General features: G+C 39.0%; 4 protein-coding genes and 1 pseudogene across 7 annotated transcripts; 2 read left to right on the forward strand and 3 right to left on the reverse strand.

Moving 5' to 3' along the window:
- The first annotated feature begins 13,580 nt into the window (after positions 1 to 13,580).
- LOC146455438 (uncharacterized) lies at positions 13,581 to 20,780 on the forward strand. 2 transcript variants are annotated; one of them, XM_085094334.1, is made up of 6 exons: positions 13,581 to 13,819; positions 15,296 to 15,513; positions 17,122 to 17,483; positions 19,008 to 19,425; positions 19,952 to 20,177; positions 20,608 to 20,780. In XM_085094334.1, exons 1-6 carry the CDS (start codon positions 13,615 to 13,617, stop codon positions 20,778 to 20,780), a joined length of 1,602 nt encoding a protein of 533 aa, XP_084950460.1. In that variant the 5' UTR covers positions 13,581 to 13,614. The 2 variants fall into 2 exon arrangements, with proteins under 2 accessions (XP_084950460.1, XP_084950461.1); XM_085094335.1 differs by having other exon boundaries at positions 13,582 to 13,819; positions 17,122 to 17,459.
- A 933-nt stretch (positions 20,781 to 21,713) lies between these two features.
- On the reverse strand, positions 21,714 to 32,515 carry LOC146455439 (ATP-dependent RNA helicase DDX24-like; annotated as a pseudogene). The gene is made up of 14 exons (XR_014859031.1): positions 32,372 to 32,515; positions 31,791 to 32,015; positions 31,247 to 31,357; positions 31,000 to 31,124; positions 29,992 to 30,032; positions 29,320 to 29,433; positions 28,463 to 28,765; positions 27,617 to 27,777; positions 27,167 to 27,284; positions 26,835 to 26,931; positions 25,883 to 25,960; positions 24,156 to 24,220; positions 23,032 to 23,130; positions 21,714 to 22,203 (listed from the first exon to the last, which is right to left on the reverse strand). The product of XR_014859031.1 is annotated as an ATP-dependent RNA helicase DDX24-like (transcript).
- A 12,397-nt stretch (positions 32,516 to 44,912) lies between these two features.
- Positions 44,913 to 51,506, reverse strand: LOC146455440 (uncharacterized). The gene is made up of 15 exons (XM_085094318.1): positions 50,465 to 51,506; positions 49,512 to 50,223; positions 48,993 to 49,052; positions 48,804 to 48,868; positions 48,518 to 48,709; positions 48,394 to 48,441; positions 48,196 to 48,285; positions 47,971 to 48,039; positions 47,747 to 47,835; positions 47,458 to 47,584; positions 47,280 to 47,324; positions 46,925 to 46,998; positions 46,415 to 46,571; positions 46,256 to 46,320; positions 44,913 to 45,654 (listed from the first exon to the last, which is right to left on the reverse strand). Exons 1-15 carry the CDS (start codon positions 51,380 to 51,382, stop codon positions 45,255 to 45,257), a joined length of 3,111 nt encoding a protein of 1,036 aa, XP_084950444.1. The 5' UTR covers positions 51,383 to 51,506; the 3' UTR covers positions 44,913 to 45,254.
- Positions 51,507 to 58,022: 6,516 nt separating this feature from the next.
- Positions 58,023 to 75,382, reverse strand: LOC146455441 (fibroblast growth factor receptor 1-A-like). 2 transcript variants are annotated; one of them, XM_085094327.1, is made up of 14 exons: positions 74,974 to 75,382; positions 73,409 to 73,608; positions 69,559 to 69,682; positions 67,966 to 68,122; positions 66,845 to 67,062; positions 66,436 to 66,620; positions 64,724 to 64,810; positions 64,244 to 64,321; positions 63,775 to 63,840; positions 62,844 to 63,023; positions 62,252 to 62,463; positions 61,795 to 61,835; positions 61,247 to 61,343; positions 58,023 to 60,498 (listed from the first exon to the last, which is right to left on the reverse strand). In XM_085094327.1, exons 1-14 carry the CDS (start codon positions 75,329 to 75,331, stop codon positions 60,312 to 60,314), a joined length of 2,190 nt encoding a protein of 729 aa, XP_084950453.1. In that variant the 5' UTR covers positions 75,332 to 75,382; the 3' UTR covers positions 58,023 to 60,311. The 2 variants fall into 2 exon arrangements, with proteins under 2 accessions (XP_084950453.1, XP_084950452.1); XM_085094326.1 differs by having other exon boundaries at positions 58,024 to 60,498; positions 64,244 to 64,324.
- A 4,259-nt stretch (positions 75,383 to 79,641) lies between these two features.
- On the forward strand, positions 79,642 to 101,154 carry LOC146455442 (uncharacterized). Its single transcript, XM_085094331.1, has 5 exons — positions 79,642 to 80,327; positions 84,050 to 84,157; positions 84,240 to 84,482; positions 92,024 to 92,302; positions 99,836 to 101,154. The coding sequence occupies exons 1-5, from the start codon at positions 80,237 to 80,239 to the stop codon at positions 100,900 to 100,902; spliced, it is 1,788 nt and encodes a 595-aa protein (XP_084950457.1). The 5' UTR covers positions 79,642 to 80,236; the 3' UTR covers positions 100,903 to 101,154.
- Positions 101,155 to 114,030: the final 12,876 nt, after the last annotated feature.

The raw sequence follows: 114,030 nt of genomic DNA on the forward strand, positions 1-114,030 counted from the left end.
CTAGTTAAGATATAGTTCTAATAACATTAGTCAAGCTACAGACTGTAAGGGGAAAGAAGACAAAAACAAACAAAGAAATTGGTTAGATTATATTGTCAGAAATACTGTACAGTCATGTACATTTAACTATCATTAAATATTACCTTGCAAAAAAAATACATTATGTGCACAGGCAAGAACTGTGAAATGGGAATTTAAGTGAAATCTGGACGTAATGAGAAGGTACTTAGTCTAATATTGAATGCAAGAAGACAACTCTGCAACTAAAAATCGAGCACTTTTTTTGTAGTACAGTAGAACCCCAGTAACTCGAACTCTGAAGGGAAACGAAAAACTGTTTGAGTTAGCGGGGTTTCGAGTTCTCAGGGTTGAGTAAAATATCAATTTTCCAGTTAATAATTAATAGTTTATTGATTTCCAGCACTTCGGTATACAATAAAGTGTAAATTAAACTTATTTCACGCGAAACTAATACATTTTGTAACAACGATTATACATTCTTACAACAATGCAATACTGTGAATGTAACTTAGTTTATACACTCAATTTATGTTCCCTTTAGCGTCGTCCAGTCTTTGTTCTAGTGTTAGAATTCAATCACATGATAAGAAAAAATAATGGGATATTTCAATGGGCATCCATGGCAATTCGTAAGAACTAGAAGTTCGAGTTATCGGGATAAATTGTGATCAAGGGAAACAAAATTTAGTTCGAGTTACCAGGGTTTCGAGTTATCCAAGTTTCAGTTAACCGAGTAAAAATGACTTAAAAGTTGGGTCAAATTCAAGGGAATTGAGACTCAGTTCGAGTTAGCGGGGGAGTTCCAGTCATCCGAGTTCAAGTTACTGGGGTTCTAGTGTATGTCAAGCTAATGTAAAACGAGCGACTGTTGACATTGAAGTAACCTTAAATTCACTTCTTTTTTTTACAGAAATGTTGCAAGTACTGTTCCAAGAAATTGTTCTCACTAAAGGAAGCCATGAGTGACATGGCAAAAGAAATCCAAACTTTGAAAAAAACAAGTTAAAAAACTGAAACGAACCTCTGGCAATGTTAATTTGGCAGCTCTGCCACAGTTGGAATCGTCTTCAGTAGAAAAGGAGTGTAGACAATTAAAAACTCCACTTGTTTTTAATACTGTAAATATCCTGTTGTGGAAGCTGTTTACAGTAGAGGAAATCATTTCTCATTAAGTTTCTGGCGAAGCTGCAAACTCCAAAACTGCTGCAAAGCCAAAATTAGATATTGCAAAGATGGAGCTTTTCAGGAGCATTGTCTTAGAGGTACACAAGGGAGGTCACTGGGCCTCAAATTACACAAAAAAGTCAAGCAGTGCAAAAATCAATTTCAAGAAAACAAGAATCACAGTAGAATGCCATCATGCGTGTCAATAATAAACCGTAAAAAAAAAGAAAGAAATGAACAGTACAAAGTGAATAATACTTTTAGTGGGTAAAATCACATGAGCAATAAAGAAATCTTGCAGGGTAGATTGATAAATGTCAATCAATGTCACTTGCACTGAAAGTTTTGAGAAATATTTTGTAAGAATGGTATCTCTGGTGACCAGAAAGATTCATTGTTAAAAGAAAGATATCCATCAGAAACACAGTACTTATCTTATTCTGTCAGTGATTTGTAACAATACTTGATTGATAGTCGAGAAACGTTCATTTTGGTAGGTGTTCCTGATAGCCGTTTTACCACAAATTAGAAACCTGACATCAACAAAATATTCAGCTTTCGTAGACATTTTGCTCTTGGTGGGTACATTGTGATAACAATATAACTGTTATTGTAAGTCTAAGAACCAATGAAGAGTCAGAGATTAACCAAGTTCAAGTATAGTTGAATACGCTGATTATACATTTGCACTGAAGACACATAAACAGTAGGCATAGTAGTAATGTGCAAGCAGTGCATTAGTCTTGTTATTGATCATCAGAGATGAGGATTATACGATCAGGCATAAAGATCAGAACATCCTTTGTTCAGTTATTTTAGCCAATCAACATTTGATGCTGACAAAATATATCATATTGAAGGACAAAAGTTCCATGTGTGCAGTGTGGTTGATTGTGCAGTAACATGTTTTCTTAACAGATTGATACATGTGCACAAGCTAATGACTCATTTTTGTGCCTTAACAAGCTACATGTATACAAATAAGGAAGATAGGCAAATTGGTTAATAGTCCTTGTGATAAATAAATAACTTCCAGATTTTAAACTGTACCAATCTAGTGAAGCATTGACAGGCTCTGCCTTGCCATTGCATGGTTGACCAATGTAATATTAATAAATTGGTATGTTATAAATAGATCAAACTAAGGACATGATTGACCATGGTTTTACATAGTATGTATCAAACTAAGGACATGGTTTTTCATGGTTTATAATAAGGTATGAAACTAAGAACATGGTTGACCATGGTTTTTCATGGTAAACGTGTATCAAACTAATAACATGTTTGACCATAGTTTTTCATGGTAATATTTATGTATCAAACTAGGGATATGGTTGACCATGGTTTTTCATGGTATGTTTCTAGGGATGATATTATGTTCTAGTCCTCGGATCGGCACCAGCTTTTTGGGGTTCACTTGATGTATCAACAGTTATTTAGGACTCAGTGATTTTGACGTTTAACCAAATTATTGTTTATTTCATCACAGTCAGTGTTGACCGAGTACCGTGTGTATTTCAATTTCTTTTTTTGGAAAAACCCTGTCTGTGAATGTTTTTGCTATCATGGTTGACCATGGTCAAACATGGTCAGCCTTGTGCCATTTAACGTCCATGGTTAAACCATGGTTGCACCATCGACAAACCATGGTTGGCATCCATGATCAACCATGGTTGACCATGGTATGTCCATCAGTTGAACACTTATGTCCAGAAATGCAGGCAATGGCGAATTTGGCAAATTGAGGAAATCTTGCCACAGTCATAACGGTGACGACTTTGGCAGGATTTCGCCAAATTCCCAAATAAATGCAAATAAGCTAACTCGTGGAAGCCTGCCATGGTGGTGGATTTGACGATTTTGATGAATGTGACAAATTTGGCAAAATTTTGTCAAAGTGCCAAATGCATGCAAATAAGCTAAACACATGGAGGCCAGCCATGGCCTGCTTTATTTTCCTATTTTCAATTATATTGATATATACCTTCATATTTTAGTGGCTGCTTTGCAATCATCACTGGATACATGATCGAGAGGAGAAAGATCCTTGTTTTCTTAACCGCCATATTGTCGCTAAAAGAGATGGTTAGATGTAAGTTACTTACAAATATTGGTCTTACGTCAACTTCTATTAGTGAAAGTACCTTAAGGATGTTATGTCAAGTAAAGAGAACCAAACAGGGGCGGCGTGGTGAAGTTGTCAGGGCGCCAAACTTTTAATCGGGCTTTCTTCCGTTCAATTCCCGCGCCGGCCGCTAGCTGAAGTTGTTTTTCGGTAGCCCCGAGTTCAACTCCTCGACCTCCTTTCAGTTCCTATTTTTAACCTGTTATGTTTAGTTTGGAATTTTTTTTTCTTCTGATTTTTTTGGGTCGATCGATTGGCTGAAAACCATCTTGTCGGAGCTAAGTGCACGTCTACTATTTATATAGGCGGGTCATTAAGATCTAAGTTATTTTTAATCGATAAATAGTGTTAGATGTCAACGGAGATAACAACGTGAAAGAATCGGCAGACAACAGATACAAAGGTGCCAAACGCAAAGTGTCGCAAGAAGTGATAAGTCGAGCTACTGGATAGATAAAAGGTTCACCAAGAAAAGATGCTTGATAAATCCAGTATGATATCGTCTTCAGTTCTCTCTTATGGAAAAACTCAACGCCCTTTCTCATTTAAAGCATATATTAAACTCCATTGATCTTCGTTACGCCTCGAGCTTAATTGCTGTCTTGAAAGAGAACCAGCTCAAGTGTATAAAGTGTTATCATGATGATATGCTTTTTAATGCATCTTATTTTACGACCCTAACATCATGGACTGCCTGAAGGAAAAGGGCTGCCACACTTAACAAAGCACAGAACTGTGTACAATCCTTATTTATTATAAAATTCTGGATACAATTCGAATCCATTCCTCTGACCCTACAGTTTTCGGGACGCATACACCCATACGCTATTCCTTGGGCTTTATCTCTTACTAAGTTTACTGTATTTGTACTTTTCTAAGAGTGCATCTTCATAGACACAAAACAACGTTGAAACAACAAACAACTGAAGAGAAAGAAAAAAAAATGCAGAGAGAAGCAATATGAACCAAAAAAACTACTTTCAGCGACAACAAAAATTCCTCTCTGAACAGGTCTTTCCTTTAAACACGGAGCTTGTTGCTTACTGTTTGGTTTAGTGAGATTTTAAAACACGATCTTCTATGATTCACACATGTATATTACTTAAAAAAAGAAAAACCAATATATAGAGTATCAGTACTCACGGCTAGCCTGTCTTGCGGGCTTTGTGGGCAACTAAAGGGAAAGGTTGCCAAAGCAAGCAAGCTTCCAATCCAAACACTTGCAACGGGCTGCAAAAACAATGTATATTTGCATGATACTCAACAAAGTTGAATTTAATAAATGCACTTTAACTCTTCTAAAAACTCTTACCACCGATTTCATTGGTACGCGACTCTCGAATAAAAACTTCCCCGAGTATTTGGCGATTCGCTTCCGTCAATCATGCGCTCCTTACATGGTGCTACAGGAATGCCGCTCTTGTTTTCAAAAATATGGCGGCCACTGTGTAGCCTGTTCGGTGGACATGGCTGCTTCTTATTCTTCAATTTTACGTTGGCGAGTGGTGTATTTGCTCGTGCAGGGGTTGAGAATCGATTGATGGAAGCCACACTGACTGTCTTTCCTCTTGCGTTCTCAACTGAGCCATCCCTGCATTTCATCTTCGTACACTCCTGGATATTGTTCATTTACTCTCCTTACTCCTCCGATCAATGTCATCTACTGCATGCTCGTTTATTTAGGGCGATTTATGCGATTCTTTTTTCACCTACCGTCCATTTGTCTTGCTCTTCCCGTCCGGGCTGGGTAATCAACCGTGAAGGTATTTTTTTTTTCCGTGTTTTCTATACAAATGTCAACCCCACTTTCAGAAATCTTGCTATAACGATCGTGCCCAACCCCTACACGAGCAAATACACCACTTGCCAGGCCCGTAGGCTGGGGTGGTTCGGGGGGGTCGGACGAACCCCCCCCCCCCCCCCCCTGTTAGAAAAGGTCCGCTAAAATAAGCCAGCTTATACAGATTTCAAGGTTTACTTATCTCATCTGTAACTAACTCAAAGTACGTATATTTTCCAATACTTTTTATTTTTTTTTTTTTATCTCCTTATGAATAACCTATTTTAATGGCATGACCTTACATATATTATGCGTATTCATTGTTTAAATGTAATGATCCTCTCGACGGTCATGCCCGGCCCTGCCTGGATCCGACCTCGACCCACTACAGGATGTGGGGGCCTGTGTTCTCTGCGCGAGAGATGTTGACCTCAAAGCAGCTATTACTAAATACAGTAACGAATTTCCATCATGGAGCTTGCGCGGTGGAAAAGCCGATACCTATCAATGGGACCGAAACTGAGGCCAGCTTCCTCCGCTTCGGCAATTAAGGAATGTGATATATCCTTATATGCGAACATAAGCGTTCTGCTCAAAATTGCATGTACTATTCTAGTAACGAAGTGCAATCACATTGCGCCGCCTTAAAGACTACATGAGAGCATCGATGGGGAAAAGCCGCTTATCAAGCCTCGCGCTTCTCCACATCCATTACGATACCACCGTGGACCTTGACGTGGTAGTAGATACCTATGCACGACTACATCCCAGAAGAATACAACTGGAAAACCTTCTGCAACCGTTCCAGTTCAGTACTGTCATCATTGACAAAAAGAATAAGGAAACGTCGTAATTATTGCTTTTTCAAGCACCAATGACAAGAGAGTTTGGGAACAAAAAAGGGGCGTTATTGCTTGCTTAGACAAACACAAACGTTGTAAGCCGATGGGAACCGAGGTGAAACGATAAAACTACTGCGCCTTACTAGAAGGAGGGTAATAGGAAAAAGATCCTAGTCGACTTGAGGTCACAAAAGGTAATGATTAAGGAGGCTCGCGGCAGTTTTTTTTTTTTGACGTGGGGTGGAAGTTTTGAAATTACAGTCTTTCATAGCGGATCAAATTCGATCTCCTTCACACCACATCATCATTTCAACATATGATTTTCTCATGCGGTTGAAATAAAAAGACAAAGAGCTAAAGTTTTATTTTGCCAGAGATATTGGTAAAAGTTGCGGGAATAAACAAAATCACCCAGTAAAAATTGATTCATTATTTACCTGAAAACGCTCTTACAGATTTTTTTCTAATTTCGCCTACAAGTTGTCTACATTGAGGAGTTTAAATCCCTAAAGTTTCGTCATAAAGTGTCTGACTAGATTTCGAGATAATCGACAATGTTTAAAATGAGAGGCTATGCGCTACCATTTCTATAGTAATAGTTGTTGCCCGGAGGCCGATGAGAAAATTAACTTTGATTATATGTTGAAATGATGATGTAGTATGAAGGAGATCGAAGTTTATCTTGTATGCGAGATGGTTTTTTCGAAACTTCCACCCTCCCCCCCTCCCTTCCCCGTCCAAAAAAACTGCCACTAGACTCCTTAATACAACTAGCAAGAGCGATTTGGTCCGTTTAAATATAAAAAGAATCTACCCGCATCAGAACCAGCCTACGGGCCTGCAACGTAAACTTAAAGAATAAGAAGCAAAAAAAAAAAAGATATGACTATGCAACGATAATGGTTAGCACTCCTCATCTTGTTTTTCATTTCACAACTGAAAAAATTTATTGTTGTTTTCCTCCAACATTTTAAAGACAAAATGAGGTAAGTGGTAGAAAAACTTTGTAGGCAAGGATCTACACGCCCACAGGTTTGGCCACGCTCCTGAGCTCGGTTGCATGATACTGCCCTAACCATGTCGTGCATACTAAGTGAGTGTTCAAGTAAATTTAAAAAAAGGTCTCAATAGTTTTCTGTAAACATCCCTTAAGTTTTGAACGAGAGGTGTAGAATTCAAAGAAAAAGTGGTGCATTAGACTTTCTAAAAGAAAAAAAAAATCCGATAAATTTGCCCCAAACTTGTACATCCCCGATATACTTTGAAATATTTTCGAATACGCAAATTAAATGCTGATCAGCCACTACGGGTATAACAGCGATGAATATTTGCTGCACATCTTTAAAGCTCAAGTGTTGAAAAACTACATGTGCAGTGGCATCTTCTGCGTTAGGGACTTAGTCACGAAACAGCAAGAAGTGATTATTTTTGGTATTTCTCTGTAAAGTCGACTTATAATCATATTGTTCTAGCTTCAAATGAAAAAATAAAGTACGCAGCATCGGATAAGAAAAACGAAACAGTTTAATGGACGCCGATATAGCAAAATTAATAAACAGATGTCATGAGTAGCGAAAATTCTGGTCACATGATCGCAAAATTTTAGTTTACCGAACGCCTTGTGCGAAATCTCTGGTTTAACTAAGAAAGATCCCCTTAATGAAATTATTTTCAAGGTAAATCTTAACAAAAATGTTTGAGAAGGATATTTTAAACTTTGAAGTAGTCGAGGAAAGCTCGACTTACGTTGAACTCACTAAGTTAGTTCGGTTTAATTAAAGACTTCTGTGAGCCACCTGTGGTAGGGAAAGAGAGGCTATGAAGTTGCATATAATTTGGTCGTAGTTCTGGTTCAGTTGCTTTAGGTTTTAGAACTGTTGTTTAAGATAAGGATTTTTATATATCTATACATTTTGATATTGATAGTTTGTCTTTTACGTTTATTAGTATCGACCTGATGAATTTTTAACCCCGTGGAAATAAAGATTGATTATGCTAATGTTTGTTTGCATTAGTAAAGTCACCGATGTTACAAATTTTGAACATTTGCTCACTGGAAAATTGCTCCTCGTATTTCATGCGCTGTTGTTTAATTTGAAAAACATACGATTGCGTAGTTGCGACGTTTCATGTATGAAAATAAACAGACAAACAGATCAGCCTTTCAGTGTTTAAACCCGAACGTGTACAGTTTTTACTGGAAAGTAACACGCAAAGCGATACGAAAGAGTCGTGTGTCTATCGACCGAAACAAGCAGGTGTTTACAAAAAAAGTCTCCAAAAGTGTTAGGAATACGGAGAACCAGTCAATAGTAGTTCAGTAAAAATTCACAATCTATCCTGTAATTTTTCGTTAGCTGGACTCCCTGAAGAGCTCATTTTTTGAGAAAGTTCATAGATTCGGTGATGATTTTCGTTGCCAGATTTCTCTTCGTTTCAACAATACCACAATCCGTCCTCTAAGGGCGATTTCTTCGCCGTTAACTCGCGGATTTGCACTGTTTAAGCTGTCGTGTATTACTTTTCTTTTGATTGGGCGTTTGTAAACGAATAAATCAATCCAAGAAGCTATTCGACGCCATAAATATTGGCAATCAGAGGTTAGGCGCACAGTACATATGCAATCCAGCAAACCGGATCACAAAGTTAACAGCCCAGCGACCGAGTGAATATCAACCCTACTAAAAACCTTTTAGATTACGTCATCCATGAGGTAAAAAGTGTACAACCAGAGGATGGAGTACTCAAGTATATTTTTGACCGGGAGGTACCAAGGATTGGACAAAAAACGTCCGACGGCCAAGAATGCAACCCCCTAAAAGTTAGCGGGATGGAATTATTTCCTCAGAACAAACCCGAGCCCTCCTCCCAAAGCTCTAAACCCATCAGGTGTATTCCGCGGCATGGTTATTCTGTACATTATCTACTGCCCTGCACACTTTCTGAAAGCTCAAAAATTTGTCAAAACAAGTACACGGCACAAAGCCAAAATCATTGGGTCGCCATTTTCGCCCATGAGTAATGGGAGTGACGCGATTTTTCATTCATTGCCGTCAACGTTGTGATTTCGGTATAGCTGTGGCTATACGACGCTCTTTTCGCTCGATAAAATAGGCTTGCACAGAGAGACGTCTGCACTTAGTAAACTCGCCCATTTATTTCGGATGGGTTGTTACACGTGCAAAGGGTTCCCAATAGGTTAATTTTCCACCTTGGTGATTTTCCCGCAATTCCCGACTGTACAAACAGGAACAATGGAGAAGAGTTTCTCTCATATCCATACTATTTCGGCGGCGTTTTTATTTCATGTACATACAACCCTTGTCTCTGTTAAAACGACTTCTGGGAGGCGACAAAACCCTTTTTGGCTGATTTGATGTCATATTCTTAGCTTGTTTAGTATGGATGTGGATGAAAAATCAAGCTGGGCGAGCTCTACTTTAAATTAATCAAGCGCTTTGAACAATGTGGGAAGAAAACTTCCGAATGAAATAGAGAAACGTTCCAATTTATTTGAAGGACTGTTCCAGTGTCCTGTCAAACCATTCCCGGCGCAATGAGAACCGCTTTCTCCATTGCACAAGAGGGTTGCTATTAATATATGGATACATGAAGCAAGACAGTGGAGTCTGTCATATCACTACTGAAATCTGCTTTGTTAAGAAAAACTTTATAAAATGACCGTCCATTGAAGATGGAAGATTCTAAAACGTTCGTTTTCAGTTGCTGAATTCTAACTTGTTTGACAACAATTTCGTACGACCTGCACCGTCAGGAGGTTGTTCTTCAACGCTGAGACACCACGTTTTCTTGCAAGTTAACGAGAGCCAAAGAACATTACAGTTTCTATAATGGGAGCCACGATCATTTTGAGCCAAATACTGTAACTTGGCTCTGTCTTCGCTAAATGGTTTGATTCCGGTGGATTTGCGGCGACGTCAAAAACAAAATAACAACGTGATTTCCAAGTCTCCGCATAAAATATGGTTTCTTTGCGGATGTGACCATGTTTTAAGACGGTTAGATAATGAACGCTCGTGTCCTATGGGATATGATGTTTCAACTCAGTTGCCCGGGGGGGGGGGGGGTGTTCCCAATGAGGGCCTTTACGGGGAGGCTCCGCCGAAAGAGGTACCTTTTTCACGCTTCAGGTATATGAAAGGGTAGGGATTTCACGGGTCGAAGATTATGAAAGGGTAGGGAAATCTGTCATTAAGGGGACCGGGGGGGGGGGTACTCCCAATGAGGGCCTTTACGGGGAGGCTCCGCCGAAAAAGGTACCTTTTTCACGCTTCAGGTATATGAAAGGGTAGGGATTTCACAGGTCGAAGATTATGAAAGGGTAGGGAAATCTGTGATTTAGGTATTTAAAAGGACCTTTCATTATTTTTTCAATGGAAGGTATATTCCATTTGATAATGGAAGGTATACGAAAGGGATACATTTTCTGCCAACAATGGTATATAAAAGGGTAAGGGGTCGGACCTCGTGGCGGAGCCTCCCTGTATTAAATACGCCCCCCCCCCCCCCCCCCGCTCAGTTGCTGGTATAAATAGTTTGCAAAGGCGGTGTGTCAAAATTAACGTGACGAAAACTTTTGAAAGTATAATGTAGTAAACTCTTACAAACGTGGAATCATGGGATTGCTCCTCCCTTCTCCCTAACTCAACACAAAAGTATTAGTTTTAGAATTGAAGCACAAAAAATGTACGAAACGTATCAAGAGCTATTTAACCATTTAAGTGGCACTTTCCCTAAGAACGGTCCACTGCGTTTCGGGTCGAAAAAAAGTTTGCACTCAAACTTTGCCCACTAAATCATCTTGGGTCATAAGTAAATGAAATGACTTTAGTTTTCGGAAATACGTTAAAATATATTTTTTACAGGCCACAACAGTCAGAGCGCTCGAGGACCTAATGCGCCGATCAAATCGAAACTTCAACATCCCCCCCCCGGGCAAACCCCGGGCATTTGACTATTTTCTGTGCCCGGGAGTGGGGAATTTGACGGGTAAGGCCTTCCCGGAGGTGGGGAATTTGACCTTGCCTGGGTGGGGTGGGGAAAATTGAACCGGAAGTGTCAGGTTTCAAATCGCTTTTTTGGGAGGTCGCAGAAGTCGCTAACAGCTATAAACACGTGTTTGGACGATATGGTTTAGAAAAGGAAGAGATACAGCATTACAATGAAAGCTTACCAAAAAAAGGTCTTCAAAAGTGAGAGTGCTTAAATATTAATTATTTTCATAGATTGTATGTAAACGATGTAGATTTTTTATACAAGGAGTCAAGCTGCGGCTTTGTCCCGCAGTGAGTAGTGAAAGAAATAAACACTGTCGAATGAAAAACCGCTTTGGCTTTTAAAAATTGCAGAATATCCTGCCACTCGAACAACATTCTACGTAGCCGGCTAACTAATTAATATGTATTTCTATGCATTTGTGTCTGCAGAGGTTTTTAAAATAGCCATAAAACAGCAGTGAACAGTTGAAGAAAAAAAATATTCTCGAATGAAAAACCACTGCTTTGGCTTATTAAATAGGTGCAGAATACCCTGCCACTCGAACAGTCTACGTAGCCGGCTAACTCATTTTAAATATGTTATTATGTATTTCTCGTTATAACAACCTTTGCCATGTTTTGGAGTTAGAACAGTTTACACTTGCTGATTGACATTGTCCGACTTAATAAATTCAATTTCCAATCATGAGTTTCAATGTTAAAGTTGTGGATTTTGTAGTAACTCATGACAGGAGCCGACAACGATTGTTCTTTAGGACGGGCATTTGACAGACAAATCCTACGATAAGGTAGGGCATTTGAACACCATTTGGGCCCTAGGGGGCAGGAATTTGAACGATCCAATCTTCAAAAGTTCAAATGCCCGGGGTTTGCCCGGGGGGGGGGGATGTTGAAGTTTCGAGTTGATCGGCGCATAACTGAACGAACTGTGAACGGAACTGTGAATCGCGAATAGAAGATAATGAATTGTAGATTGGATCGGAGATTGTCAGATTGTTAGAATGTTGGAATAAATCTTCAGTAAAGGAAAGATACAGTCCTCTTCAGTTTGTGAACCGGCGAGTACGGAGTCCGTGAAAGATTCTGCGACAGTTCGTGCTAAGCGTCTTTCACTGAAACATGGTTTACAGTAGTCAACACTAAAACAGTCTATTGATTATTGGCTGTCCTTGGAAACGACGCCATCTAACCCCACCTCTAATTGTTTGCCTTCCAATTCAAGATTGCAATTATTCTTTACTGTGATAAGGTCTGTGATAAGGTCTGTTCAGCGGGCAGACAAACGGAAAGGTAATCACAAGATATTAATAACTTTTGCTTTGCTCGGTAAAGGAAGTCTTTCGAAAATGTTAATTAAGCACGATAATCAAAATATCAGCGAAAAGAGACTACGTGGCTTTATTTTCAATTAAAAAAATATCAATCTTCAAGTGGAGTTAAGTGACTTGAAAATGAAGCCACCCTGTCTTCGAAACGTAGTCTCTTTTGGTTAATTTTTATTTCAAATTGTTTCTCTAAACGGCTGACTTATTAGAATCAAAACATCGGAAGTTCGAAAGTTTTCCACTGTCAAGTTACACGTGGCCACTTATTATTAACAGCTGTCCACGGTTGCATTCAGTTTTGATTCTCGGATTGGTCTCTGTCATGTCGCTGTGGTGTTACATGTAAGTTTTCCACGCAGTATCCAGGTACTAGTTTCGACTAAATAGACTCTAAATAGGCATGCGCAGCGCAATGTGTTAAAAAAATGCTTGTCGGGGATGGAATCACAGAACAATATTGACCCTGTGCAGTTAATGCAGCTAAGACGAATGATGGACTTCGCAATGCGATCAAGCTACAAGTCTTTGAAGCAAACAAACATGCTTGAACATTTTAGACCTTTGTAAATACCTGAACTGAACTGTTTTTATTGGTAAATACACACAGGCTGCGTAGATTTCACAATTAAAGTGATGTTTTCTTTGCTGAAACCTTTTGTTTACATTTCTATCTCATTAATATTCATATTTTCGATTATCCGGACTATTTACCGAGGTCCCGACGAGTCCGGATCAGTAATCGAGGTTCGACTGTATCAGCCTTGCTTACTTCAGTTCCTTCCAATTATTCCACGTGCACCAATCTCGTGCCCAGAGTCATCAGTGGTTGGTCGCCAGGAGAGATCCCATCTTTTTTTTTTGGACTGGCTGCACCATTAGGGCTTGACATTGTTTTACCCCAGAAATCTTGCGGTGAAAAAATTCTAGTAACCCAGAGTGTCTCCTGGTGACCAACCTCTCCGATCCGCTGCGATCTTTTGGTCAGGGGTAACGGCGCTGGCCATGGTTACTCTCGGTTACTCAGTCCCTCTTTATATCCCTCTAGTCCCTCTTTTATCTCTTCGTCTACGAATTCCAGGTAATCAGCAACAGCGGAGTCTCTGCACTGCAAATGCAGATCCTATTCGGCTTCCTAAAAAAGCAACAGCATTTTTCACCAAAATTCATGAGGGTGGGGAGGGGATAAATCGTAGCGCTCTTTCCATGGCAACCTAATGACAACAGCCTCAATCACATGCACAAGCAACAAAATTCCAATATGGCGGACGCTAAATAAGTGACTTTTGAAGTGTGGTGTAAATTCTTTATTTGTCTTTTGATATAATTTTTACCCGATTCAATGAATATAAAACTCGCAGGATCCGAGGATTGTGAAGAGAAGGAATTCAAACTGCCCAGAACTCGCAATCTTCTCCCATCGAAGACATACCGCGAGAGTATTAAGAGATGGGGAGAACCTTCAGAATTGAGCAGAAGACGCATAATTATTGTCCCTTCCATAAAATGCCCGGCTAGAGATGTTTCGGCGACAACGGTGAGCCAAGGTAAGAAGGCAGATAATATCGGATAATTGGGAAAAATAAACGAACACCATCGGAAGTCTTGTTTGTATGAGCGTATACTATACAGTCTGAGCAAGTAAAAACAAACCAGAATTTAGTTGGTATAAATTTTAGCGCGCTTTTAAAACAAAGTTTCGTCCAGGTCTTCAATAATGGTTTCTTATTGTTTCAATGTGTGCATGCGGATAAGCTAAACATTATTCACTGTTGACCCGATCGTCAAATGACTTTATTTTATACAGTCAAGAGACATAATTTGTCTGCACGCCGAACTTGCGCAAGCATCCTTAGTTTACCTGATAATTTTTCTCGGTATAAATAAAGTCAAACAGATTACCTCATCATTTAGATGTAACTGCTGTATGCCCAGTATGGTTGCTCTCTCTCTCTCCTCCTAATTTTACAACAGAGGCCTCTTTTGCACTCGAGCAGTCAGCCTCTGTAGAGGACAGAGGGACTCCCCCCCCCCTTAAAAGAGGTGGGAAATATCGTCATCTCTCTTTGGTGTATAAATTGTGGATTTTGGTATCCTCCAGGGACTGAATTTTGAAGATATTTGTAATCATCAAAGTATCATTGAAGTTTTCAAATGTAGATTAATTAAAAAATTAAAAAATGCCATCATGCATCTTTGGTATCTAGACCAGGCAATCAGACGTGAGATTTATAAACAACCATTATTTATCAGTTGCGTTGGCAAATACAATCGTGGTGTTCCCCAAGGATTGGATTCAAATTTCCAACCAGCATCCCCACTTGGAAACTGTCTGCTTAGTGTTTTCTTCTTGATGTACAATTACTGACGCCAGTGTTCCAGATAACTTTCAGTCCTTGTCCGGGAAGAATTTTTGAGGGGTCAACAGATCAGGTACTCTCCAAATTCAATTTGTCAGGTCAGGAATCCAGCTTTCTTGAGTTTTTGACATAAGATCCCTGTCTTATCTGGAACACTGTGACACTCAGATAAACTTATTTTTTATAATAAGTGGATAATAATATTCTTCTGGATGGTTGATTTGTCTGATCTGACTGCTCGCATTTATACCCAGACACATTTCATTTCAGACAGACTCTAAAAAATCTGGTTCAGGATCTTTTTATATTAAAGTGCAATGAGCCTTACCGTGGCCTGACCAAACAAACTTTTTTTTACAAGTTAACCATAAAATACAAAACGACATGTTTTCAATAATTCATTGTTGCGTCACTTGCCTGTTGGACTTTGCAAGGAGGCATCCCCATTAATCAAATTCGCATATCCTGACTGGCTAACATGTAAAAAAAGTTAGTTGGTTGCCCACGATAAGGCGCATCGCACTGTAAGGCTTGGCATATCCCCCAATAATTTTCTTACATGTACTAGCTGTTGCTTGCAATGAGAGCCCTGTTGGTCATAATACTTTTTCTTCATCATTCTATAAAATAAATTTTTATGAATCAAAGTCTTATGATTTCTAGACAAGAATGCTCAAGGTGGCTCAGAAACTGACAGCTTTGACTCTCAAGTTGCAAGTTACAAGAGAAGATTACAGGAACGCAAAAGGACCCGAGGAGTTTTAAACAACTGTGGCCTAAAACAGGACTGGCTTGAAAACAAGACTGCTAGAACAGAATTGGAAAACAGAGTGCTGAAAAGAATGATACTGAAAGGACGGCCTGAGATTACCATTAAAGAGGTATTAACTTGAGATGCACTATCAAGATTGGGTCCTAATGTAACAATAACAATAATAATAATAATAATAATAATAATAATAATAACATTTTTAGAGCTTTGGTGTACAGTCGACTCCCGACAACTCGAACCTTGAAGGGAAATTGAAAAAGGTTTGAGTTATCGGGAGTTCGAGTTATCGAGGGTAAAATAATATAGAAAATGACCTGGAAGGAAAGGAAAATTGGTCCGAGTTAGCGCGAGGTTCGAGTTAGCGAGGGTTCGAGTTAGCGGGAGCCGACTGTATATGATTTTTCTACAAGTAAGTGAACATTAGGATTTAGGGGTTTGATTAGAAGTTTGTGATTAGTTGATACAGTATGTCTTCGCAGGGTTGGCTACGGTTTGCCGCCCAACCATCGTTTGCTTAGGTTCTGGACATCCAGAAGTCTACACTGCCTTTAATAGTAATAAAATTTTGTTACATGATATCCCACAAATTAACATACTACCTAACTACATAATCAAATGTGCATTTACAATAAAACTATACAACTGCCAATTAATACTAACTAAACTTGTATGGATATAATGATATCATGGGATCTAAAATTTGTGAAATTATAAAGTTGTTAGTCGGGGTGTATACGCATCATGGAAAACCACTGGAAAGTTACATGTATGGAATTTTGTTCCAGGCCTTGAAAGTCATGGATTTTAATTGTGGGCCATGGAAAGTCCCTAAAAATTATGTATTTGAAAAATGTACATGTAACTACAGTCGAAGCTCTCCTTGCGACTACTCTCGTAAGCGACCAGCTCTAGTTACGACCACCATTGTGAAACCCCGTTTGAATAATGTCCCTTAATATCTGTAATCAAAAGCTCTCATAAGCGATTGCTACCATAAGCGACCACGACCTACTTTTGGGAATTACCAACTGGTCTTTACCTTTGTTTTTAAGCTTTCGTAAGCGACCACTCAAAGATTCTGATGCTTATTACGGCATAAGTGTACACTTCGTAATTACATTTACAGTAATATAGCACTGCCTAATAATGTACATAGATAAATATCTCAAATCTAAATTCAAGATAATTTATGGCTGGATCAAGAGTGTTACCCTGAGGCTGAGGTAGAAAGCTTAATGCTGAAAGCTTGGGTAAGTGACAAGCCTCTATTGTTTCAGCTTTTGGTCTCTTACGAGATTGCATTCTTGTAAGCGACCAGCTCTAGTTATGACCACTTCTTCCTATTTCCGAGGTGGTTGCTTACAACAGCATCGACTGTAACAAAAAAAGAATTAAAAGGGAAGAAGATAAACATTAAATAGGCCTCTTTTAAAGGCTTTAATAACTTGAATGCTATAGACCCTTATCACCTGGCGGCCATATCGTGGGGGAAAAAAACCCTTTGTTTTTGCATGGCAAGCCACGGCCAGAGGCGAATTCAGTGTAAGGCTTACTGTGCAAAAACAAAGCTTTTTATTCTCCTGAGGCTCAACATGGCCGCCAAGTGATATGGGTCTATTGATAACATACTGCTGTAAAATTGAAAACCACTCTTGACTAGTTTATTGAATTCATAAGAAAAATTAACTCGTCTTTTGTTTTACTTCTTTTAAACAAGACACCCACCCCACCACCTGTGATTGAAGAGGATACCCTTGTAACAGGGGAGGACAGGGGAGTGCCCACTATTCGCCAGCCCTCCCCAGCTGCCTTGGCTGTCATCCAGGACTACTTGGAGCGTAAGAGGCTTCGCCTGCTGGACCTCTTTGCACAAGCAGATAAGGACAAGAACTGGGTAGTTTCACGGCAGGAGTTTAGGAACATCATCCGATCATGGCACATCCCGCTGACGGAGGTTGACTTGGAGGATTTGATAATGGCTCTTGATAGAGATAGCAGTGATGCCCTAGATTACAGAGAGCTGGCTGTAGGAAGACAGTCATACTTAGAACAAAGGTTAGGAGTCAGACTGTTTCTGAGGTCAGTGGCTTAACATATTAGCATTAGTAATAATGTCAAACAAGAGGAAGTGTTTCATCTGATTTCTTATCACTGAGAAATGGGTTGAAAAAAGCAGGGCACAGCCGAGTATTTTAAACCAACTTTGATGTGTTTGGAAATGGGATGAAACGCTTTCAGAAGAACTAGAGATATGGTTCAAAAATTTGGGAAACTTTATATTAAGTTTTTTAGATTAGTTTTAAGCCTTTTTACCAATTATAATCATAAGCACTGATCGCCAAAAGAGCAATATATTTTGAAGTTAGTACGCAACTTAAGCAGTTGCGAAAAGAAAGCCTGAGGTCATGGGTTCAAATCCCGTTCAAGGCTGAATTTTTTTCAGGCTTTCTTTTTGCAACTGCTTAGTTGTGTACTAACTGCCGGGATCTTTTTTCTATTTTAAGCTCTTTTCAGTGTTTGAAACTATCAATTAAAAAGATATATTTATGTAATAATTTTCAGAAAAAATCAAAGCAAAAGATTACAAAATTTTATGATAATTAAGATACCATTCCAAAACTCCAAAACTTCTTCACGGTAGTGATTTCCTTTGTTTTAACATAAGAATAATACTATCAATACGTTTGAGGAACAGTCATTTACATTGTACTGTATCCAATCATGTCTCTGTACTCATCATGGTAAAACCCGATGGGAAGGACTTTAGGCATATGTGGGGCATTTGACTTTCTGAAGAACTATTAATAATTGTTTGTGGGTTAAATGAGGAGAGTTCGTCCTTTGGGCTTTAAACACTGAGGACCTTAAGGATGGTGCCTACTAATAACGAAGTATTTTTGCGTGGCTTGTGATTATGTGGGAAAAGCAGATCTTAGCAAGGGCTATCGAGCTCCAAAAAGAAAATTGGGGGTAACCGCACATTTTTTTCTTTTTGGATACCAAGAGCACTCCAAAAAATCTGCTTTCTCCACATAGTTTTAAACCAGGCGAAAATATCCCTGTATTAGTAGGCACCACCCGGCCCATAGGAAACCCGAGTATCTCGAGATGCCCAGAACGTATGCACAGTAACAAAAATAGGCACCGCCCTTAACCAGCAAGGATTAGGCAATGCCACTTAAAATGTAACTTTAAATTACTGGTAAATTTGCATTCTCTTTTCTTTAAAACTTGTGATCATTCCACTGATTTCATTTACATACCCTGTAATTATTGTGACCTTGAATTCCTTCAGGAAATGTTGCTCCAATGTTTTATCCACTGCTTTGCACTTCATTTGCAATCAAAACCTATGATAAATTATGGGCAAGGTTTCTGTTTTTATTTCTAATCAAAATGCAAAGCAGTGGATAAACCATTGGAGCAACATTTCCTGAAGGAATCAAGGCCACATGCAAAAGCTACGGTGAATCTGAGCTAAAACACTGAAAAAGCAATCTGAAATGGGAATTTTCACTGAGCTCTTCCATTGCTATAAAAGAGGTCCACAGTCCATTCAAGACGCAGGGACTAATGCTTGTCAACATTCAATATTTTCTTCAGGGTTAACAAGCAAACTGGAGAGTTCCTTCATGGTCCTGATGACACCAAATCAGCAAAAAGACCAGAAACAATTCCAGAAGAACCAGAACCAGCTGTGGATCCTTCTCAGGATAAATGGGCCAGCTCAGGAACACAGAGGCCAGGATCTCCACAGAGACCTACATCCCCTAAAAGAGCTCCCTCAACGTCAAAAAGCCCTGCTCAACAGAGACCCTCGACTTCCCCTCAGAGAGCCTTTTCACCCTCTCCAGGCCAGCCCGTGCCTTTTGTTGGACAAAGGCCCGATTCTGAGCCCCAGGCACGAGGGTCACGCCCTTATTCCCCCTCTAGTAGTAGTGACTGTAGTATGTCACCAACTCTGTTGGAAATTCCTCCTTTTCAGTTGTCAGAGAAAGTGGAACAGTTGACCCAAGATGAGGTGAGGGGACTTTGTTTCCTTCTAGCCTGCGTAGCTGGAATCCAGTCGTTTCGCTCGAAAAGTCAGTTCGCCCGATCTCACGACGATTCGACCAATGTGTTTTAGGGGGGGGCCTAATAAAACTTCAATTGAGAAAAAAACTAGAAGACATACAAGTAAATTGCGATGGATAAAACGAGCAGGAATACTGAGTACAAATTGTAAAACCAAACTGAGAGGTCCTTGTATAAGAACCTTGACGCGCCGATTTTTTTCCAAGATCTTGCGGATTTACCTACATGTGAGATCAAAAAGAAAAGTTTTGCTCGTAGCCATGCTGTCGTAATGAGGCTCACAGCAACTCGGAAATGCTCTATTTAATAATTTACAGACTTTAATTTTGAAACGTTTGCTAAATTTGTATCTAAGGACCTCGTTCGTCCAACGATTGTTTTTGTGCAGTTTTGACCAAAATACAGCAAAAGCGCCGTGAAAGTGCACCTTTAAAAAAAATCTGGTATTAACATGACAGCAACCTCTCTTGCAGATAAAAGACAGGCGCTCGAAGAAACAGCAAAAACGGAAAGAGAAAGAGAAAAAGCAAAGGAAGAGGGTACCCCCAGAGAAAGTGACGGTCACACCGTCTACCATGGGGGGTAGGCTGGGGGAGATGGTGGACAGGTATCGCAGGATGACCATGAAGGAATATAACGACGTGGTAGAGCTGTGTCAGATGCATGGTGTGCAGGTCAGCAAGGCACTGCTTGGACGAGGTGAGTTGTGTTTGTAGTTGATTTAAGGTCGCATCTAAACTGCGAGGAGTTTTTATTTTTCTTCAAAATATAGAGTTCTAAAGTGTGACGTCACAAATATTTGAATTTTTGAAATTATGGGATTTGTTAGTGTATTCAGAAAGAGTATAATGAAAAATGCCTACTTGCCAAAAATTTTTATTTTTATTTTAACCAATTAAAATAAACATCTTATTGCAATTTGAGGGCGAGATATTAGCTGTTATGCCCTGATGACTCCATACAAAGCTTTCTTAAATTTTGTCTTGGTTCTTATATTTGGAACTAAGACAAAATTAGAAGGGTTTGTATGGAGTCAACAGGGAATAAGCGGAATTGATATTATCTCAATCGTTCAGTTAATTCAGACAGTTTCATTTGTTAACTACATTTTTGGTGTCTTGTCTTTCAGTTCTGCTTCAACCTGAAGATACACCACTGTCACAGATAAAACTAAGAGCGAGGAAGCCTGGGCTCTTTTCAATATCCACCAGGCATCACATACCCGCCTCTAAACACCAGTCTTCTGCGGCCGTCACCAGCTTACGACGTTCGAAGTTTAGAGACCCGGGCCCTAGCACGTGACATATGCACATTTGTAAATACAAACATAGTAGTATTGTAGTGTTTAAAAGACTTTATTTTTTGTCACAGAAATTTGTAAAATGTTATATTTATTATACAGATATGCAAATATGAACTCTTGTACTGTAAAAATTAGTCATTTTTGTGTTCTTTAGCCCGAGAAATAAATAACGACAGATATTCTAAACAATTTGAAAAGTAATCTGTCAATAATAATCGTAAAGTACACGTTGGTGTTAAAATGTTTATTAAGAGTTACGTGATTTTACCTTTAGCCATTTTGAACTGTTTGCCAAGTCTTTCGACATCTTGCTGTTAGGTTTCTTTATATTTCCATAGACCTATCGACTGCATGTGCGCATGAGCATGACTATTCGCCAAATAATAGGCCAATTTCCGAGTTGCTTTGAATAAACCTCATTATGAAAGCGAGGCTACGTGCAAAATTTGTTATCATGAAGATTATATTTTATTCATATGCAGACAAAACCAATTCTATATGAAAAGCTTTGCACTTGCTCTCATAACTAGTCTCACAGCAACTTGGAAGTGGACTATTCAAAATGGCGTTCACTGAGGAATGTAACCAGGAAAAGGTGTGTTTGATGAAGAGACAAAGCTAAAACAAAGTGGGAAGGATGCACTAAGAGGATATTTAGGAATGAGCTATATTGCGGTGATTATTTTGATCCTTCTCGTGGTTTTCAGAACTTGTCAGTCAATCCACTGTGCGGGAAAAAAATGGCGTCTGAACATTTTACCACAATACCTTGTGAACCAAATACAGCCAATAGGCACATAGCCATATTTTATGGCAAAATTCACCCCTGTACTAACAACATTGTGTATGCTAGGTTTGTAGTTGTTAAAGTTTTTCTGTGCGTTTTTAGGGTTTTCGTACCCTAAGAATTATCCGTAAATGTACCATTCGCCCGATACAGTGGATTCACGTGTGCAAGTTATCTGCAAATACGGCGTAACTACCAAGCCTTTTAAACAGCGTTCTGTTGTTCTTCAGTTAATTTCAGAGGCAATAATCATTGAAACTGCTAATGTAATCCTGCGCCCGTTTCTGGCTTACACAGCGTAGTCTTCCTTACAGTTTCGCCACTAAACCTTTCAATCTCTCGTAATCATCCACCGCCCGTGGGCGACAGCACTTGCGGATCCTCAAGACGGTCACATGTTATTCAACTGTCCTTTGACATCCCAGCCTTCAACTACCGAACTGTTCATTTGGTGAAGCACTTGGAAAATCCAGCTGACTCATTTAATCTCCCAATTGATAGCATTTTAGCTTTACGTCTTTTGGTCTTCACCTGATTTCGCTTTCACCTTGTGGATCTTTTGGCCTTCTTTTGTCGTTTCGTCCTTTTCACCTCTTCCACTGCCACCTTCCCACTATCCTCACAACTTGTTTCAGCTTATGAATGCAAAAGAGAGAAAGCAGTTTTAACAACTGTTTTAAAAAAGCACCTTGTTTACTTACTGTTAAATTCTGAAAAAACGCTCCACAATCCTTCCCTAGAAAAGGCACCCCCCCCCCCCTCCCCACCCACCTCGATATAAGTTGATCGACTGTTCAGGTGCGAAAACACAGGGTGCTTTCTATTCGGCCAAATTTTGCCGGTTAGAAGGTTGCATGCGATATTTCATCGTGTGTCCGCCTCTTTAGGATTAATTGTTTGAAGCTGTTAGCTTGGTGGCTTAAGGACAATGCCTACTAATAAGGAAGTATTTTTGCGCGGTTTATGACTATACGGGGAAAGCAGATCTTAGCAAGGGCTATTGGAATCTAAAAAGAAAATTGGGGGGGGGGTAACCATGCATTTTCTTTAGGGATAATCAAGCAACAATTATAAAAAACAGCAAAAAACAAAGCAATTATTTTTTCCAAATTGAAGCTTTACTAAATGCATGGTTACCCTCAATTTTCTTTTTGGATACCAAAAGCACTTGCTAAGTTCTACTTTCTCTTCATACTTTTAAACTGGGCAAAATATTCCTGTATAAGTAGGCACCACCCATAGGAAACCTGAGTATCCCGAGATGCGCAGAACGTATGCACAGTAACAATAGTAGGTACCCTGCTAAAGCTATTATATTGCCAAAGTCAACCAATACTAAAACGCAAAATTCCCTCCAAAATTAAGAAGCCCCATCCTCCCCCCACCCCCCACCAAAACAAGCCCCCTTTCAATGACAGAACCCCAGTGCTTCTATTGTATAATAGTAATGCGATGCAATCTACCTTTGATACCGGGCATCAACAGGGCCCCGCTCTTTGTAGGATACTTTCCGCTAAATCCAGCAGGTATTAATGGCGTCTTCACCAAACTGGAGAGTTCAGCTGAGGAAAAGGAAAAGTAAAATATCGTGAAAAATCACATTATTGAGCAACTACAAAAGCGATAAGTAAGTTTGTAAAATGTCAAAATCAGCATTCGAGCTGTTCGGCTCCATGCCAGCGTAACACCTGAGAGGCGCCCGAGCGCAAAACCTTCTATCAATGTACTTGAAATTCTCGCCGCTTTCTTCTTGGACTACGAGTAGTTTTCTTATTTTTATCAGGGCGAGTGGAGTGAACGAAATACACGAGCGCGCACAACCCCCCCCCCCACCCCACCCCCCTCCTCCAGGAGACACCACGCACGTTTGTCCACGCAGAAGGCAATTTTGCCGCCATTCGCGTGGTGAGCTCACTGTTGTTTTCTTGTGTGTCTAGTTTTCACATCTCTTGTGCAAGACTGTGACATTGCATGTCGGCAAAACGAAAGGTTTTTTTCGCTAAACTTAAGTTACATGCAGTACAAACAGTAAGTTGTAATACACTACAAGAAATTTCTCTTCGTTCTTTTAGCTATCCAGCTCGGCTATCCAGAAAGCGACTGCCAACTATCTAGAGCTGCAAGCAAAATAGACCTCATTGGAGTGTCGTAAAACCAAAACCAAAGTAATTACTCTGGCCAATCACCACAGACGCAAACAGCGTAATGAACCAATCAGAAATCGGAGCAAAAAGACGTAACCGGCGCCAAGCGCGGGAAAACCTGGCGAGTAAAGCACGACTGGTTTTGATTTTGCTGCTGATTGGTTGAGAACATGGCACGTATTTTGCTGGCCAATCACAGAGCGAAGTAAAGCAAAACCAAAGCAAAGGTGAAATTACTTTCGACACTCAGCTGAAATCTGCTCTAATGGTATTCTCGTTATTAAACTGAATCCAGTTTGCGCATGAGGCTTAATTAAGCAGAGGGAATCTTCACAGGCAAATATATATTTTTAATATATTCCCCTGCAAGGGCCTCCACTGCAAGCTGCTAGATCCACATCAATACCAAGGATACAGAAATTGTTTATTGGAATGCTCAATACCTTTCATTTGCTTCAGCTTTTCCTGTCTCTGTTTCCTAACTCCTGAATCTCCAAGATCTTCTAACCTGTGTGAATGCTCGTCAAAGGGAAATAACTAGTAAGGAAGAGTTTTGCCGCCAGGGGTTGCCGCAGTGATATGGTGACTTCATTCGTAAGAGCTGTAGTATAACTATGGACACTGGAAGTACACAAGTCAAAATCCGAGGAAAGGAAACACGAGACCGACGGCAAGCGCGGGAAAATACACAGGCAGCCGGCAGAAATCACGTACAGGTGACATAGTTGAGTTTAAAAATCTTTGTTTCTGATTGGCCAATAAACGCATATGTTTGAACTGCAGGTCACAGATGCATTACAGTCGAACCAGGTCAAGCGTACCCCCCTAGATTCTATTAATGAATCTATTATTTGAAAATTGAACCCGTTAGTCGTTTCAAGTATTCAAATCAAAATTAGATTTCTGATTGGATTATACGAACCAGGGTACAAATAATGCATGAAACCAGAAAACCAGAAAGCCCGCGGGAAAAACCCCTCTCAATATATTCAGAGCGGCAATTCTTGATTTATATAACAGTGGATTTTCCAAAAAACAGGTTTCTCGTGATTTACAGCAGTCAACGCGTACTGTCAGAAAGAAAATTCGCCATTTTAAACCGGGCACGGTGGGTCCTGTCGCGTAAATTTAAACTCACTAATGATCACTAAATGAACATTTTACGTTTGTACACTTGCGTTTTTTCCGTTAGTTATTCAAAAACAAAAATGAAAAAGGACTGGAAGCGTTTTATTATAACAAACGGTTCTCTTTTTGAGGTATATGCAAATTAATTTAGCGAAAAGTATGCGAACTCACAGTGAAAGATGTTCATTTCAGTTGACCTTCGACAATGGCAGCACATGTGTTGCGCTATTCGTCGACGTATAATGGACAGTCTGGTGAAATAATAATATATACCAAACTTTTTCATGCTACAAGGTAGGTAATGCTATACATGAAAGATAAATTGGAATTTTTCAGCCCGACTCCTTTGCAAGCGCTTGACTTTGTGCTCTTGCCATGACCAAATTTGCATAACGAATTATATGAATGTGTCAACAACATGCAGGAACAGTTTGAACGAACGAGCTGTTTCAAATGTACTGTAATTTGAATTTTACAGGCTATTGCTTTTACTGTTAGCGCGGATCTATGTTCTGCAAATTTTAATTTGATCATTGATCCGCGTTAACAATGAATAAATGAATGCATTCTTTGAAACGACTAATGGGTTCAATTTTCAAATAATCGATCCATAAATAGAGTCTAAGGGGGTACGCTTGACCTGGTTCGACTGTAAGGGCGCGGCTTTTTGGGACACATTTTTGAAATTCCAAAATCAGAATACCTCGAAATATTAAACAATTACATTATTCTTCTAAAACATTAATAAGAATTCGACTCGTTTACCTTAGCCGTTTGGATAATTATGTTTTCTTCACCGGGCAACAGATACAACAGAGATTTTTCAGTGTGTAGTTTCCTTTTTCAGAATACACAGAATATGGCCCCAGAAAACGCGCCCTAAAAGTTTCTTTCGTTGGTAATAGTTGGAGCATACTCCATGTAAGAGTTTTTGAACAGCGCGTGGGGAGAACTATGGAATTTAATCAACAACCACTTTATTGACATATACTTTGTCTTGAAATCTTTGTAATAATCCCTTTTGAACTTCACAAAAGGATACACATCTTCATCAACTTCAATGTCCATAGCTTTGGCGGAGGCAAGAATCCAGTCATTGCCAGACTTCTTCCGTCTAAATCTACAAAACAGCACATGATAAAGTTATAAATAAACGAAAAGAATACACATAGGGGAAGGCGTCGTGGCCGAGTGGTTTGGGCGCCAGAGGTCCCAGGTTCGAGTCCCGCTCTGACCACTTGGATTTGTTTCACAGTAGCCCCGTTTTTAAACCCAAGACCACGCTTTGTAAATGGCCAACTGCTTTGCCTCCCAATAGTTGGAATTTTAAACAAATGTTATGTTCAGTTTGTATATTTTTCATTGATTTATAGTGTCCTCAATTTGCGCTACAGTGCTAAATACTTGACGTTTAAAGGCGTATTGTCAAGGAGATTTTGCTGTAAGTTGGTAAAAACTGCTAACATATTTGACAATGACAAAGAACCACTTCTTTAACATGAAATTGCTCTTAGAGCACTGAAAAGAAATTATGAAAGGATTTATCCAAGGAATCGAAGAATAAACTATAAACTACAATTTTTAGCGATTTCTCCAAAACACACAGGAGGAACTTGAAAAAACTGGCCATTTTTTTTTAAAGTTGCAACCCATTTCTATGCTATCCATCCGTAGGCAAAAATGATTAATTTTAATTCCTGTACACTAGTAAGGTTATTTTTAACAAAGTTGAACCATTATTCTATCGTCTCCATCGATACATATTATGTTTTTTCGCTATTCAAAATGACACTAAAAATAGGTGACACTGTCCCTTAAAATGAAGCCATTTACTTTTATTTTATTCGAATGAATGAGCTGCTCGTAACATTTAGTGGAAGGGTACGGTACTTGTTTTCAGGAAGTTTCAGAAGTTTTCCATATTTATGTTGCGGTGTTCTTGAGAGTCACAGCGACATGTCCACAGAATTTTGCTGACTGTCTTTTTAACTTACATGTGTTCTTCCTTGTCAATTTGTTTAGCAAGCGAGATTCTTTTTCGTATGGAAGACATGAAAGCTACGTCAACAGGGAAGGAGTCGAGCTCGTTTCCTGGAACAAAAAAGTAAATAAACAGGAAACAAATGAAGATTTGTGAAAACGCGAACATTCGATTAGAACAAAGAAAAAACTCTTATTCCCGACGACAATAGAACCCATGATGCTAGGCCCTCTAAATTGGGAGTCAACTGTCTATTATAAGGGGCGCGATATCTCTTATTTGGGGGCTACAGGTCTGGGGCAAAACGTCTTAGGTATGATTCGACCACAAATCCTCACACCATACCTGCGTTGAGCGTCTTCATGATTTTCTTGTAAGATCCCAGTTCTTCCGGCCCCACAAGAACAACACTTAAACCCTCCCTACTGGCTCTGGCTGTACGACCACTTCGGTGAATATAGAGCTGTAGAAACAACAAAGTAAGAAAATGAATATATTTATCGAAGCTACAGATCTGTATGAAAACCATTATTTATTGCCTTTTGTCTTCCAGCAGTTTCTCTCAGAATCCGTGAAGTACCTTTTCTCGAAGCAGGAAATTATCTTTGAAAAGACACAAAATTTCGGCTAACTGACAAGCAAACGACCTTCCATAACGTAGACCCTCGTTAGTCAGTGGGAAAAACGTCCAAAAAACACCCGAAAAATTATCGGTGACTTAACGGACAGTTAATGGGAGTTTCAATCCTTGCCTAATCTTAATCACCCCACTACTACTGCTACGTTTCAACATACGTCAGGATCCTTGGGAACTTGATAGTGAATCACGTGCTCAACTGCTGGTATATCCAGACCCCTCGCGGCCACATCTGTAGCAAGAAGCAAACCCGTAGAACTTGACTTGAACCTGAAAAGTGGGAAAATGACAAATCGAGGTTAACATGAATATCGCGTTCCTGAGTATACCTGTGTCACTCAACGAACTATACATCATTCTCATTCATTTAACAGGCTTAAAATAATTATACAGTCAACTCCCTTTATTGCGGACACCCTCGAGCGAGAGTCAGTGTTCACTGAAATAAATTCCCGCTATTAAATGGCAGGAATTTATTTCAGTTAAACGTCTGTAATTTAATTTTGCCGCAAATTTAGTTGAATTGACTGTACCATCGCATTTATTCCATTGCGCATATGCCACACATTGACATTCAAACCCTAGCAGTATGCAGGATGTTTGTCCCATGAACCTAGTTTAATGGCCTTAGCTCCCACGAGTCTCCTGTAGCTCAGTGGTGTCATATGTTTTTCAGTGTAGCTCAGTTATTTTTTTTTGGGGGGGGGCCGTTCACTTGAAAACTCTTTGACATTCAAAATATATGAGAACAATGAGAAAATTTAACGCCTGTTGACACTTAATAACAACAATTGACTCTTGTTTAAATGCAACTTGAAGGAAAGTGGCTTGCTAAAATATTGAGATTCCCACTGAACGCTTTCTAGGTGGAATAACAGGCAATCTGTGAATGGAATTTCTCCAACTGAATATTTTATGTTGCAAATGCAGAAAAATTGAATACATGCTGATAAAGAAGGCAATTCATGAATAGTCCCTTATTTTCCTAGCGATAGTAAAGCGACCGAACCACGTAAATCCACTGCCGAGTGGAAATTGCCTGCTTATTTTTCTCTTCAACCGTATGTTGTCTCCTCACAGAAGGCAATTCTTGTGTTCGCTCACATATTTCGCTCGCTTCGCTATCCTTAAAAAAAAAAAAAAGAATAGTAGAAGTCTAGTAATGTTAAAGATGTAGCAACAAACCTTTTCATCAAGGGAGCAAGAAATCTTTGTCTCTGTTAGCGTTTGCACTGTTCCTCTCTTGTTTGTAACATCAATCACTTTACAACTGTTTTTATGCAGTCCAACTTTGTCCATTAACGACACTAAACACAGAGACAAAAAGATATTAGATTAAGCTTTAGATACAACACACAAGGCTGAAAATTATTAAGCATCCAAACATTCTTTTAAATATCACTACTTGAGAGGATCGAGCAGGGATGGCACAGCGCTGAGAGCACTCGCCTCCCACCAATGTGGCCCGGGTTCGATTCCCGGACTCGGTGTCATATGTGGGTTGAGTTTGTTGTTGGCTCTCATTCTTGCTCGGTTTTTCTCTGGGTACTGCGGTTTTCCCATCTACTCAAAAAGCGACATAGTTTTCAAATTCGAATTCAATCTGGAGAGTGTCCCCACGCTGTAAAGCGCATTTGATCATCTTGTCATGGAACTGTGCACTTTACAATTTTACCTTATTTTTTTACTTTACAAAAAACAAGTACACTGTACATGTATAACTAAAGGAAATGATCACCAAATATACAATGTCTTGATGTTAAAACAAATTCTCCCAACTAGTAGTAACAGGACTATATATGGAGACCAGTAAGGAGATTATATGTGTTGATACCGGGGCTAATATTAAACAAGGAATTACCCAAGGCTTCTCCTCTTGTGACACTCTTTTCTTTTCCTTTTTTCTTGAATGATTTGGGAAGAGTCAAGGTCGCAGAGAAGATAAACTTCTGAAGACTTTTCTTGGTAGCAGTATCTTTATGGGACAAAGATTGAAAAGGTGTCAGGCATTTATAATGATCATGTACATGTACAATCATGAACAAGAAATATATGGAACAAAGACCAGAATTACTAAGATTAATCATACGCGTGTGGGTTATACTAATGGAATTACCCTACACAGAGTACTCAAGTGTGATGTCACAAGTATTTGAATTTTTGAAATTATGGGATTCATTAAGATAATCGGAAAGAGCATGATGACAAAATTAACGCCTACTTGCCCAAAATTGGAATCGTAGTGCAATTTGCGGATGAGACATTGCACTGTTTTGTTCTGACGACACCATACAAATCCTTCTAATATTTTGTTTAGAACTTGTATGGATCGGTCATCAGAGTACCACAGTGGTAATATCTCACCCCCAAATTGGAAGAAGGTGCTGATATTTGGAGAACAGACATTTTTCATCATGCTCATTCTGAATATCTTGAAGTAAATCCCACAACTTCATAAATTTAAATCTTGGGATGTCATCGCTTCAGAACTCTGTTTCACATGTATGCAAAATGACGGCAAAAATAACTTTACTTGTGATTGGTTGATCATCCTCTTGGTGTTCTCTGCTGCCACTGTATTGACAAATGAAATAAAGAGTTATACAATGTACATTAAACTCAGAATAAAGTTAACACAAGTTTATCCAAGGCTCTTGTTTAGCAGGTGCTAGACAGGTAGAAACGAATGTTTAGTTTATCAATAGAGTTGACAACTAAAGGCAAATTGGCCATCGTAAAGAGATTCGAGTGCTGAGGTTTCAAGCGTTAGCCCTCTGTCAAAGCAAATCAACGAATTGTGGCTTGTATGTGTTTACATGTCTATAGTGACCAGTACAGTGGAGCTATGCTATTGGTGGGCACATAGTAACGTGGAAAACAAAAAGTGTTCGCTAATTCTGTGGGGATTAAGAGTGCCAATATGGAAGATCAATTTGTGTTCTAAAGTTTTGCAGGGTAGCCTAACTTCTAAGTCCCTGGCTCCTTGAAACTTGCCTTAGAAAACGGCCTTCATTTCATGACCCTATATCAAATTAATATACATCTAACAGGGATACCATTGCAAAACCCTGTAATTTGATTGACTGCACAACTCACTACTTATTTTTCAATCACAGATTGTGAACAGGCTTAACAAACTTCAAAATATTGATGGAATGAAGTGAAATTTTTCTTTCTGGTGGAATAGGAATGAAGATTTATCCTTAAACAGCGTGTTCAAGTTGGTAAGGGATGCACCCTCATCAGCTATCTCATGATAGAAATCTGGCACTCATAATCATTATAATTGTGTTCGACGCAGAAAGAGTGTACTCCTAATTGTATTTGGAGTCGAGTCAGATTGTATAGGACAATCAACAAATGAATGAATGGATTTTGGGACACATACCTGGCATCCCCTGCAGATTTTACAGGGCCTGATGTCGATCATCATCACCAACTCAGCCAAGCAGGGAGCCTGGGGTCGAGATAATCAAACGCACTCCCTAATCTTTGATTATATATTACTAGTTATTACTGTTAATTAGATTTCCTACCCTACCTTGTCCTATGAATAAGATCTAGGATTGAAGAAAGTTCTTGGAAATGTCCTTGTTCCACCATTCTGTCAGCCTCGTCAATTACAAGGAATCGGAGGTGATCCAGCTGGCAGACATGTTCCTCTCCCTGCAATAATTTATGTGTTGTGGTTTAAATTGTTTTTGGTTTAAAAATGTCTTATATCTCATGCAGAGTGCACTACATGTAAGTATTTTTCGAACAAACTAATAATTACATGCAGCACTCACCTCTGACATCAGATCCCACAGTCATCCAGGAGTGGCCACTATGATCTCAGGACACTTACGCAAAAGTCTTTGTTGCTTCTGTGGAGCCATCCCTCAAACCACAGCCACAATCTATATAGATGTATACAGATACTATTACATATTAATATTTTTCAAAAAAATAAATAAATAAAATAAAAAAAATAAGCTTTCAGGATCTAAAAGAATTAAAGTGTTACGTCAAGCTTTCGATTCCTTCGCTGAATCTTTTTCAAGTAAGTGAAATGTTAATTCAAGTCATGAAACTTGAGGTGGTGTGAGTCAAATGACAAAATGTCCAAAAAGCCCGCTGGTAGTTCGTAATCCCTGTCTTGATTGAAAGTGAAACCCTGACACTGTATGTTGATGGCCTCTCTGAATGTCCCTCTCAGGACATCAGTTTCCCTTACAATGATTTTTGTTAAAGACATGCCAAGGGAGTGTCCCGAGTTCTGGTGATTGAAGTAGAAAAAATACTGACAGTAACTTGGAAAACAGGGCACAATATTTCTGATCATGCCTTTACCTCTAATGAAGTGTGCTTTGCAGCTTGCAGGAGGTGAGTTCTTATTTGCAGGGCTAATTCTCTTGTTGGTGTCATAATCAGAGCCAAGAGAGGTCTTTTGATCTTGTCACTGCCTGAGCTGTTGCTTATACATATCTGTTTTCCTTCTTCGGATTCTTGGCTAGCCTTTTGCTGCAGGATGTGTGTGAGAATTGGAATCCCAAATGCAAGAGTTTTACCTGATCCCTGTCAGACAACAAGAAGTATACGCCAGTTACTCAAAGAATCCCTAACAAATTGGGAACACCACATGTTAAATAGAGCTCCATTATTGAGTGCTGAAAGTAATTTCACGTTTACTTTGGTTCTGCTTTACTACAGTCCATGAGTGGTTTAGAAAACTTGCACCACTTTGTCAACCAGTGAAAGGCACTTGTCTGAATGACCAAAACCAATCGTGACTTTCTTACATACGTTTTCCTGTGCTAATTGTTGCCGGTTTCATGTACATGTGCATGTACAGCTGTATTTGCTTTGAATTCTGATATCCCCTATTACATGTAATTTGTAGCAGTTTGTAGGAAGCAAGGCCAATGGCTTACTGTCACCCAACAATATACGATCATCTGAACAAAAACAAATTTCAGCACAACCAGCTCAAGTAACTTGTCTGAAGGTGCAGCCTGCTCAGCAATCTTGCGCTCTACCAACTGGGCAAACGTTAACCCACAAATTAAATGTGCCATGTTTATTTACCTCTACGTACATCTACACTCTACACTTAAGTTATGAATAACGGGGATTTCCTGCCTCAAATTGTGGTGGGTAACCAAATATGACATTGTGAGACACAAGCGGCCATAAACTTTTACATTGACTTTAATGTACACCGCATGATCGTTTGATCGGGGGTTAAGGGAAGATGTCATAACAAGTCTTACCGTACTTCCACAGAGAAAATAAAGCCAAAAACAAAATATAAAACTAAAAGAGTGTCTAACATACAATTTATGCAGCTCTCTGATGTCTCTGTGGTGGAATATTGCTGGTGGTAGTGACAGTGTCTGTATTGGAGTTAAGGGCTTGTGAATCCCTGTTCACTCAGAGACTCTGTAATATCTCTTTTGAACCCCAAGACCTTCCCAGGCACTTTCATCTGCCATTATTTCTAAAATCCACAAGATTAAAGACATATTACAGTACAAATCAAACTCTAAAATCCCGACTTTAAGAGTGTACATGGGCTTTAAAATAGCGAGCTTCCTGTAAAGAAGCATTAAGCTAAGTGAAGTTCTACTTAAAATAAAATTATTTAGTACGTACTTTTACTTTACATGTATGGTAGAATATAATAAGGTGTTCTTAGCTTACGGTAGACAGATATAGTTGTCCTTTTATATTCATACAATGATGGCGTCTAAAACTAAGAAACAAAACTGAGATACAAGGGTTGCCCAATCCCTGTATGGCCTAGCTACCACCAGGCAGTCATGATCATTTCATTTCAGTTACGTAACTGAGGCAAAAAGCTGGACCACTTGAGCCAAACAGATTGACAAAGATGAAAGACAGAGAAGCCTAGAAACTAGGCAATACAAGGGTACATGACTTGCACTGAAAATTAGCAACAAGCACTCAGAGAAAACTACAGACAATCATGCCAGAGGAAGAGAGGAGTTCTAGCAAAGGAAATACTCTCTGTAAATGGGATGAGGAAAGGCCATTTATGTTGCAGACATTGGATGAAAGCATACTTGTATAAGAATAATTATAATATATATATTTAGCCAAAGCTAAAAGCGGAGCTCCAATTTTTTTTCATAGCATTTATAGAAATCTGCTTAGCGAATGAACATAATAACCTTACCAGTTCCTCATCCTTTCTGCAGTTATGATATATTTTTAGTGCATATGCAGCAAACTACTCATCAACAATAACAGTGTAATACAGAGGGCAAATTTTTATGAAAGCTGATTTGTTGTAACAGAGGGCAATTTTTCTTAATTTTCCTTTCTCTGAGGGCAAAATTACTAACTTCTGATTGGTCAAGGGGCGAAAATATTCTTTCCTCATTTGCTGAGCACGCCAGTTCTAAATTTCATTGGTTTGTTTGGAAATTCAAAACTGTGTCAATTCTGCACCTATAGTAATAATTCTAGTCGCTAAATAAACGCTAATTAACAAATGGAGAATACGGGAAAATAGTCTTTGGTGTTTGGTAGAATTATTTCAGAAATTTTAAACTTGTGTGTGTTTACAAACATATGAGAGTCGTAAGGTGCGAATGACAAAAACACGGTCACGGAAACAATATTGTTCAAAAGTTAATTTCTACAGGAAAAAAAGAGGTTCTTTGTCAAATGTTCGACCAGTTTTGACCAAAATACAGCAAAATCATCATGATAGTGTCGGGCCTTTTAGCACTCAAACAAATCTTTTCTAAGTACAGGGACTGTTGAAGGGGTCACTGTTTTATCTAGACAGCCTTGATCTTGAGAAGTCCTTGAGTTCTTCCTCCAAGACATTATACGTGGAAACATAAAAGCCCACTCTTTGATCTTGAGGTCAACAAAACTGTCATCGCGTAATATTTTTTTGGAGCCATAGAAGAAGACCAACTTTGCGTGAAACGGGCAGAGTTTGCTTGCTATTTGAAATGCAGGGCATTGATTGATTCGACTGGCCTGCATTGTATTTGTTTCCGTCGTCTTTTCAAAGGACTATTGGCATGTTGGCTGCAGGTTTCTTCGGACGAAAACAATTCTTTGCTCTCGTTCCAACTTTTCCGCGGCTAAAACGTAAACCCGAAGAAAACAGAACTTTCTATTTGGACTGACGCCTTTGCTTTCACAGTGATCAACATCAAATTTCTCCTTGTAAAATCAATGCTTATTCAACCCCAGCGGTCATGAGAATTAAGGAGATGATCACCCAAGGGGAATTTTCCTGACATTTTAATAACTTCTACCCAGTACTTTTATAAGGAAAGAAAGTATGGGTACAAGATAGGAGAATTTGTTTTTCGACATTAGGGGTTAAAGGTTTAAGAGCGGCTGTCTGTAAGGATCGAGAATTCGCCGTCAACGACCAATTTGGCGAATCGCTCATATTCCGTCCAAAAATACCCTTTGGTGAACTATTTTCAAAAATCATATTTAAAAGTTCCGGCGACTTTTCAATTTTGAGAGATTCGGAAAAAATTGAAAATGCGGTCAAAGTGCGGTTTTTTGGCCAACTGAAGGTTCAAAATAAGCTGCGCGGACGAAGCACTGCCAAATGCTTAAAATAACTTCAGTTGAAGTCAAACTTTACACAAACTATGAAAAACTATTCTTGTTTATTGTCCACTACTAAACATTTTCAAATCTATCCATTTTGTGATTCTAGCGAGCACTTTAAAACCACCTTTGTAGAGCGCTAAAAATAGCGGCGAAATATAGGTAATATTTAACGGCACAAAAGTGTTCCTGGTACCTCAGTTTTCGATAATTTTACTTTACAGCCTTAACATATAGTTTTTAAACATTCACCATGCCAAGTTTCAAGCTCGGACTCGCAACGCTTCCCTCTGAGAAAATCGGAGAACTTTTGCAATGTGTTCGGCTCAAATAACACAAGATTTAAAGACAAAATGGAAGCTAATAAACTCGAATTAGGCCAAAATCCAAAAAATAAACTTAAGTCTTGTTAATTTGTACTTTGACCCTGAAGATATGTCTACTATCATGGAAGGCAACGGCCACAGAGGTGTTATGGCCTCTCGAGAATCTAAATTTGTAATGAAAATCTGTGCTCTTTTACTTCGGCGGCATTTGCCTTCTGTTTACTAGTACTGTAAGAGTTGTCCGCAAGCACTGTTGACAGATCAAATCTAAGAGATGTCATGAATCCTTAGCCGCTTGGTTTTCTAAAAAAAACTTGCTGAATTCTTTAGGTAAGCGGAATAATGGGATACTGTATAAGAATAAACATTTTAAAAACTTTAAGATCGACATGAAATCGCTTGCAACCATGAACCATTTTAATATTCAAGGTATTTCTTACGTTGAGTGCCAATGTAAACACGCGATTCGTTGCTTCTCAGTTGAGAGATGTAAAAAAATGCTTTTTCAAATAATCAAAATGACAGACTTATATTGTAATAGAAATTTCGAACACAAATTCCATTAAATAAGTATGAAACAAGAGGTGAACTTGTCCCATCTGCAACAATTAAAGGTAGCAGATTTATCGCTTAAATTAAGATTATCGTTTGAAGTCCACACAAAAAATAAGCACATACCCAAAACCATGAATCCACTTTTGATTCCACACCACTGAAACCATACAACTATTATAAGCATCAGATGCCAATTGAATCCACATCATTTTTCTTCATAGTCAGTATCACCCGCTTTCCTAATCTTCGGGTTGAAAATAGTTGCTCGAGCTTACAAGCGCGTTTGCAGCAAACAACAAAGCGTGAGATTCCGCGTTTATGTTTTCTCGAAAAAAAGAAAATGAGTACATAGATGAGAATAGTGCAAAATAATTGTGGCCTTTGATGCTAAAGCAAACAACTCAATTTTTCAGTGAAATTGAAGACATTGAGCGGGAAACGTAGCAAATATAGTCACGCAGCCATGTTAGCCGCAATCGAGATTGCAATCTTTCTATGTCACGCAACACCAAACCATCGGGTTATGCGCCGATCAAATCGAAACTTCAACATCCCCCCCCCCCCCCCGGCCAAACCCCGGGCATTTGACTATTTTCTGTGCCCGGAAGTGGGAAATTTGACGGGTAAGGCCTTCCCGGGGGTGGGGAATTTGACCTTGCCTGGGTGGGGTGGGGAAAATTGAACCGAAAGTGTCAGGTTTCAAATCGCTTTTTTTGGGGGGGGGAGGGGGGGGGGGCGCCGAGTTCGCTAACAGCTGTAAACACGCGTTTGGACGAGATGGAAGAGTTTAAAGGAAGAGATACAGCATTACAAAAAAAGGTCTTCAAAAGTGAGAGTGCTTAAATTTTAATTATTTTTATAGATTGTATATGAACGATGTAGATTTTTTATTCAATGAGTCGAGCTGTGGCTTTGTCCCGCAGTGAATAGTGAAAGTGAAAAACCACTTTTGCTTAAATTGCAGAATATCCTGCCACTCGAACAACATTCTACGTAGCTGGCTAACTAATTAACATGTATTTCTAGTTCTTTAAACGATGTAGTTTTTTATGCAATGAGTCAAGCTGCGCCTTTCTCCCGCATTTGTGTCTGCAGAGGTTTTAAGAATAGCCATAAAACAGCAGTGAAAGTTAAAGAAAAAAAAAACATCGTCGAATGAAAAACCGCCGCTTTGGCTTAAACTGAAAAATACCCTGCCACTCGAACAGTCTACGTAGCCGGCTAACTCATTTTAACAACCTTTGCCGTGTTTCGGAGTTAGAACAGCTCATGACAGCTTACACTTGCTGATTGACATTGTCCGACTTTTTTAAAAATAAATTCAATTTCCAATCATTAGTTTCAATGTTAAAGTTGTGGTTTTTGTAGTAACTCATGACAAGAGCCGACAACGATTGTTCTTTAGGAGGGGCATTTGACAGACAAATCCGACGATAAGGTAGGGCATTTGAACTCCATTTTGGCCCGAGGGGGCGGGAATTTGAACGATCCAATCTTCAAAAGTTCAAATGCCCGGGGTTTGCCCGGGGGGGGGGGAATGTTGAAGTTTCGAGTTGATCGGCGCATAAATTTGAGCGTGGCGAAAGTAGGAAGTTGCATAAAATTGAAGAGCTCGCTGCACGAAAACCAGGAAACGCCACAAAAATTCATTATAATTCCTAAGTCAAGTGTTCCTTCAAAGGTATGAAATGCATGTTTATTTTGATTTGTTTTCATTTTTAGGGTCACAAAAACTAATATTATTAACCCTCGTTAGAACGCTTTCTGAAAACCGGTGAAAGTACCCTGTCTTTGCCGGCATTCATTTCACAAGTCCAGACCGACCCATTCTAAATTCCAACTGAACTTTGCTAAACAGATGTTAGGAAGCATAGAAATATAAAAATACGTTGCGCTTTTTATCTTCCTTGACCACGGCGACTTCGCACTTTTGGTGCTTTTTCGAATGTGAAACCCGCGTTATGCAAATGAGGTTGTCGATCAAATTCAAATTGTTGTAAATCAAAACATTCTTAATCGCTAAATTTCACCATTCTAAATTCACTACACCAAAAAGCACACAAATATAAAAGCAAAAACGGTTTTACTCGTTTAAAATGCTTAAAACCTGATGAATTATTTAGTCCTGATCTCTGACTGCTATGTAAAAAAATTGTAAACATTGAATATGCTAATTGCGTTGTGTGGGACACTTAGTCCTATATAAAGAAATCTTTCTTCTCGCTGTTTTCTACTGTCGATTTTCATTTTTTTGAAAAGTGCTATTGAAAATTTGTACACGTTTTTAGTATCAAAAACTTGAAGAAATAATTCAGCTTTAAATAGATGAGCACTCACTCTGACATGACCTGCATTGAAATCGACAACACTTGACTTTTTTTAAATCAATGTTGTGTTACACTCTGGGTTATTTCTTGATTGCCTTTTTATTTGGTAAATGGCTACTAAAAGGACAATGCTAACAAGACCATCTTATTTTTCCCTGATCTACGACCAACGTACAGAATGATTTGATGAAGAAAGTTTTGTTTTGCCGGATATGGCATTTTAACGACATAACTCCCGCACTGAAGTAGGTCATAGGTCAAGGTCTTTTAAACTTCTCAGTTTACTTATTAATTTTCTCTAAATGATTCCATTCAGTTACGAATCAAAACATTCTTAATCGCTAAACTTCACCATTCTAAATTAACTACACCGAAAATCACACAGAATAAAACGCATAAACGGTTTTAATAGTTTTAAAATGCCTAAAACTTGTTCGGTCCCGATTTTTAGATACTTTGCGGGGAATTTTTATGCAAATTAGTCTGTCTGCTAAACAGTATTTAGGTTTTAAGAAACCTATTTTCATTACTAATTTTTTTCGTTTATTAGTACATTTCCCTGCTTTGTTGACGCCATTCAGTTGGTATTCATAGCTTGAAGGTCCTTTAAGAAATAAAATATTTCGCTGAGTTTGGCATACTGCAATCTGAAATCACAAATTGACAAGCCGACTAGAAGGAGGATGCCTGTACATCCCTCTACGTAAAGTGCCTTTCTCAATGCATAGATAATATAAACTTCTAAACCACGAAAAAAATGATAGGTCGACTAGAAGTTGTTTGAGCCATTTATCTGTTGAAGTGCAAGTTGTTATTTTATTACAGTTCGAAAAAAAATTCCATGTAGTAATGAGAAAAACTTGAATTCGCTTTTGTAAAACATGTGATTTATTCATTTGTAAAAGCTGGGCATTATCAATATGTTGCTCAAAATGAATTGATAGAAACTTGTGCATGAAAGTCGGAAGGAAAAAACTGTTTAGAAAAAGAAAGATTTTTTAGGAAGCGAGGGAAGGAGAATCCGTCCGTCGCGATGCGTTCCGGTTGCAACCCCGGCGGACTAGGGTCATAGGTAAAGTTAGCTGTTAGCTTGCTCCTGGAGTTTAACTCCAGGCCCTTCGCCGCAAATGCCAAAGCTTCTAACTTGCACTTTTTGTTGTAGATGATATTTCTAGTGTAATGCCTCATTGCTTCTGTAATTATTTTAAAGTCATTGTTACTGAAAATTCAACACGAGCTCTCCTCCAAGTGAAGGAGAATCAAATCCCACATTAAGGAGCATCAGTAAAGTATATTGTTGCTGTGTTGTTTTTGTGTAAGTGTAATTTTAAAACTACTCCAAGCTAGTTGACAGGCAGTCCACTAAAATGCCATAAATCCTCAAATAAGTGCTCCCTCTCGAATACGCCAAGTTCTGTGTGATTATAAAAGAATTGTCCAATTTTATCGTCTTAGGGGGATTAACGCCGCCCCCCCCCCCCCCCAAAAAAAAATTGTGTATCAAAACGAAATCGTACTGCAAAATCCCCCGATAATTAGAATGTTTATGAGGTATTTTCACATATGCTTCTTAGACTGCGTAGCGCAGTAGCCCGAACATGAGAAATAAGTCCGAAGTCAGTTGTAGAACTTTCCTTGAGTAATTTGACTTTCTTTTTGACCTAATACGATATTTGCTTCTGTGAAAGATACGCCTTAGATCTTACATACAACTTCGGAAAAGGAATCTGTACAAACATCCAATCCAGGCGCGAGGTGAGTTTTTTTGTGAAATATCTACCAACAAATGTAGGTGAAAGACCGGACTATAAGATCGTTTTTAACCTTTCGTATAGAGAAAAGAACTTGGCGCGCGCACCTATTAAAATCTCGATAATTATGAATGCAACGTGGTTTATAATTTGTTACAGCAAAGCAATCCCCGCAATATGATGAACATTACCATGTCTGATGATATTCGTCATGAGATAAATCATAATAACAACATGAGGGACGGCCCTGCCGTTGTGGCAGGCCCCATTTACGCCGGTCTCTGTACAAATGGCAATCGCGTTAAAAAAAATAGCTATTGCATCAAATTGAGCGGCATTTTCAGTGTCTGCTTTTGAGGGTTTTTGTTTAGCACGCATTGCGAGTCTCAACAAACATATTGATAGCTACAATCTTGGACAACCAGCCTTTCTCCCCCCTCCCCCCTTTTTTTTTTCAATGATGGAAACATGGCGCGTTTTGCTTTGTACGCGAATTCGTACTGATTGATTTAGAGGGGAGGATGGGGGACTAATTTTTTCCTTTATTTTGTCCAAGTTTGTAGGTCCTTGTATTCGCCAGGCCAAATATAAATTGACTATCAATATGGCTGTTCATAAATATTAAAAGCTTCGAAAGTGAAAGAGAACAACTTCTCATTAATGAGGTAATTTGAGCCCGAAAATACCGAAAAAGCCATCTACTTCATAGGATATCCATATTTTAAACTCGACAAGAACAGAAACCAAAGATATTTTATTTGCTTATAGCTCTCGCTTTTTCACTGTTACAAGGTAAGATTGTTGGGTGGCGTCATTGCTCATGTAAATTGAGCAAGTCAAATTGAGATCTCAGATTCCAGAAGTTAGTAATTACACGCCAGTAAGCTTTAATTGTAAGGTGTTGAATATTGCTTATCTTGTATGAGAATAAAATGTAACAATGTATTCATAGCGGAGGTGAATGGAATCATTTTAGAGAAAATTAGGAAGTAAACTGAGAAGTTTAAAAGACCTTGACCTATGACCTACTTCAGTGCGGGAGTTATGTGAGCAGGGTTTGGAACGTTCCCTACAATCCCAGGCCCCCCATATCAGGCCCCCCATTCTAGGCCCCCATACCAGGCCCCTACCTATCTCAGACCCCCGATACCAAGCCCCCCGTGCCAGGCCCCCCATACCAGACCCCCGATACCAAGCCCCCCATACCAGGCCCCCCATACCAGCCCCCCGATACAAGGCCTCAGCAGAAGTCCCCCCATAGCATGCCCCCCCCCCTCCCCTTAAGGCCCTGCCATACAAAGTCCTCTCAAAGCGGTGTCACAGTGATTTGGGCATCCCCGAGTTTTGGGCACCCCCGTACCCAAATCCCTAGTGTTTTGGGTATCCCCGGTAGGGATGCACAAAACACTGACAGCGTAAAATGCAGCAGACTGGGGCAAGTCAATTCGAAGTTTTAAAGACGAAGTGTTGTCTAAATATTTGTTTTATCAACAGAGTCGATGACTAAATGTAAATTGGCCACCAGAAAGAGATTCGAGTGCTTATGTTTCGAGCATTTTATAGCCCTTCGTCGATCTGACCAGCGGCCAACTCTCCATACGTAATCACTCGAATGTCTTCGCCGTGTCCAATTCGTTTCCCACCGAGCAGCACCACCACATGTACAGTATCTTATCCTGTTGTAGACATTATTTTACGCGAAATGAAAATAAGACGTCGCTGAATATAGTCACAGTTTCATCTGACCCTCATCTGCAAAGTGTCTTTTTTCCCTACTACGCACTGAATTTGACTTGTGCAATTGTGCAAACATGTGTTTCGTACAAAATCTTTCCAATGCAGGTAAACATAGATAAAGCTGGGAATTTCAAAGCCTGCTTTGTTAAAGCAATTCAAAATTTAATCATTGATCAGTGAGAACATGATAACTATCGGTACAGCTGTCACGCAATATGAAGGTCGCCTCAATGTCAAGTTTTCTGTTCTCAAATTAATGTTTACTCATTCGCCTGAAATAATATAAATCGCTACGGGTAAAGACGAGAATGAGATAAAGCCGTCCACTGTATCCGGGACTGTATCGTACAAAGAACAAAAAAACAACGAAAATAAACTTAATATAGGCAATCAAACTGATTAAATGAGTATAATAACATAAAGTAGGGCAAACTGAAAGAATTGGGAGACCTAAATCCCTGAAGTGAAGCCTAGCTAGTGATATTTCGGTCCCATATCAGTCGCTTCAAAGTGGAATCGGCCAACAGGAACAAAATCTGGAGGGTACTCAAAAAATGAAATCAGCTTTAAAAATCGGCTTTATAAGGTAAAGGAGAGTGAAATATATGGGATACCTAAATCTCTAGTGATGTATGTATCCCCTTCCAATATGGCTTCGTAGTGGAATCGGCGGACAAGAAAAAAAATCTCAAGGGTAACATAGACTGTATAGACTCTAAAGCTCACATGATTACTCAAGAAAGGAAATCTGCTTTACAAATCGGCTATAGAAAGTCAACTGAGAATGAAATATATGGGATACCTAAATCCCTAGTGATATGGGTATCCCCTTCCAATATGGCTTCGTACTGGAATCGGCGGACAGGAAAAAAAATCTGCAGGGTAACGTAGACTATATAAACTGAAAACGTTGACATGAATACTCAAGAAAGGAAATCAGCTTTGAAAATCGGCTATAGAAAGTCAACTGAGAATGAAATATATGGGATACCTAAATCCCTAGTGATATGGGTATCCCCTTCCAATATGGCTTCGTAGTGGAATCGGCGCACAAGAAAAAAAATCTCAAGGGTAACATAGACTGTATAGACAAAAAGCTCACATGATTACTCAAGAAAGGAAATCTGCTTTACAAATCGGCTATAGAAAGTCAACTGAGAATGAAATTAATGTGGGATACCTAAATCCCTAGTGATATGGGTATCCCCTTCCAATATGGCTTCGTACTGGAATCGGCGCACAAGAAAAAAAAATCTGCAGGGTAACATAGACTGTATAAACTGAAAACGTTGACATGAATACTCAAGAAAGGAAATCAGCTTTGAAAATCGGCTATAGAAAGTCAACTGAGAATGAAATATATGGGATACCTAAATCCCTAGTGATATGGGTATCCCCTTCCAATATGGCTTCGTATTGGAATCGGCGGACGGGAAAAAAAATCTGCAGGGTAACATAGACTATATAAACTGAAAACGTTGACATGAATACTCAAGAAAGGAAATCAGCTTTGAAAATCGGCTATAGAAAGTCAACTGAGAATGAAATATATGGGATACCTAAATCCCTAGTGATATGGGTATCCCCTTCCAATATGGCTTCGTATTGGAATCGGCGGACGGGAAAAAAAATCTGCAGGGTAACATAGACTATATAAACTGAAAACGTTGACATGAATACTCAAGAAAGGAAATCAGCTTTGAAAATCGGCTATAGAAAGTCAACTGAGAATGAAATATATGGGATACCTAAATCCCTAGTGATATGGGTATCCCCTTCCAATATGGCTTCGTACTGGAATCGGCGCACAAGAAAAAAAAATCTGCAGGGTAACATAGACTGTATAGATTGTGAAGCTCACACGATTTCTCAAGAAAAGAAATCTGCTTTACAAATCGGCTATAGAAAGTCAACTGAGAATGAAATATATGGGATACCTAAATCCCTAGTGATATGGGTATCCCCTTCCAATATGGCTTCGTATTGGAATCGGCGGACGGGAAAAAAAATCTGCAGGGTAACATAGACTGTATAAACTGAAAACGTTGACATGAATACTCAAGAAAGGAAATCAGCTTTGAAAATCGGCTATAGAGAGTCAACAGAGAATGAAATATATGGGATACCTAAATCCCTAGTGATATGGGTATCCCCTTCCAATATGGCTTCGTACTGGAATCGGCCGACAAGAAAAAAAAAGCCTGCGAGGCTTCATAGACTGTGTAGACTAAAAACGTTCACATGAATACTCAAGAAGGGAAATCCGCTTTAAAAATCGGCTATAGAAAGTCAACTGAGAATGAAATATATGGGATACCTAAATCCCTAGTGATATGTCAGTATTAGTGTAATGCATATGTATACTATAGTTTGCGGTAGTCCCCTTCATCGCAGAAACGCCAAAACAAAAAAATTCAAATTATCGCTTCATTGAAAACGAAAAACCTAGCTGTTGTACACATCAGCTTTATGAAGTAAGAGGGAGCGAAAGATTGGGCTAGTGCCTCTATTGGGAGTGATATGGCTATCCCCATCTCATATGTCTGTCGAATGGGAAATAATCATTTAACTTCCATAAGCACATGACAAGAAAAGGCTGAAATCAATAGAATAGGTTATAAATGTAAAATTTTATAGTGGCTTGATAGGTCAGTACATGAACCAATACAATTCCTCTACCCAAGGGAGCCATACATAAATAAAGATGTGCTCAAGGTCGGAAAGATTAAAGACGTAAGAGTAAACTCTGCACTACGATGGCACATTTCTTTCTCTGCAAAACATAGCATACGTAATTGTCTTAAGTAGCATCTCCTTGAATATACATTTGAACTGCGGATGAAAGATTTAATATGGGAAAGACCCTCAAAGTTATTTAACCATTTAACTTCTTGTTTAACATCTTATTTCTTTTGAATTTAAGGTGACTGGTAACAGTTTCCAGAATTCTTCAGCACTTCTACTCTGATGGATCAATACTACCACTCTTTTTCAGTTAACGCTACAATAACGGTATCAAATAACTTTCCAATCATTGGTGAGCAAGTCATAGTCTTTCTTCACGTTACAAGTTACCATAGCAACGTTATTACGTGGGAGAAACATCCATAACTATTGAATTGTACTCAGCATGTCAAGATTCAACTTTCAAGATTCACCTCGTTTTCAAATTGCTAAAACTTAAAGCTAAAATTAAATGTGTTTTTATGAGGTTAATTTGCGTCAAGAACTTGTTTACCAATCATAGGGAAATTGTTTGACGCATTATTATAGCACAAAATGAAAAACAGTATTGTTTCATCAAGGAAGAAGTGCTGAAAAGTGTTGAAAACCGTTATTTCCAGCAAATTTTAGCATTTCTACACCAGCCTATTTTTTGTAACAATCGGATTCGCCCGGGATTAGCAAATCAAGTCTTTTGCATTCATGCATTACCGCTACCCAAGCTACTTTCAGGTTTAATTTGGGAAACTTTAAACTGAGATAATTATTATTTGCAAGGTAGTAAATTCACTTTGCGTAGCGCTGCAAAATTTCACCAGTGACGTAAGTCATACGATTGGCTATCGTTTTGACCGTTGGGCCAGAATCTGCCTTTCTGTCCCAGCGCAAGTGGACCGGAAAACGACGTGTTAACTCTTGTTCAAGGGCACTTGAGACTTCTTCTGAGGCATTTAACCGCGCGTTTAAACTTTGTCGGAAGCTTGCTCCCTTTTGATCTCCCCCTGCGTTCTCTCTCGTAAGGTTTATGAAAGCCTGAAAACCTCGTTTACCACCCCGACCAAAGTCTGAGTGCGCTTCTTCACTCAATTCACAAGCTTGCTTGATGATCGTTTCGATCTCTCCTTTTTGTTCCAGCTCGTCAATCATTGCTTTTACTTGCTTTTGCGTTACCTCTTCTTCCGTTTCACTGGTTTGGGAGGGAAAATTATGGTATATTTAGTATAATTTACACTGTTGCGACACCTGCGAAAATTTTATTCTTATCTTCAAATACATGCTTAAAAGGCAGATGCACAATGCTCCAATTTTGTTTGACAAACTTTGCTGCATAACCTCTCCTTATTTCATAAAACGTATTTGATGAGGTCACAGACCTGCAAAGGAATGTCGTGGCACCAAAAAAAATTCTCATTTGATTAAACAAGTTAAACGAAAGTCAGGTTAATTTTACAGCTTAACAACGTTGTATATGTACAAGCCTGATCGACAAATAATACGGCTGCTGGCTGTTTAATTCTCTGTTGGAGGTACAGTTTCTTAAAATCCAGACCTAAGTTGTCTGAGTCTTTAACAATCAGAATAATCGCCCCCTCTTGGCGAGAAAAATAAATCATCTCCTGCAGCTATTATCCGTGGAATTTATACAAGCTAGCAGAATCACTAACTACTTATCCTTCAACCTACAATACCATTACTACTTCCACTGACGCTACAGCTTCCACTACACCTCAACTAGCACTGCCACCTCTACCATTACGATAGCAGAATTCACCCTGTTGATGGCTTACCCCAGATTTTGTCGCTTTGCTTTTAGGCGTTCTGGCATCAACCATTCTGAAGACTTGTATTTTCTCTGTCAAAATTGAAAGGTTTTTTAAATTAAAACCACAGAGCCGAGAAAAGAAAAGAATCATCTTCAAAACTATCGTGCAAATAAAATCATTTACTTTAAGCTGAGATCTGCGTCGTAGTTGCATTGTTTTTCCTTTTTTTTTTCCAACCGAAGGACTGACAGCTTCGGGAAGCGATGTCTGTTGCTGCTCTTCATTATCTGGATCAGAGTCCACCAGGTCTTCTTTTTCTTCAATCTGAGAGTTTTGGTTCCTGAATTAATAAACAAACCAAAGCAATGTTTTTCCTTTGCCAACCAATACATAGGTCTCTACAGTGGCATCTGTTCAGAAAGCGCAAAAGGTGTTTAAGCTGAGACATACGCCCTGTGCAAAAATGGAGAACATTGTGTTATTTGGTGTGCATCCGTCAGATTCAACTAGCCGTTACTAGCCTTGTTCAAGGTGAAATATTCCTTTGATTTTCGAAATCAAGAACGAGGTTAGTAGGGCTTATTTGAAAGCAAACAAAAGAGTATTAAAATATTAGCAACCCCCCCCCCCCCCCTCCCCACCCTATTATTGTTAGAACTGACCAACAAACGTTGTGATTTCACTTTCCCCTACCGGCAAAGATGAATGATCTCATCACATTTTAACACGTTCCGTATTATCAGGCTTCTCAGGTTTCCGACGCTAATCTGAAAGAAATACACATTAGCCTTGATATGTAATAATAATAATAATAATAATAATAATAATAATAATAATATTATTATTATTATTATTATTATTATTATTATTATTATTATTATTATTATTATATTATTATTTGATGATAATGATAATAACGTGTATCATCGGTTTTTGATCATTGTAGTGTATTCAACTAGTTATGATCATTTTCCTATTATTGTCGATGCCAAAATATGGAAGGCAACGAAACGTTTTTCATTTTCATGGCAATTGCAATTTTACCAACCTTATTGAATGGAGAGTCACAATTCCCACAAACACTCTGAGCCATCTGTTTAAAGATGATAACAATAATTTAGCAAATTTAGTTACAACGACTTCCACACATGAAAATAAGATACTGACAAACAAACGCTAGTTAACGGTGTTATTGCTTTGAATTTTAGACTAACTGGATACATTACCATGCAAACATAGACACCGCAACTAGTCCAGTCGGGTTGGACGGGGTTTCCCCAAATCTCTTCCGCCCAGCTGTCTACGGAAGAGGGATCCCAGCCTTCGTCTATGGCCTTGGCTTTAAGGTATATCCTAAAAAAGCCGAATCAAATTAGGACAATGTCACTACGACACCAAATACTACCATACTACTGATGCTGTTAGTAACGCAACCTCTGTAGTATTATCATACTATTGAAGGAAATAAACTCGTATGCTAACAGGCTTTATTTCCTGTGCACAGTCAGTTCCAACCTGATGTTATCAAAGAATCCCATTTCATGATTGTCGCTTTTTCCTCGTGGATCGTAGAACACAATTGTCTTTGCCTCGTACATTATGATCTGCAAGAAACCAAATCATGGATTTATAAAAAAAAAAAAAAAAAAAAGATAGCACTGCAATGTCTTGTTAAATGTAACTCAGAGAATTCTCCGTAAGTCGCGCCTTTTTTTTTACAGCTGTCGATAGTCGCTTACCCCGAGGCACCAGTGATTACCCCTCACATTTACCGGAAAGATGATCTTGCTCGTTTCCATAAGTTTCTCCTGAAAAAACAAACAAACAAACAAACAAACAAAAACGGAAACGATCATTCACATTGAATAATGATCTCACCCTCAATACCCTGCCATTAAATATTTAGTTTTGCTCTATTACCACGGTATGCACATAACTGAGGAATAACAAGAATTTTTGTTTACCTTATTTCTTCGCCAACGTACAATATCCTGGGTATTTCCAGTTGTCAGTTTGTTGTAAAAAAACGACGGAAAATGCACAATACGGTGTTCCTGTCATAATGTAGATCATAATGAAATTAAAAATTACAAGACAAAATAAAATGCTGGCGTCCCAGTTCAAGTGACACTGGAAAAACGAAGGCTGTTCTCTGTACTTACCGATTGAGAAAACACCTCTTCGAGAAGGGCAAAATAGAAGTTCATGACCTATGAGAAACAAAAGGAATCATCAACATCTTTATTCCCCTTTTAGGTATACTAAGGGCAACCAATTCAGCTTTACCTCGTCATTGAGCCAACCTGGTACGAACTTCGCCTCTTTCCTAGTGGTGGCGTCGTTTATTTTACTTCTGTCACAAGGTTCTACCGGATATTGCACTCGTTTCAAGTCCATCCAGGTCAGCGGGATGTTAAATCGCTTCACAATTTCCTCATCAACATTAGTAATGCTAGACATTTTCCATGTGTCCTCCACCTATAATGTGGGAAAATAGCCCTATAGTCAAAGGTGACATTCTTGAAAATCCAATGATATTTAAAATCTTAAAGGTCACAGAATTTCAACTCACCATTTGCTTTTCGCTTGAAGTTAGGGGTTGCCACATCGGATCGCCACGCCCACTGTCTTGCGTATCTACAATCCAATGGAAAATTTGCCATTCATGTTAAAAAAAGGGATGTCTAGACCCAATGGTTAGACATGTTTCTTTTGCTAATTGGTGGCAAAGGTACTTTCATAATATGTGTTCACACCATACCTGGTGTTTTTGTTTCCGTGGTCGCTGTAGTAGTTTCGTTATTTTGCTTTTGTTTCGCTTCTGTTAAATTAAAGAAACTCAGAGTGAGTGGTTCTACATGAGAAGTAAGGCCTTAACATGCTTTATAATAGTGTTATTATCTGGTATTTCTTGGATAAGTACCAAAGATCAATTTCGCAAACTCTTCACGTCATTAAGAATTAAGAATGTCACACTTTCTTTACGGAGTACAAAGTTTGGGGCTCCGCCTCACAAGGCAAGTACCTACACCGCATTACCAGCTTTTTGAAGAAAGCCTTCTTATTAGAATATTACTAACAATAGTGAGATAGTGGATGTTGTAAAGAAATTGTTATTTTTTATAGGGTTTGCCTATGAAACAATAATTGTGGACCTTGCATTACATTGACTGGCCCGCCTAGATTCGCTTGGCTATCTCCAGGCCAGTACAATGTATTAATGTACCCAGGAATGTACCATTTATAAACCAAAGAATTAAGTTTTTATTCCTTTTAATACCTCTTGTGTGCGCTTGTTCACCAATAATCCAGTGTTTCGGTACTGCAAGATAATAATGGTTGCCATTGCAGATTCCAACCAGAGATTCTGAGTCGTATTTGCAGTACTTTGATTGGGGGTACATTTCACAATAACCAGGTAGGTAAATTGCGAGAGGAGCCCCAATCATTAGACTGAACGCCTCCATTTCCGAAGATTCTGCGAACACCTCGTTCTTCCCAGTCCTTATCAGCGAGGAGTGAAGAGCCAAGCACTGTTTGGAATCAAGCCATTCAGTTTCAGGCATCCCAACAGGCCGAGCCTGAATTGTAGCTGCTACTTCGCTATTCCTTCCATTATTTTCCAAAGGACTATGCCACCAATCGAACATGCTTTGAACAATAAGTGTTTTTAAGGCAGTATTATTCTTTTGAAAAATCTGGCGTTCCTGTTCGTCTGCTATGGCACAGCGCATCGCCATAATATCTTGTACAGGAACAGGTTCATCTAGCATCTTCTTTAGCAGATAATGGCCACATTTCCTGGCAGCGTAAATTGCCTTCCATCTGCACATTAGCTCGTATCCGCAATCTCCATTGGGTCGCATACTTTTGATGACATATGCTTTGCCCATATAACGCATGAGGGATTCCTCGTCTCGGTTTTGTTTTGCGACAGCCATCATGCTGCTGAAAAAAGAAGAAGACGAGCCTGGCGTTGCAGTTGAGCGTACCTTAAAAAGATAAAAACGTAAAAGAATAACAATTTTAATGACATAATGCGAGGCCTTTTACGACAACAATTTTGGAAGATTTTTAACCTACTTTCTACTGTTGTTCTCAAAAGGGGAAAACAAACAAGGGAAAAAAGGTCTGGAACAAGACATAATCAGAAGCGAAAAAAATTGTTTGCATGGTAAATAAAACAAGGGTCAAATAACAATCAAAAGCGATACTTATTGTGACAATCTTCACCTCTCTTTTCTTGGAGCGGGGACTGGACCCAGAGGATGTCACTGAAGTCGTTGGCTGCGGATCACGTGGTTTCTGGTTTGGCTGTTGAGTAGCTGTACTTGTTGAAGTCGTTGAAGGAGGTATATTGTCGTTGAAGCTTTGCTTTCCTGGGGATACAGTATTTGCATGCTTCAAGGGAGGTTTAGTTCTCGGCTTTGGCACAGGAGAAGTACGAATACGAGTTTTGGTTCTCGGTTTTGGCACAGGAGGAGCGCCAACAGGAATTTTGGTTCTCGGTTTTGGCACAGGAGGAGTTTGCGTGTTTGGCATAGATGACTGTTTAGTGCTGTTTAATGAAGACGGACTATGATAACCATTAGATCCATTGTTGGAAGGCGATCTGTATGGTTTGAGATGTTTGATAGACACCTGTTTGGTCAGTTTCTTCCCAGACCCATTTTCAAGCCTGCAGGTGCCCTTATCAGGATTTATTTGGGTGATTTTGTACGGGCCAAGCCACTGGTCTTCGTACTTGTACCCTGCTTTTGTCATCTGTAGCATGTTTCGTTGCAACACAAGATCACCCACTAGAAAAGGACACACAGATTGGCCTCTCTTCATCTTGTACTGATGTTTCTGTCGTTCTTGCGCTTGCTTGATGTTTGCATCAACACGTGGGAATAGAGTGTCCCTTATCCGCGACATCTCGTTGACGTGTTCTCTTATGGCTTCCTCACTGCTAAGATCATCCACAAGTTGAGCTAAGTTTTCAAAGCCTGTGAGGGGTTGCTCAAGTTTTTCAACCTCAAATGGAAGCCTAGGGTTTCTCCCATACATCAGAAAGAAGGGGCTATATTTTGTGGTGGTGGATTCATTTGTGTTAATCGTGAACACCGTCCCTTCTACATAGTCATCCCACGTGTCTTGGTTGTCCTCCATAAGTTTTCTGAGAGTTCTAAAAAAATATACGGAATAATATACTGTGAATGCTTGAAATATGACGTGGCACCGTTAAGACTGCGATCTATCAATTGGTTTCTCTGTCAACAGCCTTATTTCTTCACATGTTCAGTCTTTCAACGGACCGATTTTGTAATTAATTAATTAATTAATTATTAGCTATTTGAACAAGTTCTAAGGCCCCATTTCCCTTAAAGGGAAAAGGACCAAATGGTGATGATGATGATGATTTGAACAAGAAACGCCCAAGGGTTAATTTGCCATAATTCATTACATTTTCTTTCATGAATTACATTATCGTACGCAACAGTCATGTTGTCAATCAAATTACCTTTTAATCGACTGGTTGGTTCTTTCATCTAAACCATTAGCTTGTGGGTGGTAGGCCGAAGTGATGCGATGCTTGACTCCAAACTTTGAAAGTAGTCTCTCTGACAGCTGAAATGGGAGAGGTTTCTCACAGTCACAGCAACTTACTTTCAAAATAAAGATTTTTGTTCAAAGAGAAATATGTCTTAGTAACGTAACAGAAGAATACTGATTATCGCTGAAAATAACCACAACGTAGCTTCAGTGTGTCTTCTAAAAGACCCAGATAAATTGAAAACAAACAAAAAAAAAAAACAAAAAAAACAAACGAGAACAACAAATTCAAATCTAAGAGCTAATTGCAAAATTTACCTGATTTACAAACTCCCGTCCTTGGTCAGAAATTATGTGCACAGGAGCCCCATGTCTGCAGAAGGTTGAGTAGAGAGCTTTTGCCACACTATCTGCACTTTTATCGGGTAACGGAACACACTCTACGTACTTTGTGAAGTAATCTGTCTGTGTCAACAGGTACTTGCTTCCGTTCTGTGAGGTTGTGGGGGCTTCGATGAGATCAATGCCGACAAGATACCAGGGCTTCGGAACAACCTTGACGGGGTGAAGAACATCAAATGTCTTCACTTCGGGGGCATTGCGCTGGCATCTGTCACAATGTTTTATCTAGAGAAATATGTATCAACAGGCACTTAACTCAATTTTACATTCCCTCTACGTTGTCATTCTGTTCGAGAACCAACATGCCCGGGAAAGTTTAGAAAAAAATTGCTGTAATCGACCCAAATTCATTAACACTATGACGGCGATTTTGCTGCATTGTAGCTTGAAATAGTAACCTATCCAGTGGATAAAAGTATCCGCTATTTGAACAACTGGGGCCTGGACTATTATTTTCAGGTTTCCATCAATGAAAATATATCTTTTGGGTTTTAAAGCATGGTTTTCACCAGCGATACAAGCACAGGCGCAAGCACAAGACAAGGAAAAAATTTGATTCTTGCGCCTGTGCTAATGCCTGCGTCGAGGCCGTTTTCACGGTGAAATAAGCATTCTTATGCTTGCGATTTTGTTTGCCACTGTGCTTGCGTTGCTAGTGAAAACCAGGCTTAACTTTTCCCTTGAACTTTTGGAAGTCATACCGTGATAGTATCCCTCGAAGTGTGACTAGTTGATGTCCAAATTGTATCATCGTTTATTTTTTCAAGATTGTTTCTAACCCTAAAGATACTTGATGGATGGATAATTACTTTTTTGGGTGGGGTAGTTGTGTAATTGCGTGTAAAAAAGCCAGCTACGAAAATAACTCGCCAACCACAAAATTCTGAATAGCTAAATTAATGAAAATAAACTTAATAAATTAATGAATAAATAAATTTATTTATAAAGCAATAAATGAAAAAAGAAAAGAGAATCAGTCGTTTATACAGAATCTTAAAGGTGAACGGTGCTAAAAGCGGGACTGCCAAAACAGCTTATTTTATTTATTTATTTATTATTTATTATTTTTTTTCATAAATAACTGATTCTTGTTCAGGATGTTTTATTTTGGTAACTGCTGAGCATCCCCTACCCCCCACCCCCATTCCCACTCAGAGAAATAAAGGAAGTGGCGTGACAGGCAGACTGTGGGTCAGACACAAGTATTGAATTACCGATCAACTCTTCAGCGGGACCTCGACAAAAGAACCCTTGATTCTTGCGTAAATCCTATTTTGCGTTCGATACCTTTAATTAAGAGGGAGATTTTGGGGATAAAGGACGCTTTTAAATTTGAAGTTAGATTTTGGTCAAAACTGACCTAAGTTTTTATAAATTTGTTTTGCTTGCGTATTGTAAATTTAGAAATATACAAATTGATGCCGTGAAATCACTGTGGAAGAAGCGTTCATGACAGTGAAAAGCAATTCTTACCATTTCAACCGTATCCTTGTAATAATCTGGCCAGTAGTAACGCTGCTTGACCTTCTTGAGCGTGTTGTCTCTGCCAGCATGGCCAGAAAAATCAGCAGAGTGGCATTCTTCAAAAATCCTTGATTTTTCGTCTTCCTTTATAACCAATCGCTTTAAAGTCGAGCCATCCTTTTGCTTGTCCATATAAAACAGGGAATCCTTTTGTTGGTCGTACTCGAATTTTTTGCAGAATTTCCGTAACACTAACTTTTCCTGTTTAGTAAACCCGGGCGGATAGGCCTGGCTTTTCACATATTCCAAAACATTTCTATATTTTGTGGAATCCATCTTTCCAAGATTTTCCCTTTTTCCCGCGAAATTCTACTCGCATGTTAGAGGGGATACCCAAATCGCTAGTGTTTTGGGCATGGGGGGAGGGTACCGGGGGATACCGAAAACACGGCAGCCATATTGGAAGGGGATACCCAAAACACTAGGGATTTGGGTACGGGGGTGCCCAAAACTCGGGGATGCCCAAATCACTGTGACAGCGGGTTCGTAATATTCTGTTGTAATATTATTTTACACAACAATATCAAGCCCCGAGGTACAATACAAGGCCCCAATGAAACAAAATCAAGTTGTCTGTTACGCAGGCAACAATATCTAGCCCCGATATCGTAAGCTGATTATTCGACACAACAATATCAAGCCCCGAGGTACAATACCAGGCCCCAATGAAACGAAATCAAGTTCTCTCTTTAACGCATGCAACAAATGTCAAGCGCCGATATCGTAATATTATTTCACACTACAATATCAAGCCCCGAGGTACAATACCAGGCCCCAATGAAACGAAATCAAGTTGTGTCCTACGCGACAACAATATCAAGCCCCGAAATCGTGAGATTATTCAACACAACAATATCAAGCCTCGAGGTCACAATAAAGTACAATACCAGGCCCCAATGAAACGAAATCAAGTTGTGTCTTACGTGACAACAATATCGAGCCCCGATATCGTAAGATTATTCGACACAACTGATATCAAGCCCTGAGGTACAATACCAGGCCCCAATAAAACGAAATCAAGTTGTCTGTTACGCAGGCAACAATATCAAGCCCCGATATCGTAAGATTGTTCGACACATTAATATCAAGCCCCGAGATACAAGACCAGGCCCCAAAGAATCGAAATGAAGTTGTCTGTTACGCAGGCAACAATATCAAGCCCCGATATCGTAATATTATTCCACACAACAATATCACAAGCCCCGAGGTACAATACCAGGCCCCAATGAAACGAAATCAAGTTGTCTGTTACGCAGGCAACGATTAATATCAAGCGCCGATATCGTAAGATTATTCGACACAACAATATTAAGCCCCGAGGTACAATACCAGGCCCCAATGAAACGAAATCAAGTTGTCTGTTACGCAAGTAACAATATCAAGCCCCGATATCGTAAGATTATTCGACAAAACAATATCAAGCCCCGAGGTACAATTGCAATACCAGGCCCCAATGAAACGAAATCAAGTTGTCTGTTACGCATGCAACAATATCAAGCCCCGATATCGTAATATTATTCGACACAACAATATCAAGCCCCGAGGTACAATACCGAGGCATCAATGAAACGAAATCAAGTTGTCTGTTACGCATGCAACAATATCAAGCCCCGATATCGTAATATTATTCGACACAACAATATCAAGCCCCGAGGTACAATACCAAGCCCCAATGAAACGAAATCAAGTTGTCTGTTACGCATGCAACAATATCAAGCCCCGATATCGTAAGATTATTCGACACAACAATATCAAGCCCCGAGGTACAATACCAGGCCCCAATGAAACGAAATCAAGTTGTGCCTTACGTGACAACAATATCAAGCCCCGATATCGTAATATTATTCTACACAACAATATCAAGCCCCGAGGTCACAATACCAAATCCCAATGAAACGAATACAATACCAGTACAATACCAGGCCCCAATGAAACGAAATCAAGTTGTCTGTTACGCAGGCAACAATATCAAGCGCCGATATCGTAAGATTATTCGACACAATAATATCAAGCCCCGAGGTACAATATCACAATAAAAAATACAATAGAAAATATCGCACAAAACTTTTTATCTAATTATTAAACACTTAGCGGGTAGCTGGGCAATAGACTGTTCACAGTACCCTATTTTTCTGTGGGATTTTCGAGACTCGTATGCTTCTATCGAACTCCCGCAATCCTGGTTTGTAAAGGCAAGCGCAACCTGGGGAAGTGTCTAAACTATTGTGGGGAGCGGGAGTTTCTACCTCCCCCCTCTTCCCCCACTCAAAGAAATGACTAGGTCCCCCCTCGGTAGTTTAGACACTTTCCCCTGGTGCGCTCGCTTTTTCAAACTAAAATGGTATTTATAGTCTCGAAAATCCCTCGGAAAAATAGGGGACTGTGAACAGTCTAGCTGGGCAAAAGCACGTAAAGAGATTCTAGTGCTGACGACTCGTCGTAAGAGGATTCCCTTTGAAGAAAGGGCAAACGCTCCAAACGTCAGCACTGTAATCTTTTTACTGTGGTCAACTAGTTACCTTTAGTTATCTAATCCGTTTATAGGCAGAGGTAATGCATGGCCTTAGACCTCATAGGTGTAATGGAGTGACGAAAAACTACAAAGACTTTTGAAAATTTTTCTTATTCAAACGAACCGTTTTTGGCCAAAAATATTCAGGATTTTTCTCCCGGTGGGCATAAAATTTTCGACGTTTCTCTCGCAAGCTTTGTATAAAAAAAAGAAATATTTTGCGGCGTTGTTTTCATTTGCAATGAATTACGCAAGCCTCGGCTGAACTACGTACATTCTGCGCCAGTTTTTGACAAGCTTGCGTGACTTGCAGACATGAAAGATGGCGATTTGAAGGTCAGCAAGGGGACGTTGATTGATTCTGTGCGCCTTAATAGCAGCTCGATCAGTTCCAAAGTAGGACGCTTTATTTGTGTAGATTATTTTATTATTTCAGACGTTGGAGAAAAGCCGTTCGATTAACAAGCATTCCAAGTTCAGTTTTCATCATAACACGACTAAACAATAGACGTAAATGTCGGGGCCTGTTATGGTAGGTCGGGGCCTGATATGGTATGTCGGGGCCGGAGATCGTATGTTGGGGCCTGGTATTGGGGGTCTCGTATTGTAGGCCACGTTCCAACCCTAGTAGAGTTATGTCGTTAAAATGCCATATCCGGCAAAACAAAACTTTCTTCATCAAATCATTCTGTACGTCGGTCGTAGATCAGGGAAAATAAATTGGTCTTGTTAGCATTGTCCTTTTAGTAGCCATTCACCAAATAAAAAGGCAATCAAGAAACAACCCAGAGTGTAACACAATATTGACTTAAAAAAAGTCAAGTGTTGTCGATTTCAATGCAGGTCATGTCAGAGTGAGTGCTCATCTATTTAAAGCTGAATTATTTCTTCAAGTTTTTGATACTAAAAACGTGTACAAATTTTCAATAGCACTTTTCAAAAAAATGAAAATCGACAGTAGAAAACAGCGAGAAGAAAGATTTCTTTATATAGGACTAAGTGTCCCACACAACGCAATTAGCATATTCAATGTTTACAATTTTTTTACATAGCAGTCAGAGATCAGGACTAAATAATTCATCAGGTTTTAAGCATTTTAAACGGGTAAAACCGTTTTTGCTTTTATATTTGTGTGCTTTTTGGTGTAGTGAATTTAGAATGGTGAAATTTAGCGATTAAGAATGTTTTGATTTACAACAATTTGAATTTGATCGACAACCTCATTTGCATAACGCGGGTTTCACATTCGAAAAAGCACCAAAAGTGCAAAGTCGCCGTGGTCAAGGAAGATAAAAAGCGCAACGTATTTTTATATTTCTATGCTTCCTAACATCTGTTTAGCAAAGTTCAGTTGGAATTTAGAATGGGTCGGTCTGGACTAGTGAAATGAATGCCGGCAAAGACAGGGTACTTTCACCGGTTTTCAGAAAGCGTTCTAACGAGGGTTAATAATATTAGTTTTTGTGACCCTAAAAATGAAAACAAATCAAAATAAACATGCATTTCATACCTTTGAAGGAACACTTGACTTGGGAATTATAATGAATTTTTGTGGCGTTTCCTGATTTTCGAGCAGCGAGCTCTTCAATTTTATGCAACTTCCTACTTTCGCCACGCTCAAATTTAGGTCCTCGAGCGCTCTGACTGTTGTGGCCTGTAAAAAATATATTTTAACGTATTTCCGAAAACTAAAGTCATTTCATATACTTATGACCCAAGATGATTTAGTGGGCAAAGTTTGAGGGCAAACTTTTTTTTGACCTGAAACGCAGTGGACCGTTCTTAGGGAAAGTGCCACTTAACCCCTAGGAGTGCCAATTGCACATAATGCCATAACTCTGTCAATACTTGACAGCTTTTTTTATGAATTTTTGACAACAAGATGGTCGTTTTATTATTATTATTTTAATGCAACGCACAATAACTAATTACAAAACAATATTTTACAATTTACACGTCTTACATCGATTACATTGCCTACGGCAAATTAAACTTAAAGAAAAGAAACGGAACTCATTTCAGTACCAGTTCATAGACTATAGTAAAATTATTATTAAAAGAGGAAGCAAACAAGGAAATAAAACAGACAATTATCTTCATTACTTTCAACTCATGGCGGCTGCTTTCCCATCCGATTTGAAAAGGAAAGCTATGTCAGCTGAAGTACCTTCACATGAACAGCTACTAAATTGAACTACGGTATTCTCGTCAACTGAAAGTACACCTGTAGATCTAGCAAACATGCGCTGCAAACATTATTATAAAGTGCTTAACAAAAACTCCACAGTGGAACCCACCGGCATCAAAACCTGGAAAATCAACTTTACCGACGAATATTGAGAATGGAAAAACAAATTTTCACACTAAAATGTTCTTGTGAAGATCTATTCTTTAAAAATGTTAACCCTCCTATTTGTGATATGGTTGACCACCCCCATAACTTTTCAACTTTTTCCCCCTAAAAGTTGTGGGCCTCTCACATTAATGAACGTGTTGAGAACTGCAAAATAAGGCATAGTTTAGGGGTATACCTAATATACACCAGGATTACAACGTTTTTGAACTTTTAAATTTTTACGTTTTAAGCCCGTTTATCTCAAAACTTCTTGTTTTTAATTATATCAGTGATTGGAAATACGCTCACTCACTGAAAATGGTATATCATACATAGGCAGTGAGTTTGTAGTCCTGGATCTGGACAAAATGTCGTTTTGTCTGAAAGGGTTAACAAATTGGCAAAACTGAATAGATCTTAAAGAGCCTTGCTACTAGGAGAAAGAAATACCGTTGAGTTAGACTTCGACATTCAAAGCCACGATAACAAAAGGGACCGGTTGTTCCAAAACGGTTCAAGTTAAAAGTTAAGCAAGGGCTCTGTTAGTTTCTCTTTGTTCAGAAACGTTTACCTGAGAACAACCAAAGCCACAAACAAGTTTACAGGATCCTTAAATCGCTGAACTACAAACAAAATTCAAAACTGATCCTAACTCAATGCATCTGACAAGACAACGTGGCGCTTAAGCAACTGGACGGCTGAGGAAAAAGAACGGAAAAAAAAACCGGTGTGACCAACGTGACAATTGATGACCTACGCATCTTGCCCTGACTTTTACGAAATGAAAATGAATCGTTTATAATAACATGTCACGTTGATCACACAACAATTCCAAAGACTCCCACATTAGTTGCACTATTGCATAGACTGACTTATAGTAGCGAGGGAAGACAATGTACTAAGGCAAGTATCTGAGTATAGTCTGGGTATTACAGATTGCGTACTAATGTGAGAGATTACATTAATCTAGAGATTCTTTACATAACACTATACACCTGTCACACAGAGAAAAATCTCACAGCTGATGAAAATACTAGAATAGGCCTTATCACGGTTTTCGACGCCATTTTGACGGGTAGGCAAACAGGCTTGAAATAACAGTGTTTGTATGGAAATCCGATGTCAAATAATTTTCATAAAATATCGCTTCTGAAAAATTCATGAATTGGAAACTTTTGGCACTAGGAAAAAAATTTTGAGAAAAAAAATTGAGGGATGTAGCTGTGACAGAAAGCGTCCAGTCGTGTTTTGAACTTTCCATACATTTCCCTGTATTTTTTCCCGCGAACTATTTTTAGGAGCAGTTCACGGCTGGTTCGCTATACAGACAAATGTATGGAAAGTTCCAAACACGACTGGACGCTTTCTGTCACAGCTACATCCCTCAAATTTTGTTCTTAAAATCCTTTTTCTAGTGCCAAAAGTTTCCAATTCATGAATTTTTCAGAAGCAATGTTTTATGAAAATTATTTGACATAGGATTTCCATACAAACACTGTTATTTTAAGCCTGTTTGCCTACTCGTCAAAATGGCGTCGAAAACCGTGATAAGGCCTATGCTACTCAAAGCTTGTGTCTTAAAGCCGTCTTAAGTAAACAATTTAACTGTACATAACCTAGGTTGCCTCATTAAATATATATTTTTTGTACTAAAACGTTCCTTCCCAGTATATAGCTAACTCATTTTAGACCTTAGCTTCCGTAAGCACTCTTCCATGTTTCCTTTAATTTACATGGTATTTCCTAGTTTTTGTGAAAGCTGCATTGACTTATTACACTCTATCGTCGGCAGTGCTAGCTCCAGAAGGGACATTGTAGTAAGGACTGGCTTCATCGTGCTTGCTGACGTCTAAGTATGGCACATCCATCTGCATTATCGTCTCCAGTTTTTCAATCAGTTGAAAAAAACTGGGACGATTACAAGGATCTTCCTCCCAGCATTCCGTCATCATTTCATATCTGTTATGGATTGGGACACGGAAAAAATTAAAAAATGTTTGGGCTGTTTTGTTGTTTCACCTGCTATGATAAATAATCTATTTAACAATTAGATTATGAGCTCGAGATTTCTATCGCGTGATAGCTGATGAGGGCGCAGCCCGAATCAGCTATCACGCATAGAAATCGAGAGCGAATAATCTAATTGTTTTAGTATAAATCTACTAGTCGGTCAAAACTAAACAAGTAAATTATCTATTTCCTCATCGCAGACACTTCGAAAACGCGAAGAAGCAGGCGCCATTTTGTTGAAAATCGCTACTCACTATCTATCACAGAATAGATAGCGAGTAGCGTAGCCAATCAGAGAACGGCATTCGTGATAGAACACTAGTAGATTTATACTAAAGGCTAATAGATTACATCTTCTCTACACTAGTTCTGGTGTAATTTTGATAAGGTCTTACAGAGTTGAAGCCACCTGTCGCTCTCAAAGAATGATTTCTCTTAACATTGACTTTTACAAATCACTTTTGCATCCGTCTTTTTCGATCGTTAATTGGAATTTCTGGCATTAACACACCTATCCAAAACATTATGTAACTCGCCTCTAAGATGGGGACTCTTATTGCGGAGCGTTAAAGGATATATACATTGCCTTTGGTGTGAAATCTCCTAGCTATATCATTTCCTAGATTCAAAAATTAACAAATCCAGATTCTGCATGTTAGATCGTCTTAATTTGGCAAAAAAAAATTCGGAAACTTACACTTCTTCACAGCACATATCTGGCCTTTCCATGCGATGACCAGTGTTCAGTAGGTGGTACAGCTCTGAATTAGTCAATGTCGGGTATGGAACACCTCCTGAATTGTATGAGGATTGTAAGAGTTAGTCAGCCAGTAAACAAAGGTAAGAACATTTTTCCTCGCTTTTGTAAATGTTTTATTATGACTTGACAGCTGTATCAACAATTTGATTCGTGGGCTAAAAACCTTTTGGCATACCCAGTGGAAGTAGAAGAGACAGGAAAACTCTAAGCGACCAAACAACCTCTCCACTTACACACAAGCCCCAGAGATTGACATTAATGCTTTCATATAGCACTTATCAAAATCTCCCCTTTGTCTTACTGGCCCTAGTAATTTCCGACGTCTGAGTTATTCTGATATTGCACCTTAAACAGCTAAGATATTCAATTTAATAAGGCTGTCTGAGAAGTGGAATTTTTGTAAAATAATGGTAATATCTCCTTACCTGAATAAAAAAGGACGGAATACGTTAAAAAAAAGATAGAGGTGTGATTGGTTCACTTACCTAAAGTCGCCATTTCCCAGAGAAGAATACCAAAGGCCCAGCTATGTAAAAACATAAAGGAAACAGGTATTAACTTAATTTAACATTTGCTTGGTTTTGCATTACCCTTTCAAATGATTGTGCATGTTTGTTTGTTTGTTTGTTTTTTAATTATGCTTATGTATAGTCAAGTAGTTTCCTTGGCCAATACCATATTTGAATACAAGGCTTTTCTTCCGGCTGAAGTGTGTCGGGAGTAGTAATTGAAAACTAGTGTGACCTTGAATGTACAAACAAACACAGTTTACATAACTTTTATCAGAGAACCAAATAACCGAGTAAATAACTTAATAAGTGGAAGTAGAAGAGACAGGAAAACTCTAAGCGACCAAACAACCTCTCCACCTACACACAAGCCCCAGAGATTGACATTAATTATTTTACTAACTTGAAAACTTCTTGGAAATTATCTACTTACACATCACTTTTGGTAGTGCAAATGTTTTGATAAAGTGCTTCTGGTGCCATCCATTTCACTGGTAGCTTTCTCGTGTTTTCTGAAGTATTGACATCTTCATATATTTGGCGCATCAACCCAAAGTCCGACACTTTCACTTTGTTGTCACAGCCAACAAGTACGTTACGAGCGGCCAGGTCCCGGTGGACAAAATTTATTTCAGCAAGATGATTCTAAACAAAACCGTAAACGAGCAAAAAATAAATTATTTGATAACAAGTGACCATTATTACGTAAAGGTAGACGACCACATGTCGGAAGGAACCGCGGAAGTGTTCTTCTGCTCGATCGCTAGGCATGCCCGTGCAATCAACTAATTTCCCATGAGTGTAGCTTATTATACAGGAATGTTTCAGACGGTTTGTTAAAAACATTTCTCATAACCCAGTGGGCTACTACACCATAAGGTAATGGTTTCACCCAATCACGGCGCACAGCATGACACTTGGTGCCATATATCTGAAACAAAGCCAAAGTTGAATTGGGTTATATTAAACAATAGCAAGCTGAAAGCAGTTACTATGACTGCGTTGAACACAATTGGAATAATTACCATTCCCTTTGCAATCTGCCAAGCAAAACAAAAAAGCTGTTTGGTGGAAAAGCTTTTCTCCTCTTCATCATCACCATCCTCAAGATTCTCTGTAGAAAAGGCGGCAGCCGGGCTGTTTCCATTTGATGTTGATGGAACTGACAGCAATTCTTGGTCAAGGGGATCCTCACAGTCATGGCCCTAAAATTCATAAATAGGAGTTGAGTCTCAACCATGTTTTGTTCTGTTGTATTAAACACACTAGGTGATGCAAATGAGCGCACCAGGGAGATATAGAAAATACATTTCCAAATCACTAATTTTGCTCTCCAGTTTGACAAACAATCCATCTTTGTTCGAAAGATGTCAAATATGATTAAAAGAACTTCTTAACTGGTCAACTAACTGTTTGAGGCAAATAAAAATACGGTATGTTTGTTACATGATTTGGCTAAGAGGCAACAAGTATGAAAGCTTGAGTGGCTATTGACGAATCCTTTTAAAGAGTAAACGTCAGAAATCTTCAAAATGAAAAAAAAAAACGTGGCAAAACGTAATTTAAGCCAACAAGGTTAAAAAAAAAGCATGAAGCGAGCATGTAGAGTCAGAAGATTTGATTGAATTAATCATCACTCAGCGTTTATTGATTGTTCTCCCTGGACTTGGAAAAAACACTTGACTGATCTAACCCAACGAACTCAAATTTGGGAAACGTTTTCATTTTGACGGGTAGGTGTGCAGGGCTGGTGGAATTTCATTAAGATTTAGACAGACGGCTGTCCAGGTATCCACTAGCACCTACTATATGAAAAGGTTAATTGAAAATTCACTTAATTTTTTTTAAAGGTTGATCAGGTTGTAGAAAAGAAACTAATCACTAATATATTTGACTTGAACTCGAAATCATTTCCAATTTTTCATATTATTTACGCTTTGATGGAATATATTCTACCTTCAGTGAGGTTTCATCTACCAGTGGCTGATCTCCCACAATCTTTATCTGGATAGCGTTGCTCTCCTGAAAGGGAAAATGACACTAAGTACCATAATACCATGGGAATCAGGTTTTGACAAGGACATTTTTGCAGAAAATAATTATTCTTGTGATGTTTAAGTTTTTAGTTCATTTTAGTGTTCTACTCTTGGTTTCGATTACTTGTTTATCTATTTTTGTAGTTTTCTGACGTTTAAGAGAAATCCAAGATTGTGGATCCATGATGGCCGCCGCTTTGCAAGCATGACCTAACTCCAAACGGGTACAACATCATCGACTCCCATTGTGGACCACAAAGGAAGCATCTTTGAACATGCTATTTATCCTCCAGGTATCATTTTCATAGTTTCATACTCTCAGTGTTATGACGGGAGGGCTGCAACACTGAAGACGACGCCCTAGATAGGGTTAATATGTGCTTACTTACTTCGGGGCGATCCTGTGAAGACAAGGCCATGTCAACAACAATTGATCCCATCTCCACTGGTATTTGATCTCCTTCCTTCTGCTTCAGAGTACAAAAAACATAAATGAATAAATAAATAGTTAAAAAATAGCGAAAGAAAGAAAGAAAGAAAGAAAGAAAGAAAGAAAGAGAGACCAAAAGAAAGAAAGAAAGACAGAAAGAAAGAGCGAGAGAAAGAAAGAAAGAAAAAAAGAAAGAAAGAAGGAAAGAAAGAAAGAAAGAAAGAAAGAAAGAAAGAAAAAAAAAAGAATGAATGAATGAATGAATAAATGAGTAAGTGAGTGAGTGAGTGAGTGAGTGAGTGAGTGAGTGAATGAATGAATGAATGAATGAATGAATGAATGAAGGAACTCAAAAAATATAAGTGAACAATGACATCTTCGTGTGGCTTGTTGACAGGCAATTTTATATACTGGTGAAGACGTTTTAAACGTTACCTACTTTATCAAAGTCTGTTGTTGCTCTCCCATCTTTGACGACGTCTTTGTCTTCATAGCATTTTGCTTGAGAGACCTCAGGCATATTGATCTATTATTTAATAATGAGTCATGAGCAATGAACACAGTTTCTAAAAGTATATTACCGAATGATTTAGTTTGAATTATAATAGGAATATAGGTATTTTGAAGGAAGGATAAGTTATAATTTGAACTTGCTCTTATGGTTCATTTAACTGCTTTTTTTTTTTTTTTTTGGATAAAATTAAAATTAATGAGATATGGATCTATACTGCATCGTCTTGTAAGACGTACGGACGCCAATTTAACATAAGCACTACAGTGGGGAGGGGGGCGGGGACGGGGAATCCAAGACTTTCAATAGACATAAAGAAGAAACATCAGTAACAAAAAAGTAATTAGCAATAGAAAAGGCCTCATTTTTATTTAAATAGGTAACACAAGGAAAATCTTTTCGGTTAGATTATGATTATCTCAGTAACAATAATGCTGGAACCGTAGCTCAAGTGCCTCGCGTTGTTGTTAAGGGTTCCGACTCTAGCCACAGGGGGCCCACACAAACTATGTGACCGTTTGTATTTTGAATTTATAGAGGCAATGTATGGGAATATCGAAAATCCTCGTATTATCGTACTAGATTGCGATAGATATTCTCATTTAACATCAAAATAAACGTAGTTTTACCTTAAATGTTGTGTGTTGTCGTTCCTGAGGTTGAAGACGGCGATTTTAGCCATTTGAAGGGTTCGGCGTTGAACGTTCACTCGAGCGTAATAGAAGAGTGAGAAGGGAGGAAAACTTGTTTTGAAAGGGTTCCAGCGCCGGAGCGATTTTTTCCCCCAAAAACGCATCGCTCCGATTTCAAACTTCACAGCATAAAGGTCAAAGATTTTCGATTCTTCTCGTACCTTCCAATCGAAAATCCATCCAAACGGCCCGGAGCTAGTCCTCGAAGAAAATCAAAATCCCACAGTATTCGAGCGAGTGGAATGCGCAGCAAAATTCATGCGTGCCAGCCACAAACCGTCCCGCTGATTGCCCCTTTCTGATTGGACGAAGTTAGACAATGGCACGTAAGAATTTTGCTACGCATTCTACTCGCTCGAATACTGTGGGATTTTGATTTTCTTCGAGGACTAGCTCCGGACCGTTTGGATGGATTTTCGATTGGAAGGTACGAGAAGAATCGAAAATCTTTTGACCTTTATGCTGTGAAGTTTGAAATCGGAGCGATGCGTTTATTGGGGGAAAAATCGCTCCGGCGCTGGAACCCTTTCAAAACAAGTTTTCCTCCCTTCTCACTCTTCTATTACGCTCGAGTGAACGTTCAACGCCGAACCCTTCAAATGGCTAAAATCGCCGTCTTCAACCTTAGGAACGACAACACACAACATTTAAGGTAAAACTACATTTATTTTGATGTTAAATGAGAATATCTGTCGCAATCTAGCACGATAATACGAGAATTTTCGATATTCCCATACAATGCCTCTATAAATTCAAAATACAAACTTTCACATAGTTTGTGTGGGCGCCCTGTGCTCTAGCTTACTCAATATAATGGCGGTGCTTTTATGTTGTTTATTTATTTATTTATTTATTTATTTATTTATTTATTTATTTATGCCGTGGTAATTGTAGCGTAGCACTTAATATGGTAACCTTTCTATTGCTTTTACTCATCGAATATCATACCATTCTTCTCCGCCTGCGTAACCACTGCAAAAGGTCACCAAATGCAACGTACTCTATCACCAGGAACTTATGATCCTGAAGTGTGCAACATCCAACGAGGGATACGATATTCTGGTGGAAACCCAACATCTTCATCTGCTCAATCTCAGACATGAATTGTTCCTTTTGTGCCTCAGTTGCATCATCTATATAAAACAAGTAACTCCACATTAATCACAGCATAACATTACTATTAACACTCCTTTAATCACAATTTGAGCTAATTTGGATAGAGACGAATGCTTGGCTTTTTTCAGCCTCAAAAGCATCAACATCTTTGCTATAAGTCGCTCATTAAATCGATCATCAGACAATGGCTCAATGTTGAACCTCAGACTTGCAGCCAGTACACAGATCGATTCTAAATTACCTTGCAAAACTTTGACAGCAACCATCTTAGATGCCCTCTTTGGTTCTTTTCTCGGCCGTTTTCCAGTTTCAAATACCTCAATTCCTGCTCGTCTTCTTAGAGTTGCTTTGTGGACCACGCCAAATGCCCCTCGGCCCAGCTCTTCTTCGTATTCTATTTGCTCAGGAAGTATTTCCCACTTGTCGAGGGGAACAATTTGGCGTTGTGAGCGAGCCGTTCTGGAGGAAAATCAACAATTAATACTTCAAATACAACTGGACACTTTTTTAGTTTTTCTATTTTGTTAAGTGCGAAAAACAGCTTGTTCACGACTTACAACAGCAACAGTATGGGGAATTTCAGGGAAGGCTGACATGTCTGCCTTGTTTATAGGGTAATGAAATTTCATTACTTGCATCATTTGCAATTTCATCAAGATATTTACTTGTGGTTATTAAATATCAAACTTCTGTACCGCTACAATTGAAACTGCGTGAGAGAACAGTGGCCATTAATGAAACGTTTCCATTTAAATCGCCATAGTTTTCTACGTCAAAATTTAAACTTCTCTTGATTTTCATTCGGGACGATATTATATGGCACTAACATCTAACTCTTTCAGCATGGTTAGGATGAAAGTTTAGCTAACCAAGTAAGCTATAAAAACCAGACTTGAATTTTAAGATTCGGTTGAAGCTTTCTCAGCGTAGTTGCAAACGAGGTAAAAAAAAAAGTATATATGCCCAGTTCTTCTGCTGAGATTTAGGCATGGATTGAAATCCTTCATTGCAAGTTGGCCTTAGAAACGTTTTACTTGTGTTTTGTAATTTCTTTGATACCTATCAATGAAAGGAAAATAAATGACTATACTCCAGTACCAGTCTTTTATGTTTGAATGTTTCATAGTAGTATAGATCTTGCTCAGTTCAAACTGAAGTAACCTACCCCAGTCCTATCTGTTACCTTCATTCGGAGCTGAAGGTAAGACTTTGAAAGTACAGAAGACTTGGTCTGCTTTAAAAATGCTTTTGGAGTTTTGAGCAAGGGTGGGGTGAGGAGGGGGACAACCCTGCTCACCATCCTCAGGATCTCGGAAAACCTGACAGAGTGTTAAAAGTGTTAAGACCTTTAAAGATAAAAACCTTTCAATTTTCTTGCGATGTGACTTGCGGTAACACCAGAAGCTGATGATAATCGAAACTGTCAGCAACAGAAGCAATGCAACACCAGAAGATATGTAGGCAACTGCATTTATGGAGGACTCATCCCCTTCCTCTTTGGAAGACGGGGGTTTACTTACTGCAGAGAAAAATAAACAAGAACATAACATGCACAATAACTAACAGAGATCTTAATTAATAGTGGCTAATATGTTTAAACATGTTTATGCAAGATAACAGACAAATTATTGTTTTCAAAGCAAAATGGGTGCGATGTTTCAAAGAGCTGGATTGTCTAATTTAGGAGATTTACTAAGATAATGGAAATGACAACTTTCCCTACTTTTGGGGTCTTTTATAATACAATTAAATGACGGAGGATGGGAATTCAATTCATGAAGTTGTTCATATTTACTTGACTTTGAAACTGATAGGCCGACAGAATCGATAATCCAACTGCATCTCAACAAAAAGCTGCAATGCATAAAGTTCTCCTTGCATTCCCCTTTCATGCTTAAATATAAGCATATTATTAATTATTCCATGATCACAAGGAGGTCTTGTGACCCAAATTTGTGCCAAAAATTCCTTTCTAACAAATTTTAGGAACAGCTGATGGTGGGAGGGTGGCGCCGGGTCAATTGCTAGATCGCAACTCGTGATAAATTAATAAGACCATACCATATTAGTAAATTAACATGATTATATGGTACTGGTCCAGCTAAAGATTAATAGTATAACTTTATAATTAAAGAGTAATTTGAAAACAAAAATCAATGGTTTTAAAGGAAATATCTTCATAACAAATCGTCATTGCACAAGTAACCATCGCAGCATTGTATAAAATAACCACCCATATCAGTTTTGTTACAAAGGTCTTAGTGCATCCATATTTGAAACGCTTTTCAGCACTTGATAGTAGCATTGGCTACCAATGAAAATACATGGACGGCCTGGGCACTCTTTAAAGGTCATGGTACTGTAACATTCGAAGCATTTGAGCCTTTGATCTACGTGTTACAAGAAAACATAAACTATCAGTACATTATGTAGGCACATTGGGATAACTTAATTTGAGTCTGGGGAGGATTGAAGATACACAGTGAATTCAGGCCTACGAACAAAAAAGCGATGAACTGGGCTTCCCTTTTGTTACACTTTATACCCCAGAAATCGCAGGACCCTTAAGAACGTAAAAATGGGAAAAGCATTAAAAGGACAACCATCCGTTCAATATGAAGATATCGTTTTGTTAGCTAGATAGACGGAGAAGATATCATTTCCTGTTTTGTGACTGTGTTTGAAAAATAGATTTTTTTCTGGAAATGAGAAGATCACTGAGTTGTTATTACAGCTAACAGAAATAGGAATAAAATAGGAATAGAATAAGCATTCGTGTGGTCTGTTTTTAAACTTATTTATAAGTTGTGAAGACGTTTCTCTTAATACCATTCGGGGCAAGCTACACAATACCTGTAGCAGTGGCGAACAGAAAAAATGAAGTCATTCGCAAAACCGCCTACGTTTCTTCCATACAGGTGTAAATACATTCTAAGGCATTACTTTAGCTTGTACCTGAAGCTTGCTTTTCACAAATGTAAAGCATTGTTTGTTCGCAGTTTTCAACTTCAAGCTTCAAACCATCATCAGTTGACATCGTTACACATGCCCTGTTCGTTTTGTCGCCAATCCACACATGCTGTGAAACAAGACAAAGATTGAATAGTTTTACAGTTAATTAATTACAGTACCCACGAGGATGATTTTCATCTCATTTAAATGCAGAGCCAACTACTCGATTTAAGGTTACCCTATACCTTCAGAGGTGTCTCGCGTTTAAGCGATGTAGCGCGACCAGTTTAAACTGTAGATACCTAAACCCTATATCAAATTAAAGCTTATAGAGCTGGCTATCAAACTATACCAAGAATTTTGAAACAAAGTGAATTGTCGAATTTTTCACGATCTCTTAATGCGAGCGTCCGAATCACCTTTTTAAAGCTGCAAGTCAAAACGAATTTTCTTTTTCGCTAATTTAATTTGCTCCTCAGTTTCCGGACCCAAAGCGCTAAAACAACGTGTCTGCTTTTTGCCATATTCAATCGCAATGAAAAGTTATAGAGCATTTTCGAAATAGGATGAAAAAAAATGTGGAGTGATCGTACAAAAATCGCTCTCGGAGAAAAAATATTTCGAAAGAAAAAAATTCGCAGACATGTTTTTGTTGTTTATAAGTTAAACTAGCTACTGTCCAAATTTGAAGGCAAACGAACAAATGTCTTTTGAGTTTTAGCTCTTTGAAGTGGCTCCTCCAAGAGAAAAAATTGATTCGAGAAAACAGCGCTAAAAATTCGGCAATTCATTTTATTTCAAAATTCTTGGTTTAGTTTGATAGCCAGCTCTTTAAGCTTTAATTTGTTTTAAGGGTTCAGGTATCTACAGTTTAAACCGGACGCGCTACATCGCTTGGACGCGAGACACCTCTGAAGACACCTCTAAAGGTATAGGGCAACCTTAAATCAAATTGGCTCAAAAGTTACCAAAACCAATAGATAGGAATAAAAATGGCAGAAAACAACAATGACAATAAACTTAAATAACTCAAAAAAGGTAGAAAACATTGAACTTTTGAAGAAAAAACATGCTCTAAATTGTCTGGCTTTTATGTAAAGATCATATCATGTATGCTAGCAATCAAGTATTATACTAAATTGTTGCCAGTTAAGTCGTAGGTACGGAGACAAACTTTGGTGTTTGCGAAATTTTTCTCCCATCTTCGGATGAATAGTATAGACGGCCTGTTAATTTTTTTTCTCTATAAATTTATAGTTTAAGTTTCCTTCCACCCAATGGACTATGTCAACATCTCACGACATGGTTGTTGTAACCGTGTGCCAAATGTTAAAGACATGGATGCTGCGATCGTCTGACAAATTTTTAACAAGCGGATGTTGTGATCATGTAGCAGCTTTTTAACAAGCGGATGTTGTGATCATGTGGCAGCTTTTTAACAAGCGGATGTTGTGATCATGTGCCAGCTTTTTAATACACAGATGTTGTGATCTTGTAGCAGCTTTTTAACAAGCGGATGTTGTGATCATGTGCCAGCTTTTTAATACACAGATGTTGTGATCTTGTAGCAGCTTTTTAACAAGCGGATGTTGTGATCATGTAGCAGCTTTTTAATACACAGATGTTGTGATCTTGTAGCAGCTTTTTAACAAGCGGATGTTGTGATCATGTAGCAGCTTTTTAATACGCGGATGTTGTGATCATGTGGCAGCTTTTTAACAAGCGGATGTTGTGATCATGTGACAGGTTTTTAATACGCGGATGTTGTAATCATGTCGCAGCTTTTTAATACACGGATGTTGTGATCATGTGGCAGCTTTTTTAACAAGCGGATGTTGTGATCATGTGACAGGTTTTTAATACGCGGATGTTGTGATCTTGTGGTAGGTTTTTAATACACGGATGTTGTGATCATGTGGCAGCTTTTTAATACGCGGAAGTTGTGATCATGTGACAGGTTTTTAATACGCGGATGTTGTGATCATGTGGCAGCCGTTTAATAGATGGATGCTGTGATTTTGTGGTAGCTTTTTGAGACGCGGATGTTGTGATTTTTTGGCAGCTTTTTGAGACGCGGATGTTGTGATTTTGTGGTAGCTTTTTGAGACGCGGATGTTGTGATTTTGTGGTAGCTTTTTGAGACGCGGATGTTGTGATTTTGTGGCAGCTTTTTGAGACGCAGATGTTTTGATTTTTTGGCAGCTTTTTGAGACGCAGATGTTGTGATTTTGTGGCAGCTTTTTGAGACGCGGATGTTGTGATTTTGTGGTAGCTTTTTGAGACGCGGATGTTGTGATTTTGTGGCAGCTTTTTGAGACGCGGACGTTGTGATTTTGTGGCAGCTTTTTGAGACGCAGATGTTTTGATTTTTTGGCAGCTTTTTGAGACGCAGATGTTGTGATTTTGTGGCAGCTTTTTGAGACGCGGATGTTTTGATTTGTGGTAGCTTTTTGAGACGTGGATGTTGTGATTTTGTGGCAGCTCTTTGAGACGCGGATGTTGTGATTTTGTGGCAGCTTTTTGAGACGCGGATGTTGTGATTTTGTGGTAGCTTTTTGAGATGCGGATGTTGTGATTTTGTGGTAGCTTTTTGAGACGCGGATGTTTTGATTTTGTGGCAGCTTTTTGAGACGCAGATGTTGTGATTTTGTGGTAGCTTTTTGAGACGCGGATGTTGTAATTTTGCGGCAGCTTTTTGAGACGCGGATGTTGTGATTTTGTGGTAGCTTTTTGAGACGCGGATGTTGTGATCGAGTGGCAGCTTTTTAATACACGGATGTTGTAATCTCGTTGCAGGTTTTTAATACATGGATGTTGTGATCTCGTGGCAGCTTTTTAATACGCGCATAATGTGATCTTGTGGCAGCTTTTTAATACACGGATGTTGTGATCTCTTTGCAGCTTTTTAATACATGGATGTTGTGATCTTGTGGCAGCTTTTTAATACGCGGATATTGTGATCATGTGGCAGCTTTTTAATACGCGCATGTTGTGATCATGTGGCAGCTTTTTAATTCACGAATGTTGTGATCTTGTGGTTGCGTTTTAATACAGGGATGTTGCGATCTCTATCGCAGTTTTTTGAGACGCGGATATTGTGGTCTTGTGGCAATTTTTTGAGACGCGGATGTTGTTAACTTGTGGCAGCTATATGAGATGCATATGATGCGATCTTGTGTCAGTTTTTTGAGAGGCGGATATTGTGATCTTGTGGCAACTTTTTAAGACTGAGATATTATGACCGGCCCATTTTTCTGGAAGCAAGAATCCAACTTTCGGCACTTGTAAAATCACAAATTATTTTTTGTCGGAAAACCGCAGATTTTTTGTCGGGGTCAAATCGGGTGAAAATTTGTCGGCCGATCAGCTTGCCGCACACTAGCCGATTTTTTGTCCATTGTTCGATCTCCGTGCTGATCTAAGCTCCGATCTCAGCCATTTTGGAAAAGACGCTTGTTTACGTGACTCTCGTTTACATTTCCTAATTGGTTGAGACGCGTGCGAGCCCAGACAAATTGTCTTGGTCCACCGCACAGTAGCCGACAAGTGATTTCACTGCGGAAGAATATACCATAATAAGTAGCTTTTAGTGATTTTTTCCACCAAAAAAAAACAAGAAAAACTTGAAAAAGTTCGCCATTTTTTTCAAGTTGCTTCAGTTGCATCCTAACCATCCCTAACCAAAGATAATTAACACTAGTTTCTGTGCACTAGTAGGGTTATTGTTAACATGAATGAACCATTATTTTAACGACCCACCAATACAAATACATTTTCTGGCTATTCAAAGGACACTAAAAGAAGGTGAGTGCAAGTTCGTTATAATATTCTGCTAAATGCTCTTTTAACTTACACTCGTTGCGTTTTTAAGACCAGTCAAATCCAGGTAAAAAGCTATGAAACCTCGCTTTTCTTTTTCATCCGTGTTAAGCAAATCTCCTCCGGATGCTTGACAGTCCCGACGTGCATCAAACCACGTTTTCCACTTGTCACTGGCCTTGTAGCAAGTCAAGCCATTGAGAAACCAGTCAGCTGTAGGGCAAGGCAGTGGGCCTAAAAAGGAAAAACAATCAATTCCAGCGTACCCCTTTTATGACAAATATAGAGTTAGGCACACCCCACCCCACCCCCCCTTACCCTCACCCACCCCTCCCCCTTTACGTACGACACTTAATTATTACTGCCACTTTTCTATCGCTGTTTATCCTAGTAATACAGATGTCTTAGTGTTCAGCTCTAAAATCTGCTTACCAGATGCTACTTACGGATCAAAATTACGGTCACCTAAGCTGAATTAGCGAATTTTATCATCATGGGATTTTATTTTAGCAGTATCGCTAATTTTAGGAGTACAAAAAGGATTCCGGGTTTGTGATGTGCGTGTTTTTTCAATTTCTTTAGCTTATGTCATGCGACATACGAAACCCATCTTTAGGTAACTTGCATTTGTTTTGGATTCTTTTCCTCCGACTGCTTTGTAAACTCCTTGATATATGTGTTTCTACGTAATTTGCTCAAATTCTCCTTGAATAACCGATATTAACCGGCACACAGCGAGAACATTTAAGCAAACGGACTTGAAAGGCTGTCTCCTGTGTTCTCAAATCGTTTTCAAAGATATATTTGTGTAAGATGATACTGCTCACCTGTTCAGCTGCTTTCTGAACAACATGTTTGTCCGCTCAAAAGGAAAGAAATTAGTTTTCCAGTGTACGGAAATTTTAAACTGACATTTTGCCGAAGGAACAGATATCGACAGAACAGATACCCAAAAAGCTATCCCAAATGGAATGTTGTTTGTCCAAGAGTATTCCTTGCAGGTAGAATTTATCCTATGGCCTATTTTCGAGACCCATTTAACAAGTTACACAGGAAAACTTGCGAGAAAAATGAACACCTTTATTTATTTATTTATTTATTTATTTATTTATTTATTTATTTATTTATTTATTTATTTATTTCTTATTGGGGGATATTAACTCATATAAATATTTTTTGTATATATCTATTTTATTTTATTCTTCAAAGAACGCCTACGTCTCTTTTGAAAAGGCAACTTGTAAACAATTTAGAACACTTGTATTACTTAAAATTAAGAAGCAGCCAAAAACATCTCATTAAAGAATCTAAACAGCTGTGTTGGTAAGACAAACTGTAGCAGGTTTCAAAACAGTATGATATGTGACAAACAAAACGTCAAGCTTGACTGCTCTGTTTAAATTTGCTCGTTTTCTTCTTCATTCCTTAACGTTAAAAAAACATTCAGAAATTTGCCAAGTTTTGATTGAATAATCTGACGCTAATGGACTTCCCCCAGCGTAACTTACTGATCGCAACGATCGACAAACAAACCTAATAATGCACAGTTCTTATTATTATTTTTTTTCTCCTTCTTGCGCTTTTTGACGGCAATCCTACCTTTAGGCTTTTCACAGATGAACTCTTGGTTTTCCTTGTAGTTGCAATTTGTAAAATCCGAACCATCTCTTGATAGTTGAACACAACCAATGCCAGAATGGTTACACGGTTTGTCATTAAGCCAGTCTGCGTAAACAGAACTGTTAAAAGGTGTTCCATCACTCCAAAGATATCCGCCTTCCTGAAACCAGTAAACCAAGCCAATCCAAGCGTGATCAGTCTTTTGCTGTGAAGAGAAGTTTCTAACAAGTTCCATTTCCTTTTCACTCCCTATGCTGGCGAGATTCCCTCCAAAACCACGACACACATTCGAAGCTGTCAACCAGTCGAATTCGGACGTGTTTCGGTATTTGTGCATCAGAATATAGCAGGAGTTATTAAATTCTTTCCAATCATCTGGGCAAACTGAATCTAGAGGGAAAAAACGTAAAGTAGTCAGATTATACCTAGAAAATATTTTTTATTTTCTGTACAAAAGTAAAACAAAAACATTTTAGGCAAAAATTTGACCTACCAATCTGTTAACTACATTAGGACGAAATACCGTATACGATGTTGTAGGATGCAGAATTGTTTTGATGAAATAATAAACAATCAAAGGCGCACAGGTACAGTTCGAGAAAATCAAACTAGCACAAAGAAACCAAATATTTTTTCAGTGCTTGTGCGTAATTCAAAAAAAGCAATTGTAAGGGCCTCTTCATATGATCCCGGTTACCGGGATGGCTCGGTAAGCGGGATGAATTTTGCAGTCCGTTCATATGGGAAATTTCATCCCGGTTACCGAGATGAAAAGTGGTGACGCGGTCAATCGAGCGTGACATTTACCGAACAAGCCCGGCAAGAATTTTTCATTTTTATCGGTTCTACAAACCTCAAAAGTATAATATCTTATCTCTACTACGAAAAGGAATTATTTTGAACTAGAACATCTCAGAAATGAGCCGTAATAATCAAATATATCCGTTCTAAGACGCGAATGTTTGGTTATAGACTTCATCCCGGTAACTGGGATACCGTGTTCATATGAGAAATTTTTCGTCCCGGACTCCCGAGATCTCGGTAACCGGGCTGGCCCGCCCTCTCATATGAACACATCGAATTTTTTACAAAAGAAATAGGAATGAGGCGAGATCTCGGTAAGCGGGCTAGCCCGGTCAACCGGGATCATATGAAGAGGCCCTAAGAAGTGTTACCCATTTAAACAATAAACGCTGTGTCTATATGACCGGCAGCCGGTCAAGGTTTTCATTTCACTAAATGACCGGCAGTCCGATATTTTTGTCAAATTACGTAAAATCAATGGCTTTCACCGATTCTTACTAAGCTATTTCGATTAAGAACTCTTAAGCGCTTCTAGAGAGCGCTACGGCTCTAAAGTTGACGCGCAGCTTTTCGCTGGGCTCAGAATAGCGAGCGACTGAAGTGACACTTAGTTTCTGCACGCTCGACTCGACTGCCGGTCAAGGTTTTCAAATCACTAAATGACCGGCAGTCCGATATTTTTGTCAAATTACGTAAAATCAATGGCTTTCACCGCTTCTAACCAAGCTATTTTGATTAAGAACTCTTAAGCGCTTCTAGAGAGCTCTAGGCTCTAAAGTTTTTAACATTTTTACGCGCAGCTTTTCGCTGGGCTCAGAATAACTCAATAAGTGACAGGGAACTCACTGATCCAACGCCGTTCAAAATGGAGTAAATGACGAAAATATTTTACTGTAAAATCTGATTGATACACGCTTAACACATTTCTCACAGTATATTGTAACTACAACAGTATACCGTATTAACAATATATCGATTTAAAAGTGCCCTGGGCGTTTATTAAACTTTTGGACCTTGAGAGTGAGCCTGGGCGCTTAACCATTATCAGCAGTAAACAATAAATGATAACAAAACCTAAAGATATTGAAAAAGCAGATTTTTTAATGGTCTTTGTAAGTTTCTAAGAACACTCGGTCCTTGGGAAAGTCTCTCGTTGTCACTAATCTTGCTAATGTCAGTTAGCGACCTCCCCCTTTGCATGCAATTCATTTTTTGAGGGGTGGGGGTAGGCACTTATTCGAGCTTTTTTCCTACGTACTGGGTGGGCGCCTACTCCAGGTGGGCGCTTATTCGCGTTCGGGCGCTTAATGGAATAAATACGGTATTTTCTAGACTACGAGCAGGGGGTGGCGAGGCGCCACCCCACCCCCCCCCCTCGTCCCCAATTTTCGCGCGGCCGCTTTTTTCGCTCCGCTCTAGTTTTCGCTTTACTCGACGGACTATAAGAAAAAATAGGGACTGCTCGTAGTCAACAGTAATTTTACTGAATTTGACAAAAAATATCGGACTGCCGGCCATTTAGTGATTTGAAAACCTTGACCGGCAGTCGAGTCAAACGTGCAGAAACTAAGTGTCACTTTAGTCGCTCGCTATTCTGAGCCCAGCGAAAAGCTGCGCGTCAACTTTAGAGCCATAGAGCTCTCTAGAAGCGCTTAAGAGTTCTTAATCGAAATAGCTTAGTAAGAATCGGTGAAAGCCATTGATTTTACGTAATTTGACAAAAATATCGGACTGCCGGTCATTTAGTGAAATGAAAACCTTGACCGGCTGCCGGTCATATAGACACAGTGTTACAAACGGCTGAAATTAACATACCAGCTTTAGACGGTATTCCCATTAGAAGAAGGAGAGCGAGGGAAACAATCTTCGCCATTTTATGTCACCAGAAATGCAGCGGCTATAAACACAGAAAGGATAACCAAAGAACAGTTCGCATCTTTGTAACAAGGGAAATAATTTGTCCTATTCAGCTGCTCTCTGATAGCCTGTGCGCTCACATGCTTGCTGCCTCCTTTTTCGCTCAAAGGAAATATGCAACGTCTGCGTGTAGGCAACTATTTAACAATGCTAATTCTTGGCGCCTGTCGACACACTGCATGATACTCCATCTGGCTTATTAACAGTATAACATCTTGCCTGACATGGATCCTACAAATTTCATGTTCAATCGTTCTACCCCGGGGGGGGGCACTTGGCCCATGTTTAGGTATAGGGGTGCCGCTGGGGGTTTGAAACCCTGACCCTGTTTAGGACGAAAATAACCTTAAATACCTACCCTGTGTAGGACAGCGCCCTCTACTTTCAGACCCTATTTAGGACAAAGGACAACATCTATCTCTTGTCTTACACAAGTGTTTATTGGCAATAGTAATAACATTTAAAGGCCCACTGTCACTTACCGGACGTGATGTTCCACGCATTGAAACGCGAATACCAATCACATCAGATGAAATAATACACTTCCTAGAAGTGATGGCGAAAAATCCCAAAATTTCGCATTAACAGCGGTGAACCTTAAGTGGAAACTCAATTGACGTGAAGCATTGTTCACTAAAATAAATACACTGACTAACGTCTCTGATTTCGGATTGCCAAATACAAGACGACAGTCTTGCAACCATACCCTGTCTAGGACGGGTCCAGGACAGACTGGCTTGAAATTATATACCCTGTTCAGGACAGAGACGCCAAAAACCATACCCTATCCAGCGGCACGTCCCCGTATAGCTCATATAGGGGAGTACCCCCCCCCCCGGGCGTTCTACTCCTTTCCATTTTTAAGAAGCAGCCAATATCACATTTTAGTTCCAAGTTATTTACTGTCCTAATCAATTAACCAGAAAGGCTTGCTTGTTGTGATGTTTAGAGATGACTGAAGGAACACGAAAAGTTTAATAAATTCACCGCTAACGTAAAAAGATTTCTTCTAGCTGAGGGGGTGGCACAGCCCCCAGTAACAGCTGGATAATTTTTAGACGTCAAAGGGGCGCTGGCAGCGTAAAAGCATTGCGTATGCTGTTTGGGCTGACGCTGATCGGGCTCATTAAAAGTTTGCTGGTAATAGAAATTTTCGTCACTAAAACAAGAATAGCCGAGCGAATAAGAATTTTTTTCCCTTCTTGCCATGCGAAAAAATTAGTTAATCGGCAGTAATGTTTTCTGTGAAAAGTCTGTGAACATCTGGAGTTAGTTAATATAGCGCACAACATAGGTATAATATAAACACGAGCTCTAAACACGGGGCAAGAAATATAAGCTGAATGATTTTGGTAGAACCATATTTTTCTTAAATATATTTTCTTTATGTCGTTATGTCATTTTGTTGATAGTGCGGAACCGGGTTTGTCACCAATGATGTTATACTTAGTTCATTTCTCGTCGTTTGCGCCTTTCGTTGTCAGTAACTGTTATCTATTCCCCTAGTTTTCAAAGTCTCCAAGCTGTTATGAGTATAATACTGTAAATAGAAGCGCTATTAAGAGGCCACCGGTCGCGCGGTGGCGGCTCCCTTTTTTCAGTCCCAGTTGCGTTTCTGCTATTGTTTATGCCAAGAATTAATGTACATAGCTTGGCTTTGTTTCGTCCACGTCCCAGTGAATAATCTGAGTTGAAATCTCTCTTTCTAAAGTGTTATTGCCGACCATACAAAAATCGACTTACGATTCTACTTTACATCGGTGGACAGATGCCACCACCAGCAGTTATGCAAATTTGTAATATACCTGACATTAAAAGTTCCGATAATTTTCTGATGAATAAATAGTCCTTTTGTTTAAGGACGGCGCTTACTTTTGCAACTGCGCATTATGGCAATTAGAAAAGAAGACTAACTATTATAGTCTACCAACCTAATTAGTTTGTCGCTGTTTACCTTCTCCGTTATCAGTAACTGCTTTTAATATTTATAAGAATAATGTTTGAAATTTACTAATTTGCACCCCCAACCATCAGCTGCCAGCACACATCAATTGTCTCCCGCGTCATTGCTAAATATACTGCACCGTTAATTGACCATGTGAAACATATTATATCCAATTGGTTTTCTATTTTTTTTAGGAAATTTTATCCCCCTTTGTTATGTTACTTGAATTTCAACAACATTGCCGCTTTTCTGTGTGAAGGGAACTATATATCCCTTCTGCATACTTTTACCTTTCGTTCTTCTTTCGCTCTTCTTTCTAAAAATTGTATTGTCGAAATCCTACAGAGGAAGTTTTAAAGAGTAAATTGAAATAAGAGCCTGTATTATTTATCGGCGTGTTTCAACAGCCAATAGGAGAGATCCATGGTCATACTTTTGAATTCGTGGATGACATATCTGTCTTTCAGTTGAGTTTTAACCGATCTGTCACTGACCAATCAGTCGCTCTTGGTCTCGTATTATCCAACACTACATACAGTGAGTTATCATTTGGCATCAAGTTGTCTCCATTCAAGTATGGCAGGTTGTTTCCTCTCCATTCTTGATTTCCTTCTCTTGTGTTTTCTTTGCAAAATTTGTCTGCAGTATAATACAGAAGCCCAGCAAGGTAAGGAAATAACTTTTGTCGGAAGTGTTTTTTATTTATTTATTTTATTTATAATTTTTTTTTTTTTACCAAAAATGTGTCATAGGATCTACTGGATACCATTTCCCAAAAGGCAATCATCAAAACCTACCATTCCCTGAACCTTTCTTGATCTTTATTGATTGTGTAAGGTTAATTCTTCTTGTAGCGTCTTTATCGATTTATGTGACATAAACTCTTACTGTTATTTAACCTAAATACGCAATAAGACAGATGGAGTGCAACATGCAAATTTTCGTTTGTGATCAAGTCTGGATACGAATTTTTATACCGAAAATTCCAATTACTTATCTCATACGCTTCTTATGACAATTTGTTAACTCTTGAAGTCTCTTTCTGTCTCACATTATACCGGCTCACCAACAAGAAAAAAAATGTTTAGACTTTTCCCGCGTGTTGTAAAAAAGCGTTTACTGCCTTAAAAATGAGGGAAAACAACCGACCGTTTTGTCATTTCACCATAGATATGGTATTTATCCAGTTTCTGGATTAAAAAGCAGAAAAATAAATTTCGTGTTAACATGTTCGTTCGCATGTTTGGAATAAAATTTTCTTTGGAGTTTATCATACCATACCTTCCAATATGTTCCTTTTCTGGCCCTCGAATTGTCAATCGCTGTTTTTAATAACTAGACGAATGGCGTTTGCCGAAAAATTGCTTTAAATTTCATGCCAACTTGTACAACAAATACCGCCGACTGTTTACAAGAAGTTATTTTTCAGCTTCCCTTTTATAAGGGAAACGTTTACTGCCTTAAAACGGAGGGAAAACATCAAATGGTTTTGTCATTTTACCATACAAAGTATGGTAAAGTTGGTCGAGTTCTTGAATTGACAAGCAGAAAATATATTCCGTGTACAACTCACCAAAAACAATTAGGTTTAGATAGATGCATTTCTATCAGTCTTTCTACTCATTTTGCTCCACACGGCGTGCAGAAATATGTCTCCTATAAGTCGTGGCAATTTCGATTTCGCTTACTGGAAACTTGCAGGTTGTCGAAAATTTAAAAACTTATAGCAAAACTATCGAAGCAAAATCGTTTAAAGCATCGATCTGGAAATGTGGGAGAAACAAGCTGTCCAACAGGGATATTAAACGCTCTCTTTCCAAAATTATCTAGACATGACGAAATTTGCCAACCAGCGCAAACAATGCAATAGTTAATTCATTGCTAAAGGGAAGTGTTTAAACAAACGGAAACATTTACTTTAATACTCTAGTTCTTTTTGGTCTTTTTATTTACCATTTGACGGTGAATCAGTGAAGGTTAAAATGTTGAGGTGAACCCATAGAATTCCACCTGCGCAGGGAAATCGAAAACAAAACGAGGTGAAGAAAAATTTTTTAGACTTCAGTGCGAATCGAACACACAACCCAAGCAGATTGGGTGTAGTAACGAGGGTAATTCAAGGGAATGAGAATGCCTTTGGAGGGTACAATATACGTTTAATGTTATTCTTGATGTTTCCCTAACCCTAACCCAATTCCATTGCCATCGATAGGATGTTTACCTTCTTTCATGTGTCGATATGGCAGCCAATCAGTGTGGCCACAGAAAGTTGTAAATTAAGGTTTCTAGGCGAATTCTTTTCCCGTACTCAGTGTATTGATGCTTTCTAATTAATTCCTAAAGCCTGTGGATCTAATTTTGATCGAGGATGAAAGAATTGGCAAGGAAATGGGACGAATAAAAACATAGCAAAATGCAATTTGTTTATTTCATTTTTTAGACGATATGCTTTCTTATTTTTAATGTTTTTCTCTCAAATTGATAGTTTTAGATCAAGGCGTCGTCATAAAGTTGCCAACTGAGTGAAATTATCTATTCGACAGGTTTTCTCTGAATTTAGCATAGTTAATTATCGCCATTTGAACGGCTGCGTACAGTTTTGTTAAAGCTATTTACATACGAGCGGCAACACACAGTTGTAGTTTGCTGTAATTGGAAACTATTTTTTGTTGTTGTTGTGTTTTTTTATTCTTTTTTCTTGGTTGTTGTTGGTTTACCGGTTTTTGGAGCATGTTTGGAAACAAATTTTCTTTGGAGTTTATCATACCATACCTTCCAATATGTTCCTCTTCTGGCCCTGGAATTGTCAATCGATCGCTGTTTTATTAATCACATGAATGGCGTTTGCCGAAAATTGTTTTAAATTTCATACCAATTTGTACAAAAAATACCGTCTGCTTACAAAAAGTTGTTTTTCAGATAATTTTCTATATATTTCAGCTGCAATGCACGAATAACGTTTACCCAAAACGTTATTTTTCATCAACAACCATTTGCAACATTCATAAGCTTTTGCATGCCATTATTTATTGTATATTTTTCCTAATTATTGGTCATCCATCACCCATAAAGGATCAATATTCCAAAGAATAGCGTTTGTCAAATGCTCTTTACAGTTTATTAATTTGCGCCACAAAACGTCGTCGACCGTCACACATGGGTTGTTTTCGCCTGTATTTTTCCTTCATACTGCCGAGAGAGTTTTAACTCCTTATCTATTGTAATCATTAACGCGCCTAAGTTTTTTTTTTTTTTTTCAAGAAGGGGCATTACCATATCAGATTTTATTAGTTTCTTTAAAATATTATCTCGCGTTGGGTCTTTGCCACGAGGAAAATACTTCGGGATTCGGCTTTAAAAGATAAAGTTCAAATGCTTTTACTGGGCAAAACAGACTTTACGGTCGTTCATGTAATATATCAAACACGAGGAAGAGTGTCTCCTCCGATTTCCAAACACCAAGAAGTAGGTTGGAAACACGAGGTGCAGCCGATTTTTTTTTTAACCAACTTCGAGGTGTTTGGAAATAGGAGGAAACACTCTCTCGAGTGTTTGGTATAGCTTCTCAAACTATTGATAATTCTTGGAGAAATTCGAAGCAAAAGTTCACAAAATTTTATGATAATTCATATCACATTTCTAAACCTCCTTCACGGTAGTGATTTGCTTTGTTTTGGCTTGATGGAATATTAATGAGTTTGAGAAACATACGTCTTTCACCTGAAGAATCGTTACGGTCCTCTTTCCCTCTGTGGTTTTTGTCTAACTCGTCTATCGCCAGATAAACTTATTTTTCCGTCGCATCATTCAGTTTCTATAGTGAACGTCTGATCTGTGAGGAGCTGAAGATTTCCTCGTCCGCGACGGAATAAGCTAAGAGGAACATAAGATTAAATCAGGCCGCAGCTACCAACAATCACTAAAAACTAAAACTCAGAACGTTGGAGCTGGCAAATTTGAGTTCAGGCCCCCGACCTCAGGTTGAAACAACAGCACGGTAGTAATTGAAGCTCTTGTTTCGTCGCCCGCACAGGCCCTGCTGCTGAGGGGTCTTTGGTGCAACCAGTGCCGCGATGTCTTCGCGACAGGACACACAGTGCAGCAATTTTTATCACACGAGATAAATAAATATTCCCCAGGCTGTGAATAAGATGTATTCAACTATGGTTTTGAAACCCCTCATATGATACTATTTCATGAAAACTCACTTGGAATAGTAGACTCCAATCAATTAAGTGAAATGTTGTGCTGATTCTGATTATGAAACGTTCAACAAACGTACTTTTAAGTACGCTTAACTTCAGTCATCACCACTTTTTTATTAGAATGATAATCCTGCTGGTGCTAGATATTTCGGTAACAGTTGATTACTAAACAATTTGCTTTCAGCTTCCCCCGAGGAAAAGAAAGTCCTTGATGAGAAAGAACAAGAACGCGTTAAGAATAATCTACTGGCTAGAATAGCCGCGGAGATTGAACGCACTCGGCCTTATACAGGTAGGTAAATAACTGAATACACGACGGCATTTTTTTTTAAATTTCTTTATTTTACGTTCTCACATTGTTAATTTTGCTGTAGTTCCACCAGAGATTACAGAAATCTCTAATGACCAGACAAAGAATGAGGGGGATGTTTTGACACTCAAATGTACAGCCTGTGGCGTTCCAACGCCAAAGATCGTCTGGACGCGAGTTTCTGATAACAGTGTGGTCACGTTTCCTTTGACTATCAGTGGTAAACAGGATGAAGGAGTCTACAAATGTACTGCTGAAAGTGGTCTTGGAAATGTTGCTACTAGAAGCGTCAACGTGTTTGTACAAAGTGAGTCAGTAAGTTTATGAAACTAGTGTAACATTTATTGCCTGGTAATGTGCAAAGGGTAACAAGTGTGGACAAGTTAAACAATGCCCTTACTAAAATCCTCTTTTCACCCATAATCGTAAAGTACCTCTGAATTAGATGAACATGACTATATGAAAATTAATATATTTCAACTGCGGAAGAAAGAATGAATAAGTGAATAATCATCGCAGTTATATACACAACTTAAGCAGTAACGAAATGAAATCCTAAACAAAAATTCAGGCTTGAACGAGATTCGAACTTATAACCTCTGCGATACAGGTGTAGTGCTCTACCAATCAAGCTATCAAGCCGACTGGGAGCTGGTCATGTTGTGATAATATATCCGTAGAGTTGATGAGATGAAAGTGAATATATAAAAATTTATATATTTGAACTGCACAAGAGAGGATGAATAAGTGAATGATCATCGCAGTTATGTACGCAACTTAGGTAGTTGCGAAAATAAAGCCTGAAAAAATTTCAGGCTTAAACGGGATTTCCGTTCAAGCCTGAATTTTAGTCTATTATCAATTTATATTTCGCCATTCGCCTTTTTCGCTATTTTCGTTCCATAGTTATTCAGTAATTTTTTATTCGCTATTTGGCTTTTACTGTTTTATAATGTCGAAACAGAATAGTAGTAGCACGAGGTTAAAGACAATGAATTCTGTGTAGAGATGCATGAGGACGCACCATCTAACGCCAGCAAACGCTCAAGTAAGAGAAGCTGAAAACAAAAGCAAATTTCACTCCAGCTAGACGCAGGTTGTGGGCGCTAACTGATGATGATCATCCCCCAAGACGTGGCAAAGTGCGAGACGAATGTCTTTTTTTTAATTTAAATTATTTTCTTCAACAATAGAATGTTTACGATACAAAACTGACAAAATAAATCGGTTATTGCATAACACATATTACAACGGTACGCACGTAAAATTTAAATTCGTAAAGTACTTACACATTTTTTGTTTTGTAGTTGGAAAGTTTCAGATATGTGATGAGCACGCGGTCTCCTTTGCAACAGATAATTTTTTTATTAACAGCTTTTAAAATTTGAAATGTTAGGGGAAAAGGGGAAAGCCTTCTATTCTCGGACATTGTCAGGACGTCCTACAGGTCCAAATGTAGAATCTCGCGACCAAAAAATAGAAAATAATGAAATTTGTATTTCAAAAGCTGGGGTTTTAAAGTGAATCAAATCAAAAGTTGGGGGGGGGGGGGGGGGGCGTTTACGTATGGCAACCACTCTTTAAAGCTTGCCAGAAAAGGGAGGTTACGGTGCAATCCAGAATAAATAAATCAATGTTTCTCCTTTCCTTTGGCAGAGACTGCAAAAGTCATTATCAATAATATTTATTTTTCTCAGGAAATTATTGATGGATAAAAAGCAAATTGAAAAACTAAGAGTTTGCAAATTTTTTTGGACATTGAAAGGGTTTTCGTTACCAGGCTGCCCAGTTAACAGGTTCATTTTGTTCGGTTTAACAGTTCACTGACCTTTTAATTTCGCTATTTAAAGGTTGTTTCCTTTTTTTATCCACAAGCTTTTTGTACACGATTTTGTTTGGCTTCTTTGCTTTCATGAATTATCATAAAAAGTTTCATATCATCGATGTGTCTTCGAGAATTTCAAAGTCGAATCAGTGGATACTCTGCGAGAGTGGGTGATGCAAGAATAACAGATCCAGTTTCAATGGAAGGACTGAAACTTTCAATACCTGTTGAACTGGAAGTAGAAAGTTTGGATGGCAAAATTAGTAGGAAGATTAACGAGTTCACAACAGACCGAGTTACCGGTAGCTTGCGCATAATCGATTGGGGAAAAGAGTCAGGAAAATGGAAATATCTTCAAGTCATTCAGTTTCCGAAACAAAGTTCAGCTCGTCCGATTGTTGAAATCCCCATTGGCGTCGATCGCTTAGACTTGCATTACTCTCATGAAGACGTGCAAGGCTTACCGTGAGAGCCAATCGCGCGACGAATGCCTCTTGGCTGGACTTGCATCGGAACTTCAGACAAAAATACAGGTCGTCGCATTCAAACTAATACCATTCACACTTACTTTGTTCGAGAGGAGTCAAAGTTGGAGGAAATTGCCATAAATTCTGGAAGAAAGAGGCTATCAACACGGAAGAACCCGTCATGAGGTTTGAGAGCAGAGTTGCAGCACTGAAAAAGTGGTAAATCATTGAAGTTTGTAGACAGACGTTATCGAGTTCCTATTCCATGGAAAGAAAAATTCTCCGTGTTGCAAGACAATTTCGAAATGGCGTTCAGACGACTTCAGTACGAATTCAGTCGAGTAATATTTGGCGTGAACTTAACACCTTTCCTTGTCCAGTTTGTAACACAGCACTATGCGCAGATCCACAGAACTGAATACCGACTCCAAGCAGAAGCAGCCCTCAAATCGACGTACATGGACGACAGCGTGGACTCGATGCCTAATGATGATCAAGGAATTGAACTTTACAAGCAGTTATCACAACTGTGTCATGGAGCTGGAATGCATGCTCAAAAGTGACTTTCAAACTCTCTAGTCGTGCTGAATGAGATCCCATCAGAAGACAGAGCCTCTGACTTTGATTTGAATGAAGGGTTCCTACCGTCCGTCGCAACCCTTGGCGTCTTATGGCAGATAGCAGAGGATGCATTCACCTTTAAAGCTCGACTGCCTAACTGGATAACTTTTCCTTCACAAAACCGAACTTCCTCTCAAAGGTGGCCACCCTTTTTCACACCCTCGGGTTCTTAGTGCCATTCATAGAGCTAAAATTCTACTGCAACAGTTTTGAACTGCAGGAATTAAATGAGGTGATCCCTCTGGAGAACCCGTAATATGCAGAAGTTGCAAAAGGTTTGAAGAACTGTCAGAGCTACATCAAATCCAACGTCCACGATGCTTACAGCTGCACAAGAAGAAAGCAAATATCTCCAGTTCTCTTCAAACGTTTCTGGACGCATCCCGAGATGCTTATGGAGCTGTTGTATATGGTAGAACTGTGTACGAAAGTGGACAAAGTTCCAGTGTTTTTGTGGACGCAAAAATAAGAGTCGCGCCGCTAAGCGCTATGAGCGTCCCTCGTTTGGAATTGATGGGTGCTTTTCTCGGCCTAAACCTGACTGAGGAGATCTTGAAGGCCTTAAACACTGCCCTTTCCTACGCAGGATCCACGCACTGTTTTAGTCAGAGAGCTCAGACGTAATTGGTGGTTGCGTAAGTAACTCTAGTCGAAGATTTAAGCCATTCGTTGCAAACAGGTTGCCGAAATTCAAGCGTCAACTAGTTCTGAACAGTGGCGGTGTATTCCAACGGACAAAATTATTATTATTAATGACCGATGAATGCAAGAGATTCCATAGCCGCCTTCCAGAGTTACTTGCGTTAAAGAAAGGAGATGACTACGCTACAACCATTTCTTGGATGAGGGCGAAGGTATCCTTTGCCATTCTACGATCAGCCTTGCTGTGTCTCAGAGGAACCAGGAGAAAGAGAAGGGTAGCCAATATGTCTGACATTGACATTACATCGGAAAGTGCGGAAGCCAGAATTTAAGTAGTAACTTTTTTGTCAGTCTGAATTATTTTTAGATAGTCTTTATTTATTTATTTATTTATTTGTTTATTTGTTCATTTATTTATTTATTTTTTATTAACTTTTGGACGCTTTTTTAAACTATTGAAAGTGAGAAATGAAATAGGAAATAGAGCAGAAGAGGAGAGAAGAAGAGTATCGCGTTGTATTTTCATAAGCTTTGTATTTTTAGGCTGGATAATGCAATGTAAACTGAGAATGTCTTGAGTTGTTATCCATTTAACGATATAAATAGTGTGCAAAAATTGATTTCCAAATATGTTATTGAATTCTTATTATTTTTTAAAAAAATTATTATTATTATTATTATTGTTATTATTATTATTATTGTTATTATTATTATTATTGTTATTATTATTATTATTATTATTATTACTATTATTATTATTATTATTATTATTATTATTATTATTATTATTATTATTATTATTATTATTATTATTATTATTAAGATTTGAAGAAGAGGGCCTTGGGTTGGCGTCATTGGGTTGGCACTTAGACCCCCGTCAATTTTCGAGATGGATGCGCGACTCGCAAGTGAGAACGCGTGGGTTTCACGCTTCCTGAATAAGTGCTGTTTACCCAAAGCACAACGAAAAGCCAGGGAAATTGCACTAGAAGAAATCAAAGCTGCTGAAGCTTGTATCTTACGCTTTGTCGGACATCTCTAATAGGCAGTGTTCATTCCGCCACACGAAACACTTTTCCCAATAAATTTTCCATGGTTACATTGGGGTACCACCTTGGTTGTCAAAAACCATCATGGGATAGACCATCGCATTGACGGAACAAATCAAACGTTAGCCGATTTGACTTTACGCTTTTGGATCATTGCTGGTCGGGGAGAAATCCGAGCGTGGGAAAAGGAATGCGGAGAGTTCCGAAAACGCGAGGCCAAACCTACTGGGCAATTGATGGCGCCTCTACCAAGGATATGAGTGAAGGAACCTCTAACAGCGTTCCGTCGTTACGGAAGATTTTGCTGGCCTATTATTCATGATTCAGGGAAGAGGGAAAACCAAACTATATTCACCTGCTTATTGTCGAGACTAGTGCATTTAGAGGTCGTATCATGACCAGTAATCCGAGTCATTTCGTTCGCGCGATACTTTATGCCTGCGGTTTTGTCCAATATCTACAGACCATACTCGGTGGTGTCAGATTGACTAATTCGAAGTTTAGCATTAACTTTTCTTTGCTCACGTTTGCTGAATAAATCAGACATGGTTGAACCTAACTATTCAGTAAAGAAAGGAGTTGCAGCTATTATGGCACTGTCGTAATATTTCAATTTTAATTGCAAAACGAAATATGTACACCCCCGCCTCCGGTTTCGTGACTGTTTAAAAATTCGATCAAAAATTCTTCGTTTATTGAGTCAACTCAACAGTCAACTGCGGTGCTTATGAACAGCGTATTTACACCTGAAAAAGCCTGGTTACATTTTACAAAATGGCTGTCAAAACAACGAAGGAAAAAGGAGTAAAAACGTCTCTCGTATCGTCCATCTCGTCGCTTGGTTATGGCTTTGTTCTCATCACTGCGCCTTGGGGAAATAAACGCAAATATTGCCTTTCAAAGCGGCTCATTTGTCCGAATTTGCCGATCGATTTACGGGATTTTTCGGTCAGTTTCTGAAGCTTTATATTCAGACGAAGATGTCGAGAGTGGTGGAAGATGAGTTCAAGCAAGATTTAAGCTCCAAAGTAGATGTAGCCTCCACTCATAGCTACTTGAATCTGTACTTTAATCAGTTGTTCACTTGCTAGTTCGTTTCTAATCTGGACATAACTTGTATTCATTCCATTCACAAATTGCACGTTGAAGAGGAAGATTTGCTGAAAAAACAACAACGCGACTATTACAAAAATGATATTGACCGAACAACCGAAAATACTGCGTACTTACAAGTTATTGTGCCTTCTTAATGGAAAGGAAAACTTGTCCTAACGAAACGACAGTATAACTCCATAACAAAACATGTGCTTTCGTGGGAAAGAGCGCCCGCGAAATTTTGTGTGCGGTCACCGAAGACCACACCATATAACGTTTATTTTCTGTCTCTTACAGAAAAGCTTTTGGTGAGTGATATTTCAAGTCACTTGAGAAGATATGAGACATTTGGGATCTTTTTTAGGGTAAAATTTGTCTCTTAATTTGTCCGAACTTTTATTTCGAAAACGATCCAGCTAAACAACATTTTTTGAAACCTAAAGAAGTTCGCTTTCATTTATGATTATCTTTGCTTATCATTCAGTTATATCGAAATTTGATTTTCCTCCCATACAAACCTCTGTAATTTTCGTCCGCCGTCTTTAAATACCGTATTCGTTTCTCAACGCATTTTAATTTGTCAGATGATAGACCGCAAAGGCCTTCTGCAAGAAGTTCTCTCCGACAAGGGAGGAAATTTTGTTGGAGCAGACAAAGAGTTGCGCGAACTGACAAGGAAACCTGACAAGGACAAAATTCAGAAGTCAGCGGCGCAACGGCACTTGAAATAGTATTTCAACCCCCTTTAGCGCCTCATTTCGGGGGAGTATATGAAATAATGATAAAAGAAGCCAAACGAGCGATCTACGCAATCCTAGCATCAGCTGACATCAACGATGAAGAGCTAATGACGGCTTTTCTGGAGCGGAGGCTTTGATAAACTCCGCACCATTAACTTATGAAACCATGGATCCAAATGATGATGAGACGCTGACACCGAATCATTTCCCCCACGGACAGATGGGAGGACAGCTCTCCCTAGAGTTATTAACAACAGATGAGAAAGATTTCAACATCACGGAAAGATGGCGGAGAATTAAGAGACTAGTTAGCAGCACTGGATGAGAGAGTGCTTACCCTCGCTTAACGCAAAAAAGAAATGGCTCAACTCTCAGAAATATCTTGTTCTCGTCATGTCACCATATGTCCCTCGAGGCCAATGGCCGCTCGAACGAGTTTGTGAAGTTTATTCGGGAGAAGACGGGCGTGTATGAGTAGCAAAATTTCAAGTGTAACCGAACGTTCTGTATCGTAGTGTGTCGAAAGCGTACCCTTTAGAACTTTGCGATTAACGGGACAAAACAATGAATTAAAGAAACTGTCAGTTTAGTAATTATTCGCAAAGACTTATTCTTAGCTTCTCGATATGCAACCTCGTGCAAATCGAGGAGGAGGAGAACGTTCACAAGGGAGTTAAAAGCAAGAAACAAACACCTTTCGGAACGAGCAAACAAACATTTTCAACTAATTGTCTACTGTTCAATTATTGTTCATATCGTTTTTTCACGTGTACTAACATTTCTAAGCAGGTCTAAATATTATTGCCTTTTAGCAAAGTTAATATAGGAAAATGGTTATGAAGCCAAACAAGTTTCGTTGTTGCATGTTTTTGTCAACATTTTTGCCCTTGACCGTGCACAAACCACAATAGATTTTGAAATGTGTTGGAGCAACTGGCCAATAGAAACGTTCTTGTTAAAATATTCAGCTGTAGTGTGAACGTTAAAACAAAGGATTGTGCACGGTCGCGGCCCTTCCAACATAAATTGTTGCACCATTACCACTATCAAAGTATAAATAGACAATTTCCGAATTGCTTTCAACCTCATTATGAAAGCGAGGCTAAGTGCAAAGTTTTTGTTATGAAAATTAGTTTTCATTCATATGCAAACAAAATTAATTTTCATATGAAAAGTTTTGCACTTAGCGTTGCTTTCATAGTGAGGTTCACAGCAACTCGGAAATGGCAACTTGAATTACAGAACTTGAAAATAATGTACATAAGTACAAGTAGTTCACAAGTTCAATTTGTTTGAAAGCATTCCATAAAAGTATCCTTTTATGTTTTAAAGGATCACCAAAAAGAGTCATGCGTGACTTCATGAAACTTACCAATCCGCATTAACATTAAAACGTTCATTCATTGCAGATTATCGTCCAATCAACACACGTCTGTCGAGTGAATCGAAGTGTGTTTGTGCGAATGCAACCTTCGGCATCACTTGCAGTGCACAGGCCAACCCACCTGCAAAGTATCGATTCTACAAAGAGCAGGAGAGTTTATTTAACACCACAACTGGCAGTAATGCTGAAACGTATACGACGTCAGTTGGTGAAAAAGTAAATCAGGTCAGCTACATATGCATCCCGTTCAATGATTATGGAGATGGACCAACAGCAACGCTCACTTCACATGTAACAGTGAAAGGTAATAAAAATACGTTTTCATTTCCATGTGAGGGTGATCCGCTATAGTTTATTCATAATTGAGATTTTCTGCGGGTGGCTTAAGCAAAAAGAAAAATTCTAAGAATTCTAAATTAACTCCGATTGCTTTAAAGTTGTAATAAAGTATCGTTTTGATTAATTAAATCTTACAGTCCTTACATTAACGGCAATGGTATTTGAAAAATTAAATAATGTACTGACTAATATTGCAAAAATTTAAATTTACCACAGTGTCTAAGTTTAGCATCAAATGTTCACTACTCGTGTGTCCGTCTCCTCCTGGTTCGACACAAGTTCATGGATCTCGGATACCATCACCTGAAATTCGTAATTTTGTCAGTTATAATCAAATATTGTAGTAATACGCAGCCTATGAATTTTAATATACTCACATCGTCATCGGATGTGTCCGGCAGGTGCGCCTTGCCTTCCACCACTCCCACAGCTGTCCCACATTTCTCGATCTCTTGCTACCCCAGACCCTTAGTAACAGTTGTCAGAGCCGGTAGCTTATTCTCCTCATTTGAAACGAATAGCTTGAAGTTAAGTTGCCTGCCCCTCTATGATATACCGCTGGGAGAAGCCACGACGAAGCCTTTCCTAAGCCTTCATGGAGTCAGCATGGTATGAATCAGTCGAAAAGACAAAATTCTTCTTAGCCACTGTCTGATCTAGAACCTGGAGGCATATCGCACCAAAAGTCGGTGGGAGGTTCTTCAGGGCGTGGAAAAGCGCGTTTCCCTCCTGGATGTAGAGGCTATCAGTTCGGTAAGGCACTTCGTCGGGGGCATCTTCCATCAAATCATGAATTATTTCAGTCTTATTTGTTTAATTGAAGAAACCGTTTGTGCTGATAATTTCGTTCGCCTCTACCGCTTCTGCTTTGGTCTAACAGCTTAGATAGATGAGGTCGGCTTCAATCCCCGTTCAGTTTTTCCCGTAAGGATTACAAAATCGACGTCCAACAAACACCGCAGATCAACAAAATGGTAAACGAATCGATTACTCTGGAACACGAGTACGCTTATTTCCCATAAAGGCGTTAGGAGGCGGTACTTGTTTGTATAGCGAAAATTTTTTTCAAACGTGATTTTCTCAAACTTTAATTTTCGCTTGGAGGGGACACTTTTTCAAGAGTTGCAACTCAACAACGATTGGTCGATTTCAGTCAAGTTTGGCAAGATGCTAAAAAAATTTATAATCAACAAACACCTGTCGGGGAATTCGATAATTCTAAAAATTCTTCCCTTGAAGGCCATTTCCGTGCGTTCATTTTGCTTGTTTTTCTCGCAGTTTCAAAAATCTTCTGTAACTTTTGAACGCAATCGAATTAAGGAAAACCCCGACACGCTTTTTAAGCTTTTGGGATCCTGACCTGGAAAAAAAAACAAACTCCCAAAATATAAAAATCGCATTGAGTTGGAACTCTTGAACGACGATCTGGACCTTCAAGTTTCGACTTTACGGAAAACCTGGGAATTTGTTTTCTTGGAACCGGGAGAGCCAATCGCGCGACGAACGCCTCTTGGCTGGATTTGCATCGGAACTTCAGACAGCAATCCAGGTCGTCGCATTCACACTTACATTGTTCGAGAGGAGTCAAAGTTGGAGGAAATTCCCGTAAATTCTGGGAGATAAAGGCTGTCAACACGGAAGAATTTATCGAATCGAAGATCCCGTCATGAGGTTTGAGAGCAGAGTTTCACTGAAAAAAGTGGTAAAGTTATTGACGTTTGTAGACGGACGTTATCGAGTTCCTATTCCGTAGAAAGGAAACTTTCCGTGTTGCAAGACAATTTCGAAATGGCGTTCAGACGACTGCAGAACGAATTTAGTCGAGTCGTATTTGGTGTGAACTTAACACCCTTCCTTGCCCAGTTTGTAACACAGCACTATGCACAGATCCACAGAACTGAGTACCGACTCGCAGCAGAAGCAGCCCTCAAATCGACGTACAAGGACGACAGCATGGACTCGGTGCCTAATGATGATCAAGGAATTCAACTTTACAAGCAGTTATCACAACTGTGTCATGGAGCTGGAATGCATGCTCGAAAGTGGTTTCAAAATTCTCCAGTCGTGCTGAATGAGATCCCACCAGAAGACAGAGCCTCTGACACTGATTTCAATGAAGGGTTCCTACCGTCCGTCACAACGCTTGGCGTCTTATGGCAGGCAACAGAGGATGCATTCACCTTTAAAGCTCGACCGCCTAACTGGATAACTTTCCCTTCACAAAACGGAACTTCCTCTCAAAGGTGGCCACTGTTTTTCACCCCCTTGGGTTCTTAGCGTCATTCATAGAGCTAAAGTTCTACTGCAAGAGTTTTGGACTGCAGGAATGGATCCCCTTGGAGAACCTGTAATATGCAGAAGTTGCAAACGGTTTGAAGAACTGTCTAAGCTACATCAAATCCAAGGTCAACGATGCTTGCAGCTGCACCCGAAGGAAGCAAATATCTCCACTTCTTGTCACAAGGACTATTTCTCCGTAGTGTTTAAAAGGAATTCAGTCTCGTAGAAATCGAAAAGTATTTTCAGTTTAGTGTTTGTACTCGTCGAAATGAATGTTTATTCAGCCGTGCTCCTATTAGGCGTTTTGGGATATTAGGTCGAGCACAATTCATTAGCGTAGAGCAAAAGTTCCGATCGTTATTGCGTTATGAACGAAGCTGTTTAAATACAGGTTCTTAGATTTTCCGTTCTAGCGACCTTTCGGTAAACATCCAGGAAATATTAATAATAATTGTACAGTTCCAGCGCAATTTCTTATAGCCAACTTTAGCGTTATCAGCTGTCTCATTTCCAGTTTCAATATCCTTTCTAAGGCTAGATTTTTAATAACGACGTGTCTAGCTTAATTTTACCTCTACTGTAAAACTAATTTTAGTTGAAAGGCTTACCGAATTTAATTAATATTCTCAGAACATATAAAGGAAGGTCGTACGTTGTACAACTTTGAATCACCAGAACGAATTACCAGCTGACGAATAACCATAGTGAATTACCAGAATGAATTACCAGCTGACGAATTACCATAATCAATTTCCAGAATGAATTACCAGAACGAATTACCAGCTGACGAATTACCATAATGAATTACCATAATGAATTACCAGAACGAATTACCAGCTTACGAATTACCATAATGAGTTACCAGAACGAGTTACCAGCTGACGAATTTCCATGAGTTACCATAATGAATTACCAGAACGAATTACCAGCTGACGAATTACCATAATGAGTTACCATAATGAATTACCAGAACGAATTACCAGCTGACGAATTACCATAATGAATTACCAGAACGAGTTACCAGCTGACGAATTACCATAATGAATTACCAGAATGAATTACCAGAACGAATTACCAGCTGATGAATTACTATAATGAATTACCATAATGAATTACCAGAACAAGTTACCAGAACGAGTTACCATAATACGCTGAAGTTTACCTGTGAAGGACTACAAATAAACAAGTTGTGAGTTCCAGTTCTGTGAAGATTCATTTTCTACTTCGCCACCGCGGACGAGTAACAACGACGCTGTACCTCGGCATCCCTAACAAGTGCCACGCTGCAAAGTCTAGTGCTCTCCGAAGCTTTTCTCCGCCGTTTATCCGTCCGACAACGCCCAAGTTGTATCGTTTACCTCCGCGCATCGCCCGCGCATAAAAACCGTCTCGCCACGTCACATTCGTCTTGTTACAACTTCTCTTCAAACATTTTTGGACACACCCCGAGATGCCTATGGAGCTGTGTACGAAAGAGGACTAAGTTCCAGTGTTCTTGTAGCCGCAAAAACAAAAGTCGCGCCGCTAAGCGCTATGAGCGTCCCTCGTTTGGAATTAATGGGGGCTGTTCCCGGCCTAAACCTGACTGCAGAGATCTCGAAGGCCTTAAGAGCGTGTCCATGAGGGGACCAGGCAGTGGTGATACATGCCATCTCACCGATTTCAATGAAACTTGGCCAGATTGAAGGGCCCACCTAATAACTTCAAAAGCCAAAGTGGTTTGATATTTGGAATTTTCCGGGGGGAGTTAGACCACCCCCTGGTTTTTCTCAAAAATTCCCGTAAAAATCACTCTAAACACGGCTAAAGTGAGGGGCTCCTCAAGCTTGTAGAACTTATCTAATTCTATTGTGGCTCCACATGAGCATAAGTACATCCTTCCTGAGTTATGTGCAGGAGTCTCAGATTATTTGATTAATTACCTGTCAATCAATCAAGTTAATAATTAACTAGGTAAAATAGCGTATCAAAATATCGTGGTTTTGTGGCCAAATGGCATAATCCCCCCCCCCCCCCCCTTAAAAAAGATACAACTATCATGGTTCAGTTCTATCTTTAAATTTGGGCTAACCAATTCAATAAAAAAATTTTTTGGAACCTCCTGTTTTCAGCGCGTATGACATGCTTAAATCCTGCACATCTAAATGCAATATGCTACAGGGCCGTAGCCAGTATGAGGCAAACCGAGGCACTTGCCTCAGTCATTGTTCACAAATTCACAAACAGTTAAATAAGTAAAAAAAGAACTGTTGATGCAATATGATATTATGTTGAATGATAACGCGAATCAGGCAGTGCCCTGAATTACAGGTGAGAAAAATTAATCAAAAAATTCATGCCAACCAGGCAGCGGCTTCCCAAAGAAAACTGTCTTGTTTTCGTGTGTTTTTCCCTCCATTTATCGAGTCTTCTGTCTTCTCTGATCTGAGTGAGAAAAATCTATCAAAATGCAGCGTTCTATCAACAGCTTTTTTCAAAGATCTCATAACATGCTTTCAGTTCTTCTCAATAATCGAACCAAAATTAACCTTGTTTTGGCATTACTAATATTCAGCGAAGCAACTTTGTCTTTCATTCCATCAAGTAGAGATGGTGGTGTCAGTGAAGAAGCCACCGGAGATGTTCGGAAAGAAGTTGTAGAGGCAAAAACCGGACAGGCGGCAGCGCCACTAAGTACAGGAAGCTGTTCGTGCGAGCCCTGAGCTTAAGCACTCTCCGCAGGTTGAAGGCCTGGTGCCGTTCATCGATGGGCTCTAACAGGCTGAATGGCCTTGCATTAGCCTATGTTCACAGCGAAATCCCTGTGGACCCGCTCGAGGTTCTACAGCGATGGGATGCTAGTGGGCAGAGGCGAATCGCGCTGGCATTTAACAGCTTACTTCGTCGCCATTTAGAAACGAAAATCCTCAAATGAGAACGGCCGAGACCAAGTTTTATGAGCCTGCGAGACTGAGCCTTTCCCCCCCCCCCCCCCCCCAATAAACCCTTGTTTTCACGAAACCTCTGGTCAGGCAAACCTGGTTTAGGTCGTTGTTATCTAAGGCCTTCCTATAGAAACAAACCGCCAACAAACACATTAAACAGTCGCATACAAGAACACAGAACCCCTAAAGTAGCATTTAAATAGCCCCCTCAAAAAAAAAGTCACCTCAATCGCTATATCTAGATGGCGTTAAGGGCTTTTAGCGGAATTTTTGTCAAATATGGTTTGATCCCAGTGTTTTATTTAAACGTAATCATCATAAAGACCCTAAATTGCTAGGCGGGGAATTCAACCATGGATATTGTCTCAGTCCTTATTTTTTTCTGGCTACGGCCCTGTGCTAGTCATTAACAATACTTCAGGTACGGTTCATCACAAGAAAGTAAGGTCAAAGAATACAATGCAAGAGAATAGAGTGGCTTTTCTTTGGAATTAGTATGACATTGACATCTGAGTGAAATGGAACATGACCTCATAGATTTCAAGTGCAGAAGACCATTTGGCAAAGCTTAAAGTCGAAAATGATTTACCGCAGGAAGAATTTGCAGTCACTGTCATCAGTGTGGCCATAACAAGAACAATTGCCGCGGAATTGCATGTGACTCTCACACTAAATGTAATTTGAAAGACAAACATCCAGAACTGGGAAAATCAATCAGTGAAACTCAAAAAGTGCTGACTGTGCTAAGAAAAAATAAGGAAACGGCCAAGTAATCTCTGGAGCAATAGACCATTTCCGAGTTGCTTTGAACGTCATTATGAAAGCGAGGCTAAGTGCAAAGTTTTTGTTATGAAATTAGTTTTCATTCATACGCAAACAAAACTAATTTTCATATGAAAGGTTTTGCACTTAGCCTCGCTTTCATAGCGAGGTTCACAGCAACTCGGAAATGACCTATTTATGTTACAGGTTCAGCGATCGCGCGGGAAATTTTTTGCCGTAATGCGTCCACGCGTGAAACGTCTGAATCCAGTAAAATATCTGAATCGTCAAGAGCTTGATAAAGATCTGCTTTACCTTAATAAAGCGCTTGAAAATAAAGTACCACCGGAATCAGAGGATTGGCGCTTGCCTTACCTAATTGACACCTGTAAAGGACAAGTAAGTTCTTTCAAGGAAAGTGCTGCGTCAATTCCCATTTATTTTATAATGGTTTCAGTGTAACCAACGGGGCAAATTCAAGTGTGTCAGTAAACAACTCAGTAAGATTCCACCCATATCAATTGTAATTCTTAGGCTTATAACACCCCGGTGTAACAACTATATGTTAAAAATATTTTTATGTCATTATGTAGTTTTAACTTTCACTTGGAGCGGAGATACGTCGGCAAAGGACATAAACGTTGTGTTTTTACACTAGAACAGGTGAAACTGTTGCAGTTACTTTTTTTCTGTCACCCTACAAAGTACATGTTTCCTCGTCTCATACGTGTAACTTAGCAAGGTTATAATGAGGGTTATAATACAGGTTACAATACATTCGAGAGTTGTTCTCGTCGAATTCTTCTTAGAATGACAAATTTTCAGATATGAATTGAACATCGCGTTGGCTTTAGAAATTTTTCTTTCTAAAATCGAACGATGTACTGGATGCGGCCCTCAGCACTGATCTTGGGGAACAGCGGTGTTTTAAATTCCTAATAAGACAGCTTGTATCTCGAACAAAACGAAACTAATTTGTTCCGTGACCGATGAGAAACCGTTTGTTGCCTGTGGTTTCTGTGGTGTGAAGATCTCGCCTGTGATTGGTTACAACACAATAAACTTTCCAGACATATTTTACTGGTGTTCACGCCAATATAATCGCTGCTGTAAAAAATGTTTTTAAAAGCTGACTTTTAGCTAAAGGTAAAGAAAAGTCTAATATAAAGCTGACGGGCAAATGTGTTTTGGAAAAATGCTTTTTCTTTAGTAATTAAACTCGAATCAAACTTCACGTTAACCCAGGATTACCTCAATAATCTGCTTGTAGACGAGAATCGTTTCCAATTTTTGCCGGGACCGTATTTTGGTTTTACTGGTTAGCTTCCTTGTACATAGTGGGAATGGTCACTTATGTTTTAATTATAAAAGGTATAATTCATTGTCTTGTTTTCCAAGATGTACGTTTGTGTTTAGGTTATTTTTCCCGTTCCCTTCATTTCATCCTTGACTGATCATTCTGCGTTGATTATTTCCATGTCCTATAGACTTTAAAATGATTGAAGGCACTTTTGTTTTTCTTTTCACCTCAGATTGTTCCAGTGGTTTGTCTCTCTTCAAAAAATATCAAGATCTTCCGACCAGAGGAGCACGCTCTGTTGAACAGTTCAGAATTGATGGGAGTCTTTTCCTCGCCTTCGCCAACTTTAGAGGTGATAAAAACGGATATAAGACAAGCTCTTCCATCTACAAACTGAACGATTCAACTGGAAAGTTCTCTCATTACCAATCCATACACACCACAGGAGGACGTCATATCGAATATTTTACGATCGCCGACAAACATTATCTTGCTGTTGCCAACCGCAACGATGACGTTACAACACACCTGAACTCGGTCATTTACCAGTGGGATGGACAACAGTTTGTTGTTTTCCAAAATCTTTCAACAACTGGAGCAACCAACTTTCATTTCTTTCAAATGTTGCCGGAAATGTTTCTCGCCGTTACGAGTTATAGTCGTAACTTGAAAACACCAGCAAACTCGACCATCTACAAATGGGAAGTCAACCAGTTTAAAAAGTTTCAGGAGATAGAAACCGAAAGAGCGATAGGGAGCACGGCATTTGTAATAAACAATGAAGCCTTTATAGCTTTTGCAAACCATTTCAAATCCGGGGAAGGGTATTCTGTCCAATCTCCTGTATACAAGTGGTCAGTCAACAGTTTTGTTAAAGTGCAGACTCTCCAGACATATGGCGCCCACGATGTGAAGTCCTTTACCCACTATGGTGAGACATTCCTCGCCTTTGCCAACCATTATAATGGCAAAAGTTCCAACATTGATTCGTTCATTTACAAGTGGAATGGCAGCAGGTTCGTTCATTTCCAGTCCATTCCCACCCGTAGAGCCATGAACATGCATCCATTTGAGATCTGCCACGAAACGTACCTTGGTGTGATCAACTGGTATCCTTTTTCAGCTGTGTATCGGTTCAATGTATCACAGTTCGTGAAATACCAAGAAAACATGACTTATGGAGCGTATGATATGACTTCATTTGAGTACAAAGGTCACATTTACCTGGCAATTGCAAAGTACCAAAAAGATGGGAGATACAACACCAACAGTGAACTGTATAAATGGATCTACATATAATTGTTTCTGAGGTTTGGAGGGAAAGGACTACGTTAAGCCAACAATTACAAACATGCAAAAAACTCAAAAAAGATTTACTTTAATCAAAAATATGTATCAAACATAAAACATGATAGGATATATAGTTGTGAGAAACAAGTACAACTTTGCAAGGATAGTGTTAACATTATAAAGCTTAGTTTACATGCAGCTTATTTATATTATCAGTAAACATATTGTAATTTTCGTTAACACAATGGTTGCTTACCATGTAAGGGAAGCTTACCACTAGACTTTTTTAATAGCGAGGAAATCAGATTACAGAAAAGGACTGAAATGTTAATAAGGAGGCCTGAGAACATCTTGACAATACTTTTTTTATTTCACGATGATTTTACTGAGCCCTAGAGGTAATTGAAGGGATGATGCAGAGAGTGGCAAAGATCTAAAGAAAAATTAATTGATTAGTTTTTGTTTCTTTTCCCGCTGGCGTTAGTTGATTGCCACGTTACACTTTTTTCGTGGCCATTTAGGAACTCCTTAATCTCGTAACAAGTTATACAACTTTTTAGCTTTAAATCAGGGCCGTAACAGCTTTTCTCAGATTAAGGATCAGAGGGGTGAGACTGGGCGTGTTTACCATTTGTATCAGTGGAAACCCACTTGTATACAAGTAGTCAGGAAACAGCTTTTTCAAAGTACAGGAGCTTCCGACAAATGGCCCGGGAGCAGCTGATGTGCAGTCTTTTGACATCAACGGCGACAAATTCCTTGTCTTTGCCAGCTCGATGCCTGGAGAAAATTTCGAAAGCGACTCGTTAATTTTCAAGTAGGTTTTCTCTTCTTCTTTTTCTTTTCCCAGGGTAATTGTCGCAGTAATCTGCTTGTAGACGAGAATCGCTTCCAACTTTTGCCGGGACTGTATTTTGGTTTTACTGGTTAGCTTTCTTGCACATAATACAAATAATTAAATATAGAGTAGGCAATGAAGAATTCTTTTCACAGTATTTGTATTTACGCACTCTTAAATCAAGAATTTCACTCGTTAAAATTTCAACACATCACAATTTCTCTTCATAGCTTTTTCTGTACATACTTGGCTTGAGTTAACGATAGACTAGCAGACCAAAGTAACGTACACTTCTTTTTATAACTTTAAGTTGTCCTCAAACGCTGTTTCAAAAATGTACTTGTAAGATTAAATTACATTTACATATGCATTCAATGCTACTGAACTATATGTATAATCACATACCACGGGTCCAAACGTTTTTCAGTAGCTATAGCCGTGAACGTTTGAGAAGAACACGTTTGTTGCAGACTTTGATAAGTTGTATGAATACGCTTTTTGAGAGCGGTCATTCCATATATCATCTGTAGTTTAACTTGATAAAATGCCGCTTAGTTAATATTCAAGTTTGGCTGAAATAAACTTGTTAAACACGTTAATTAGAGAGACCTAATTTCTGTTTGCTGTGCAACGCAATGTTGTATAATAGAGACCTTATGAAAAGACGACGGCGACGGCGACGGCGACGGCGACGGCGACGGCGACGGCGACGGCGACGGCGACGACGATGGCGACGGCAACCGGACACAAAATTAAAAGCCTTATGAGCAAAAACAATCGCTCTACACGTGCGTTTTTAATTTTGGTACATTTCTTTGCCGTCCTCTACAAAACAACAACGTGAAATGACCAAATTCAAGGTTTTGTGGAGAACGTGAACACAAGAAGGTGAATTTTTCATTCTCTTATTTAACTTGAACGCCACTCCCTACCAATTTGGTCCCTGGGTAGTTTGTTGTTTGTATAGAAATTGAACGAGTTGAAATAATCGCGAAGTAGCAGAAATGAAATAAAGTTACATTTTCAAATGACGTTTGCGTTGGCGTCGCCGTGTTGCATTCGTAAGGTTAAGCAGCGCGGACGGCGACCTTAATTGGCCACCGTAAAGAGATTCGAATTTACCTTTACAACTTTTTTGATAAACCAAACGTTCGGTTATACTCCCCGCCGACGCAAAGTTCGGTTAGAAACTAACTTATTTATCTTCTGAAATTCATACCCATTTTTAGACCAATCCAGATCCCGGTTTTCAGACTTTCAGCATATACTAAAATGATGGTTAAAGTCTAAATCATATTTCAGCCCAAAACGGCCCAAAAACCATAGACGATGAGAAGTCCAAAGACTACTGCAAGGCTGACACAACGTAATGTATTTTAAAATAATATTTCGGCTGGCCAAACCAGCCTTCTTCAGGTTTAGATGTAACATCTAAACGTGAAGAAGGCTGGTTTGGCCAGCCGAAATATCATTTTAAAATATATTACGTTGTGTCAGCCTTGCAGTAGTCTTCGGACTTCTCATTGTGTATTTTTCAAGTTTGGCTGATTAGATCTCCTGTGAGATCCAACGTACAAGCAAGCAGGACCTTCGTTCACGGCTTTTGCAGTTTTAAAAGTTTTCATTCAAAAACCATACCCTTTGGCGCCGTACTTACCTATAAAGCTTATATAGTGGAGTACCAACCCCCCCCCCTCCCCCCCTTCTCCGGGCGTTGAGGACAGGAAGGAGCGCATATTCTCAGATGATTGCAGCTCTATTCTGTTCATGAGTAACCAACATAAATGTTATGAATGTCAATCCACACATGTGTAAAGAGGATAGATACATGACCAGCCTATGCCCCTTGATTGTATTTGGACAAAAATGTATGAATCTTTAAAGCTCTTTAGATTTTTCAGCCCCAAACCGTTTCCCGCCCTCTGCTTGGCCAAAAGGACGCAAAATTCTGTTCCTTATGTCAAACCTATCGTTTGTCAAACATTCCCTTTTCTCCCGAAACGGCTCAACGTGCGATCAGAAGTTCTTCTATTCTAGTTGTGTATTTCTGCCAACGATCAAAAAGTGAAGTAAAGTAAAATAAAGTTGTTTTGTGCGGACATTAATATCATGAGATCCAAGTTGACTTTTTCAATTCCAGTCCATTGAAATGTTTCGCAATTATTTCCCTACCGGCCCCACCCTGAACGCAAAACCTCGTCCCAGAGCCCAACGCGCTTGAATAAAACCCTCTCGCTAAGAATCATGGGTGATTGTCTGCCAAAAGCAGCATGGCGGAGTATTTGGCGTCCATCTTTGGAACAGAGAAGGACAAGTAAGTGAATTCTGAACGGCTTTTCATCACTGTCAAAGTTTTAGTACTAGGAAGTTTTGGTTGTTGAAGCCATCTTGCCGTACGTTTGTGAAAAGTTTGTTTCCTGTGCCCACTTTGATCAAAACTCGCGTACACAAATTGGAAAGCGTGTTATTATTACGCGATCGAGTGCACTCATTTAAAACGAAGTGGGTCATGAAAGTTGAAGCTTAAGTCCATCAAAATCGCAGACCCAATGAAGTCAGCATTTTAAAATAATGGGAGCTTATGACTTCTGCCCAGCAAACGATTATCCTTCAAATGTTATTCTACGTAAGTTAATTCATCGCTGTTTTGAACTGTAGGTCCGGTTCCAGACGCCGTACTTCACATGAACCGAATCGATTCGACTTTGGACGACTCATGGGAATTACAGCGTCTGAATCAAAGCCGATGTACAGCCATTATTCCCAGCCGAGCCGAGCCGATCCGAATTAGATCGACCATTCTGAATTGATTCAGACGCCATAACTCACATGAACTTAATTCATTGAATTCGATTGGGTTCGCATGAAGTACGGCATCTGCTCCGGGCCTTGGAATGATTTTCGTTGGCAAAAAGTTGTGTTCTGTTAGTTCTGTGCACGTGCGGAGAACAAAGTGTATTGATCATTCATTTTCCAGTGATTTGTGAAAATCTCCATTTGTTTAGGGTAAATTGCTCTTTCTAATTCAAAATCGGAGCACGTCGACATGGAGAGCAATGCTCGAGACTTCACAACAAGCCAACTTTTAGTCAGGAGAGTACATTTCTTTTTTGGCATCACTTTCCATGATAAGTGTATTATCATTTGTCTCACAATGTATAGTCCTGGCCACTGCAATAGCAGGAACTACAAGCGTACAAATGCGTGCAGTGTGGCAGATTAACGCGTGCGTTACGCACACATAAATTTTTACACTAACTATTACACGCACCTTGAATTACACGCAGTCTCCACTTACTTTGACCAGATAGAAATCGCCTTGTCCATCACATGCAGTTTGCGGGAATTTTTTCACTTAACGGCAATGTACATGAATTTGGACAAAAGCTTCTCGCAATTTAAGCAAAAGGTTGGTAGGAATCTCAGAGGATCAGAGTCTGTATTTTAATCTTTGAGAAATGCAGCCTCGTTTGTATCCTTAGGATTAGTTGTTATCTTTCTATAAACCGTCAATAAACCTAAAGCTGCGATTTACAACTCTTTGTAGTTACTTTGAGTTATAAATCACGATGTTTTGACTGCTTACTGCTAGTCTTCATCAGGCGATGAGGTTGACTGGTTATTATTATTGTATCTGCATGTACCACGATGAACAACAACAACCTCTTTCTCGACTTTCTGTGATATAACATAGTAGGTTATTGCAATGGAAGGGGTGTCCAGTTGATTTGCTACAAACTCGTTTCGTTACACGGTTGTTTCGCTACACCGTTAAATATGAAAGTGTGATTATTTCTCGTTCTTTTAGTGAGTTCCCGTGGAATTGTCTTAGCTGTTTCAGACTGCGTTTCATAGTGTTTGTGCAAGGATTTAATTGAGTTCAAATAATAGAGAATAAGTCAGGTTTACAGTCAATTCACGTCACACGCGACTGGTAATTTTGAAATTTAAACGGAGTTTTGAAATTTTCATGCCAGTTTTGGACATTGCCAACAAGATTTCAGAGTTCCCAGAGTTTTCAGAAATTTCCCTAGTTTATTGACAGTGTAAGGGTATGAATTTTTCTTTACGTTACAGCATTAAGTATTTCAAGAATAACAATTTTTTTCCAAGTATTTTGAGTCTTTTTTTTTTTTTTCAGTTAATGCATCTTTGTCGGAAAGATTTCCAGAGAAATGTTCAACATTTCATTCACACGTCGGACATTACAAAGAGAAATTCGAATGTTTATTTAATTCTCGGAAATACTGGTCACGCGTGACGTGAATTGACTGTAAAATGTAGCGAATCAACTAAACTGCGCCGGTCTCTGTAAAACGCAGACCGGATGGCGGCGGATGGCGGATGATAAAATGCGGATAATAAAATGCCAATGGAAAAATGCGGATGACGAAAAAAATTAAAATAATAAATAAATAAATAAACAATTTCTTACGCCCAATTTCTTTTAGAAATTATGTAAAAATTACGTGAAAATTAAGTACTGATTCATGCCGAAAGACTTACGCTATGGCTTGACTTTTGTTATATGCCCGACGAAACTAATCGAACAGTTCGGTAATCGAACTTAATCGAACGATTTGGTTCGATTAGTTCGGAAATCGAACACAAACGAACCAAAATATTTGTGTGAGAGTTCGATTGAGTTCGTTTTCCGAACCCAATCGAAACTAATTGAACGATATAAAAATCACTTAATTTAAGGTGGCCGAATACAGTTTTTTAGTGTACAGGTGTTAGAAGACGTTATTTGGAAACTATGTACTTCTGGACGCCCAAAATTGGTATGGGGTAAGACTAACTAAGAAGGAATGTATTTTTGTACGTCTTGTTGAGCTTAGTACCGTTTCCATGGCAACGCAGAGGAATATTAAACGTCCATAAATAATAGGTTTCCTTTATTTTGAGAAAATGTACTCATTAGATTTTTTCCATTTTTTGTATTTAGAAAAACTCACAAAACACTGACACAGTTGCACTACTTTCATGTAATTATAACAGAGAGATCTTCTGTAAATATCGATTTTGCATTTTGTTTTGTGAAGTTACCCTCTGTTAGATTTAAGTTTCTCTTTGTAGACGAGTTACGCTTTTAGGGAACTATTTTCATGCCAAATGTCACGAAATTCTAATGAGCGGTTCCTTAGAAAACAGTTCATTTCCACGAAAACAACCAGTCGCAATTTTTTGGTCTAATGCGCATGCGTGGCCTTAATTGGGTTTCGTGGCAAAGATGAAATCATGCGTAATGTCTCAGTGAATGAATTTTTTTGCTCGGAAAGAAAAGAAAAAGTGTCCAGAAATGAGAAACTTAGTTATTTAAGATGAAAACTTAACTTTATTATCCAATTCATGTGAAATTGAGGGATCACTTTATCGACCGCCGTATTAGCGTACCACAACCCTAGCGCGCTTAATAGCATCACTAACAGAATCTGCAAAGCACGCGCAAAAACTGTGTTCGACCACCTTAAAATATGCCAGTTCAGCGGCGGGACCGTCTTAGCATACGTATATAAGTAAAAATTAAAAGCAATAATTGATAATCACTTTATTGAAATAACCTTTGGGAATAAAAAACACAGTGAGTTTATTGTAAAATCGAAAATGATCTAAGTTCAACGGACTATAAGACAACGCAAGTTGCGAAGTACGCGGTCTTCAACACAATATCCACAAGATAACATGAGATAAATGAGACTGCCATAATTACAAGTAAAGCAATTAAAAGCAACAATAGAGTTGTTAACCGTGTAACGATTTCTAAAAAAAACTCTGCAATTTCAGCACATAGGAGGTCGCTTAACAGCTTAAGACTTGCACATTATTTCCAGATCCATGTGGCCGATACAGTACAGGCTTGGAGCTTTACGTGGCAGTGTTGAATGTTGAATGACACTGTCCGGTGCATGGATTCGTTTAAACGGAAAATAAATCAATTTTTGTTGCTGGAGTCATCCCCAAAACAGTGTGTGTTCTCATACTCCGGACACCATTTTCAACTAACAATCGGACCCGGAAATCCAACCAGAAAAATATATATTCACTGATGCAAAATCAAACCTAATCCGCGAACTCATTGGAACTCATTGAACCCAATCAAACCTTACCGAACTAATCGAACCCATTCGAACGTTCGATTTGGTTCGATTAGCCCAGTTTTTTGTGAGGGTTCGATTGTGTTCGATTATCGAACTCAATCGAACCCAATCGCGTGATTGTGTGTCGATCAAGTACTGCAGTAGTAGTGTAGTTTTCTTTGTTCAATGTTAGTTACTAATAAAGATGGGGAAAAAAAAGGACTGTAGTGGTGATGTTAAGTTGAAAAGTATGGATCCCGATGATAAAGTACGTCTTCTTCGATGAAAGTTTTTTCTTTTTTTCGGACCCGACGATACCTAAAGAAAAAAATGTGTGAAATCTGTGATTAATTAATTAATTTATCAATTTATTTATTATTTTAATTTTTTTGTCATCTGCATTTTATTATCCGCATTTTATCATCCGCCATCCGCCGCCATCGGGTCTGCGTTTTACAGAGCCCAAACTGCGCGGTGAGAGTAATGTGGCATGACCTGCGGCATGGCATAATTATGCGAAATACGATACTCGCGGAATGACTCAAAGAAATAAATTAACTGAAGAGTGCGTCAGTTTTTGGCGCCAATTTTAAGAGCATTAGGTTTTTTGATGTTGCGGAAAATGCAACAGAGGGGCTGATTAGAAAATACAAGCCTGTAGCTGGAATAGAACATGTCTGATCGGAGGTCAGGAAGAAGTGAGGGTGTAAGAAATCGATGAATACTGTTTATTGTTCTCACATTCAAGGAAATATGAGTACATGTGCCTATTCTCGGAAACTTTTTGCAATTTTCTCGTATATAGTTCCTTCAGTTTAATACCTAAACACGTTCTAAAGATTGGCTGATTGAACGCTTGAGGTTTCGTACGATCGTTCGCAGATGATTAATCGCCTTCCCTGGAAAAAAAATATCCCCTTTATTATGTTAGTATACGTCTCGTTGAAGAAAAAACGAAGTAATATTAAAAGTATATGTTACCTTTTCCGGACTTAAAAAACATTTTTAAGTCAGTTTGGGTGAGACCTTCCTCGGGTAATAAAGCGCTGAAACAGTATGAAGTGGTCTATAGTCACCGGTCCCACGGCACCTCCACCGGATAATTTGTTTTACCACGTATCGCATTTGTTATCTAATTCCACATTGTTATCCCAGAATTTTATTTCATAGATATAACGAGCTATAGTTGTGTCAACGGCTAATAAAATATGTGGGTCGTTAGGAAAAATACTCCGCTACCCTCCCCCGCCGGTTAGGTCAATGAAACTTACAACTTACAACTTGACCTGTGACCTACCCACCGAAAGCGCTTTCATCGCCCGCCGCTTCAAATCACAAATATTTATAGCCAATTTTTTTAATTTAAGGGGGTAAATATTCCTCGATGCGATGTTTAATAAGTTTTGCCGCTTTTGGAAATTGCGTTTGTTGGTTATTTCGGCTCGCTGTCAAACCGGCCAGGTAAGCTTTCAGGAAAAGTTGGGAAGTTTCTTCGCTATTCTTTTATGAAACTGTTGTTGAACTTAAAATGCGTTTGGCCTTCGGTTTGTCCGAGAATAGTTTATCAGACGCTGCGAACATTTAACGGTTACATATTGTAACGAATAAAAAATTTGTAACAAACTCATGAGAAAAATAGGTTTTGTTTTTTCTCACCTTACATTTTCGGCGAGATACGTACGCAAGTTGAACTTGTCAATTACATGGAAGTCAAAAGGTGAAAAGCGAACATGAAACTTAAATTCACTCAGTCCCTTGACTACGAAAATTCATAGCTTTCTTTACCCTCACCCCTTCATAACCAGCGATCGACATGATTTATCCCAGCCTTGTATTTTTTAATCCTATTTCTGTCGTCTAGTTGTTTTTAAAAGTTTAGCTTGGAAACCACAACATCTATAATTATAAAATTGGCGCGAAAACAGGACGCGCTCTTCAATTAATTTATTTCTTTAAGTCGTTCGGCAAGTATCGTATTTCGCATAATTATGCATGCCGCAGGTCATGCCATATGCCATTCTACAAACTCATGCCGTCTTTTACCCTCACCGCTTCTTGCCCCTTCCAAGTTAAAATATTCTTTTGATTTTTGAGCTTAAGAGCGAGATAAGAAGGGCTATTTTGAATGCGAACAAAAGAATATTAGAAGGGCAGCCATTTTGGAATAAGGGTTATGGGGTTGTTTTCATACTCGAGGAGAATCAACTTTTTTATGAAAACGGTATCATAAGAATTTGGCAAATAGAGTGTGTCTGTTTGCTCAGATGTCAACTTCAAAAGCTTCACTTCTTTGAGATTTTCCTATTGTGTACATTGTTAGAAGAAACAAAAACAATGCATTTGTCAAAAGGTCTTATTTCAGTTAGTTGTTGACTAGTTTATTTTATGCGGAAAGTTGAGGCCATAAAAACACTCGGCAGAAACGAGGGAAAATGCGCGCTCGGTTGCATTTATTTTAAAATATAAATACACAAAAGGATGGCAGTAAATCCTTACATGGTGCATTTAGAGACATAACACCCCGATGCAAATTCAACGCTCAGAAACTACCGGAGACTGGTACGAGTGAGGAATTATGGGATAGTTTTGGTAGGCGGATGGAAGTTGCGCCGATGAATAAGTGTTTTTCATGGCCGTCAGTTGTATAGGAAATACTCTTTTAGGTGAAAACTATTTAAGGACGGTTTCTGCTTTTGTTACTGCGCATACGTTCCGCGCATTCCAAGATACTCGAGGTTCCTATGGGTAGTGCCTACTAATACAGTCTGCGGCATGCCGGTGTGGTTTAAAACTATGCGGAGAAAGCAGAACTTAGCAAGTGCTCTTGGAATCCAAAAAGAAAACTGGGGATAACCATGCATTTTTTAGAGATAGAAAAGCTTCAATTTTGAACAAAACTCCATGAATTTCTTTGTATTTTACTGTTGTTTAGAATAATTGTTGCTTAATTGTCTCTAAATAAAAGGGGTTACCACTAAATTTATTTTTGGATTTTAATAGCCCTTGCTAAGATCTGCTTTCCCCGCATAGTAATAAACCAAACAAAAATACTTCTTTATTAGTAGGCATCGTCCTTAACCACAGCTACGCTACACTGAATAAACGCCGGAAAATGCCCTTATTCGTAGGCGTGATGTCCATCCGCCTACCCAAACAATCCCACCATCCCTAGCGCGTAAAAGTCTTCTTATAGTTTCTAGAATATCAAAATGCACACTGTCTTTACTGTTCTCCCTTTATCTCTTATCTTGATCATTTGTCGTATTCTCTTGCCCCTCTCAAGTTCGATCAAGTGGTGATATGGTAAGGAGAAGTTAGATGCTGATAGCATTTGGGAGTTCAAGCCTATATTAATTTTTTGTACCATACTATTCTAAACCGAATTCCGTTTAGAAGGCGTTAATTAAAAGCTAAATGACTTAAAGGAAGAGAAGAGTTGTCAGGTTTTACAGTTTAGTTATGTTCATATATCACTTTGCTAAGACCCAACATAGAAAATAAATAAACAAATAATAAATGAATAAACAATTTCTGGGATTTGCACTCTTCTCGTTAGAAAATAAAAGCATGTGTAAATAGGCACGCAAAGCGTACATGTGGGTAGTGCTGTAGACGCGCTGTGGACCTGTTTGTACTCACTCTTGACGACATAGTGGGTAGAGTACTATACAGTCAGTACCCCAAAATATGCGTATGGGTTACCCATAAAACCACAGTGAACACAGAGCACTTCAAACATTGTATTTGTCGCTGAACAAGATTAATACATCGATTTTCACTACGTCTCGCGAACGTCCTTTTCTCTTGTAAAACTGTCCCGGATGTATGTGGCCTACGTCACGCGTTACAAACTTCCGCTTCAGGCTAACTGAGTTTCCATTTCCGGTTACTTTTACCAATGTTTACAACCTAACAAACAGCTGTTTCCAAAAATAAGCGTAAAGCGTTCACAAAAATGCCGAAAAGTAGTCTGGAAAATACACAATAAATTTCAATAAAAGCTCAGAATCCTCGAAATTTATTGGGTATTTCCCAGAGTACCTTTTGGCATTGTCGGACGCTTTTACGATTTTTTTGGGCAACCTTCGTCGCAACAGCTGTATGCTAATTAGATCACCCCCATCATTTAGCCGACGCTCTTTTGGCTCGTCACGCAATCGTTCTTCACCAAAAGATTGCGTGGGGAGCCAAAAGAGCGTCTGCGAGGTACGGCTACCCATCGTTACACCAGGTCACTCAGTTTACGATTCACACTTCGCAGAGGGCAACTTATTTTCAATGGAATTTATATCAAACAAGAAGCTGTTTCCAGTTTCCGGGCCATATTTGACTATGTGGTGCGTAAAGCCTACAATTTTTTAACAGTGATAACCTCCAGCATCGCCAATTCCCCCAAATAGATAGCCTGCGAGCAAGCTCTCTTGGGAGTGAATCCTCTTTCCCCCTCCCGCCCCCCACCCCCAAGAGAGCTTGCTCGCAGGCTACCAAATAGATAGATACAGAGATATAGCGAGGCAATAAGTAACCACCAGATAGAATTGCATTTCTTGCAGTCAGAATGAAAAACGACATTTGTCATACGAATGCTTTTTATAATCCCCGGGCTTTAATCCTTACGTTTTCACCTTCCGTTTAGAGACAGAAACCATTTGTACGGTTCTAATATGTATGTGACGCCGGGTCAATGACGGATCGTAATTTTCAGTATGATCTAGACCCGGAGGGGGGAGTTACTCCCTTATGTGACCTAAACGGGGACGTGTGGCCCGATAGGGTATGGTTTTCAGGGTGTTTTGTCTCTTAACGGGGTATCTATTTCATCACTTTCTGTCTTAAACAGGGAATCCCTACATGACCTAATGGCTTAAACAGATTGTGATTGCCAATGCATTAAAATACAGTAAGAAACTAGTGTATTCTTATTTCATTCTAGTCTTAAACAGTGTGTGATTTTGGGTTAATTGTCTTAGATAGGGCCTGAAAATTTTGAATTCTGTCTTAAACGGGATAGGGAAATCGGAGAATTGTGTCTTAAACAGGGTCAGGGTTTGAACGCCCGGGCCGCACCTCCCTACCCAAGCATCTGTTGAGTACCCCCTCCCCCTCCCCGGGATCTAGAGTAACGATACGCAACAAGCGTTAGCGGGAGCGAATGAGAGGCGGCTGTATTCGCAGGCTAATCACGCGTACGTTTATATCCTTGTACGTTTTTCGATGTTTCGCTGTTTATATTTTTAAATGAAATTCAGGGGAAAGCATTTGTTATTCACCTTGTATTTGAAGACAGAAACCGTTTCTACATTGATTGTTTTTCTATAGTAAACGTGAGACATCTTTATCTATCTTGGCCCGCGAGGTCATAGACTGATTTAGGTGCCAAATTTTCGGTTAAACAAAACTAACCTTGAGGCACTCAGGTTAGCCTAAAAAACACTCCGGTTAGCCTAAAGAGCACTCCAGTTAGCCTAAATAGCACCTAGGTTAGCTTAAATAGCTTTCCTTGTTAGCTTAACGGTTAGCAGTTTATGTTGGGGTTGTTCATGCCTCGCATGCCTCGCATGTTTTGTTCATGCCTCGCACGTCTGGCTCGCATATTGTACATATTGTAAACACTCCTCACGGCCCGAAAACAAAGAACGCGACCGAGAATTTAAAGAATTTGATAACACGACAGAAAACGTAACTCGTACCAGTCGAGTACAAAAAACGAGACCGAAAAGAATAACTCGTGGCCCGAAGTTTAATCTCTCGGCCCATCGCGACCCCAAAAAGAAAAAAGAATTTGATAATACTACCGAAACCTTAACTCGGTCCGCCTTACGGCCCGAGTAACGAGTGAATACTGTTTTTTCGCAAGGGTGATTGGCTACCCAACGACGTTGTCTAAGATTTCACGCGCGAGTTTTTCGCCAGTTTATTACAATCATAATAAAAGGCAATGGTTATGAAACCCAACAAACTTCTTTGTTATGTGATTTTGTTAGCATTTTTGATTTTGACAACGAAGTGTTGATTATAGGCTGTAGAAATTATAGTTATTACAAATCTGTGAAAATATTACATAATACTTATGGGATTCAACAACAATAGCGAATACAAATGACGTGGTACGGAATGAAAATATTGTATAATTCTAAACCGATACAGCAAAATACTTCTCTGAAAAACGAACAATAAATTTGTAGTGATGAATAACAGCAACGGCGAAAATTAAAGTAA

The sequence above is a fragment of the Pavona decussata genome, unplaced genomic scaffold, assembly GCF_977016875.1.
Source record: "Pavona decussata unplaced genomic scaffold, jaPavDecu1.1 SCAFFOLD_274, whole genome shotgun sequence".
Classification (NCBI taxonomy): domain Eukaryota; kingdom Metazoa; phylum Cnidaria; class Anthozoa; order Scleractinia; family Agariciidae; genus Pavona; species Pavona decussata.

Excerpts from the sequence above, each read along its gene's own strand:
- LOC146455438 (XM_085094334.1), top strand. The coding sequence starts at position 13,615 with ATGAATATAAAACTCGCAGGATCCGAGGATTGTGAAGAGAAGGAATTC. Across the intron at positions 17,484-19,007 it reads GGAGTCAGACTGTTTCTGAG|GGTTAACAAGCAAACTGGAG; the intron begins GTCAGTGGCTTA and ends TATTTTCTTCAG. Across the intron at positions 19,426-19,951 it reads AACAGTTGACCCAAGATGAG|ATAAAAGACAGGCGCTCGAA; the intron begins GTGAGGGGACTT and ends CCTCTCTTGCAG.
- LOC146455440 (XM_085094318.1), bottom strand. The coding sequence starts at position 51,382 with ATGGAGGACAACCAAGACACGTGGGATGACTATGTAGAAGGGACGGTG. Across the intron at positions 47,836-47,970 it reads GTAATCACTGGTGCCTCGGG|ATCATAATGTACGAGGCAAA; the intron begins GTAAGCGACTAT and ends GGTTTCTTGCAG. Across the intron at positions 46,321-46,414 it reads GACGCAGATCTCAGCTTAAA|AGAAAATACAAGTCTTCAGA; the intron begins GTAAATGATTTT and ends CAATTTTGACAG.
- LOC146455441 (XM_085094326.1), bottom strand. The coding sequence starts at position 75,331 with ATGCACAAATACCGAAACACGTCCGAATTCGACTGGTTGACAGCTTCG. Across the intron at positions 67,063-67,965 it reads CATCGCAAGAAAATTGAAAG|AACGGCTCGCTCACAACGCC; the intron begins GTTTTTATCTTT and ends ATTTTCCTCCAG. Across the intron at positions 64,325-64,723 it reads CAACAACAGACTTTGATAAA|CAGAAGGAAGGAGATCAAAT; the intron begins GTAGGTAACGTT and ends TGTACTCTGAAG.
- LOC146455442 (XM_085094331.1), top strand. The coding sequence starts at position 80,237 with ATGGCAGGTTGTTTCCTCTCCATTCTTGATTTCCTTCTCTTGTGTTTT. Across the intron at positions 84,483-92,023 it reads CGTCAACGTGTTTGTACAAA|ATTATCGTCCAATCAACACA; the intron begins GTGAGTCAGTAA and ends CATTCATTGCAG. Across the intron at positions 92,303-99,835 it reads TTCACATGTAACAGTGAAAG|ATTGTTCCAGTGGTTTGTCT; the intron begins GTAATAAAAATA and ends TTTTCACCTCAG.